A 104,574-nucleotide genomic window follows, 5' to 3' on the forward strand; every position below is an offset into this window, starting at 1 on the left:
TCCCAAGATCTATCTCCTTGCTATAGGAGAACCAGGTTGTTAGAGCCAGAGGTCTAGGCTCTAGGTCAGTCAATGTTTGCTGTTCAGTTAGTCAGGATTTAAAATGTTTCTACTTCTGCTTCTACCTTTATGAATGGTTTTTCTTGTAGTGTTGAGTCCAGTGCTCAGCCGGTGCCTGGCTCGTGGTAGGTGTTTCATTATTGAACAAGTATCTCTCTGCTGTCTTTTCAACTAGCTCCAAGTCTGCAAGTTCTTATTAAATTGTCTCTTAATTTCTTTTAGTCTTTTTTAAGTTCCTGATTGATTAATCGTGACTAATTCAGTTGCAAATTTCTGCATGTCTGTGTACTAACTCATTTCGATTTCTTTTTGGTTCTACTGTTAATTTCTAACTTTGTTTCTCTGCTTCCAAATCATGTTTCGAATATTCCTGTTATGTTACTCTAGACCACCTCCTCACGCATTCTTTTACAAATTACAGCATCCTCCGTATTAAATATCTCACCTTGCTCAGATCTCAGCACTCCACCCTTACTGCTCAAACTAAACTAGCTGCCTTGTGGTGCCACAAGTATCACACTTCTGACAAAATCGTTATAAAGTCACTGCCTAATTTTCCTACTGGGCGATCAGGGATGAGGCTCCCAGATTTGCAGACAGTTTCTCATTTTGCCACATGGAACATTTTCCAATTTGGGTTCTTAAGAACCTGCTCCTGTATGATATGTCCTCATTTCCCCCTCTTCTTTCTACTGCTTTTTAGGTGACATTGTTCCGGGTGGTCAGGCTGGTCATATTCTTCTTATTTGGCCTGCTTCCCTTCCCCCCTCCAGAGTTGCCTCCTTTTTTCAAGTCTATATTTAAGGATTAAAAGATAAATTTCCTCCTCCAAACTGAAGAAAAGTTAGGAAGGAGCAACATTTGTAGAACAGAGTTCTTGAACACATGACAAAGCTGTAGACTGCTTCAGTGGCTTCTGTGCCTTAGGAAACACTAAAGAAAATTTTAAAAGCCAAAGCAACTTTTAAAGCTTCCTATAATCCTTTTAGTGGTTGGATATGTTTTTTGCTGAACAGATTTTATTACATATACTCATAGGTTATACCCCCAACTTGTACTCGCATTCTTGGGTTGGGTCCCTAGAAGTGACACCTGTCTGGGACTCCAGAAGTAATCCTGTGAGCCTCTACTTTAAAAAATTATAAGTTCACAAGCCCCCATGGATGGACTTTGCATGAAGCACCATGAAAGTAGACATAACTCTCAGGAAGAGCATTTACTAAGATGGCACAATGGTGACAGTAATTACAAAACTGTAGTTGCTTTGCCCCCATAAACATGGGAGTCATATAAACACAACGTGCATGGGAAAACTGGAATCAAAGCTTTGTATTTTTGTCCTTAGGACAAGTTTGATGGAGTTACCAAAATGTCAGATGGGTTTGGGACCCAGTATGTAACTATAATACAAACATTGTTAACATGGTATTTGCTCATTAGAAAGTGAGAGTGACCTAAATCCAGGAATTATGCTACCTGCCTGAGGAAGGGATAACCTCAGATTCTGGTCCTGTGAAGAAAGGACTACTAACCCTACAATACACTATCTTGGCTCGATCTTCTAAGGTCTTGGGGTGTTAAAGCATACGTGAAGGTATCGAATATTTATCCATTCTCTACATTAAGAAGGCAAGCTAAGGCTTACATCCTGGAGGCATCAAGCACAGAGCTCTTCACTTTGCTGGGAGCGGAGTGGAGTGCTCCAAGTTTGACAACCATGTGGACACACTAGCAAATAAATATGTACAAACAAGCTATGTATGGTGACAGAGGGGAGGAGAAACTAATTAAAAGAGGGGTGGCACTAGAATTAAGAGAGTTAGGAAAGCCTTCCAGTACAAGATGGGATTTTAGTTGAGACTTGAAGGAATCCAGAATGTGAAGATGAGGAGGGAGAACATTTCACACAAGGGAGACAGGCAGAGAAAATGCTCAGAGCTGAGAGATGGAGGAGAACTGCATTTCCCCTTACACATACAAAAGAAAAAAATGAACATTTCCTTTGCTGGCAACCAGTCATTTATAGACTATTTTTTTTTAGATTGAAGGTTCCTTCTTTTGAAAACTTTAAGCCTTCTAGTAGTCTCTAATATGCCAATTCCAATTGCCTATAAATTATCGATTTTGTTTCATGAAGTGGGTATATATATAATATGCTGTTTGTAGGAAAGAGCTGTTTTATTCTTCAAAATCCTTATTTTTCCATATTTGTATTTCCCATCCTGTAAGTCCTTCCAACCTTTTCCACTAAACATTGCATTCTGAAGCGCATCAAACCAGAGGAGTCTGTTTGAAGCCTCACTAGCTCAGGGCATTGGGCTTTAGGCCTCCCTGGATGGCAGGAATGTGGCTAGACTTCAAATGAATGACAAGGAACCTCCTCTCATTCCAGCCACTCTTACACCTGCTCTGCTTTCCTCATTAATTTTTTGTCTATGGCTTAAAGGCCAAATCTGGCCTACCACCTGCCTTTGTATAGCTTGCAAGCTAAGAATTACTGCAGTTTGCCAATTCCTAGTCTGGATAATCTTATATGCACTTTCAGTCTATATAGAAACAGAGAACAAATCCACATACATTAAATGATAGGGGGTAGGGGGAACTAAATTTGCCATAAATATTCCATTTGGGAAACCCTGGACAAAGAGAAATGAGGTGGACAAAATCCTCCTGCTCACTGCCTGCGGCTGCTAGTCTCAAGCTTGTTCTGTCTAGTGCTAAGAAGGATGAGGAAAAATCCCTGTCCCCAAGTCAGAAAGTTGGGTCCATTTCCCTTGCTTCTGAAGCATGTTCATCCAGTCATTGAGTCCTCTGGAGTCTACTGAGTCCTCTGGAGGTAAAATAGTTGTAAAAAGCACTTATGATAGTGCCTGGCACATAGTAGGTACAACATAAATGATTATTCCCTTCTCTTCCCTGTCCTTAATGGTGTCACAGGGTGACATCTGATGGCTAAGGTTCACCTTAGTTTTAGATCAGGTTGACACTATAGGAAGGACTTTTATTAGCACGGTTTAGGTCTTAAAATGTGCCAAATGTGAGATGGTCACAGACACAGAGGTGGAAATGAACATACACACAAAGACTCCTCAGTGATCTTGATAGACTTAGGTTTTTCTAATAGTCAGTTTCTATAACTTAAAAGAGAAGCCAGCACAATTGGGCGGTTCTACTATGAAAAACAACAAAACAAAACTCCTTAATGGCTTTGAAAGGTCTCCGACCTATTTGGAAGCTATAAAGCTTCTTGAAGAGTGATACAGGATGGTTTCTATTAGGAATTGGAATTCAGATTGCAAAGAACCATTTAACTATAGAAGAAAATCTCTGTATTGTTTTAGCCAAAGTCTGTCAGAAATAGTTGATTTATATACAAGCATTCCTGTTTACAGAGAGCTAAGCAGGCAAGGTTTCCTCTGCTAGTTGGCATTATCTTTCTCTCAACCAGTTTCCATTCATATTTCACAGTAATACTAAACCAAAAGGCAAGATACGATAGCAAGGTAAAAGAATGGAAAATAGTTGAACATTTTTGGATGAGCTTCAGTATAGCAACAGTTAGTTAGGTTAATGTTGGCCATATCCTTAGAGAAATATCTTCCCTAAACCAATGACTCCTTCTTTTACTGCTCCCCTTTCAATCTGGTGAAAGGTGAACAAAGAGCTAGTTCTCAGTTTAAACAGATTCTTCTACTCTTAGCTTGGTCACCATAAATAAGACTGAGTCTTAGTTTCAAGGAATCAAAATCCTGATAAAGTCTTTGATTCAAGTCAGATCAAGGACTTTTGAATGCTCATTTTTTCTAAAAAGTTAAAAATTTTTTCCATAATGGAAACTTGAGTTCTACATGTTTCCATAGCTAACTGCCCTCATCATTGAGCAATTACAAAAGAATAAAATTCAGACAAAAGACAACACAGCAGCATTCTACCATTTTATGTAAAGAAATAAACAAAATATTGAACTTTTTTGAGATCTATTCCCCTCTTCAAAGGGAGGTGGCTATTTTTTCCCTTTCAGCATCCCAATTTTGACCACAGTGGTCTGTAGGTGGAAAATTAGGGTGTATATAAGCTATTTCAATTAAGGAAATAAGTTTTGATTTTAAAAAACCGAGGAAGCTTTTTTCCTACCATCTTTGTACTTTGCTGTTGCTCAGAAGCTGGAAGAGAAAGGTCCACATTGCCCTGGGGGTGGAGATGGATTACAGCAGATCCATTCCTATATCCCCACTGTCCTTTTGTCCACATGCCACTGGGAAACAATCCTAAATCAAAGTGCTGAGTTTCTTGTCAAAGTAGACCAGACTGCTTACCTCTCTTGGCCATAAGTTTCTTAACTGACAAATGGTATCAATATGGACTGACTTCTAGCAACCTACACTGCTCACCTATAAAACATAACCTCCTTTTCAGGTATGCAAATTAAATACCAAACTCCCTTTCCAGGTCAACAGGGTCCCCTCCCCACCTTTTTTGGATAGTTATGGCTTATGTCTGTTATAACAGGGATCCCAAGAATCTCTCACTGTAAATCTCAGTCCAAAGAACATTCTTAAGGATTGTTGCATTATTTCCACTAAGATGGCCTCCCAAAGTGTCCAGAATAACAGCTGCTCTGAAAACACAGCAGAGGAAAGTGAATCTTTGTGCGAAATCTAGTTATTTCCAGCCTCTCTCTTCTAAGCTCCCCTTTGATCACTGAGTCACTGAGAGTCATCTCTCAAAAATACCCATACCTTTAGATACGATATGAAACAAGGCCTGTTCAAATCCAAAAGGTTTCTTATGAATATGAATTTTCTAACATTGAATCACTCCTGCCCTCTGAGAACAGGCCTTCTCATATTTATAATTTTCAAAAGGTTACTTTACAGGATAAGATGTTGAATCCCTGATGTTGAATGAGAACAGAGCCCTTCCCAAATTCACTGATTATATTCATGATTTCTCTCCAGTATGAATTGTCTGATGTTGAATAAGTGCTACCTTCCATCGAAAGGCTACATCACATTCACTACATTCATAAGGTTTCTCACCAGTATGAATCCTCTGATGTTGGTTAAGTTGTGCTCTTAAGCGGAATGACTTCCCACACTCATTACACTCATAAGGTTTCTCACCAGTGTGAATTCTCTGATGTCGAGCAAGATCTATCCATTGACTGAAAGCTTTCCCACATTCATTACATTCATAAGGTTTCTCACCAGTATGAATTCTCTGATGGTGAGTAAGTCCTGCTCGCCAGCTGAAAGCCTTCCCACATTCATTACATTCATAAGGTTTTTCACCAGTATGAATTGTCTCATGATGGACAAGTACTGTCCTTTGGTTGAAAGCTTTCCCACATTCATTACATTTAAAAGGTTTCTCACCAGTATGAATTCTCTGATGTTGTATAAGCTGTGCTCTCAAGCGGAAGGCCTTACCACATTCATTACATTCATGAGGTTTCTCACCAGTATGAATTGTCTGATGTTGAGTAAGTCCTATCTTCTGACTAAAGGCCTTCTCACATTCACTACATTTATAAGGTTTCTCTCCGACATGAATTCTACTATGCTGTTTAAGTAGTGGTCTATGACTGAAGGTCTTCCCACACACTTTACATTTATACAGTTTTTCAACAGTATGAATTCTCTGGTGGTGAGTAAGTCCTATCCTCTGAATGAAAGCCTGCCCACATGCATTACATTCATAAGGTTTGTCTCCAGTGTGAGTTCTTTGATGCTGAGTAAGCTGTGATCTTAAACAGAAGGCTTTCCCACATTCAATACACTGAAAAGGTTTCTCACCACTATGAATTGTCTGATGGTTATTAAGTCCTATCCTCTGGCTAAAGGCTTTTCCACATTCATTACATTCATAAGGTTTCTCTCCAGTATGGATTCTCTGATGTCGAGTAAGTCCTATCCATTGACTGAAAGCTTTGCCACATTCGTTACATCCGTAAGGTTTCTCACCAGTATGAATCCTCTGATGTTGAATAAGTCCTACCCTTTGACTGAAGGCTTTTCCACATTCATTACATTCATAAGGCTTCTCACCCTTATGAATTGTCTGATGTTGAGTAAGCCCTGCTTTCCACCTGAAAGCCTTCCCACATTCATTACATTCATAAGGCTTCTCTCCAGTATGAATTCTATAATGTTTTTTAAGATTTTGATTTTGAGCAAAGGCCTTCCCACATTTATCACATTTAAATGGTTTCTCACCAGCATGAATTCTCTGATGTTGAATAAGTCCTATCCTCTGACTGAAGGCCTTTTCACATTCACTACATGCATAAGGTTTCTCTCCAGTATGAATTCTCTTATGTTGAGTAAGTCCTATCTTCAGGCTAAAGGCCTTACCACATTCATTACACTCATAATATTTCTCACGAGTGTGAATTTTCTGATGTTGAATAAGTTCTGTCCCCTGGCTGAAGGGCTTCCCATATTGAATATATTTGGAAAGTTTCTCTTTGCCATCACTATTCTTAAGAAATATCTTATTTAAACATATTTTATTACTTTTCCTTAAATCTGAATGTACTCGGAAGCATTTTTTCTTTGTACAGCTGTTCCTGAGACTCTTTTCTCTTCTCTGTTGTGGAAAACTGATGACTGGTTCTAGGCTTAAGCTTCTGAAATATTTATTATATTCATGGTACTTCTTCTGAGTCATTTTTACTTGCTGAAAATGTTTTTCCTCATTGCTCCATCGGTTCTTTAACCTGCTGTCATACTCCCAAGCTTCTTGAAATTTCAAAAAAGAAGAATCATCCTTTGGGACTCTTTCTTGAGCCGATTCTTCCAGTGAAATACACAACTCCTGGATGGACTCATTGGCTTGGTGGTAAGTCCCCTGATCTGAAAGAAATGAAAAATGTAAATAGCTTTTGCTTCATGAGCTTTCTACACAGTTCTGTCTTCTATGTTTTTCATCAAGAAAAATCATTCCCTATTTTATGCCAAACTACTACCCAGTATCCAAGCAGATTTTGTCAGAGTTCTTACCCAACTGATGTATTTTCTGAAGTTGACCTAATACCAAATTGATAGATGTTAATAAATGTATTTCCTTCTAGGTCTATTTTTTCTAGCTTATTCTACTAAGCTAGATTTTTAACCAATATGAGATCATTTTTATAATTATTGCCTTTACATATAATTCTGAGAACTTGTAATGCCAGTGTCTCTTCACCCCTACCTTTATTCATTATTTCCTTCAATATTCTTGGCTTTCTGTTTTTCCATGAGAATTCCTATTGTTTCATCAAAACTCTATAAAGTATTCCTTTTGTAACATGATTGAAACAGCTTTAAATCTTTTATCTAATTCAAGTAGTAATGACTAGTGAACCTACAAATAAGACTTACATGAAGTGACAAAAGGAAGGAATAATCTGAAGATAAAGACTGACTCAAACTAGGTAAATAAAATTATAACAATATAAAAACAAAAATACATAGATCAGAAGAGGATAGGAAGAAAATAAGGTGTCTGTTATTTTATTTAACATACAAAATGCTAAGGTTGATTTGTGACCTCATTGGTGCCTCCAGAAGGTGTCTCCAACTAAAGATGTAAAGCTCTATCAATACCTGACTGTCCTGTGTGAATGTTGTACATACATAAACTCCCATTAATTTACAACAAGGTGTTCAGCCAACAGGAGGGGAGGAGGGGTCTTCTTCACGTACTCTTTACATGACAAGGATGCCAGTGGATCACAATTATCCTAATTATCCTTCACATTCACCATTCAAGCTCATTTTCTTTCTCAGTTTTACATTTCTTTGATTACATCCTTCACTCTGGTTTTGACTCATAGCTCCTGTAGGCATGGTAATAAGTAGTTACTGATCTCATTCAGGAGGTCACAAAACGTTCTGGGGTTAAATGTGGCCATGCAACATCATCCACAAATGGAAACGCCTGAAGGGCTTCACTTTCTTCCACTGATACCCTGTGCTGAAGCTCCTCCACAAAAGTAGCTAACTCCTTCAGTAAGCATCCACCTCCTGTTTTTGTATCTGGTTTGATCTTAGGAATCAAAGGGCTTTTAAACAAACTTTTCTTTGTTGTTCTACCCTTGAAGGATTATACAGTTTGCATACATGCCTGAAGATCTTCCAGTGTAGGCTGTGTGAGCATATGTTGGCCATGTGGTAAGGGGGTGTCTTTTCATGAAATCCCTTCTGACTCAAGTGGAGGAGAGTTTAGTAGGTGCCATTTTGTTCTACTGAGGAAAATACTCTTATTGTCAAGAAACAATAATAGCTTGAAGAGACCTCTGGAGTCACCTAGTTCAACCCCTCATTTTAGTTTATTTTAATTTCACTTTCAATATTTTGAACTTAAACACAAAAAGTTGGCAATGTTTGATGCACATGAATGTAGAAAAGCGTTATATATGGACCACGACTTTCCATTCCTGATATGTTTTATTTCATGTAATACTTTAATTTAAAAACATATTTATTATCTTTTTTCTGCCACCAGAATTTCTTCCAGTATCACACTCCCTTTCTCTTTCCAGAACCATTCTATGTAATAAATAGTATTTTTTAAAGAAATAAAAGAAAAAATCAGCAAAACCAACCAATACATCAAAAAGTCTGAAAATATATATAATGTTCCACACCCATGGACCTCTCATTTCTGCAAAGGTGGAGAAAGGTTCACTTCTTAGATTTTCTTTTGGGGCTATGCCTATTATTCTTAATTTTGCAACCTTCACTCTTGAATTTTTCTTTTTTGTGGTTCTTCCATTTATGTTATCGTCATTACTGTATACATGGTTTACTTGGCTCTGCTGCCTTAGCTCTGCATCAGTTCATGTAGTTCTTTCCGAGCTTCTCTGTATCGATCACATACACATCATCATTTACAGTACAATATATTCTGTTACAGTGATGTTGTTTAGTCAATTCTCCAATCACTGAGCATTGATTCTGTTTCTGGTTCTCTGCCACCACAAAAAGCCACTATATGTATTTGGGTGTGTATGCAGGGATTTTCTTCTTTTCTATGACCTCCTTAGGGCATATGTTTCGTGGTCAAACTTGACTTTCAAAATTGTTCTGCTTGTCATTTCTCCCTTCTGTTCTCTTCTGAGAATTTTTAAAAATATTTCAGTGGCACTCATTTTTTTTTTGTTTGGCATCAATCTTGTTAATTTTTCCTCTCTGTCTCCCTCTCAGTCCCCCTCAACCCCAGTTTTAAGATGATAAAGAAAAAAAAGACCTTTGTGTTAAATAAAGTTGGGCAAAAATGGTAATAATAATAACACGTAGCACTTGAATAGTGCCTGCTTTGCCCTTGGCATTTTACAAGTGTTATCCAGTGGATCCTCACGACAGTCCTGGGAGGTAGCTGTTATTATCTCCATTTTACAGTTGAGAGAACTAAAGCAAATGGAGGCTAAGTGATTGGCCCAGGGTCACAAGGCTAGTGTCTGAGGCTAGATTTGAACTAAGAACTTCCTGACTCCAGTTTCAGTGCTCTATTGTGCCATCTAGCTGCCTTTGCATCCACACAGCAGTCATGTCCAAAAAATGTATGTCTCTTTTCACACTTTGACTCCATCATCTGTCAGGAGGTAGATAACATGCTTCATCAGAGCTCCTCTGGAGACAAGGCTGGGCACTGCATTGATCAGAGTTCTGAAGACTTTCCAAGCAGTTTTTCTTTACAGTGTTGTGGTCCTTGTATGAACAGTCCTCCCTGATCTACTCATTTCACTTTGGGTCACTTCATGCTTCCCAGAATTCTCTGAAATTATCTCTTTTTTTATTTCTTAGATCACAATAATATTCTATTACATTCAAAACCCACAATATGTTCAGTTAATCTTTAATTTCCTGAGGAGCAATGTAAGGCATATTTTTAGATTCCAATTCTTTTCCCTTTCTCCTCCCCCATTTCTTCTTCAGGATTAGGACTATTCCCCCCCCCCCCCTTGTAATCTCCTACTGCCCCATCCCTGCTTGTTTCCCTGTTAAGTTTGATGTATTACTGTAACAAACTGTGTTTGTGGATGCTCAGTGCTCCTCTGCCTGTTTCAGGTAAGAAGTTAAATTAATCTGATGTCCATTTCTCCCAGTCCTTCCCCCATGTTTGTATTTTCTTCTAGAATAAGAGTCGGAGGCCAGATTTGAACTCATGACGATCTCCTTTGGGCACTGCTGGAAGCTGCCAAGCCTTGTGTCATTTTGAACAACTCCTTGGTACTTGGGCTGCTTCTTTCTAGTTGCTTAAGGTATGTTTTCTTTGACGTGTGGGAGATTTGGATTTTGGCTGTGAAACTCTTGGGATTATCTTTGTGGAATTTCTTTCAGGAGGTGATTTGAAGAATCACTTTGTTCTCAGTTTGATCAGTTTGCATTTATGATTTCTTATAGTTTTCAGATCTTTTTTGATAGTTTTCAGGAAATCCAAAGATTCTTAAATTATTTCTTGTGTGTGTGTGCGTGCATGCGTGCGTGCGTGCATGTGTGTGTGTGTGTGTGTGCAGTTCTAGCATGGAAGAAGTCATTTACTATGGTTTCTCAGTGAATTTCTTAATCATTATTTGGTTTGGTATAAATTTTAGGTTTTTGCTGGAATATATATGGGGGAGCCAGGCAGCCTGCTTCTGTTTAAGATGCCATCTTGCCTGGAAGACCTTTAACTCTTCATTTCAAATATGAGGAAAGTAAGACCCATGGAAATTTATTAACTTAGACAAGGTTACACAGATAGCAATCATTCGAGGTGGTATTTGAACTCATGTCCTCTGACCCCAAAAGCAGTACTCTGTACCTCACAAGAGTGAGATGTGGTATTCTTTATATCTTTTAGTAAACTGTGTGATGATAAAATTGGTTATCTCTGAAATACTGCTTTTAAAAGTCCATCTTCTGTTTGCAATGACTTATCTGCCTAGGTGGGCTCACTCACCTGAATCGCTGTTTCTTGGACCACCCCCTTCTGGCATCCATGGCACACACCTATGCTCTAAATGGTAGATTACATCAGGTTTGGAAGCTATAAGTCCTGTTCAATAAAAATGGGAAAGAGCTCAGTATAGAGCATTGACAATGCAATCCTAGACCCTTCTCTCTCCTCCTTCTCTGAGGACTGGCAGTCTAGGAAGACTAGGGTGAGTGTAGGAGCAAGTAAACCAGACCCCTTCGACATTCTGTATTGTGTTACTGGAGGAATGGGTTAGAGAATGGATTTAGGCTCAGACAAAGGATTTGTTCATTTATCTTGCTAAGAGGCTAAGAATTATTCGTGTATTCATATATATTTGCACTGGCACTTTTTACCTTAAGGATCTTTCTCCTTTAGGGAGCAGAGGGAAAGGGAGTTTAAACCTCAAGGACAATGGATTCAAGAACAAAGCCAAACCTGTCCCATCTTGTATGTATGCAAAATAATAACTGGTCAACACTTAAAGAGGATGAACTGCAGGAGGAAGTAAAGCCCTTCCAATGGAGGGACTGAAAGATCCAGGGCAAAGCTGTCCTCACCTAGGCACACCAAGTTCCGGTAGTTCTCCAGCATCACCTCCCGGTACAGCTCCTTCTGAGGAGGGGCCAATCGTCCCCACTCATCACAGGAGAAGTCCATGGCCACGTTCTTGAATGTGACTGATTCCTAAACACCAAAGACAAATGACTGTATAGGAACCATCTCTTACCAAGGTCTAGTGGAAAAGTAATGTTGGCAGGAATTGTAGAGATGAGTTCTCAAGATGAGTCAGGCTTTGGTGCCTCTGAAGCAAAATATAAATGAGTGTGGACAAAGCATTTGAGTTTGTGCTGGATCCTGTCATTACCCTAAGTGATAATAATAATATTTGCACGAGACTTTTCCGTAAGTACTAAGCTCACAACAACCTCGTGAGGCATGCAGTGAAAGCAAATATTATTCATCCTCCCCAGGAGACAGCTGACAAAACTGAACTTGGGGAAGGAGGGCAAGAAGAAATCCCTGACAGTGTGCAGGAAGTCAACATTAAAAAATAGTTCCCAACCCCAGGCTTTCTAAGCCCCAGGACCACACTCTTTCTACTCTACTCTTGTGTCTCCTGTAATACTGGCTACGTCATTGCCCGAGCACTGACAGAACCCCACCCTGAGGCCAATTCACTGACTGGTGAGTCCCTTCCTACACAGTGAGAAGGCTCAGTCTCAATGCTTACTCTCCATTGCTGAACTGCCTCACCTCCATATCAGCAGCCTGGCCCCCTGGAAATGAAGACAACCTACTTTTCTCAGTGATTAACATATTGCACTGATACCCCCAACGCCAGCCATTTCCTCCCTCTTCCAGTGATTCTGAATGCTCCCTGTCATTGTACAAATCTGTCCCCCCCCAACATCTGCCTGTTCCCTTGTTCTATCCCCCTTAACCTGATACTAACCCTAATTCTGACCACTACCGCCTCAAGAACATCCCCACTGAAGCTAAACACCCTTTCCACTTCACACTCTGGAATGCCTGCTCCATAGGTAACAAACATACTTGTATCTTAAACCTTTTCTTTCTCACTCCTTTCATCTTCTAGCTCTTACTGAGACTTGGTTCCCTCCTGATGACACAAACTTCCATGGCCACCATTTCTGCCTACTCCCTGGAATGCTCCTTGCTCCCACTGCCACGTCCAAACTCCCTCCTCCACCACCATTGGCCAGCACTCTCTCTTCGTTTAAGGTGACTTGAATCCAGATTAATCATTAAATGAAGAGTTAGGCAGCCATTCTCAACTGACCTCCAGGTCACTCCACTCTCTTCCTGGCTCCCAAACTCCTGTCTTCATCCTAGGGGACTGCTCCTCCCTAGAGCATCTTAACCTCCTAGTTTCTAAGTGGTCACACTCACAAGTGTTCCACATTCCTGTTTATAAACTCCCTCGCAAGCTCCCTTATCTGACCACAATCCGCATTCCAATTCTCCCTCTGCTCTAATGTTCATCCTCACCATAATCTTCAATCCCAGCCATTGCCCTGGCACTGGCTACACTCTCCTCCAATCACCATCTTGAGCCCTCGGTGAACCAGTGCAATGTTGCACTTTCCTCTTCTCCTGCGACATTTGCCTCTTTATTCTAATCATTTCCTGCAAAGCTTCAGCCTTGGGTCACTCCCATCATCCTCTGCTTTTATTCCCTTTCATGTAGAGATGAATAAAGCTGAGAAAAACATGAAGCCACACTGGCTCAGGTCACTACTAGTGGGTTACATTATCCCAGGGCTGCAGAGAGCCCTCTATACTTCCCCAACCAACTAATGGTCCCACTCCCCATGCTGCTTTTCCAAACTTCCTTAAATCTCTTCCCCCACTCTCTCCCCTGAGAACGCTGCCTCCTATTTCACTGAACACTGAGGCCACTCCCCAAGAGTTCCTTTTCTTCCTTATCTCGCGTCACTCAGACGATTCTGCCACTCTCCACTTTAACCCACGTCTCACAAGAGGCCCTTGTCCTCTTCCTTCGATCCAGGCTCCCCCCAGCAGATTGCCCCTCAGTCATCCACACTCCTTCGCTAATCTCCAATCTCTTCTTCTGAGAGCTCCTACACTACTGAAAGTAAACATGCCTATGTCCTCTACATCCTCACAAAACCCCCATTAGATCTACTCTTCTCCACAAGTTATCATCCTATATCTCTCTGTCCTTTCGTAGCTAAACTTCTGGAAAAAATTCACCCCAAACCAGTATCTCCACTTCCTTTCCTCTAACTTTCCTTATATTCTCTGCAGTCTGGCTTCCAGTCTCATCATGTAATTAAAACTACCATCTTCAAAGCTGCCAATGATCTTTTAGATGCCAAATCTAAAGCCTTTTCCCTCCTTTTCCTGACCCTCTGTAGCCTATGACACTATCCTTGACCCTCTTTCTCCTTCAAACTTCCTTCTAGCTTGCCATGACAATATTCTATCCTGGTGGGGTCCTACAGGGGTCTGTCTTGGACCTCTTTATTTCCCCCTCTATATTATTTCACTTGGTGATCTCATCAGCTATCAATGATTCAGCCATCACAACTCTGGTGATGATCCTCAGATCTAATCCAGCCTTAAACTCTAGACTTGAATCTCCAACTGCCTGTTGGACATTATGAACTGAATGCCAAAGACATCTTAAAACTTAACATGTCTACAAATAAAGTCATTATCTGCCCACCTCAATCCCAAACTTCCCTGTTATTATCAAAGACACTGCAGTCCCCACAGTCCATCACACTCACAAGCCAGGTACCACCCTTGACTCCTCGATCTCTCTCACCCCCATATCCAATCAGGGGTCAAGTCCCAGTAGATAGCTCCCCCTTCATAACACCTCCACCATGACTGGTGCTGGCTTTCATCTCATGCTTGGACCACCGCAATAGCTGCTGGTGGGTCTGCCTATCTCCAGTCTCTCTCTCCATTCTCTATTCAATCAAGTCTGGTAGCTGCATATTGCCTTCAGCACCAAATAAAAAATCCTCTGTTTGGCTTTAAAAGCTATTCACAACCTGACTCCTTCCTACCTTATACCTTACTGCCCTCCATGTACTATGAAATTCAGGGATACTGAGCTCCTTGCTGTTCACTGCACAAGACATCCCATCTCCAGTTTCTACCTTTTGTCTTGTCATCCCCCATGCCTGGAATGCTCTCCTTTCACATATCTACTTCCTGGCTTCTTTCAAGTACGAGCTAAAATCACATGCTTGACAGGAAGCCTTCCCTGAAATTAAGTAACATCTTAAGCTTTTTCTCTGTTGATTATTTCCTATTTATCCTGGTTTGTACACAGTTTTTGCATGTTACCTCCCTCATCAGAATGTTTGGTCCTTGAAGGAAGGAACTGTCTATCATCCACCTCTCTTTGTATCTCCAGAACTCAGCAACACTAGGAACATAAGTGCTTAATAAATACTTGTTAAATCTCCTGAATGAAATCCCCAAATTGAAATTTCCGGGAACATTATTTCCAAAATTTGGAGCTGCCAGTCAAAGGAAAGATATTAAAAGCAGTCAGAAAGAAAAAAGTCAGGTACAAAGGACCCACACAATTTAGTAACCACCACTATACAGGAGAAGAGAGTTCAGTATACAATACTGCAGGAAGCAAAAGATATAGGATTACAGTCAAGAATAAGTTATTCTTACTTACAAGTGAAAAAATGGATCTTTAATGAAACAGAGGACTTTCAAGTATTTCTGCTAAAAAAATAGAGCTGTGTAGAAACTCTGAATTTCAAAGACAGGACTTAAGTGAACCATAAAGGAAAACATGAATATTCATAAATGACTAAACAAAGAAAAACTGATGTCAAGAAAAGATAAATGAAAGCAACATAAATAAGGCGCTAAATTTAAGCAACCTTAAACATTTTCTGTCAGAGCTTGAAAAAACAAACGGAAACATAAAGAGAAATTTATAAACAGAATGTCTGAAACATGGATTTGATAGCCCAGTGGAGATTTCTAGATGAACATCTTGGAGAATATATGTTCCATGAACATTACAGAAAAGGCAATCAAATGCTAGAGCATGAGGAACTCAATAAAGAAATGCAGAAATTGAAAACCCATTTTCTAATTCCAAGGTAGTTACGGGATACAGTGCTGGGCCTAGAGTCAGGAAAACCTGAATTCTAATCCGGCCTCAGACAATCACTAGCTGTATAACTCTGGGCAAGTCACTTAACCTCTGCTCATCTCAGTTTCTTCAATTGTAAGATGGGGATAATAACAGCACCTACTTTACAGAGTTGTTGTGAGATAACATTTATAAAGCCTTAGCACAATGCCTGGCACATAGTAGGCCTTATATACTTATTCCCTTTCCTCCCTGAGGCCATAATGTAATTAACATTGCAACCAATAAAGGACATGTGAACAAATGATGGAATAGTAAATGAGATTAAAAAATGACCCCCAAAATAACGAGTGGGTCAAAGACCATTAGAGAAAATTTAAAATTACATTAAAAAGAATAATCACAATGAAATACTGAGAAGTTCTTTCAGGAAAGAGCAAGTCCCCACTTACCTGATGGGCCAGGGCTGGCAGGGAGACAGGTGCCATTCCCTTCCCTTCAAAGGTGCCTTCTCTTGGGGAAAAGCTGCATTGTCAGGAGGCAGAGCTAGGGAGAAAAGGGAGCCATGAGAGACAAACGAAGCCTTCCCTGTGACCACCAAGCCAAGGTACTTGGAATCCCCCCCAAGTCTTTACTCTGGTGAAGTCAGAAGAAGGTTCTGATTATGTACGAGGTACTGTCCTTGGTGCTCCAGATGTGGACGTTAAGAGTTTCTGTCCTTAGAGAACTGACATTAATTACACTGGCCAAGACAACATGCACAGAGAAGTAAAAAGGAAGATGTATGAAGCAGGTGGTATTACAAATGATAAGACTGCACAGCCTTCCTGGAAAAGGCAGTTGCATCTTGAAGGAGGATGAGGATTACAAAAGCTACAGATAAGCAAGGGCTTTCTGTGTGGGGAAGACAGTAGAGGTGGCTGGGGTGAATACAGGGAAGTGAGATATGGCATTTGGAGAGTAATTGGGAATCCTAATGTGGGGAAGACAGTAGAGGTGGCTGGGGTGAATATAGGGAAGTGAGATATGGCATTTGGAGTGTAGTTGGGAATCCTGAACTCTCAAATGCAGGTTTTCTTTATTAATTGGATATGCAATTTTATTGGTACAGGGACCTTCAGTGCTTAACACAGTGCCTGGCACATAGTAGGGACTTAATGTCTATTGACTGATTATTGGTTGATCGATCTCCCAGAAAGGAAACCTCAAGGTTACTAGGACAGAGCTTGATGAATTAAATAATGTGCAACTTACAGTCTTAGAGAGTTGCCTAGGGGCACTGAGAAGTCACATAACTTGCCCAGGATCACCCAAGATGGATCAAAGGTCAGATTTGAACATAGAGAGGAAATATGCTTTTATTAAGCACTTACTATGTGTCAGGTGCCAGGCTAAGCACTTTACAAATATGATCACATTTGATCCTCACAATAACCCTATTATTATCCCCATTTTACAGTTGGGGAAACTGGAGCAGTCAGAGGTGAAGTGACTTGCCCACCAGGGTTATACATCTAGGAAGCATCTGGCTCCAGATCTGAACTCAGGTCTTCTTGAATCCAAGTCCAGCTTTCCTAACTTGTTGCTTTGAACCCAAGACTTCCTTAATCTGAGGCGAGCTTTCTGCCCACTACACCATGCTGCTCCTCTAGAGCATACAGGTCATAAAATTATTTTGCTGAAGCTTTCTGATCATACATAATTTTCATTTCTTAATACTTATTTTTCATACTCTTGTAACAAAGATTTAAAAAAAGAGAATGTTATCAATTGTATGTGACAGCATATGCAATGTGTTACACCCAGTTTTCTGCCTCTGTAAAGAGAAAAGAGAGATGAATTTTTTCAACTCTTTCCTGGGATATCATAGATTATCATAATTACACAGAATTTAATGTTTATTTTTGTAATTTTGAAATTTCCTACTAAACTTTTACAGTCTTTATGTATATTGTGTTCTTGGGCCTGCTTAGTTTATATATATTCTTTTAAATATTTTATTTTTTTCTAGCTACATGTAAAAACAATTTTAACATTCATTTTTTAAAATTGTGAGTTCTAAATTCTCTTCCTCCTTTCCTCCTTCCCCCTTAATTTATGTGTCTTGCCATGATTCCCTATCAATTCTTCATATTCTTATTTTAGAGCAGTCATATTCTATTATGTGAATGTATAACAATTTGCTTCACCATTTCTCAATCAATGTGAATCTATTTTATTTCCAGTTCTTTATTACAACACAAACCACTACTGTGAATACTTGCTGTACATGAACTCTGTCTTTAACCTCCTTGGAGTTCATGTCTACAATTCTGGGCAGCAGAAGTCCAGGCTTGCATGAGAAGATGGTTGGTCTCCACAGGAGTAAAATTTGCACTTAATTATTTTTATTTGTTAGAACTTGAAGGCCAAAAAGGAGTAGGCAATGGTACAATTAGCTGGGAACTTGAAGATGAAGATATGACACTTACTGGTGATTTTATCAGGTCCCATGGATTTAATTAACATTTTTATGCTGATATAACTTTCAGACATGTTGAACTGGATGGTTAGTAGACATGTTAAACTCAGTGTCTAAAACAGAATTCATATTTCCCCTTCATAACTCTCCCAATCTACTGACCTCCTTATTATTGTCTAGGGCAACACCATCCTCCTAGTCCCTCAAGTTCACAACCTAGAGTTCAGGGCTTCATATCCTGGACTCCTCACTCTCTCTCATCTTCCATATCCAATATGGTACCAAAGCCTGTCTATTTCACCTCTCCAACATCTCTAAAATGTGGCCCTTTCTCTTCTCTAACACTGTCCCTGATGTGGATACAAAAGTGCCCTAAGAGTTGAGTTGCCCTTTCCCTGGTTTATCCTCTAAAGGCACCCTAAAGTCTCTTGATACAAAGGTGCCCTAAGGGTAGAATTGCTCTTCTCCTGACGCCTTAAAGTCTCCTCCCCTTATCTTGAAATACCACAAAACTTCCTCTTATCCGGGACCAAAAAATTCTTTGTTTCTCCAGCCCCCCCCCTCCACACCCCCCTCGTCATAAGATTCCTTTGTCTCCCTTATCTTACATCATTCCTCATCCTCATCCTGTGTGTCCTTATCTTGCAAGTTATCCTGTCCCTAAATCTCCAGCCCCCATAAGAAACTCTAAAATCATCCTACAGGCTGTATAGCTTTCTGTCTATATAAATCTGGTTCTCGTCCTATATCAGTGCCTTTGTTTAGCTCCTTGCTAAATCTCAGGTTTGTAGGCTTTTGTACCAATAAAGCTCCCACTGGCTAAAGAGAAGGTCTAAGTGAATTCTTTCAAATTTGAACCAGCTTTCCCAACTCTGACCTCAACATCCCTGCTCACTTCATTCGTGGGCTGTCACAATAGCTTGATCTGCCTTTTATCTCCCGACTCTAGTACATCCTTCATTTAGCCACCAAAGTGATTTTCCGAAAGCACAGGTTCAATCATGTCATCTCCACCACTACTCAGTAATTTCAATGGCTCCTTATTGCGTCTGGGATCAAATACAAAATGCAGCATTCAAAGCCCTTTACAATCTATCCCCCCTGCCTTTCCAGTCTTCTTACCCCTTACTCCCTGACACATACTCTTCCAACTAGTGACAATGACGTCCTGGCTGTTCCACAAACAAGACCCTCCATCTCTCAGTTCCCCAGCTGTTCCCAAGCCTGGAATGCTCTTCCTCCTCTACTCCAACTACTGACCTCCCTGACTTCCTTTAAGTCTTAACTAAAATCCCATCTCCTAAAGGGAAGCCTTCTTAACTGTAGGGCCTTCTGTCCATTAATTCTTTCCTATTTATCCTGTGTACAGCTTGCTTTGTAGATGTTTATGTGTTAGATTGTTAGTTCCTTGAAGATAGGAACAGAAGTCTGCCTCTTCTTATATCCCCAGTGCTTAGCCCAATGCCTGGCATAGTAAGTGCTTAATAAATGTTTATCGAAGAATGAGTAACATGGATATATCAGTCACTTTTCAAAGCTTAATTACAAAGAGCTCTTCAGAAGAGGTGGACCAATGACTCCATGCTCCCCCAACAGTGTATGTGCTTGCCTTTCTGCAGCCTGTTCAACACAATTTCCATCTTCTTCCATCTTTGCCACTTTGCTGGGTTTGCCAAACAAAGCACAAAAATGAATCCAAAATATGACACAAATAATTTCCATTAGAGAGGTGAAACCTCAGAATTGTTCTGATTTCCATTTTTCTTACGGTTAATGATTTAGAACAATTTTTCATATGTTTGCAAATAATTTGCAATTCTTTTGAGAACTGTTTATTCATATTCCTTGGGCACTTATCCACATGGTCTTATATATTTCTGTAAATGTTCAATAAGACTTAGACATCAAACCCTTATTCAAGGCAAATGCTTTTGTTCTACAATTGACTTTTCCTTCTTAAGCTAGTTGACTTTGATTTTTAGCTTTTGAGTTTTATGAAATGAAAGTTATCTAAATTATTCTTTGTAATCAATTTTATCTGTTGTTTGGTTGAGAATTTCCTCCCTGAAGGAGGAAGGTATCCAATCTAGTTATCTTCATACTTGTTTGTTGTTAGACCTGTTATATTCAGGTTGCATAACCATGTCGAAAGTATTGTGGGAAATAGTGTCAAATGCTATGTGAAAAGAAAGTTCTGTCCAAACGGCTTTCCAGTTTTTCCCAAAAGTTTTGTCAAATGGGTGTTTTCTGCTCTTGTGGGTTAAGTAGTTGAAGACACCCCCCTCTCTCTCCTGGTTCTGCTCCTATCTGACTGCTCCTTCTCTGTGTCCTCTGCTGGATCCTCTTCCAGATTATGTCCTCTAACCAACTGGCATAACACAGGGATCTGTCCTATGCCCTCTTCTCCCTGTATGCTACTTTACTTACTTGTTAATCTCATCAGCTTTCTTGGGATGTGTATGGATACTGAGTGAAGACTAGTACCTCTTGGTGTCCTCCTGCCACCCAACTCTCTCACCTATAGCTCCATGAAGCTGTGGCATGAGCAGCAGCCACACCACAGTAAACGGTATTGACAGATGGGCTAAACCAGGGTAAGGTAACCGAAGGGTCTCACACCCTTTGGTGAGTTAGGGTGGTATCTACCCCAAGCATGTGAAGACTTCCCCAGTGGAATAGGCAGATGAGAACAATTTATTCCAACAGGTCACAATTGTTAGGGCCCAGCTCTGGACCATGGCCTCCTGTATGGAAAGTTGAGACACCTGGAGGTGCTAACCTGCTTATGTGGCATGGTAGCTGGTCTAGTAAGCTGCGAGGTACTGGGAATGCCTCAGTAACAGGATAGGCTCCGCCTACGGGGAGGAACATGGGAGGAGCTCGGGTGCCTAAAGATATACTGGGGCATTGGGGGGATCCCAGAGAGAGTGATGTAGCCATTAAAGTGTGTGCAGCTGCCAACTCGGGTGTTCTGTCTAGTTATTCCCCTCCCCCACCGGAGGGACCAGAGACGTCTGAGGACCAATAAAGACATAGATCTTGAGGTAAGATTCCAAGCGAAGCCCAGGGAGGGAAAGTTAGCGTAGGGAGCCCGGGAGATTTAAATTAGTGTAGAAAGCCCTGAGCACACAATGGTGGCAGGAGCAGGTGCTGTGGAGCACTTAGAGCTTGGTTAGATATTGAAGATGCCAAGGTCATCCATTCCATCCTGAGCCACTGCCAGTTGTTTTGACTTTTGCCTTGCCACTGGACTTTGATGACTCTGGAAGAGAGTGAGGTCAACAACTTCACACAACTCTGCCTCACTTAAATCCAATTTATGCACAAGTCAAAAGACATCACCCACACAACTTTACCATTTTTACCTCAAGGTGCTATGGTGATGGGCAAGTGATGAGGCAGCAGGTATGGGATACACTGGGAGCTGTAGCCACAACCCTGCACATAGGCAGCCCAGGCCATAGGGCCATATTTTCACTGGATTGAAACAGCACTGGAATTTGGCCTGGGTATCTGAGCTCCACTCCAAATGTTCATATGGGACTAATTGTGCCCAGCCTGTGGTAAAGCCTTCTGAGTCCATAGTTGGACACACTGGACCTTGACCCCAACATAGTGATATCATTTTGGTCTTCTTTAAGTAAAAAGGCCACATCAGCACCTGTGGATTTAATTATCATCTGCTGATAATTTTCAAATTTAACTTTTCTGCTCTGATCTCTCTTGCCCTCCAATCTCACATCTCCAACTGAATTTTAGATATCTTGAACTGGATATTGAATTGGATGTCCAGTAAAACTCACCATGTCCAGAATAGTACTCATCTTTCCCTTGAAACCCTCCTCCCCTTCCCAGTTTCCCTACTGCTGTTGAGAGTAACACCATCCTCCCACTCTCTCAGGCTTACAGCCTACACATCATCTTGGACTTCTCACTCTTTCTCACTCCCTATATCCAATATGGTGCCAAGGCCTGTGGGTTTCACCTTCACAACATCCCTCCACTACACCACTTCTCTCCTCTGACACTGTCCCCACCCTGGTGCAGACCCTCACCACTTCATTCTTAGACACTGCAGCAGCTACTGGGGGATCTGCCCGCCTTAGTGTCTCCCCACTCCAGTTCCTTCTCTGTTCAGTCACTAAAGTGATTTTTCTAAAGCACAGATCTGACGTACTCATCACCCTCCTCACTAAAGTCCAGTGGCTCCCTATCACCTCCACGATCCTTTGTCATTCAAAGCCCTTTAGGATCTAGCTCCCTGACCTCTCCTGTCTCCTTGGACTTTACTTCTTAACACACACTGTTCAATCCAATGACCCTGGCCATCTGGCGGCTCCACAAACAAGACTCTCAGCTGCTGGCATCTCCTCTGGCAGTCCCCCATGCTTGGGGAGCTCCCCTCTGCCATGTCCACTGTTGAAGGCTGTTAAGGGTTCCTTGAACTTGCCTTTTTGAATTTCCACACTTTCCAGAAACACTGGACCGAGAGAATGTGGGAGGCTCCTACTGTGTCAAGGGCAACTCCCCCGGCGGATAAAATGTGTTGCTTGTACCCCACAGTGTAGTTTTTATGTGTCCTTGGGAGTCGACAGGTGCCAGTCGGCCTGCTCTAGGCTTGGGACTGGGGTGGATAAGCCACCACCATGCTGTCTTCACAGCGGAGCTGTGTGCCCTCACCTGCTCCTCCCCTTGGGGGGAGTTCTGTCCTTCTCCCACCCTTACTGCCCCTTTCCCCCGCCCATGCCACGCCCCTTCGGGTGGACATTTCCGGTGTCTCCTCCTTCCTTTGCCCTACTTCTCTCCGAAGGCCTGGTCTTCTTAGGTAAGGAAGGGAACACAAAGCACGACAAGATAAGCGGGCAGACGCCCGTCCGACGGCGACTCTGGGCTGCACCAGCGCGCTCTGGCTTTCACGGAAGCCTGGTGAAGCTGTGAGTGCCCGCTGACACCTTGACCGCGTCCCCGGTGCCCTTCACCTTCCACGGAGGCTCCCCCAGCCTTCTGCTCTCGGCACGTGGCTCACCGGATGGATGGAGGGACGTATTCGGACGTAATGTTTGCGTGTTTCCCCGCTTGTACGTAACTCCTTCAGCGCCTCCGGCACAGTCGAGGCACCCAACCAACGTGCCCCGGGGGACGGCTGGCCACGCGACTCAGTTTCTCGTTCTGTAAAGTGGAGATGACAAGCAGCCAAGCTTCCTGGGGCTGCCGCGGGGCGGCCCCCTGCGGTGGGCCACCAGGCTTGCAGGCTGCCGGCGGCGCTGGACCCAGGGAAACTCTGTTGCCACGTTCGGCCGGACTCTTTATGACGTCACGGCCGCATCAGCCAATCCCGGCCGTGGGGTTTCCGCCCAGAGACGCTCAGTCCTCCGGCTCTGCCTTTGCCAGGAGCCAAACACAAGGACATGACACTTGGGTGAAAACCAGGCTTTTCACGAGCGAGAGGAACGCGCGTGAAGCCAGAGTTCACGATCAGGACACAAGTGTGCCTGTGGATAACGGAGGATAAAGGGGGAGGGAGCAGAGAGCCCCACCCAAAGGGGCGTGGCGTGGCGTGGGAGGGGAAGGGGCCGTCTAGGGGGGGAAAGGCAGCAGGTGCTCTCCTTCCACCCCTGACAGTCCCACGGCCACCACAACCCGGCCTCTACAGTAGGGCAGAGAACCGCCCGGCCTGCAGGGGGCCCTCGCCAGCGTTCTTATACACAGACCCCGCCCCCAGCGGAGGGAGGAGGCGGAACTTCCTGGGTCACCGGTCCTCCCCGGGGGGCGGGGCGGCCCGTCTCCGCTCCGCAGGGTAGGACTGAGAGCCCAGAATCCCCGGGAGGCGGGGGCGAGTCATCCCCAGAGCATGCGATTGGCTGCTCGGACCCGCCTACCCACGGTGCTGCCCAATGAGCTTCGGACACCAATTGTCGCCTCTCCCCCGTCCACGAGAGGTACCCCGCCCTTTCTAGCAGGCACTCACCCCGGCCCGGGACACGGGGACGCGGGGAATCGGGTCTCGGACCCTGGCGTTGGAGGCTGCTAAGGACGGCGCCTCTAGGCCCGGGCGGCCACGGGCGCCGGAGAAAGGTTGGATCCAACGGAAGCGACGCAAACGCATCCTTCTCCGGACCTCGCCCACTGTGGGATCGGTCCCGATCCGGCGACACGCCTTCGGACCGCCCCCTCTGGGGCCCCGCCCCCGGGCTTCCTTAGTAACCGAGGCCCTGTCCGGCAAAGCCTTCTGGGAAATGTAGTCCTGAGGGGAGGGAGTGTGCTCACGCTCGGCTGGGAGGCGGGTTTTTTGGCGTTTGTTTGTCCCCTTTGTTCCTCTCGCTCCCCCCCCCCCCCAAAGGGAAAGATGTGCTTTGAAAGCGCGAATCGCCGAGCCCGTCCTTGTTCTTCAAAGTGTCCAACGCAGAATTCACCCCCCAAACTGCCCTTCCCATCCCTGCTCTTGGGGTATCGGTGGGGCCGCCCCCCAGCCCCCTCCACGCAGCTAGGTTGGGGGGCGTCCGCCGCCCAGCCCCCCGGGGCCGACTCCGCGGGGCCCAGACGGGACGAGCCCGGCGCTGGCTGGGGCTGCCGGCTCCCTCCCGGGCGCCGAGGCCGGCGGCTTCTTCTGGGCTTCCTTTGGTCTTTCGGGGGACACAAGAGCACCCCCCCCCAGGGCTGCTGCGAGGCTCGTGGCACGCAGGAGGTGCTTGGTTCGGGCTTTGCCCCCGGCTCCTTGGCCGGGTGTCCCGCCCCCTGCGGACCCCTCGCCCCTCGTGCCCAGGCTTCCCGGGGGCTGCCGGCAACAATGAGAACTCAGGTGTCCGGGTGAGTGAGAAGCGGAGCCACCTCGAGGGCTGAACGTGTCCGCGGGCTCTTAGAAGCGAGCCGGCCGGGTGCGAGCGTGCCTCCGTCCCGTCCGGATTTGGGACATCGCTCGTGCTGGTCACCTGTCCGAACACCCGGCGGCGCCCGGACAGAGGCCAGGAGCGCTGCGGAGAAGTGGAAGGACGTTTTAGCTCTTATTTAGGTTAGAGAAGGAGATTTCCACGCTTAAAAATCTGTGGACTTTTTGGGAGACTTTCTTTGGGAAAATGCTTGTTTCCGCACGGAGTCCTTTGTGAGTTTAATGCTCTGAGGGCTCCGAGTGTGGAGTGCCAAACGGGCCCATGGCATGAGTTTGTCCTTGCAACATCAGTGCAGAAAGGCGCTCAACGGAATTAACGTCATCCGACGAGCAAACAGTTTTGTTTGGGCGTCTGTGTTTTAAACCTCTTGTTTTCTGTTAGTAATTCCTTGGATTATGATTTTGGGAAACCGTTGTATAAGAAACAGATAAAGGCTGGTTGGTCACAGTTCACTCGTTACCTTGGGAAGTCTCGTTGTCCATGAGACCTTGCTGAACGGAGCTTTTGATGCAGGTGAGATCAGTGTGGGGAGCAAGAGGGAGCTGCTTGGAGAAAAGCGTGTATTTTATTAATTCCATCTTGAGAACGGAAACAGTTCCCTTACTGAGGCAATAAATCCCTCACTGAGTGCATCCACAGTAGATGATTTGCAGTTTACTTACAATGTATATCGTCTGACTGTGTCTGGTTGTGAAAATTATGAGTCGCCTTTGGATTATTACTTCAATACTGCCTAGGTATTGAAGTGATACAATTGAGCCAACTTAGCCAAACCAACAGTCCCCTGTTGAAAAGATATTTTTTTCTACCTTAGGAGTTTAAATGCAACAGTAGCCAATTGGTTGTTTTTTTTTTTAATGACTATATCTTGCTCTAAATTGTAAGCAGTGAAGTTTGCTGGTGAGAGGGAATCTTTTGGGACTGTAATTTGATTTGTTCTGATTTTTAAATTCAAGTGTAATTATTTGATTGTTGATTACCATTTGGGGGAAATGCCAAGAGCTGCTCGGAGATTGTCTTCTGGAAATCACTATTGGTAGATGAAAATGTTTGGTGAGATTGAGAAGACAGCCTTACGACTGTAATGGCAGGATTCTCTAAACTCAGTTTTCCCATTGTGCAGTTTCCTTTCTGAACAGGAAAGTTTGTCTTCTTGTTGATTCTGAATCTGGCTATGATGTCTTGTGAATAACGTAGAACTTTTTTTCCATGATTGACTATTCCCCAAAGGTATCTATGCCTTATACCTGATCTCTAACAGAGCTAGAGTTGTTTTCCTGGTGTGCTTGTGATAGGGCACTCTCTAATTTTAGTCTTAGACCGAAGGGAAGGGGCTTGACTTCATATTTCTGCCGCCATGTCCTTCATCCTCCTTTCATAGCATATTTCTCAGACCACAGCAGGAAAACGAAGGGTTTCATAAATGAATCTCATTGCTGCAATCAGCAAGGATCTCTGCGCTACTATAACGAGATAACAATATACAAGACAAAAATGTACAATACACTATGGCTTTGATTTTTATTGTTCTGAATTTCTGACCATTGCTTGTTTCCACTTCCTAGGCTAGGTGGCCAGTTCTTAGACTTGCCATCTTCTTGCTTACTGCTTTAATTAGTTACATATTCATGTAGGAGATTATGTCCATAAAGTAGCACATCTTTTCTGAATGATATAAATATATCCTCAAGATATATTTATATATCTTGATAAAATATATATAGATAAAATATACCCTCAAGAGAGGGACATTAAAAAGATATAAAATTTTTAGTTTTAATGGATTAGTAAACTGCAATTTGAGGAAAACTAGTAAGATTTGACTGATTATATATGAGATTGGCTTCCAGATGTTTCCACTGGGTATATAAGATATACTTAAAAGACTCTTGATAACTGCCATTGTTTTTAGTAACCTCATAAATTCTGCTGTTGTGCCAGTGAAAACAAGACCAATGGGCTAAGTAAAAATGATGGTCCTAAGAAATATATTTAAAATTTTGTCCTGGAGGTGATAGAGAAGATAGGGAGAGCAAATAGGAAAAGGTAGAACAAAGTGCTAGATCTCTTTCAGGTCCAATTGAATAGCCACAGATATTTAGCCATACAAATGCCTGACTATGTGGGCTATGCGTATGGTTTAGATTGTTTATGAGGTCTCAAGTTGGACTGAGTCTCTCACGTATAGAATTAGCCATGATTTTCTTTCTCTGACAAATAACATTAAAAGAGGACTTATTTTTTATGAAGTCAGATCTTCAAAAATTTTAAAGCCATTTCTGCTAATTAATAGAGATCATTATCAATATCAGTGTGCAGGGCTGAGGCAAAGACAGAAGGCAGATGGTATGTGAAAACTGAAACTCTCCACATTTCCAGAGATTTTATAAGCCTTTTACTCTTCCTCTAGTGCTGATGTTTATAAGATTGACTCCATGAGAATTCTACTGGCTTTTACCACATAATTATTTACTGGAAGGCCAATGTGATTAGGTTTTGTAAGACTTTACTGAATTGTGTTGTACGGTTGAATCCGACTCTTCATGACCCAATTTAGGGTTTTCTTGTCAAAGATACTGGAGTGATTTGCCATTTCCTTCTCCAGCCCATTTTATAGATGAGAAAAATGGGTTTAAAATAAACCAGCAAACAAAAACACGGTAGCCATTACAGGTTCTGTTGACAACTGACACTTAGTTAAAGAGACTGCGATATTTATTCAGGGATGCATGTCTCTAATTTTGAATGAATCAAGCTGGACAATTTATGGACAGTGGTCTGGGCCAGATGCCTTTGACACAGATTTTCCAAGAGAAAATGTTTTCTAGAAGCAGATGACTTCTTACAGTAGGTAGCTAAACCCAAGACAATGGAACAAGAAAGCTGTTATTGAAATAGACATGGAGATACATTTCTGCTCCCAGTCCTCTTCTGTCTTTCTGATTATAGTTATGTTTATTGTCCGTTGTTTACTACAGTGCCCTGACCATTATGAAAAATTACTTAGATGCTAGATTCGGAAGACTATTGGAAGTTTAAATTCAGAACCTCTGGTAATTTCTTATAGAATCATTGTTCATTATATCTCAGTCTGTGATTGGGAGCACCTTAGGTCTCACTAAGGTCCTACTCTTAAGGTCTGACCACCTCAGAATATGGATGAGTGTGAATAATTTTGCCAGATATTTCCTATTGTTTAAATCAATAGCTTTAGAATATGTGTAAGGTGTGATTGAATTTTAGAAATGATGACAACCCTCCAATCTTAAGAGGTTTTATTTAGACTATTCTCAATGTATTTTTTATTCCTTTCAAATTTATTATGGTCTATATAAATAACTGGCTTGTAGTACTGTGAATCTTTAGATGGCCTAGTAATTAAAAAAATAAATTTTAAAGCCAAAGGGAGAACAGTCCAAAGGGCATTTTGGGGACAACATACCTGACTCCAGCATGAGCTAATTTGCTATTGTTTCTTTTCTGTGTGGCACTGTACCAATGTCTCCTGTATCTCTCTTCCTCCAATCACTTAACGTTTACAAAAGAAAACTCTTAGGACTTTGAATAGTTCAACTCCTTCTCTTAATACTGATAAGGCTGTTCCATGGAGTTTAACAGATGTTAAATAAATAACCAATGGATGAAGAATATAATTTTCTTTCGTCTAGTGTAAACAATTATGCCACTGGTGTTTGCACCAGTTTGAGCATCTTTGCTTTTTTCCTATTTAAAATCTAACTAAACCAAAAAAACACAACCTTTTCCTGCCTGTGTAACCTACCTGATCTTTGCCAAACTCTCCAGGTCATGTAGCTATGAAACACACACACACGCACACACACACAAACACTCATGCACACACACACACACACAAACACACACAACGTTATCTATAGAATTGGGAGATGCCTATGTCCATCAGGTACAGAGGAGGTGCCTGCAGTGCAGTGCGCCTGTCTGTCTGTCTGTCTGTGTCCTGCTAGGCTGGCGTGTTCCTACAAGGACCAGCAAGGACCCAGAACATTCTTGCAACATCTTTCCATTCGAAGGGACTTCCTTGAGGGCACGTTCATGGATGTTTTTCAGTGATATCTTAGAGGACTCAACTGTAAAGAACAATCAGCAGCTACTTTGTTACATGGAAACTTCTCCCAATGGGATTGGAAGGTCATCTGAACTCAGTAATGAGAACAGCGCACAGACTTTGAATCAGAATCAAATTGAACCAATGGATGAAGGCAGTACTTATTGTAAATGGATATTAGTGGGGACCTATGTCTGTTGGCAGAGAATTCCCCAGTGTTTTTCTACTGAACCAGTGGAAGACTTTGTTATTGTTCAATCATGCCCAACTCTTCACGACCCTGTTTGGGGTTTCCTTCGCAGGAATACTGGAGTGGTTCACCATTTCCTTCTCCAGCTCATTTTACAGATGAGGCAATTGAGACAAACAGGGTGAAGTGACTTGTCCGGGATCACACAGTAAGTGTCTGAGGCCAGACTGGAGCTCAGGGAGGTGGAGCCTTCCTGACTTTAGGGCCAGCACTCTATCCACTGTACCACCTAGCAGCCCGGTGGAAGACATATCTCACCTTCATTTCCTAAGGGAGAGAGAAGAGAAACCTCCAGCAAAGTAATGATGTCAAACTGTAAGAGAAAAAGGCATGGGCTGAGAGAGAAGGGGCTGAGTCAGTCCCATGATGCTGCCGCTGTTCTGACCATAAGTGTGAGGCAGGGAATGTTACAGCCTTAAGACAAAGACAAAGCTGAGCTTTGCACAACCCGCATGGAACAGTTGCAGAGCTGCTTTATGCATCCCTGATGTTGAAAACAAAAACAAGTAATGCTGTCCTTTGTCATTGCAGGAACCAGACCCATTCACTCTGCTGGCAGAATTTTGGGGTGGCTTTCCTAACCCTTGTCTCTTTTAAGAGCTTCTTAAACTTGGTTCTGTCATTTGTTTTTAAAGAAACCCACTCATTTAAGTTATCATTCATTGCCATACTGTCTTGGGGGTTTAATGTGTCTGGGAAGGGACAGAATGATGGACTATAGAACAAATATGAGACAGAAGTCGATTTTATACTGTTTATGTGTGTGTGTGTGTGTGTGTGTGTGTGTGTGTGTGTGTATTCACCAGAGAAAGAGAAATAGATTCTCTTTCTAATTGCTGAGACATTATGACTTGGAGGCCAGAAAAAACAAAAGTGATTTGATTGATTCCCATTTTTATAACTGACTAAAAGCTGAGAAGAAGTGAATCCAGAATATTTATTTACGAGGGCTGACTCTGCCCTGTTCTCTCGGGGCCAGACCTCCTACATTTCCCCCTCAGAGTTTTCAGGCACCCAAAAAGGGTTATGAGAGTCTCTGTGCCATTGACTGAAATCCCCACTGGATGTATTCCCTTCATCTGCTGGGAGGCCAGTGACTAGCATTTAGCCATTTAACATCACTTAAGTTTTAGCAAAGGGTTATTTACTTCCAAGATCAAAGACAAACATACAAACATTTTCCCCAGCACCATGGGGACACAACTCCCCGTCCCTATGCCACCTTAGTCTCTAGGTAGGTGGAGGTGTTGGACTCTAAACAGCTCAATTCCTCTGTAGCACTGATCCCTAGAAGTTCATGTCCATGTGTGGCATGATGGCCAGAGGCTATGTCTCAGTTACCACCAAGCTAGGTTTCCAAAGGTCACTCTCAGAAGTTGCTTCTTGTTCTTTAGGTCATCTGTGCTGTACTGGCTATGAAACCCAGCCTCTGGAATGATGGGACTCCGAGGGAGGCTCTGCCCTCTTCATACCTGTCCAGAGAATGGAGCTCTTCCAAGAGAGGAGGAGGTTGATCCTGACAAGACTTGAATGACTCAAGCTAATCAAAAAGCCCCCTCTCCATCATGGGGGTTAGCTGATTATAACCCATCACAGAATATCTCTGATCATGACCCACTGTCCAAGGCCCTTCCCTTCTACATCATCACAATGCTCCTAGAAGAGATACTCTGTTCCCCTCAATATTTTCCATGTGAAGATACTATCTGAGGGGCTCCAGGCCCATGCCAGACCCCCACTGTCCTCAGATATATATGGCTGCCATCTTTATGGAGCTTGTCCAGATGGACAGGTGATACCTCAGGCGTTTTTTCCCATTCCTCCTGCAGGTTCAAAGGATCAGAGTGGAGAGCATCTTGAATTAGAGAAAGTCACAGTCCTGATAAAAGCTAGGACCAAGCAGGGCTGCCTCCTATAAAAGTGGGGGCCAGTCAAGGAGGAGGGACTGGGTCTCCAGTTCACTGACCTAGGCTTTCTACCCTATGCAATTAGAAGAATACCAGTCAGCCAACAAGCATTTATTAAGCACCTTCTAATTATCAGGCACAGGGCTAAGTGCTGGGGATACAAAGAAAGGCAAAAGTCCCTGCTCTCAAGGAGCTCACAGTTTAATGGGGAGAAAACATGCATACAACTATGTACATACAAGCTATAGATGGGATAAGGTGGATATAATCAACAGAAGGAAGGCACTAAGATTAAGGAAGTCTGGTAAAGGCTTCTTGAACAAAGTAAGACTAGCTGGACCTAAAGGAAGTCAGGGAATCCAGGAAGCAGAGATGAGGAGTGTTCATGGACATGGAAGACAGCCAAAGAAAGTATCTGGAGTGAAAGGACTGTCTTGTGCAAGTAAAAACTGTCACTAGATAGCAAAGTATGAGGGAGTGAGGAGCAGGACTGAAGAAGCTTGGGAAGGGTAGAAACAGCTAGGTTATAAAGGGTTTTGAACACCAAACAGGATTTTATATTTGAACCTCTGGGTCACAGGGATCTATTAGTCTACCACATGGGGCTGGGAGTGGGGTGGGGATGTTGCTAGTGTCAGATCTACACCTTAGGAAGATCATTCTGACAGCTAAGTGGAGGATGGATTTGAGTAGGGGCAGACTTGAGGCAGGTAGATCCACCAACTGGCTATTGCAATAGTCCAAGTATGAAGGGCTGAGGGCTTCCAGAGTGGTGGCAGTGTCATGGAAAAAGAAGGAGGAGATAGGTTACAAACAGAATCTACAGGACTTGGCAACAGATTGGATATGGGGAGTGGGAGAGAGAAAAGTTAAGGATTACCCCTAGATTGTGAGCCTGGAAGACTGGGAGGATGGTAGTGCCCTTCATAGTTATAGGGAAATCAGGATGATGGAAGGGCTTGAGAGGAGAGTGAGTTTACAGTTTTGGAAAAGTTTTTAAGACATCCAGCAGATACATGGTTTGAGATATCCCGATTGTAGGTGGAGATGTGAGACTGGAGGTGAGGAGAGAGGTTAGGGCTAGAAAAGTGAATCTGAGAATCATCAGCAGAGATAAAATTCAATCCCTATTAGCTAATGAGATCATCAAGTTAAATATAAGATAGAAGAGGGCCCAGGACAGAGCTTTGGGGAAGACCTGTTTTTAGTAGGCAGAACCTGGCGGAGGATCCAGACTGAGGAGAATTAAAACAGGGAGGAAAACCAGGAGTCCGTAGTGACACAAAAGACTAGAGAAAGAAGTATCAAGGAGGAGGGTGATCAACTGTGTCCAAGGCTGTAGAGGGACCAAGAAAAATGAGTATTGAGAAAAGAGCATTGGACAATTATGAGATCGCTGGCAACTTTGGAGAGGAGCTTCAGCTGGGTGATGAGCTCAAAAGCCAGACTGCAAAGAGCTGAGTGAGACCTTGATCTCCAAGAAGAATCTACTGAACGTAAGGCTTTCAGGAAAGTGGAGGCTGTGTGTTAAAGAGATTGGTTTGCATCCTGACGTTAAAGCATAATGGAAAGAACACTTCTAGCAATCAATCTATGAAATACCAGTCAACACACACTTGGCACAGCAAAATAACAGAGCGTCCAAATAAAGACCTGTACAATGTTTTACATCGGGCTTACAACTCCAAGGAGGAAGAGAATCCAGAGAAGTTCTCAGAACACATTGCAAACAATTGAAACATTTACAGAAGTACTTTTGGAACAAATATAATGTTGAAAAACATTTCTTTTTGATTTATCAAATGTAATCCAAAGTATTTTCTCTCCAGGTGGAGTTATTGAAAACTAAGGCCCAAGAGAGGAACTGTATGGGTGATAACCATGTGAATTCAACCAAGAATGTTTTTAAGTGTAATTTTTCAATTAATAAGCATTTATTTTATCCCCTTTCACCTCTCCACTGTGTAGTTAAAAAATAAAACTCATAAAAATATTCATAATCAAGCAAAGTAAATTTCCACATTGGTCATATCCAGAAATGCACATTTCCTTCTGCATCGAGTCTTCTGGGTTCCAATAGCATGCTTCATCTTTAGGCTCTGGAATCATGGTTGGTTACTTCATTAGTCATCTATTTCAAGTCTTTTGAAGTTGTTTTTCTTTATAATGTTTTTATATAAATTACTCCTCCGGTTCTGCTCACTCTACTCTGCATCATTTCATACAAGTCTTCCCACTTGTCTCTCAAATTATGAACTTTATCATTTCTTAAAGCACAATAGTATCTCATTACATTAATATGCCGTGGGGTGTCAATTATTCCTCAATACATGGTCCCTCCATTTCCATCCAGCTTTTTGCTACTATGAAAAGGGCTTCAATAAATATTTTTTATATATGAGTCCTTTTTCTCATTCTTTGATCCTTTTGGCGTTTAGGCCTATAAGTGTCATTACTGGGTCAAAGGGTATGCATAATTTAATGACTTTTTGGGCACAGTTGCAAATTGTTCTCCAGAATGTCTGGATTAATTCACACCACCACTTGTAGTGTATTAAGTGTAATTTTTCCTGTACCCTCTCCAACATTTGTCATTTTGCTCTTTTGTCATCTTTGCCTATCTGATGGCTGTGGGGTAAACTTCTATTCAGTTATTAGTGATTTCAGGCATTTTTTCATATGGTTGTTGATAGCTTTGATTTCTTCCTTTAAAAATTTCCTGTTCATATTCTTTTACTATTTTTCTGTTGGAGAATGGATTTTGTTTTGGTATATGTGAATTGGTTATTCGTAATATTAGGCATGAGACCTTTATTAGAGAAAATTGAAAAGATTTTCCCCCAGTTGTTTGTTTCACTTCTACTTTTAACTATACTGGTTTTATCCATAATTTTATATAATCAAAACTGTTCATTTTATCTTCTATCACCCTCTCTATCCCTTTTTTGATCAAGAATTCTTCCCCTATTGATCCAACCATTCTGGAAAATAATTTGGAAGTATGCCCAATGGCCTATAAAACTATATATACCCTTTGATTCAGAATTTGCCACCATTTGATCTGTATCCCAACAGATCATAAGGGGAAAGGACCTACATGAACAAAAATATTTATAGCAGCTTTTTGTGGTGGCAAAGAATTGGAAATTGAGGGAATGTCTATTAATTGGGGAATGGCTAAAGAAGTTGGTATATGAATGTAATGGAATCCTCTTGTGTTATAAGAAATGATGAGCAGGCAGATTTCGGACAAACCTGGATTTACATGAACTGATGCTGAGTGAAGTGAGCAAAACCAGAACACTGTACACAATAACAGGAACACTGTGCAGTGAACAACTTCGATAAACTTAGCTCTTCTCAGTGATACAGTGATGTACGACAATTCCAAAGGACTCATGATGGAAAATGCTATCCACATCTAGAGAAAGAGCTGTGGATTCTGAATGTACATTCTGTTTCTTCTTTCTTACGGTGTTTCCCTTTTGTTCTGATTCTTCTTTCACAATATGACTTATATGGAAATATGTTCAATATGATTGTACATGTATCAGATTGCTTGCTGTCTTGGAGCAGGGAAGGGAAAAAATTTGGAACTCAAAATCTTATAAAAATGAATGTTGAAAACTATCTTCACATGTAATTGGAAAAAATAAAATACTATTAAGTGGGAAATAAGAATCCTTCACCTATCCATACATCTGAAAGTTTACTTTCTTCCTTATTCCTCCAACTGTTTATGATATTACCTTTTATGTTTAAGTCATTTATCCATGTGGAGTTTATCCTGGTACGTGGGAGGTTTTGGTCTTTACCTGATTTCTTCCAGACTGCTTTCTAGTTTCCCCAGCAGTTTCTGTCACATTGTGAACCCCTACCCTGGCAGCTGGTGTGTAGGGATTGGATACCATGCTACTGTTTGCTTCTGTTTGTACACCTAATGTGTTAAACTGATTCAATGACGACTATATTGTACTATAGTTTGAAATCTGGTACTCCCAAGTACCCTTCTTTCCCATTTTTTTCATGGTTTCTCTTGAAATTCCTAGCCTTTTATTCCTTCCGCTGAATTTCATTATATTTTTCTAGCATTATGAAATTAATTCTTTGGTTGTGTGGTATATTGCTGAATAGGTAAATTAATTTAGGTAGCATTGTCATCATTATATTGGCAAACCTGCCAAAGAAAAAATAATTTCTCCAGTTGTTTAGGCTCATCTTAATTTTTGTAAACAAGATTTTGTGGTTGCATACATATAGTTTCTGGGTGTGTCTGGGTAGATTCAAAAATATTTCATTTTCTATTTCTTTTTGTTGGGAAATATGAGAATGCTACTGATTTATGTGGACTTATTTTATATCCTGCGACTGTGCTAGTAACAATTATTTCAATTAATTTTTATTACTTAAAATTCACTAGGCCATCATATCATATGCAGAAAGTGATACCTGCTTCTTCTTTGAGTATGCATATCTTTCAATTTCTTTTTTCTTGTCATATTTAGCATTTTTATCACTGTGTCAAACAGAAGTGGTAATAATGGACATGTTTTTTTCTTTTCCCTTCAAATTTATTTTAATTTATGGAATAAAACTAGCACTTCCATAACATGGCATGGAAAGACAATGGGCATTCTTGCATTATTTGTGATCTTATGGGAAGGGCCTTTAACTTTTCTCCAGTAGATATAACATTTGTTCTTGGACATCATACTAAGGACAAGTTCATTTATTTTTCATGCTTCCTAGTTTTTAAAAAAGAAATTGATGTCAGATTTTGACATTTTTAGCCTCTATTCATATAATCATATGACTTATTTTTGTTAGTATGGACTATTATGTTTAGTATTCCTTATATCAAACCAACTCTGTATTCTCAGTACAAATCCAACCTAGCAGCCCCTAACAACATGTAATCTTTTTAATATGTTATGGTATACTATTTGTAAATTTTTTTTTGTTACTTTCATTGGTAATATAGGTCTGTAGTTTTCTTACTCTGTTCTGTCTCCCTGGCTTACATATCAAGACCACATCTGTATTACAGAAAGAATTTGGAAGGGTTCCTTCTTTTCCTATTTCATAAATTGCTTATGTAACATTGGAGTTAAATGTTCTCTAAATGTCTGATAGGATTAATTTGTAAATCCTGGTTCTGTAATTTTTTTCCTTTGAGAGTTCATTTGTGGCCTATTCAATTTCTTTGCATGTCACTGAATTACTTAAAAATATAATTGTCATTTTCTATTTTTGTATGCATTTATCCATTTCAACTAAGTTATCAGATATTGGGTAGAACAGTTTCTGATACTTGTAGTTTCCTTTATTTCTAAAGAACAATGTTGTCAAAGTATCTTCATGTAACTTGCTGAGTCATGCAGACTGATTCTGGGCACTAGAGTGCCATCAAAGGTCAAATCAATAAGCACTTATTGGGTGCCAGGTGCCATGTTAAGTGCCATGGGGATACAAAGAAAGGCAAAACTGAACCTGCCCTCAAGAAGCTCATAAACGAATGGGGAAGGCAATATCCAAAGCACTCTATATAAGCAAGCCATATACAAGATAACCTGGAAGTCTAAGGCACTAGCATTACAGAAGACTGGAAAAAGTTTATTGCAAAAAACTCAACTGATGAAAACCACATGAATTCGGTCAACAATATATTAACAAGGAAGTATTAAATGGGTAAGCTACGAGGCTCTGGGCAAGTCATTTGGCTTCTATCACCTCAGGTGCCTCATCTACAAAAAGGGAATGATTATAACACTTACCTCCCACGACTGTCATGAAGATCACATGAGAAAACAGAACTTTGCAAAACTTAGAATGCCATACAAATGTTATCTCTTATTATTAGTTATTTCATGGCCACAAAGGGTTTATGATACTGATTCAAGATTATGACGCTGCCTCTAGAAATTATAGAAAAGCTATCCTTACAGAGCCTGGATTTACTGATCAATGCAGATCGTGGGATAAAATGGTAGAGATTATGCATCATATCATTACAGGTTAACAGCTAATTAGGTAACACATAACTACTAATAATAGTTAACATCATATAATGCTTACTATGTGCCAGACACCATGCAAAGCACTTACAATTATCTCATTTGATCTTTACAACAATCCTGGGAAGTAGGTGCTATTATTATGCCCATTTTACACATGGGGAAACTGAGGCAGAGGTTAAGTGACTTGCCCAGGGTCACACAGCTACTAAATGTCTGACTGCATTTGACCTCGAGTCTTCCTTTCTCTAAGCTTCATGCTCTATTCAGATACTCTTGGAACAAATACAAACCTTCACATATCCTTGAGAATTTCACAAATGATCTAGAATGGAAACATTGCTTCAGACTTACCTGTTACCCTTAATTACCCAGACGTAACTTAAATCACAAAAAATCTAAAAAAAATGTTTTTAACAGTTGTCTGCATGTAAGGATGCTTTGATGTGACCAGCCCGACTCCTACCTGATCTACTGAGTTAGGGCCCCACAGCATGTCTACAATACTGCTTCAGAGTCAGACCCTGAAAATTGGGGTGTGACTTTTCCAGTGAAACAGCTCATGATCTCCAACAGATAATATTCTCACCATGACTGTTGGCTGATTATCTGTTGGTCAGCCAGACTTAATTAGATGTTAGAAATGGAAACATGTACAACATCCAAGTGTGCAAAACATTCTTTCAAAAGTCTGTGACACACTCTCCCACAATTATATACTGAGTCCAAGGGAAAGTGGACTCAATTTTTGAGTTTGTGGACCAAAGCATTATCTTACACCTCCTGAAATTCTTCTTGCAGGCGTCCTCATGATGCTTCGAATCAGTATGTAAGATCATGTCTAAAGGGCTTTCTATAAAGCTGTGTTTACTCCGTCCTCTGCTCCTGAAGCAGATGCTACAAGGATGGTGACTGGAAGATGGGAGGCCCTTCTAGTCAAGGGTGGAGGGGAGCATAAGCTCCTACCCCCAAATGACTCCTCCTTAGAGTTAACTGAAATGCTCTCTCCTCTGCTTGCTCAAATGTCGCAGGCCTGAATTAGCTCCACATTTTGTAGAGTCCACAAGAGTATGACCAAATTCCCTCCTGTCCATTTTCTTAGTTTATCCTTGGATAAAATTCAAAAATTCTTAAGTCTTGGATTTATTGAATAGAGGTTGCTTCAGCTTTGTCAGACCTCTGATTTGATTCAGTAACAAGGTGTTCTCACCTAGTAGCATTTTATCACTTACATTATCTATGTACATGTTTATCCCTTCCCTTCTCCCCCATTTCACACCAAATTCCTATGACCTATTTATATTTGGGCCTTTCCAGATCAAAAGTGAAGCCAAGAAGCCCTGCATTCTCTTATCGATTATCATCATCCTTTCCATTCCAAGCACCAGTCCCAGCACTTCTCGGATCCAATTTCTCCCAGTAACAACAGTTTGTGTCCTTAACAATCTCAACACTTTCTGTTTTAGCACTTCTGAGAATATTCAAATTGTCCAGTTTTGCCTTCATCCTTTTATCTACCCTTGCTTGTACCTTCTATCTGAACTATCATTAGTTCAGATAGCCATACCCAGCACTGAGCTTGGGGACTGACAATACATATTGAGGAATGGGAGCAAGGAAGGGGTGGAGCTATAGGGATACACCTTTTCCACTAGAAATAGGTGGTAATAGATTACAATTCCCAGAAAAAGAAGTGGGGGGTGGGGGGAGAGGAACCAGTGGGGGTGGGCAGATAAGATAGCTGGAATGAAAGGTGAAGCATGGTTGGGGCTACTTAGAAATAGTAGGTAGGCCCTGTGAGTTTGCGCTCACCACTTTATTAATCAGGACAGTGGAGGCCCCAAGGTGGGAAATCTACAGACTTCTTTTAAAATTTCGAGTGCTTTGATGGACTCCATTCAACATCAAACAACTCCTCCTTGAGTTCCCTTTGCATCTTCTCATATTTACATTCATTTGAATTGTGCCCTTTTCATCTCTCCCTGGCTGACTTCCCTTAGAATTGCAGAACATGGGATGGAACCATGACGTGTGCAGCTCTCTAAGGGGTCTGAAGATCTGTGTCCTTGTAGAGTCCTGAAGTTGCTCTTCCTCCATGTCTAATTTGTCCTTGGCTTCCAATGCTATTACTACTACCAACCTCTGCTGCTCCAACACGCCAAATCTTCCCAACTTTCAAAAATCATAGTTTCTCTCTATTTGGGGAGGAAGAATCTGAGAGTCCTTCTGTCCCAAGAAATGCCTTAGCTCTAACTGATTTTCCACTAGTCCCTAGTCTGGTCAGCTTTTGGAATTCTCAATTCCTCACCAGCTTGATATTTTATTCAAGCCCCACAGTACATGACACATTGTCCTCAATCCACCACAAGACATTTCCTGTGAGACTTCCTATCTGTTTTCATTCAGTTCTGTATGTATCTTACTTTTGTAACTCAAAACTCAGACATACTCTCACCTGATGAATGTATCAGGGAGCAGAACATCTTGTTAGTTGCATCAATTGAGGTTGAGAGGTGTGGGACATCCATCTTATAAGTGTACACCTAATTACACAACCCCTTGACCTCATCTATTTCCTCCTTCATTCCAGTGTCTGAATGGACCCCAATCAGGTCAGCTTAGGGAGACAGATGTCTGTGGATGATGGGGTCTGGCCAGGAGCACGAGGCAGTAAAGCAGGAATTACCCAGTGCCCATAGATGGAAAGAGATGCCAAGGGATCTGTGAACTAATGCTGAGTGCTGAACAAGTGCCAACTGAAAGCTCTGTTGTCCACCACCCAGTTCCTGGCCACAGATCCAAGGCAGAGAAGAGTGGTGATAGAGTGGGCCCACAGATTCAAGGCAGAGAGGAATGGTGATATGAGTGGGCCCGTGCTGTGTACTGAACAAGGAACAAATTACAGAAAAGTAGCCATGTGGCTCTGATCCCAAGAGCATTTCTAGCCCATAGAGCATCTAAGCCTACAACAGAAGAACCAGGGCAGGAGTACCAGAGCAAAAGGGAGAGAGCAGTTCAGTCCTTCTGAACCTGCAGAGTCTCTGAGAGGACTAACAGTGACTGAGTTCAGAAGCAGTCTACTGAAATTCTCACCAAACCCAAACCTGGGTCAGAAACTTGTAGCGCTCAGATCAGGAGGGCAGGAAACAGACCTCTACCTGGATCACAACACTTTCTAAAAGCTTGAAGACCCCCATACAGAGTTGGGAAAGCAGCAGCAGGGTTCAGAGGTTAGAAGTTCAGGGTACCACCTCCACCAGAAGTGAGCAGAGCACCACACTTCTCTAAAGTACAAAATCAAGAAATAGCCTGGAATCTAAGAATCCCCACCATAATGGTGACACAGCAGCTCAAATGGCCAAAAGCTGCCTTTTTTCCTTTCAGTTTACTGGCTAGATTTATGGCTCAAAGGGTAAACCTCAAGCCCAATTCACTCTGGAGCTCATAGATTGGACAACAGGACCCCGGCCTCCTAGCACAGAGTGAATGTAAATCCTAAATAGTAACTGTTTCTTTTACCCAGGAACCCCAAGGGTCTTCCCCTCCCAGTTTGATTTTTTTTTTAATTAAAGGGGCCGTCCCTTGAGTAACTTCTTCAAGAGGCCTATTGAATGAATGGGTATATCTCACTCAACGTGAGAATCTGATAAGACCCTAGCCTAAAATGGCCAGGGTCTCCCATTGCATCCTGGGCCATCTCCAGTCATCCTGATAAATATCTGGCCACTGGTGCCAGATGGCTCTGGAGGAGAAAGTGAGGCTGGTGACCTTGCACAGCCCTCCTTCACTCAAATCAAAGTCAGTTGCAAGTCATGTCATCATATTGATGCCATGTCCTCTTAGAGAACAAAGAACAAACACAGAAATCTGTTCTTACCTTCTCAGTAGGTGGTGGAGGGAAAAAAGAGAGAATTTGGTACTGAAAATAAAATTTAAAAAACCAAGGTGCTTCTTTAAAGAAACTCTTCCTTATTTATGCCTTCCCATCTTGTACTTGTCAACGTCATTTTACAAAAACCCAAGTGTAGAACCTTATATTCATCACCATTAAATTTTGTCTTATTTTACTTGGTGCTTCATAATCTTTTGACTCCTGACTGTCATCTGATATGTTAGCTTTCCTCTCAGACATGTGACATCTTCACATTTGACATAGAAGCCTTTCTTAATACCCATTAATACTGACTTCCTTCTATTGATATTCTCCAACTCAGACTGAGTGTATCTTGTTGCTTGCATGTTTTCTCCCCCATTAGACTCTGAGATCCTTGCTAGCAGGGAAAGCTTTTGGCCTTTCTTTTTATTCCCAATCCTTCCTACATTGACTAGTACATGACAAGCCTTTAACTGTGAACTGACTTTCCTCTTATTCTAAGAGAGGTGTCAAGTAGAGTGTCACCAGAAGCAGATTAAAATGAAATTGGGAAATATTAATAAAATAAAAACATAATAGAACATAGATAATATTACCATGTAGTATTCTAAGTCAATATGAGGACCACAGATATCCTTACGTCAGTGCCCTCCCCCTTTTTGACTTTGACAGCACAAACTCCAAGTAGCCACAAAGTTCTCATCACATCCATTCAGGCAACCAGTGCCTTTCTGTTAGAATTAGATTCTGATCAGTACTTCCCCTCACCAGTTTCCCCACCTATTGCTCTTGAGTCGTTTTTCAGTCTTGTCCAACTCTTCGTGACCCCATTTGGGTTTTTCTCAGCAAAGATACTGGAGTGGTTTGCCATTTCCTTCTCCACCTATTATAAGATGAAATTATTATTAAGGTAAATTGTAAAATTATATAATTTACTCTGCTTTGACAGAGAGTTCCAGTACATGTCTGGATAACTTCAGTTCCCCATCAGTTTCTTCTTTCTGTCCAGATGTTGACTTCAATGATGCACTGGCCTTGGTTTGTCAATGTTCTTCACCCAAATGCTCTCCACTCTGCTTCTTTCTTCTGGTTCCTGAACTTCCTTGTATATACATCTTCTTAACATAGAGTCAGAAAGCCAACCATTTTATCTGTTTCTTTCAAGTAAAGGATCCAGTGCAAAGCCACATTCCAGTCACAGGTTTCATTTCATCAATTTCCAATGACAGCTGAGGTCAAATGTCCATTCTTTTGTTAAGAACTCTAATTCATTTTGTTTGCCTCACTCCACCTAATCCTGTTCTTTATCCTCATCATGACCTTCCATCATTCCACTCTTTCACTGATCATCTAATTTTCCCATCTTCACAGTCTTGACACTGGAATTCAATTCTAGAGTTCTCTGTAAACCTTTTGCCCTCTTGTTTAATCACTATTGGTTATTTGCCAAATGGAAGTGAAATTTACTGTGTGACTTCACTCTTAGTCATGTCCTGCTGAATACTGGAGGAAGTCACACAAGTATATTGACTAGGTCAGTACATTGAGAACCTTGGATATATGTGAAAATGAGGAGGGATGTGTGTGTATGTGGGGGGACGTGTGAGAAGGGTAAATGGGGAGTCCACAAAGGGAAAGGTGAGAAGTCATATTTCAATACTTCAATCAATCTGTGCAATTCAGTAGATATTTACCAAGTATTTCTTTTGAGCCAGAAACTAGGCTAGGTACTGGTAATGTAAAGACAGAATTCAAAGCCCTTAAGGAACGTATATTCTATACAACATTTATATACATAAATAAATGAAGATTCTAGAAGATATATAATTCAGGAAAAGCTTCCTTTGGATCAGTGATTCTTAATGTAGGGGCTACCATATGTAGATTTCAAGGGGTCCATAAATTTTGATGGGGCAAATACATCTTATTTCAATATAATTAGTTTCCTTGGTGATCTTATATGTTTTATTTTATGCATTTAAAAAACATATTCTAAGAAGGATTCCATAAGCTTCAAGACTTTTAAACTGATCAATTTCACCAAAAAGGTTAAGGGGCAACCTATGAAACAGCTAGAAAAAAGGAAAGAAGAGTAAATTCAAGGCATGGGGGTGAGACACAGGCAGAGGAAATAAGGTCAAATTCAGCACACTACAAGTAGATCAACTTGACTCTGAAGTGCATGAAGAGATTAGGTTTTAGATGACAAGTGTGGAGTCCATCCTTTGTCTTTGAGGTAACAGCAAACATTGAAGGTTTTGAAGTAAGAGAGTGACATGACTGGTTCTGTTCTTTACAAAGTTAACTTTAACAGCTGTGGGGAGGGGAAGACAGAAAACGAACTGAGAGGCTGCTGTAACAGACCAGGAAAAGGAATGAGGTCACGTACTAGGCCAGTAGTGTGAACGTGGAGAGGGTGTGGACGTGACAGGTGATGCAGAGGTAAGATCCACAAGACACAGCAACTGAGATTTGGAGTGAGGAAGAGACACTGAATAAGATTCCAAGGCTGTTACCCTGGCTAAGTGGAAAGGTGGTATTTAATGGACTGAGGGAAGTGACAGAGCCAGCTCAAAAAAATCAACTGATTAAAGATAACGGATGACCACTGGAGTAGGAAGGAGGGGACTGGATAAAGGCACAAAAAGAGAAATGATCTTTTTAAAGGAGTTAGACTAACAACTCTGGTGACTGGAAAGATGAGAATTCTCAGAATATTTTACAAGTAGCATTTAGAGTGTGAACAGCTGCCTTATTGCTTCAATTTTCTCAAATTAAGTGTTCACGTAATATTTCATTACAAATGAATGGTGGGAGGGAAATGGGAATAGGAAGGGGAAAATGTTTGGTTTGGCCACTGAGTGAAAGCAGACATAAATTTTCTTCACTTAAAATGTCAAGTCTCTAATTTTCAATAAAGGACCATAATTCTGAAAGAAGTCCTTCTATTTGTTATATACATAACGCTTCTCTCGGATAGCATTATCTGATTTTTCAGGGAGCTCCATGCCCTGAAGAGCTTCCCACATTCACTGTATACTGCTTTTTCTTTTAATAATTGTGGTGTAGTATCTGCCATTTTATACTGACAGAGTCCCAAAAGGGCTACTGGCTACTTTTTAACTGAGGACAATGTTGAGGGTTTGGGAGACCCTAGCACTATTGCTCGTGAGCCCCCACTGATTTACTTCCCTGACTACTGATTAACAGATGATATAAATTAGCTAGCCATATTTAATTAGCTTTTAGAAAGGGTTATTTATGAAAGTAGTATTATAAGAACAGTTGGTATAAAATACTCCCCCAAACTGAGGACACACCTTCCCACAAAAGCAGAGTTCAGGGGAAGGTGGGCTTAAGCTTAAAAAGCACACGTGGCAAAAGCAGTAACTTATAGCTCCTGTTTGCTAAAAATCCTTTTCTACCCTTTAAGGTATCCTGATGAAGTCCCCCTTAGGCTCCTTGGAGAGAACTGAAAATGTTTTTCTTCAGTATGTCTAGTTTAGTCTTGTCTCCTGATGCACATGCTGCTATCAGTCACTACTGTTCCAGGGATCATTAGGGCACTGGTGAAAAATCACAAATCTTCTCACCTTTTGGAAGTTCATGACACCTTTTTCTAGTTAATGGGGAGGAGAAAAGGTAATAGAGGTTGTCCTCTCCTACTCTGAAGTCATTCTAAGGGTCTTAGCCAAAGCAGCTTCCCTCAATAAGATGCTCTAAAACTAAAAATTCAGACTCAGGATTGGTTTGCTCTTTTATCCAAGACCCACAGGTCATGACTGAATTTTCTTAGCCAATCCCAAAAAACTTCCCATTTAATAAATATCATGTCATTTCACCCAATGAATTTCATTCCTTCCAAGATGATTAAGGACTTTTGGCCACTAGTTTAATGCCACATTGGTTCAATAGAGAAGTTTTCAACTAATGAAAGTATCAGGGCTGGAGAATTTTATATTGTTAAATGTTTTAAGCAAGGTAAGGTAGAGTAGGGGGACTGACTGATTCAACTGACACCCCTATGCTATGATACAGCATAAATAGTTGTTGAGTAAGTAAATAAAATTTCCAAATTTACTTTGGAAATACACCTTTCCTCAATCATTATATCCATAAAGTTTCTCACCAGCATGAATTCTCTGATGTTGAGTAAGCTGTGCTCTCAAGCGGAAGGACTTCGCACAATCACTGCATTCATAAGGTTTCTCACCAGTATGAATTGTCTGATGTTTAGACAGGGCTATCCTCTGGCTAAAAGCTTTCCCACATTCATTACATTCATAAGGTTTTTCACCAGTATGAACTGTCTGATGTTGTGTAAGTGCTACCCGCCTACTGAAGGCCTTCCCACATTCACTACATTTATATGGTTTCTCTCCAGTATGGATTCTCTGATGTTGAGTAAGTCCTGCCTTCTGGCGAAATGTCTTTCCACACTCATTACATTCATAAGGTTTCTCACCAGTATGAATTGTCTGATGCTGAGTCAGCTCTGCTCTCAAGCGAAAGGCCTTCCCACATTCATTACATCCATAAGGTTTTTCGCCGGTATGAATTGTCTGATGTTGAGTAAGTCCTATCCTCTGGCGGAAGGCTTTCCCACATCTATTACATTCATAGGGTTTCTCTCCAGTGTGAATTGTCTGATGTTGTGTTAGTCCTGTCTTCTGACGGAAGGCCTTCCCACATTCATTACATTCAAATGGTTTCTCTCCAGTATGAATATTCTTGTGTGCAGTAAGCAGTGCTCTCAATCGAAAGAATTTCCCACATTCGTTACATTCATAAGGTTTCTCACCAGTATGAATATTCTTATGTGTAGTAAGTAATGCTCTCAGTCGGAAAGCTTTCCCACATTCGTTACATTCATAAGGTTTCTCACCAGTATGAATATTCTTATGAGCAGTAAGCAATGCACTCAGGCGGAAGGCTTTACCACATTCACCACATTTATAAGGTTTCTCACCAGTATGAACTGTCTGATGTCGACTCAGTCCTATCTTCTGACTGAATGCCTTCCCACATTCATTACATTCATAAGGCTTCTCACCTGTATGAATTGTCTGATGTCGAGTAAGTCCCATTCTTTGGCGGAAGGCCTTTCCACATTCATTACATTCATATGGTTTCTCTCCAGTATGAATTGTATAATGTCGATTAAGTTCCTTCTTCTGGCCAAAGGCCTTTCCACATTCATTACATTCATAAGGCTTCTCTCCATTATGAATTGGATAATGTGAAATAAATTGTTTTCTCTCACTGAAGGCCTGTCCACATTCATTATATTGATAAGGTTTCTTTTCAGCATGACTTTTTTGATGATAAGTAAGTTCTGTCAAGTACCTGAAAGTCTTGCCACATTCATGACATTTATAACATGCCTCACTACCATGAATTTTCTGATGTTGATAAAGCCCTATTCTGCGACTGAAAGTTTTCTCACATTGATTACATTCATAAGGTTTCTCTCCAGTATGAGTTCTATAATGTTGTTTAAGATTTTGGCTTTGAATGAAAGCCTTCCCACATTCCTCACATTTAAAAGGTTTTTCACCAGTATGAATTGTTTGATGTTGACTGAGTTTCCCTCTCAGGCGGAAAGCCTTCCCACACTGATTACATTCATAAGGTTTCTCACCACTATGTATTCTCTGATGTTGAATAAGTCCTATCCTCTGGGTGAAGGCCTTTCCACATTCATTACATTCAAAAGGTTTCTCTCCAGTGTGAATTCTATAATGTTGTTTAAGATTTTGGCTCTGAATGAAGGCTTTTCCACACTCATCACATTTAAAAGGTCTTTCACCAGTATGAATTTTCTGATGTTGCTTCAGCTGTGCTTTCAGGCGGAAAGCCTTCCCACACACATTGCATTCATAAGGTTTTTCACCAGTATGAATTGTCTGATGTTGAGAAAGCTCTGATCTGTATCTGAAGGCCTTCTCACATTCACTACATGTGTAAGATTTCTCTCCAATATGCACTGCCTGATATTGAGTAAGTTCTGATCTGTTCCTAAAGGTCTTCCAATAGTCATTATATTCACAAAGTTTCTCTTCACCTTCGTTAAACTTACAAAATATCTTATTTGGACATACTGTATTACGTATTCTTAAGTCTGAACTTACTCTGAAGCTCTTTCCTTGTGTGTAACAATTACTGGGACCCTTTCCCACTTTTGGCTGTGGAAAACCTACTGGTCCTAGGTTGAAATTTCTGCAATAGTTATATTCATGCCACCTCAATTTATTAGAATGCTTCTTTGGGGAAATTTTCACTTGCTGAGAATGTTTCACCTCATTGCTCTGCTTCCTCTTCAAACTGCCAACACAATCCCAAGTTTCTTGTAACTTTAAGAAACAAGAACCATCTTTTGTGAGTTTTTCCTGAGATGGTTCTTCCTCTGAAATATCCAGCTCCTGAACTGACTCTGTGGTTTCATGATTTGTCTCCCAATCTGAAAGAAAATTTGAAAATGTAAATATGGCTGCTGCCCCTATTGTATGCAAGTTCTGCTATCTTTGTTCTCTATCAAGAACCATCATTCTCTGCAACTATTTTCTGCCAGTGCTATATAGCTTTCCTAGCACTTTCTGTCAAATTAAAAGAGTCCTTTTCCATATGTTTGTGTTCTTTGACTCCAACACTAAACTGCTGTACTCATTTCCTTTGCAGCCTAGTTTATACAGTTTATGGCTTCTTCTAATTTGTAGATAGTTCAACAATTACTGCTTAATCGTATAATTTTGAGTTCTTTTAATACATAATGGAAACTGGAATAAAGGATCTCCTATTATAATAGCAACCTTGTGCTGGCATCTAGTAGGTCTTTATATATTTGGAGCCAACTTCCACCCTTCTAAGCCATAGTGACTTGGGCCTATGACTTCTGGTCCCCCTTTGGTCTAGCAGTGCCTCTGAGGAACCATAGACCTTGCCCTAAGTGGAATCATGCTAACAGTCCCTCAAATATGGATACAAAGACTTGGCTGGCTCCAAATGATCAGGGGAATGAGGCAGAGGCTTTGAGGGATATACTTAATTTGATTAAGGAAGAAAAACCCTCACTGTTCTAATGCCAGATGTCCTTATACAATTTTATTAACACCTTCATTGTCTGACCATCAATCATCTTCTTTTACAAACCATCCAAAAGCTATTTCCAAAGCTTCTTACAGGGAACAGTATCATTACTTTTTGCTCTTGATAGGATACATGTGGTGCCTTTACTCATCATCCCCAATGCATCTATTTGTGGAGAAAGTTCTCTTTGCCTTCCCAGACCTGTATGATGGTCTTGGGATGGGGGGAGGATGAAGAGGATTCATTAGTTAAAGTACAATGTGAACTTCCACCCAAAAAACAATAACTAAATGACCCCAAAGAACATAGATTATAAGAAGTGGGGGGTCCTGGAGAAGCATAAAGCCATGTAATGGTAATTTAAGATCTTTTCCATTCATTAATAGGCCCATGTGACCTGCTTAAGTCACATGTGATGGGAGAAGCTTGCTGAACAGGTGGAAAAGGAAGGGTGGAGAAGAACTGGGAGGAAGCTGGTGACAGAAGTTAGGAAGGAGGGAGGAGAGGACACAAGCAAGCAGGTACAGCTAGGCTCATGAGTGTTTCTTTGTTTGTGGGAAGGAGCTAGTAGGGAGAGAGGCGGGAGGCTTGGGAATGGCTTTGTCCCCTGCAGTGCTAATGTGTATTGACTTCTTGGTTGCTATGATGGACTTGGCTTTCTGGTGTTGGAGTTTGGCTTTCTAGTGTGTGAATAAATGTTTTTCTTCTGCCTTCTATATGGAGAGTCTGTTATATTTTGCAATTCAGTACTATGCCAGAATATTCATAGTATGAATCACCTTGGTGCTGTGAATATTGCCTTGGCAATACACTTGGCATCATGAACAGGATCACAGGGTATAACATCTCTATTTGGCAGCAGAAAGGATTTACAGGAAGACATTAATATTCCAGGAGGGGAGGATTTATGGTATTCCTCCCTAGCAAGGAAGTGAATTAAAACACTATACACTGTGAAAACTGGGAACCAAGGTTATAGGAGGAGGAACCTAAAGATCTGGAAAGGTGTTTGCAAGGAATACCAATAAAACGAGGGAAAGAGCTGGCAGAGGTGGGGAGAGACTAGATTTTATGAAAAGGTTACTGAAAAATGTGTAAAAGTAAGAAAGCTAGAGAGTTAGGTAGGTTTGCATGGGAATTTTCAGTGTTTGGGTTCTCCTTTAAAAAAACAACCTGGGAAGGGTGGAGCCAAGATGGCACAGTAGAAAGATTCTGTAGAAGCTCCCCCACATAGCCCAAAATACATGTAAAAAATGACTCTAAACAAATTCTAGAGCAGCAGAAGCCACAAAACAACAGAGGGAAAGAGATTTCCAGTCTAAGACAGCCTGGAAGGCCAACAGGAAAGGTCTATTGCACCAGTGTGGAGTGGAGCGCAGCCCAGCGTGGGCCACACAGCATGGCAGGGACAGGACCCAGAACAGGCTTCAGGGAGCCACCGGCAGCAGCAGTTCCCAGACTGTTCAACCCACACATGCCAGAGACAGCTTGAAAGGTCAGTGAGAAAGCTCTTTCACCCAGGAGAAGGGAATGTGGTCTGGACCGCCAGCAGCAGCTTCTGCAGAAGCAGCTTCCATTTTTGGAGCCCTCTGCCTAAAGCCCTAGGGGGAATTGAGCAGCTGATATGAATCTCATCCCTGAGCCCAGCCCTGGGGTGAGGAGGAGCGTTGGTATGGTTATGGAGCTGGAGGAGGTTATGGAGAGGGAATTCTACTCTCAGATTCTGGGCAGAAAAGTTTTTGGCTGCTCCCAGACCAATGGTCAGGCCAGGAGAGGAGTAAACTCCTCTCCCTTGATAATGCCACCTTGGAGAAACTGAGAACTTACAGGTCCCCAGAGTATACCCTCCTCTTGACAAAGGACTCAAAAGTCAAGTAACTGGATGGGAAAATGCCCAAAAAAGGGGAAAAAAATAAGACTATACTTTCTTGGTGAACAGGTATTTTCTTCCATCCTTTTGGATGAGGAAGAACAATGCATACCATCAGAGGAAAGCAAGGCTTCTGCATCCAAAACCTCCAAAATAAATATGCAATGGTCTCAGGTCATGGAAGAGCTCAAAATGGATTTTGAAAATCAAGAAAGAGAGGTGGAGGAAAAATTGGTAAAAGAAATGAGAGCAAAGCAAGAAAATCATGAAAAGTGAGTCAACACCTTGCTAAAGGAGACCAAAAAAAAAATGCTGAAGAAAATAACACTTTTAAAAATAGACCAACTCAACTGGCAAAAGAGGTCCAAAAAGCCAATGAGAAGAAGCATGCTTTCAAAAGCAGAATTAGCCAAATGGAAAAGGAGGTCCAAAAGCTCACTGAAGAAAATAGTTCTTTAAAAATTAGAATGGAGCAAATGGAAGCTAATGACTTTATGAGAAACCAAGAAATTACAGAACAAAACCAAAAGAATGAAAAAATAGAAGATAATGTAAAATATCACTGGAAAAACAACTGACCTGGAAAACAGATCCAGGAGAGACAATTTAACAATTATGGGACCACCTGAAAGCCATGATGAAAAAAAGAGCCTAGATATCATCTTTCATGAAATTATCAAGGAAAGCTGCCCTGATATTCTAGAATCAGAGGGCAAAATAAATATTGAAACAATCCACCGATCACCTCCTGAAAGAGATCTGAAAAGATAAACTCCTAGGAATACTGTAGTCAAATTCCAGAGTTCTCAGGTTAAGGAGAAAATATTGCAAGCAGCTAGAAAGAAACAATTCAAGTATTGTGGAAATCAGGATAACACAAGATCTGGCAGCTTCTACATTAAGGGACTGAAGGGCTTGGAATATGATATTCCAGAGGTCAAAGGAACTAGGATTAAAATCAAGAATCACCTACCCAGCAAAACTGAGTATAATACTTCGGGGGAAAAATTGGTCTTTCAATGAAATAGAGGACTTTCAAGCATTCTTGATGAAACAACCAGAATTGAATAGAAAATCTGACTTTCAAACACAAGAATCAAGAGAAGTATGCAAAGGTAAACAGGAAAGAGAAATTATAAGGGACTTTCTAAAGTTGAACTGTTTACATTCCTAGATGGAAAGATAATATTTGTAACTCGTGAAACTTTTCTCAGTATTTGGGTAGTTGGAGGGATTATATACATATAGACAGAGGGCACAGCGTGAGTTGAATAAGAAGGGATCATAATCTAAAAATATAAAATTAAGAGGTGAGAGGAATATATTGGGAGGAGACAGGGAGAAATGGAATGGGGCAAATTATCTCTCAGAAAAGAGGCAAGAAAAAGCTTATGCAATGGAAGAGAAAAGGGAAGACATGTGAGGGGAAAAGTGAAGCTTACTCTCTTCACATTTGCCTTAAGGAGGGAATAACATGCTCACTCAATTTGGTATGAAAATCTGTCTTACACTATAGGAAAGTGTAAGGGGGAGGGGGCTAAGTGCAGTGGGGGGATGATAGAAGGGAGAGCAAATGGGAGAATGGAGCAATTAGAAGCAAACACTCTTGGGAAGGGACAAGGTGAAAAGAGAGAACAGAAGAAATGGGCAGAAGGACAGGATGGAGGGAAATGTGGTTAGTCTTTCACAACATGACTATTATGGAAGTCTTTTGCATAACTGCACATCTATAGCCCATATTGAATTGCTTGCCTTCTCAGCAGAGATGGGTGGGGAGGGAGGAAGGGAGAGAAGTTGGAACTCAAAGTCTTAGGAACAAATGTTGAGAATTGTTTTTGCATACAACTGGGAAATAAGAAATATAGGTAATGGGGTACAGAAATCTATCTTGCCCTACAAGAAAAGAGAGAAGATGGGGGTAAGGGAAGGGAGGGGTGTTAGAAGGGAGGGCAGATTGAGGGAAGGGGTAATCAGAATGCAAGGCGTTATGGGGAGGGGGGAGGGGAGAGATGGGGAGAAAATTTGGAACTGAAAATTTTGTGGAAATGAATGTTGAAAACTAAAAAATAAATAAATAAACATTAAAATTTAAAAAAAATAAAAAAGCAAGTTGGGGGAACTCAGATGGAAGGAAAGGCTGTTCATTTAGCTCAGCAATCGAAGCAGAAGGCTGGCCAAAGAAGTGAGTGTACCACCTTTGTACAGACACAGCCTAGTTACTACAGTGATGACTGACAGGAAAGTGCATGGAAAATGAAACAATGTTACAGAGGGAGACTTCTCAGGCAGAAGCAGTCCCATAGTATGGCAAAAATGAGAGAAGGTGGGGGAACACAGTGTGACAACTGAGGATTTTGCTCAGCAGGAGGTCACAGATATTTTGAGTCAGTTCACCCAAAGGATGGAAGAATTGTTACTATCTTGGATGGTCAGAATCAGTGATGTAGGGGCTGGAGGATCATCTATAGATGGTGTGGATTGCTTGAAATTTATAAGTATCAGTAAGAATCCTTTCGTATAGCAAGCTTTTACAGATTGCAACATACAAGAACGTAACAGTATGACTAATGTGTTAGCTTTGGCTGCAGATGAATGCACTAAACAGTATCCTACTGACTCTATGTGGCCTAATGGAGATGGACCCTGGTATTCACTTAAGGACTGTATAAGAAAGTTAAAGGAGGAGGTAATGAAGACTGCCATAGTGATCAGAAATGCAGATGCATAGTATGATACCCTCTTAGCAGTTTCCCATAGGAATACAACAGTGAAGACAGCTGCTCCTTACAAGCACCTAGTTTTGACTCTAATAATTGGGGAATAGAGAGCCCTCTTTTGGAGGTGCTGAACAAGATTTCACAGTTAAGTGACTTAGGGGGCTGCGGAAAAGATGAATTTCCTTGAGAGAGAAGAGTAAATAGCAAGTGAATTCAAAGTGAGAATAGATTGACAAGAAAAAAATTATTTATTGCTGTATTGAGAGTAGGGGTAGATTTGGGAAGCATAAATATATGCCAAAGAATGAATGTACCGAGAAGAGGGGCTTGATACTAGACAGAAGAGAGAAGTAAGAACTGCCCCTAGGGATCCGAGTTTGTCATACCTTCAGGGAGAATAGGAAATTGGTCAAGGCCCAGCTCAGATTACAGAAATACACAGATAGGATTACAGACCCCATATCAATTTGACCCTATATTAGAAAAATGGATCAAATACTGCAACTAGGGCATTAATAGATACTGGTGCAGAAGCCTCACTTATATACATAAACCCTGATAAGTTTAAACATTGAACTCCTATCACCATCACAGGACTGGGAGGGGCCAAAATATCAGCCAGACAAGTCAGACTAACAATGAAAATTGGACAATTACCTAAGAAAGAATATACCATGGTAACTGTACCCATTCCTGCATATATCATTGGAGTAGATCTATTAAAAGGTATGACTAAATCTACCTGAGGGGAGATACCAATTTGTGGTAAGGAAGATAGGAATTAATACAATTTTAGAGGGTAAAATAAAAATGGACTCAATCATTTTACCTGAACCTTCTGAAGTAATTAATTTAAAACAGTATCATGTGCCAGGTGGAGAAGATGAAATTACCAGTACTATAATGGAATATACTGAGGCAGTAGTGTTAGTCCCTACAACCACTTGATGGAATAATCCTGTCTGGCCAGTAAGAAAGTCAGATGGGACTTGGAGGATGACAGTGGATTACAGACAAATGAATAAGGTGACTCCTCCCTTCTATGCTGCTGTTCTAGATACCATTACCTTAATAGCAAGGACCCAGAAATATGATGGGACTTGGTACATAGCTACTGATTTAGCCAATGCTTTCTTTACTATTCCAACAGATAACAATGGGACCAATTTGCTTTCTCTTGGCAGGACCAACGATATACTTTTACATGCTATTTGTCACAGGATTGTGCCTGAACATTTGAATAATTTAGAATTACCTAGTGTACAGCATACCCACTACATACATGATACTATGATACAGGGAAAAAATGTAAAAGAAGTGGAGAATAATTTGATGCTTTTTAATTTAGCATATGAAAAGCAAAGGGCAAGAAATTACCCCTGCAAAGATTCAAGGGCCAGCTTAAATCATAAAATTTTGAGGTATACAAGGGAATCAGGGGCTGTGAGAGATTCTCCTGCACTCCTGACAAAAGATTCAGGATTTTCCTACCCCACCAGTAAGAAAGAGGCCCAAAAGTTTATAGGATTGTTTGGATACTGGCAACATCACAGACTGCATCGAGCACAAATTTTTAAACCCTTATAGAAAATTACTAGGAAAAAAATATGAATTTGACTGGGGACTTGAGCAGAGTAAAGCTTTTGAAGAAGCAAAGGTCTCTACATTTGACCCTAGATTTATGTGTCTATGCACATGGTGGAATTACAAATGACTCTACAGGACAAATATGCAAACTGAAGTTTATGGCAAAAACAACAAAGCCGAAATGTACCCTTAAGATTTTGGTCTAGGAAATTCCCTTCATCTGGAATTCAATATGCCCCTTTTGAAAAGCAGTTGCTAGCTGCATATTGGGCTTTGGTAGAGACAGAACTGACTTTGGGTCATGAAGGAATATTAAGGCTTGGAATCCCGATTATGACCTGGGTAATGAGTACCCCAGCTTCTCACAGAATTGAACAAGCTCAAGAGGCTAGCATAATTAAATGGAAAAGGTATATCCAAAATAGATCTAAAGCAGGCAAAAGTGAAGTTTCTGCTTTACATAAATCTATAGCAAATATGGATACTGAGGGAAATAATACACCCCCTAAACCAAAGCAACAGTTGATACAGTCCTTGGTAAAATGGAATGAAGGATGTGATGGATTAACCTAAGAGATATACATGGTTTACTGATGGGACAGCAAAACATTTGGGCCACAAAAGACATTGGAAAATGGTAGTCTATAACCCCTGTACTAGGCAGACTTTGGAAACTACTGGCATAGGTGGAAGTAGTCAATATGCTGAACTTATGGCAATTCATCAGGCTATCAAAACAGAACAAGGAGGACGGTGTGATATATTCACTGATTCTTGGGCAGTAGCTAATGGGTTAGCTACATAGATGCCCATGTGGAAAAATCAAAATTGGGAAATTCATGGCAAACAAGTCTGGGTCAAAGAATTATGCAAAGATATATGGGGCATGTCTTTGGCTACTAATTTATCAGTTTTTCATGTGGTTGCACACATGGCCCTTACCTCACCAGAACATGAGTACAATGCACATGCTGATCAATTAGCAAAGATTGCTACTCAACATATTATCCTTACTCTGACACCAACTGACAATCCGGTACTAGCAAAATGGGTCCATCTAACAGCCAGGCATTTACGGGTCCAGGCCACATACCAGTAGGCACAAGACAGAGGTATTAGTATTTCTCATTCATTGTTACAACAAGTAGCAGAGGAATGTTATATATGTCAATTGAAAAAGGAACGAACTGTTCTTCAGGTAGTAACTAGAGAGATAGCAAGGGGGAAAGTATCAGCCCAAATTTGACAAATAGATTATACTGGACCACTACCCAAGATAAATATACAAATTTATATGTACTTGTGTTGACATCTATTCAGGCATACTAGTGGCTTGTTCCTATAAGAATGTGACTCAGAAAAACACCTGTAAAACTCTAGATATCATAAGTCTATATTATGGAACCCCAATGCAGATCCAAAATGACAATGGGTCACATTTCAAAGGTAAGGAAATGAAGAGATATTGTGTATTAAACAGCATAGAATGGAAACATCATATTCCATATTATCCACAAGCATCTGGGTTAACTGAAAGAATGAATGGATTATTGAAAGAATAGTAAAGGAAGTTAAGTTCTAATAATTCTTATCAACATTGGAAAGATAATTTGTTCACTGCTTTAGCAGACCAATGGGAGGAAGGACATCTCTAGTCAGAATGATGATTCCAAGTCTGCAAAGTAGAAAACAACAAACACATAAGATCCCAAATATTGAGTACTGGACTGTTAGCCCAGATGTCTCAGCACTGTATCCAGAGACACTTGGTTCCACAGGATATGATTTACATTGTTTAGAGGACTCTGGGCTGGATAGAAAAGAAATAAAAAAAAATCTCTACTGGAATATGTATGAGAATCCCTAAAAATCATTTTGGACAGATATTACCTAAATCAGGATTAGCAGCTCAAGGAATACATGTATTGGCTGGAGTAACAGATTCTAATTATCAAGGAGAAATTGTTGTGACATTCCAAAATTTAGGTGAAGAACCCATACAGTTTTGTAAAAATAACAGAATAGTTCAAGTGATTATTATTCCTTGTGAAACAATACCCCTTGTGAAAACTGACCTCCTTCCAAAATAACTAGCAGAGGAACTGAAGAGTTGGGTTCTACTGACAGAATAAAATTGGGAACTGAAATATGGATAAAACGAAAGCCAGGCAATGTTCAAAAGACTGAAAAAATTATAGCACATGGGAAAGATAATACTGAAACTGTTCTTTATTCAGGAGAAGATGATTACCAAATTGTACCCTTAACTCATATATTCTACCGTGAATGAGGCTATGATAGTGAGTTCATGGATTCCAGAAGCACAGCTGACCCTACCTACCCTGCTTCTGCTTATTGTCTTCTTGGGGGTTTTTTGTTTCTTTTTGGTTTTTTGTCTGTTAAACTTGTTTGCTAGATTTGTTTTCTGCAGGCTCCACCTGCAGAGGCCTGATTACTTAAGCCAAATGTCACCCTCTGTCCATTACTGGGATATGTCATCCCTGGATCCAGTACTGACCAAGGTCTAGATGCCAGCTAAAGAACTGACTTCTTGAATGGGACCTCTTGGGGCAGGGACAGCTCTACATCCAATTTCAGCAGGAAGTAGCTATAGAAGAAGAGACCTTTGTCCCTTACCTCAAGATTTTGGGCCCCATTTGTTCAAGGGGGGAATGATAGGGTGCTTGTGCTCAAGTTTTACCCTAAGACACTGTTTTAGGTGCCTATTTTGGGTGATCCCTGTTATATTATTGTAAAGTTCTGTTGACACCAGTTGCCTAAGATATTGTTTTATATGCTTATATTCTGTTATCCCTGTTACAATCCTGTTGATACCAGTTACCCCACTGACCTATGTAATGAATATGAAAGATCTTGGGGCCAAATGTTTTTCTTCTCCCTTCTATATGGATATTTTCAATTCAGAACTATGCCAGCATATTCATAGTCACCCTTGATGCTATGAATATTGCCCTGGCAATACAAGCCTTCACCCAGGCAATCTGCCAGCCTGTTGGCACTGATCTCCTCCTCCCCGCTTCATCTCCCCATAAACAGTATCTGCCATTCCACTCTAAGATCTGGATTTCCAGGTTTTCCAGAATCTAGACACACAGTTCCTGGTAAAGTAAATTCACTCATCTTTAAAGCCAATCTTTGAAGCTAGGGCACAAACCAAATAATTAGTGACTGAATATATGCAAACCAGCCCATTTAGCAAAATATCTACCAAAGTCCCTTGCCCTGTGGAAGGGCTAATTCTTTTCCTTAAAAGCCACCGAAGCCATCCTTCAGATTTAACTGGCTCAGAAGATTACAGACTGGAGTCATGGACATCACTAGCTGCTCCTATCCCTCTCTGATACTTGGCTTGTATGACTATGAACAGATCGGAGACAGGAGAGCTATGTTCAACTGAAATCAATGTACACTGCCCCTGCTGCATAGTCCTACTGAATATCCTTTCCCTGCTATAGCTAAATAAATATCTTTTTAACTGCTGAATGATTTATAAATGTCTTATTTGTCTAACAGCATATTTAAAACTATGAAGGGACCAGCCTGTATCAGGCCCACCCCATGACTTATCTACTGGCTGACCTAAGACATCACAAATGTTTCAGTCTGATATCCCATCCAGTCATCCCCCCAGGCCACTGCACCAGCTGCTGGCTCACACACGTACCATTTTCTCTTGCCCCCTCACTTCCCACTGAAAAAGGGGCAAGGCATGGCAAAAAAGCCAGGCACCATGTGAAGTGCTGGGGATCCAAAAACAAGCCCTCAAGGAGGTTACATTGTCATGCTGGAAGAAAAGACATAAAAGGGAAGGAGGAGAGGTACCCTGCATGGGGTGCTGGTATTAGTATGGAAAGACAGAAACATGGCTAGGAGGGGAATGAAGGTTGGCTGGCCTGGGCCATTCCCTCAAATAGGCCCTGGGAAAGACTCACCAATGAGAGAAGGGGGCTGGCATGTTGGAGGCATGTTCCATTGTGAGAAGGTCAGAGGGGTAGATGGATCTTCCAACGTGAGGATGCCCTTGGCACTGAGGGAGATTTCTGGGAGAGACTGGAGCTGGGGTACGGTGCTGAAGTCCAGAAAATCAGAAGCACAGCCTGGAGGATTAATGAAGGTTGGCTAGCCTTGGATCTCTCTTCCAAGCTTAGGCTCCGAAAGGAACTCACCAATGGAAGGAGATTGGTATGGCAGAGGGATGTTCCACTGTGAGGAACCCACGGGGTGGATTGAGGTTTTAAGGTGAGGAGGTTTTCTATCTTCTTCCATCCTTCCACCCCTCCCCTTGCCCAAAAACAAAGCTCTCTTCCCTGCATACCACTTTCCTATATACGTTAGCTTTCACTATTAGAATGTAAGTATCTTAAAGGCAGAGATTGTCTAGTGAAAGACTAAAAAAGATACAATTTCTAGTTAAAAAATAAAAGGCTATTCCCCTCAACTCCCCCTTCACCACAGCAATCAGTAATTCTCAGTCAGGAACACATTCTCATAAAGCAATGGAAATTCCACTAAAACCTCCAGAGCATCAATTTTTTGACTCAGTATTTCATGCTTCAGAGAGTGAGGAAGCCAAGACCATAAGGATGGAAGGAAAGAAAACAAGCATTTATGAAGCACCTACGAGATGCCAGGCACTGTGCTATGTGCTTTATAAATACTATCATCTGATGCCCACAACCCCCGGGAGGGAGGTGCTATTATTATACCCATTTTACATATGATGAAACTGAGGCAGGCAGAAGTGAAGTGACTTGCCCATGGTCACAGAGCCAGGAAGTATGTGAGGCTGGATCTGAACTCAGGTCTTCCTGATTTTAGAGCCCTAGCTGTGAATAATTCCAGTGTCAGCTCCCTGGGCCCATCATATTATCTAGCCCCTTAAAGCAAAGCCATCCCAGTCCGGATCACACAGGCACCAGATAAAATTCCCCCATCTGCTTATGCATCCACCACGGCAACAGCCAGAGAGGCATCAGAGAAATGCCTAGGCAGAGCCTTTCCTGCCTCAGGAGGCCAGGAAGCCAACCCAGCAGACTCCTGGCCTCCTTAAAATAAAAATCAGGCTGCTCCTGCCTCAGCTGTCTACAAGAATTCTCATCATGTGCATCTTATTCTCATAAAACTAGGGCAAAGATGGGAAAGTAGACACATAAGTCAGAAGCTGATGTTTTGTTTGTTGCCATTACTGAAGTCCAAAGAATCAATCAAACATCCAGTAAGCCTGACTGTAACGTGCTGTAAGCAGCACTTGGGGGTACAAAGAAAAAGTGCCAATAACAGAAGAAAGGGCCCACAAGGTATACAATGCTCCCAGGAACACTCTGAGTCATAAGAAACTGGAGATAAAATTTGGTTGTTGTCCTTTGTCTTCAAAGAGGACCACAATGACCTCACCATGATAAAGTGAAGTTCCAGAGTGTCCGACTGGCTGATCAGACCAATATGAGCTCAGAATGCTCTACCCCAGGTTGGGCACAGATAGTCTGTGTGAATATTTGGGGTGGATATCCCAAATTTGCACATCCTACATTTACTTTGGCTGAACAAACTGTGATTCACAAAGAAACCTCCCAGTGATCTAGCACTTTACAGTTATACTGGGAGAGAGGAGCCATGTTAGCAAAGTGATCCTGGGTCACATGCAGGCAGGATTGGAACTTGGATCTTTCTGATTCCAAGTCCCCTAGGTACATCCAGCAATATTACTGAACCATAAGAACCAAAGAGGAGAAATTCAGCAAAATGTGCAGAGGATTAGATGAAATGAACCAGGGTGAAGAAAATGAATCCAAAAGAGAAATCAATACAGTAAGTACAAGTGCCCAGTGAACAGAGAGCTGGCCTTGGAGCCAGGAAGATCTAAGCTCAAATCCCACCCCAGACTCTCAGTTTCCTCATCTGTGAAATGGGGACAACAGCACCTGTCATGGGCTGTAATGCACGGTATCAATGTGAACTATTACTAAAATGTCTGGTTCCATGGTGGTGCTGGGGAAAGGGGAAAGGGAATCATGACCTAGGTATAAAAAGAAAAGGCATAAAACTTTTTAAAAAAAAAGGACAACGAAAGAATGGCTATGGGAGGCAGAGCCCCAGGGGGCTTGCAGAAGCTTAGGTCAGCTCCCAGACGCCTGTCTGCTCTCTTGAGGCCCCTCCTCTTCTGCTGCTGGGGGAGTGCAGGAGGAAGGAGAGGTCAGCACTTTCTAATGGAGGGAAAGTTGGGACTGAAGGCCCCTGAAAGCCAAACAGTGTGGTGTCTTGTCCCCAGGCCTGGGTAGCTTCAATGACCACGGAGGCCATGGTTTGGCAGCAATGAGGGCGGTGCCAGGCTGGGCTTGCTCACCTGCAAAGTTGTTTCTTGGGCTTTCTCCTTCTGGAATCCAAGGGGCTTCTCCTTGCTCCAACTGGTGGATGACATCAGGTTTGGACACCGTCAATCCTGTTGAATGAATATGGGACAGAGAACCAGCAAAGAGCTGAGAATTCAATCCAAGGCCCTGCACCTATGAGGATTGGGGGGATGTGACAAAGTTTCACAGAAGCTCAACAGATCTCTGAAGGACACTCTGTAGGGGCCTGCTAGCAAGTATTAAAGAAGAGGCTGGGGACCAGATTTGGGCCTAGAAAGAGAGTCTGTTTATTTAACAGACACACTCCCTGCTGAGAGGGTGGGAATCATTCATGCATTTCGGATTCTGTACTGGGACTCTTGGGGAGAATTCCTCAGGGAACATCGTATAGAAGAGCTCAAACCTCTAGGGCAGAATCAATTTGTTTGGTTCTAGATGTTTAAAGCAAAATTTTTTGTCAGCAAACAGGTAACATGTATCCTATGTCTCAACTATAAAAGGAGGAGCAATCTCTGGTTTTTGTGTACAAAGTAATAACTGCTTAATACTTGACTGTTAAATAAAGACCCTCAGCTGAATCCTGGGGGCAGCCCCCTCCTCACCCAGGCACACCAGGTTCCTGAAGTTCTCCAGCATCACTTCTCGATACAGCTCCTTCTGGAAGGGGTCCAAATGCCCCCACTCTTCCAGTGTGAAGTCCACGGCCACATCCCTGAAGGTCACAGACCCCTAAAACAACAAAGGCATCTGAGCTGACCCTGGGACCATCCCTCAAGAAGACCTAGTGGGAGGCACGGTGCGGGGAAGAAGAGTACAGATGAGTTGGTTCCTAGGACTCCTCACAGGCATGCAATGCCTACAATGGGACTGAGGCTGGGCCAGACTCTGAACCATCAAACCAAACAATAAGAAGCGATGAGAGTCATGTTTCAATGAACAACAGTCCATGAAGTAGCGAAGCCACTGTTCATCCATCACGTTACAGAAGAAATCCCCTGCTTTCTGCAATCAGTAAGGCTACAGGAACTGGGTCAGAAACCCAGGTTTCCTGTTTCCACAATACCAACTCTCTCTCACTTCATTAACTCCACGCCCACCGTCTACATCATCATCTCACAAAGATGGAGCCTGCACATCACCGTTCAATGCCCAGTTTGCATATTAGAGAATATCGACAGCCATCACATAATGAAAATGAAGAATCCAAGAGGACACAGAGCACAAAAATAAAAAATGGGAAAATCTCATTGAAGCAGTGGCCTCCCTGAGAAGCATGGCAGCTTGGGCAGATCTTCAAAATTGCAAAAACGGAATAAAAAGCAGAGGAAACTTTTTAAATGGCAGAATCAGATGATGGTTTCAGATCTCTATAAAATAAAGCAACAGAACTGAAAGACAAGGGTCAACCAGGCAATCTGAGAAATACTAAGGTCTAAATCTGAATCACATAATCCAGGTAATAATATAGAAGAAAACTGCCCAGAAATAATGGAAATAGAAGGTGGAGCGCAAACAGAATTCACAGAACTAAGACAAATCCTGAGTTTGACTAACCCACAAATGCAGTCATCAAGTTTCAAAGCTTAAAGGTCAAGGACCAAAGACACCAATTTGAATTTCTCAAGAATATCCAAGGAGGACAAGGAGATTAAAAAAAAAAAAACCAAACAACTACAATCAGATATACTGAAAAGCAAGGGAAAATGGCCTCCATTACCAAATAATCTATCCTGCAGGGTGGGTATATTTCACCAAAGGAAATTTTTCTTTTCAATTAGGTCACAAATTTAATTCCTTGCTAGTAGCTCCAGAACTGGGCAGGTCTGGATATTCCAAGTGACAAATTATATGTCACAGAAGCAATTTAATCTAGTATTGCCTTAAAGTAATGAATTGAGTATGACTATAGGTTAACATTATGCAGGGAAATAACAAGTCTATGGCTGCTTTTAAGACACAGGGTCACTAAAGAAATAGGTTATTCTGTTTTTCCAGTACTACTCAATTTGGCAGAAACAATTTGGCAGAAATGAAAACTTTTATATCAGTTATCTAACATAATATATAGTATGAAAATGAACAAATGGATGAATGATAAATGTTTTAAAAATTATACTATAAAAATATTATAAAATATGAGAGAAATCTACAACTGTGAATAGGGAAAGAATTCATTTATGGACAAAGGTGAGAGAAAATTATATAAGAGATAATTTTCTTCATATGAAATTAAAGGGCATTTGTACAAAAAAAAAATCACAGCAGCTACAACAGGAAAAAAAAACTATGAATTGGAGAAAAATTTCTTTTTCTAAAAGCTCTGATAAAAGTCTAATATCCAAAAGAGAAAGGGCATTACCATGAATATATTAGACTAAGTCATTCTCATCAGACAAGCTGTGGAAGTATATGAAGAAACAGACAAATTATCAACAATTATTCCAAGTCACTACCAGGAAAAATGAAAATTAAAACACCTTTGAGTTATCATTTCAAATCCAAACAAAGAGAATAAGGAAATACTGGAGGGGCCTATAGGCAGATTGTTGGATCTAATCATTACTGGCAAAGTTGTGAACTGGGCCAACCGTCCCTGAAGATCACCGAACTATGCAAGAAATGTAACCAAAGTGTTCCCACTCTTTGATCTAGGACCCTCAATTCCAAGCTTATATCTCAAAGTGGTCAATTACAGAGAAACAAGTACAGTTCAAACTGTTCTCTGAGTTAGGCCTCTACTTCTCTCCCTCAGGGTACCTTGAAGGCTGCAGCCAGTCTCTTCTCTAATGAAATTGGCTCAGCCCCCACCAGCTGTTCCTTCTCCCCACTTCAGTGACTACCACCTCAGTTCCATTTACCCACTTTACAACAATTAGTTTTTACAGAAGAATATTTACTTCAAAGACAAGGCTGGAACAAGCATTCTCCCCAAACATCTCAGGAGCATACTCTCCCCTATTCCACCGTAGTCTCTTGGGAAAGTCTCAGGCTTGGCACAATCTCTACAAAGCATTGCCCCCACCAGACTCATGTCCAGATGAGGCATGATTGCTAGATGAGATCTCTTTTCAGCTACCATTAGGTTGGTCCCGAAGGTCCCTCCTTGCTACTTGGGACAATGATGATGGGCTGGTTGAAAAACCCAGCATATACTCTAACACCCAGATTCTTAGACTCCTGGACCTGATTTTTCAAAATGCACAAGTTTGAACTTTCCAGCTAAATCTCCTTCAAACCAAATAGAAAAGAAAAACAGCAAGGGCAAAGTACCAAGGACTATTTGCACAAGGTCTTATGTTGGCCTTGAAGGGGAAAGAGTTCAAGTTACAATACTGTCTCTCACTGGATGTTGTCAATGAAGGAGTGAAACCAAGAGAAGGCAACCAGAGAGAATAACAAGGTTCTAGTCAGTGCTTTCTGAAAGTACCCTGAGCTCTAGTTCTGCAACTGCAGCCAAGCAAGGAGGCTCAGTCACTTGATGAGAAGATCAGAATCAGACATAGACCAAGCACTCAACAAAAATTCTCCCCAAAACAGGCTCCCAGCCTCTTTCCCATGAGGAGGCACTGTCAGAGTCACTTAGCACATGTGCCAGTCTCCATTACAGTAGAAAGAAAGCTCCCATATATAACCAAATAGTCTTAACAGCACTGTTCCTATTAGCAAGAGGATGGAAACAAATTACATGCCCAGTTATTGGGAAGATTCATATAGAATATCCCTGTGCCATAAGGAATTATGAATATAATGAATTTGGAGAAATAGAGGAAGACTCATATGAACTGGTGCAGACAAAAGCAAGAAGCAAATGAGCAGAGACAACACTCAAAGGCACCGAAATCTTAGGTACAAGTACAACACAGATCCCAGATAACTGAGGCTAAAACACACATCCCTCTTTTCCAGTAACAAACAGTAAATCACAAAAAGGGAAAGTTGAAATCATGGTAATACAGAGTTTTGCTTAGTTGTTTTTATTTTTTTAGCAAAGTAACATGGGGGTCAAAGAACTATCGTATCAAAATAAAATGTCTGAAAATAAACAAAACAATAACAAAGGCTGGGAACTTCAGGAAGGGATAACTTTAAAGGGGAAACAAAAAGAATGAGATCATCTGGAACATGAAGGGAAAGTTAAGGGAGAAGGGTTGGTAAAAAAAAGCATTTCTTGAAATCAGTAAAAGGATTTTGGGGTTGAAGGGCATGAAATATGAGACCTTTCTCACATAATTCCAAATTGTTTGACCCAATGGTAAAAAAAAAAAAAAAAAAAGCCCCCAGTCTTCTTGAGGCCCTTCTAACACTGACAGTTCTGGTTTTTGTCAATTTTTCAATCCCCATGGTTTGTTTTAACTTTTCTTACTGTTAGTGATATGCAGCAATCTTCAAGATACCACAGGCAATATTAAGGGATAAAAATAGGTAAAATATCTTACGATTAAAGGCCTTGTAGATAATAAAATGCTATTAGGTAAATGACTACGGGATGCCAAAAGTGACTCATTTGTTAAAGGAGAAAGTAGCAAAGGAAAAATGGTATAGCTAAGAAGACACTAAAGTTAGACAAACTTAATTTTCTACTCTCAGAGTCTGACATGACCAATGGAAAGATGAAAGGCCATCATAGATTAATTAATGCTGAAAAAACTAGACTGGCTAGCCCCAGGGAGATTTCTAAATGGGAATCTTGAAGAATATACGACATTATTGCTGTTCAATTGTTTCAGGTGTGGCAGACTCTTCATGACTCCATCTGGGGTTTTCCTGGCAAAGACACTGGAGTGCTTTGCCATTTCCTCCCCCAGCTCCTTTGACAGATGAGCCAATGAGGCAAATAGTAGTTATGTGACTTGCCCAAGCGCACAGAGCTAGTAAGTGTCTGAAGCTAGATCTGAACTCAGATCAGAAGGAAATTGCCAAGAAAACCCCAAATGGGGTAACAGAGTAGGATATGAACGAAACAACAACTTTCTCATCCCAAGCCTAGTGCTCTATCCATTGAGTCACCGAGCTGCCTCCTCAATGACCCTCTCAGACGCCAATGAATGTCATGTAACAAGAAACAAATACTAGATCACGAAGAACTTAAAACAATGTAGACTGGCAGGAACCGAGAACAACCAGTAAAGGAAATGTGATGCAATAGAACATGGAGATTAAACTATGACATCTGAAGTAATGAGTGGCTCAGCTACCTAATTATAATCACACGACCACATGTTAAAGTCTCTGAGGAAAGAGCACCCCCTTACCTGGTGGGTCTGAGCTGTCAGGTAGACAGGGGCCATTCCTTTTACTTTAAAGTAGTTACTTCCTGGGGAAGGGCTTCGTGGTCAGAGGGCAGAGCTGGGGAAAAAACGGAGCTATTAGAGAGAAACCCACCTTCCTCTGTACCCCCCCAGACCCAGGCACTTGAAATCCACTCACACGCTTGCAAGGTCAGAAGGTCATAAAGAGCACATTCTCAACTCAGTTCAATTAAAAAAATATTAAGTGCCTACTATATACAAGGAGCTGGGTAGTCAGAGACAAAAGAGAAAGTCCTTCAGGGAGCTGAGAGTCCAGGGCTGGGACTGCTAGCATTGATAGCAACCAGAACAGAAGCAGGCAGTCCATCCTCTCCCACCCACCCAGAAAAATCCCTAAATTAGCATCAGACCAAATAGTGCTCATGAAAGCCAAGGAGAAACTATAACTGCTAACTTCTTCCTTGCTAGATCTGCACAAACTATCAGCCAGAATCCCATGGGCAACAGGAAAGGGGTTACTAGCACAGACTAGCACCTCCTGGAGGTGGTGCCATGGTCAGAGCAGCTGCGCTTTAGGAAGATCACTTTGAGAACTGGGTGAAGGATGGACTGGCAGGGAGAAGATCAAGCAGCAGGCGTAAGATGGGAGAGTCTGTATGGGGGGGTCAGAGAGGAATATGGGGGACATACAAGAGACACTACCAACAGGCAAGAGGTTGGATGAGGGGAGTGAGAATAAGTGACCAGTCACTCAAAAGCCATTGACTAAGCACCTACTACGTACCAGGCACTGTGCTGGAGGCGACAGGGCAATGAAATACCAAAGCTCTGTACTTCAAAGATCCAGGGAGACCTAAAGGCTCTCAGTGCTCTTTGTATGGACTCAGGACAGCAGAACCCAAGATAGCCCCGTCAGCAGCAAGGTGGGCTGACCAATCCACCCAAAAACACAGCAGAATGAGCCTGGTCCTGGCAACAGTAAACACTTAAATGCTTGTTGACTGAACCAAAACTGGAGATAAGAGTAAACATGTTACAGGGGGAACAAAACACTGACAGAAATAAGAAAAGATAAGGTAATATGTGGGAGAGGTCAGTAACAAGGCTAGCACTGGGAAACCTTTCAGGAGGGGTTGGCACCAGAGCTGAGTCATGAGGGAAGATAAAGCATGTAAAAGCTTCAAAGGAGAGAATGAGCTTCAAAGCTGATGGGGATAGCTAACACTCCGAACGGCGGTCAGAATCTACAGGGATTTTGACAGATAGAGCCCTGGGTTGAATCTAGTAAAATGATATTCAATAGGGACAAATGTAAAGTCTTAGACTCCCAAAATAACAATTGCTGGCGTTTAAGTTGTACTGTAAGGTCTGCAAAGTGCTCATTTAATCCTCCCATTTAATCCTGCTGTGAGGCAGGTGCTATTATGACTCCAACTGTACAGATGATGAAACTAAAGCTGCAAATGGCTAGAGCACTTGCTCAGAGTCACACAGCTCACATCTCTGGGGCAGGATTCAAATTTGGGCTTTCGTGCCACCGTCCATGATGCCACCTAGCTGCCTAAGCTGGGGGAGGCATAAGTAGACAGAAGTTACTCTGAAAAAGATCTGGAGGTTTCAGGGGACTGCAAGCTCAATGAATCAGCAGGGTGATGTGGAAGCCAAAGATACCAATCTGTTCTTGGGTAGCAGTAAAAGTGGCAGGGCTCGAATGGGGGTGGAGGTGGCAGCGATAGCTCCTCTGCCCCTGTCAGATCTCATCTGGAGAATCCTGTTTAATTCTGGGCACCACAGTTTAAAAAAGATATCGATAAGCTACAGTGTCCAGGGGTGGACAGGCAGGGAAGCAAAGGGTCCAAGTATCGGAAAGGTGGTCATTTGGTACAGAAGTGAGGATTGGGTTTGGCCCCAGCTACGGTCCACTGATGCCTGAGGCCAGGAAAGCTTCCTGACAGTTACAGGGGACAAAAAGCAAAGGAAGTTGCCTTAAGAGGTGGAAGATTTCTTGTCCTTAGAGTTGACCCTTGCCAGGTGTGTCAGACTGAGCTGGCATCAATGCTCACTGAGCACCTTCCAACTCAAAGTCTGTGAAAGCAGAAAACCCCCTGGCACGTCGAAGGGGCCGGACGTGTTGGGTATTTTCTACACCCACTGCCCCGACGCTGCAAAGAGCTGGAAAGCTGGCACATTTTTCATTTCCTCTCCAGGCGGTCTGGGCATGACCACACAGCACTGCTTCTTTTCTTTTTAAATTGGCATTGTGGGCATTACGCGGATTGTACTTACTCTATACACTGATACTTGGGTGCCCTGTCGCCCCCCAGGGGGCGGAAGCTTCATTTCCGGGCGGAGGCTCAATTGTTTTTTGCCCTGGCATCCCTGGGCACTAATGACTGGCAGATTATCTCTGAGCTCAGCATGCCCGGAGCCTGGTCACATGACGGGGGCGGGGCAGGGGCCGAGCCCAGCTCACCCAAGCCTGGGCACACTGGTGCCCGAGGCCTGGCGCACACCCAGCCTGCCCGGGGTCTGCCCTGCGCGGCCCCTCCGAGGCCTCCCTCTCGGGCTCTGGGCCGCACACCTTCGGCCCCGGGGCTCCGACCGGAGGGGGCAGCCATAACCCCTGCTCGGCCCGGCCCGGCCTCCGAGGCCCGGGGGGACCAGCCCGGACAAGGTCGGGCCCCCGGGGGCGGGACCAAGGGCAGCCCCGCTAAGCCGATGAAAGGCCCAGAAAGAGCGCGAGCTGCGGGCGGAGCGCATGCGTGCGGGAACGGGAGGCTGGGGACGGGAGCGGCGGCGCCGCTGATTGGATAACTGCGCCATTCCCCTCCCCCACCTGGATGACCAATGGGCTCCGAAACCAGGTGATGGGCGCCCCGCCCCTCCCGCCCCCCGCCCGGCCCCCCAGCCCAGCCTCGGGCCCTACTCACCCCAGCCTGGAGCGGACGCGGGGCTGGAGCCCCGGCGGTGGCGGCAGCGGAGGACGGAGCGGAGCCGAGACGGTCGCGAGCGTCCCCAGGAGTTCTGGAGCCCAGAACGGCGGGGCCGGGACTAACGGGGCTGACGGCGGCGCCGCCGAGGATGGGGACCTAGCGGAAGTGACGTCAGCGACTCTGCCTCACTCTCCTTCTGGCCCTGCCCCATCATGGCTTCTGGACCAATCTGGGGCGAGTCTTTCCACCGCCCCCCTCTCGTCCCGGTTTCCTTGGTAACCGCTGACCGAATAATTAACGCCTTCTGGGAAATGTAGTGTGCGGGCCGGAGGCGCCGTGTGCACATGCGCAGCAGAATGCAGCTGAGGAACAGTGGCTGGGAGCCTGGGAGGAGGCTCTGGATGAGGGCGGGGAGAGGGGGGAGGGAGGGAGGGAGGGTCCCGCGTGCCCCTGCCCTCCGCCCGGCAGGCCCTTCTCCCTCCTGGACGTGCCCCTTGGTTCTCCCAGCTCGCTTCCCTGCGTCCTGGGGGTCTGCATCTGTGCGGGCGGAGCTGGGAGACCCCAAGGCTGCCATGGCCCCCAATCTCCTGGGGTGGGGGACCCGTCCTAGGCATGGTCAGGCCCGGGGGAAGCCCGGCCAGGAACAGCGGACTCTCGGGACGGCCCCCCAACCCCCGGCGAAGTCCGGTCCGAGGCGGCCTCCTGACATTTACAGAGCGCCTGCTGTGTGCGGGGCCGGTGAGGCAGACGGAGGTGGGGTGACTGGCCATGCTGCCCCCCCCTTCATCGGGGCGCCTCTTTTGTAACGGGGGCGTCCAGCAGGTCCAAGGGAGGGATGCCGCGGCGGGGGAATCCCGGGGAGCGGACGCAGCCCGACAGGGGCCGAGAAAGTCTGCCTCCGCACGTGCGGCGCTCGCAGTAACTGCCGCCCTGCCGGGCTCACCACTCTGCCCGTAGGGCTGCAGCGGACCGCAGTGGAAGCCCGTCAGGGCGGGCCTGCGCCTCCTCCCTCCTCCCCCTGGGCAGATCGGACACGCGCGCACGCACACGCACGCGCACGCACACGCACACGTACACACAGCACACACGCGCACACACACGCACACACTCACACAGACACACGCACACACGCACGCGCACGCACACGCACGCACACGTACACACAGCACACACGCGCACACACCCACGCACACACGCACACAGACACATGCACGCATACACGCACACACAGACACATATGCACACACACGCACACACACGCACACACACGCGCACGCACACACACGCGCACGCACACACACGCACACACACAGCACACACACGCACACACACACGCACACACACAGACACACACACCCACGCACAGACACACACCACACACACGCACACACGCACGCGCACACAGACACACACGCACACACACATGCACACACGCACACGCACACAGGCACACGCACACAGACACGTGCACACACACGCAGATGCACACACAGACACATGCACGCATACACGCGCACGCGTACATGCACACACGCACAGACACACACACTCACACAGACACACCCACACACACTCACACAGACACACCCACACACATGCACACAGACACACACCACACACACCCATGCACACACGCACACACGCGCGCACATACACACGCACACACAGACACATACGCACACACACACACCACATGCACACACACAGACACACACACCACACACGCATGCACACGCACATGCACACAGACACACACACGCACACGCACACACTGTCACTCTCGCACCGTCTCTCTGCCTCTGTCTCAGCGTGGAACCCACTCTCCTAAGTTCCTCAGGGTTCCCACCAGGGCCAGATCTACAGGACTTTTCTCAGTCCTTGCTCTCTTCAGCCTGGCACTGACCAAACCATCTGCACTGTCCATCTGCCCCAGGTCTTCTTCTCTTTTGTACTCTGCCACCTGACCAGGAGTGGCCCTGATGCAGTCTAAGGGGTTTAGGGACCTGCCCAAGGATGGAAGTACAAGAGGGTCGTTTGGAAGGAATTCACGGACTCCAACATGATTTAAGTCAAGGTGGCCAAGGTTTATTGTAATGCCAATGTGGTGGGCAGAGCTCCTTAGAGAACTTGCAGCTTAACAGGAATGATGCTAAAGCTTATATAGGAGAAGAAGAGGAGTATCTGACAGGGACGCTAATTAGCTGATAACCTACAACCTTAGTCACAGGCATCAGTCACTACTGAAAACCTGGGAAAGGGCTTTCTTAGGGCTGTATATGGGGTCTGTTACATCTGTAGCAAGATTGCTTTGAGAGCTGATGTCTATAGCTTGACCTCTGGATTGAACAGGATAACTGTGGGAATCAATACAAGATAATTCTGTGGTCGTGAGATAGTCTGGTTTTTATAAGAGAATTTCTTCAGAGGTCAGCTTGTTCTTGTGAGGGGGAAAGATAATTTGTTTTACTGGGGCCCACTCATGAGTAATTGTGGGGAAAGGTAGTTTGTCTTACTGGGATCGACTCAGGATTTCATATTTCAGGTGCATGTTATTCTCTAGTTAAATTCCTAACCCAGTCAGAATGGTTTTAAACTGCTTAATCAGTCCCTCCGCTTAAAGTTAGGGGCCAGTCTGGAAAGAGATTCTGTCTCTGAGAGGGGCTGGACCAAGTGACAGAATGAAAGACTTATTTGGCAGGGTAGGGCTAGGGTTTTGCTCCTCAAGCAAAGGCTGGAAGACCACTCTTGGACAAGGTTGTGATGGGGATTCTCCTTAGGTTTAGGTTGTCTGAGATCGCTCCCAACTCTGAAATGCTGCAAAACACTTGTTCCTGAGTCAAGATCAGTTCACCGTGGACAGCATTCCTATGTTAGGGGATGTGAGGGGAACAGCTGCTTAGTTAAGGTGTATGTCCTTGCCATCCCCTGGAATACACCTAGAATGGCTGAGCCTTGAACTGCCACCCCATGCCTCAGTGAGCGCATGAAGTTTCCAGTCTTTTCCTGGTTCTCTTGAGTCCATACCTAAAGTCTAGGGCAATGGGATAGTTCTAAAAAGAACTCAGATTTTCCTGAATTATGTGTCCCTGCCTATGTAGGGAGGACACCGCTTAGTCTTAGACAAGCCAGGCCACAGCAGACAATCAGCATTTATTAACACATGCAGTGTGTCAAAGACAAAAGGGAAGGCCCTGCTCTCATGAATCTCACAGTTTAATGGCAGAGACAATACGCAGACAACTACATAAAAACCAGCCAAATAGAGGATGAACTGGAAATAAACAGTGGGCGTGGTGCTGGAATTAAGAGAGACTGGAAAAGGCATCCTATAGAAGGTAAGATTTTAACTGCAACCTGAAGGAAGCCAAGGAAACCTCTTTTCTAGAACCAAGACCTTTTGGTAATGAGAATGGGGTTGTTTTGTAAAGTTCAGCTTACTGAAGTCATTGCATGGGGGCAGCTAGGTGGTGCCATGGATAGAGTGCCAGGCTTGGATCAGCAATATTCAAGTTCAAATGCAGCCTCAGACACTTGCTAGCCATGACACAACCAACAACGTCATGTGAAGCATGCTTGGGGGCTAACTCCTTGGTCCTGCCTCACTCCACAGGAGCATGCCCACGTTTCTCTGAATTCCTCATGTTTGTCACTTCTTAAGGCCATGAGATTCGATTGTATTGAAACGCTCTACAATTGGTCCAACTTTTCCCCAACCGATGGGCCCCTAGGTTGTTTCTAGAGGGTTATTTTGCTACCAGAAAGAGGGCTGCACATAAATATTTTGTTACCTCAGGACTTTTCTTTCTTCTCCTGACCTCCTTGGGATATATGCGTATATGCATGTGTGTGAGCATGCGTATAAACACACACACACATATATAATGCACATATGTAGATGTATGTATATATGTAGTATATGTGTATATTTACTTTCTACTTATACCTTTGTGCCAAAGTAATTTCTGGAGGGGAGGGGCAGAGGACACCCCAAGCTTACAGATAAAAATATCCCATGTGGAAAAAAATGTCAAGCAAAAATAACCCAAAGTATGATTTCCCCTAAAAATGTAAGCAACCGTAGGGCCTGGGTCCCTCGCAGGAGAGGGTTTCATTCTAGCCATCCATGACTTCCACTTTTTGCCTTTTGGTAAGTAAAACAATGTTAATGATTGTAAGGTGTTACACATCAAGGGTTTGCTTTTGTGTCACATTCATTTCCAAATATATCCTTGTGCCTTCCCCTTTCCTGGTTACAAAGGGAAGAGAAAACTAAGAGAAAGCAATACTTAGACCAGGGGTGGGAGGCCACAAGTTGCCCTCTAAGACCTCGTGTGACCCTTTGACTGAATCTAAACTTCACAGAACAAATCCTTTTATTAAGGGGAGGATTATTTTATTTAGGGTTGTTCTGTGAAGTTTAGATTCAGTCAAAGGGTCACACTTGAGGACCTAAAAGGCCACTTGTGGCCACAAGGCCTCAGGTGCCCCACTGACTTAGACTATCTGACAGCATGTAGCATTCCAATATCCTGAGGTCGCTCTTCCACAACAGGAGGCAGAGCATTTGACCACACCTTGTCCAAGTCATTGGGCATTCTAATGACCAAATAACAGTTCATTTTGATTCTATTTGGCTTCCCAGGGACATGCTTGTAGAATCACAGAAGGAGCTGAAGACTTTTGGCTCACCTCCTCATTAATATGTCCGTCCCACCCCCACTCCACATTGATTGTTCACTAATCAGGGTTGATCTCTGCCTCTCAGGGCACCCCTTTTCCAAAAGTATTTAAGCATTCCATGATCTCCATGGTCTTTGTCTTTGGTTACCAAGAGACACCACTGACCATCAATTTATTGATTATTTGCTAGCCTAATTAATACACTGATTATTAATTGCCCAGAAACTCTGTCTCTTGGGTTTTTCATTTGTCTTAGAAGGTGATGCTGAGTCCTGAAGGAAACCAGGGATTCCTAGAGCTGGAGGTGAGGAGAGCATTTCAGCTGTGGGGGAAACAGTCAGTACAGAGGTAGAGATGGGAGATAGGGTGTTATATGTGAGGAACAAGGAAGGCAATGTGGCTGAACTGGAGAGGACATGAAAAGGGGGAATACCTTTGGTAAGGCTGGAAAAGTAGAGGGGGTGCTATTAATGCCAAAGTGAATTTACATTTTATCCAGAACTTACAAGTGTTCACTAGAACTTCCTGAGGTAGAGTAGGAGACTGGGTAGAAAGGAAGTCAGGGGAATAGGATAGGAGACGTTGCAATAGTCTGGGTCAGAGGGGAAGAAGGTTGTATGAGTGGAGAAGAGGTGAAAAGACAAGATTTGGCAAATATCCGCACTGAGGGTGAGGAGCCAATGATTAAACCTGGGGAATTGTGAGGAAGGTGGTGCCCTGGACAGTCACTGGGTGAAAGGGTTGGATTGTGGGGAAAAAATAATCAGTGAACTGTGTTTTGGACATGCTGAGTTTCTGATCTAGTTTAGAATGCTCCATAAATAGTTGGTGATGCAGGATTCAGGTAAAATAGGGCTGAACTCTAGGAGATGATGCTACCAAGCGAGACACTACAGAGAGAAGGTCCCAGTCCTCTCCTCCTCATGTCTTCCTCTGAGCTTCTTCCAAGTTTTGGTTGAAGTCCACCCTTTTGCCAGAAGCCTTTCCCAGAGCCCCTAAATCTTAGTGCCTTCCCTCTGAGATTACTCCAATTCATCCTGTATATATTTTGCATGTACATAGTTGTTAACATATGGTCTGCCCCGTTAGACTACAAGCTCTTTGAGATTAGGAGCTGTCTTTTGCCTTTCTTTTTATTCCCAGTGCTTCACATAGTGACCAGCACTTAGTAGGTGTTCATTGACTGACCCACAGGTAGTGGGTATGATGTGGATGAAGGCCCCACGTCAGAGACCGAGGAGTGGTTGGGCAGGTATGACGAGAGCCAGGAATGAGCGGTATCACAAAAGAGAGGAGATGGCCTCCAGGAGCAAAACTTGGTCAATAGTATCAAACGCTACAGAGAAGCCAAGAAGATGAGGCTTAGAAAACACCTGTCACACACGGCGCTGAGGAGATGTGCGATCCGAGCCAATGCTCTAAATCTCTGCCTTATTTGTAACAGCTTCTGCTCTAACAGGGTGTCTTTATCCCATTGTCCTTGGGTTTTACTGGACTCTAGGCTACTATGTTGGGTTGCTTATGGGTCTTGGTTGTCCAATTCACTCCACTGATTAACTTCTCTATTTTAAAGCAGTACCAGAGTTTTTGATGATTACTTTTTTCTGTGAGATTTTGAAATCTGGTGCAGCCAGGCCCCCTTCAGAACTACTTTCCCCCCATTATTTCCCTTGAGATGCTTGACTTTTTCTTCAAGATGAATTTTATTATTCGGTCCACTTCTATAAAGAAGTCATTTGGTATATTGATCGGCATGGGACTAAAGCTGTAAATTAATTTGTGTAGTATTGTTATGTTTTTATTATATGAGCAGGACTCAACCGCGAGCAATTAAGATCTCTGCAATTATCCATCTTCTTTTGTTTCTGACGTATTTTGTAGTTTTAGAAATAGGATTTCTGAGTATGTCTTGGCAGGAAGAATTCCAGCTGTCATATACATTCAGTAGTAATTTTGAATGCAACTTCATATTTTCTTATGAAGAGCTCACTTGACAACTTTGAAAGACTTAAGAAACAGGAACAATCTAAAGACCAGTCAAGATTCCAGAGGTCCAATGCTGCCTGACAAAGAGGTGATGAACACAAAGTGCAAAAGGAACTAGACATTTCTGGACATAGCAAATCTGGGAACTTGTTTTGCTTGACTACACACGTTTATTACCTAATTCTGTTTTTGTTTGTTTGTTTGATGGAGGTGAGGTGGGAAGAGGGAGAATATCTGGTCAGTCATTTAGACAGTACTGCCCATCTCGTCCAAAAAAAAGGAAAGAGAAAAAGGTCAATGTTAAATACACAGAAGAGAAGAAGGTCAAAAGGGAACACTAACAAGGGCAGCTTGAAAGTTCTATGTTGGATTTCGTACTTAAAAGGAAAAACAAGCAGCACAGAATCAAGATTGGCTATTTCACATCCTTTTCAATTCTGTTTTGATAAGGAGATGCTCATGTTGTTTGCTGCTAGTTAAATTCAAAATTTAACATTTTTTTGAGCTCACTAACTTGAGAGTAAGCAGTTTCAGATTAGTGATAAAATCAGGGCCCATAGTGCAAAGATTTGGAAAGAAGAAGGATGCAGAAGCAACAAGCGAGGACAGGGGCACCTAGGTGGCACTGCAGTGGGTAGTGGATAGGCCTTGGAGTCAGGAGGACCTGAGGTCAAATCTGGCCAGACATTTGACAGTTACTAGCTGTGTGACCCTGAGCAAGTCACTTATTCCTGATTGCCTTGCCAACCTCCCCCCCCCCCAAAAAAAAATTGAGGACAGTTCTTTTCTGGGAGTCTGACTGAGAAAGGGATGAAGGGGGAAGGAGAAAAATAGGGAATAAACCATTATTTTGTAGAGCTAGAAAAAACAACAAAATTCATCTGGGAGAACAAAAGGTCCAGAATATCCAGGGAACTAATGAAAATAAATGCAAGGGAAGGTGACCTAGCTATACCAGATCTTAAATTGCATTATAAAGCAGCAATCATTGAAACTACTTTGTACTGGCTAAGCAATAGAGTGGTGGATTAATAGAATAGGTTAGGTACACAAGACACAATAGTCAATGAATACAGTAATCTACACTTTGATAAACCCAAAGACTCCATCTTCTGGGATAAGAACTCACTATTTAACAAAAATTTCTGGGAAAACTAGAAAATAGTATGGCAGAAACTAGGCACAGACCAACATCTTACAACTTATACCAAGATAAAGTCAAAATGAGTACATGATTTAGATATAAATACTGATACTATAAGCAAACTAGGAGAGCAAAGAATAGTTTAGCTGTCATATCCATGGAGAAGGGAAGAATTTATGACCATACAAGAGAAAGAGAACGTTATGAAATGCAAAATGTATGATTTTGATTACCTTAAATTGAAAAGTTTTTGGATAAACAAAGCCAATGCAACCAAGATTAAAAGGGAAGTAACTAGGGAACAATTTTTACAGCTAATGTCTCTGATAAAGGCCTCATTTCTAAAATACATAGACAACTGAGTTGAATTGATAAGAATACAAGTCATTCCCCAATTGATAAATCATCAAAGGATATGGACAGGCAATTTTCAGAGGAAGAAATTTAAGCTATCTATAGTCATATGAGAAAATGCTCTAAATCACTATTGATTAGAGAAATGCGAATTCAAGCAACTCTTAGATACCATATCACACCTATCAGATTGGCTAACATGATAAAACAGAAAAATGATAAATATTGGAGATGTGGGGAAAATGGAAAACTAACGTGTTGTTAGTGGAGTTGGAAATTGATCCAACCATTCTTTAGAGCAATTTGGAACTATGCCCAAAGGGATATAAGAATGTGCATACCCTTTGACCCAGCAATACCACCTTGAGGTTTGTATCCCAAAGAGATCATAAAAACAGAAAAAAGATCCACATGTACAAAAATATGTATAGCAGCTCTTTTTGTGGTGACCAAGAATTGGAAATTGAGGGGATGTCCATGAAATGGGGAATGACTGAACAAGTTGTGGTATGTGAATATCATGGAATACTATTGTTCCACAAGAAATCATGAGCAAGTGGATTTCGGAAAACCTAGAAAAACTTATATGAACTGAAGCTGAGTGAAGTGAGCAGAACTAGGAGAGCATTGTACACAGTAACAGCCACAGTATGCAATGATTGATTTTGATAGACTTAGCTCTTCTCAGTAATGCAAGAAACTAAGACAACTCCAAAAGACTCACAATGAAAAATGCTGTCCACACCCAGAGAAAGAAGTTGGAAGATGGAAGCAGATGATTAGCTTGCCATTTCTTTTTCTGTTTCTTCTTTCTCATAGTTCTTCCTATTAGTTCTAATTCTTCTTTACATCAGGACTAATGTGAACATGTCTAATATGAATGTATAAGTAGAGTCTAATCAGATTGCATGCCATCTTGGGGAGAAGGGAGGAGGATAGGGAGGACATTTAAAACTCAAAATCTTATGGAAGTGAATGTTGAAAACTAAAAATTAATTATGAAAAACACATTAAAAAAAGAACAAAGCATTCATAGAGTGTCTGCCAGGCATGGTATTAATCACTTTATAATCTTATTTGATCTTCCAACAGCCATGCAAGGAAGGTACTCTTATTATCCCATTTTACAGTTGAGGAAATGGAAGCAACAGAGGTTTAAGGGACTTGTCCAGGGTCACAAAGCTAGAAAGCATCTGAGGCAGGATTAGAATTCAGGGCTTCTTGACTCCAGGCCCAGTGTTCTATGCAATGCTGCACTTGGCTGCCGGGGGAGGAAGAGAGAGGGAGGGGGAGGGGGAGAAGAGAAAGAGAAAGAGAAGAGAGAGAGAGAGAGAGAGAGAGAGAGAGAGAGAGAGAGAGAGAGAGAGAGAGAGACCATGGAGCTTGAGGGGATGATAGCAGCATGTGAAGGTTATTTAAGAATGGGGTAGAGAATGAAGATTAGGAAGAAGAGGAGACTGAGGGCAACCTGCCAGAGGCTTACTCCCATTTACCTGTTCTGTTTCTTCTGAATAATGCATGCCCATAAAGTGTGTCAAAAGCCAGATAAGTAAAATTTACTTCTGTGATTTAAGGGTTCAAATTCATACTGTTTGATGATTTGTTGTTGTTCAGTTGTGTCTGATTCTTTGTGACCATATTTGGGTTTTTCTTGGCAAAGATCCTGGAGTGGTTTGCCATTTCTTCTTCCAGCTCATTTTTTACAGATGAGGAAACTTAGTCAAATGAGGTTATGTGACTTGCGGTCACACAGCTAGTGTCTGAGGCTGGATTTGAACTCATTGTCTTCTTAATTCCAGGTCCAGTGCTCTATCTACTGTGCTCCTGAGCTGCTTCCTTTGCTGTCTACCAAAATCTAAGAGTGGTGGTGCTTAAATGCTAAATTTTAAAAATGTTAATAATGGCTACCACATTAGCACCAGCAAAGGTATCACTGGTTTTTAGTTGTGAAAACCTAGGGACTTCAGTCAATTCACCACAGCTGAAATGAGTGAAAATCCAGAAGTCTTCAATTTTCAGTTGAAGAGTTGTCCATCAATACATGAAAAGCCAACTGTGTGACTTTGTTCTGTGTTAATGTGGCAATCATGATTTCTCTGAAAAGAAAGAAAAGAGATGGAACAGATGCTCTAGTTGACTTTGGACTATGTTGTAAAACGTTTTGTCATTTGACTTCTGAGCACCCAAAGACTATATCCTAATGTGGTAACATATTTTTCCTGATAATTAGTGACCACTAATAAAACTTGTGAATTGTGAAAAAGAAAATATAATTCTTGACAACCCTCCTTGCAAGTGAGACATACTCTCTCCCCCACCCTACCTTCTTTTATCACCTGTTCTGGAACTATGAACTAAATAATCATAGAAAGGGAGAAGGAAGGGAGTGAGCATTAAATAGCACCAGGTACTGTGTGCTAAGCTTGTCTCTGATGAGGCAATGTCATTCTCATTTTACACTTGAGTAAACCAAGGCAGATGTGAAGTGAGTTATCCAAGGTTGCACACCTAAGAAGTGTCTGAGGCTGAATTTGAACTTGGGTCTCCCTGACTCTAGGCCCACCTATGCCACCTAGCTCAGAGAAGTGTCAAGACACCTCTCCAACCTGTAGTAAGAACAGCAGTAAGTATTGACGTTCAGTTGGGTCCAATTCTTTGTGACTCTGTGGACCATACTGTCTATGGGGTTTTCTTAGCAAAGATACTGCAGTGGTTTGCCATTTCCTTTTCCAATGGATTAAGGCAAACAGAGGTAAAGTGACTTGCCCAGGGTCACACAGATAGTGTCTTATGCAGGATTTGAACCTATGTCTCCCTTACTCCAGGCCCAGTGCTCTATCCATTGAGCCACCTAGATGCCCCCAGTAATAAGTATAGCTAGCACTGATATCACACTTTAAAGTTTTGGAAAGCATTTTAAATCTTAATGCATCTGATCCTCTTTGGCAGCTTTATTGTGCCCATTTTACAAATGAGGAAACTGAGGCTAAGAGAATTTAGGTGGCTTATCCAAGGTCCCATAAGCAGGATTTGAACTCATCTTCCTGCCTCCAAGTTCTAACCACTGTTATAAACTCTGCCATTGTTCCTGGATGGGGTATGTCCATTCTCCTATGGTTCTACTCACCAATCTTGGCTACTGCTCCTCTCTCCCATTAAAATATAAGCTCCTTGAAGTCAGGGACTGCCTATGCTTTTGTATATGTGTTCCCAGAGTTTAGCCAGTGATTATCAAACAGTAAATGATTAATAAATGCTTTTTCATTCATTGATTCATATTAAAGATTACAACAGCTGCTATTTGAGCAGGATGGCATCCCCTCTACCTGGTTTACTGCAAGTCTCCTCACCGGCTCCTCTGTTTCCAGCTCTGCCCTTTCCCATCCAGACTCAACAAAGCTTCCAGAAGCCGAGGTCTGACCTTGCTAATGCCAGCTTAAAAATACTCACCAGCTCAAGGATTTAAAAGATCCTTGGCCTGACATTTAAAGTTCCCCCAAATTTAGCTCCACCCTACCATTCTGGTAGCAGTATGTCTTATGATCCTTTGCAACAATGCATGCCAGTCCACCCAATCCGTTAGCCTAGTTATTTATAAGGGCCCATGTGGTCCTCTAGGTTCTCAAGTGCAGCTCTTTGACTGAATCCAAACTTCACAGAACAAATCCCCTTCATCAAAGGGCTTGTTCTATAAACCATGGACTCAGTCAAAGGCCATACCCCAGGACTTAGAAGACCACATGTGACCTTGAGGCTGCAGGTTCCCCCTGCATGGTAGAAGCTGTTTCCCCATATAAACATTTGATCTGCCACCTCCGTGTTTTTCTGTCCACAGGGCTCCCATGTACTTTTTCTTCATTTTATCCTTCCCATCAGAAAACATTCCTCACTTCATTGCTTGTCGGAGTTCTCCCTGCCCTTTAGTGAGATCTAGAAATCAGGGACTCTGTTTAGTTTTTGTATTACTACTCTATGCCTTTTCATCAGTTGTCCTCAGTACCTGGAACAGTCTCTCTTCTTACCTTAGCCTCCTGGCTTCCCTGGTCTCCCTCAAGATTTAGCTCAATACCCCCTTTTACAAGAAGCCCTTCCCACTCTGCTCCCCATTCCAGTGCATTCCTTTTGGGATCACCTTCCATTTCAATTGTATGTATCTTGTATGGACTTTATTTTTGCAAGTTAATTCCTTCATTTGAGAGCTCCCTGAGGGCAGGAACTTTGTACTCCAATCATTTTAGTAAGTGCTGGTTGAATGACTATCCTCAGCACTTAATAACCTGGCTTGTGGAGCGTGGGCAAGTAATGATTGCTTACTGACTTGAACACCGAATGTAATTGTTAACACTTGGGAAAGAGGTAATTGAGGAAAGAGATTCAAAGTGCATAAGGGGAAATGACTGTTGGATTAATGTCCTAGAGTACCAAGGAACAAGATTAGAGGAAAAGGCATTACTTAGCAAAGAAGGATACCTTTACTCTAAAATGGAAAGGATGAAAAGATAGTTGAGAAATCTTAGAAATTTTGATGAGTGGAATTGGAAGGAGCAAATGCTTTTCATACTGACTCAATTTCCTCAGTAAATGTAAATCTTGGGAAGTTCAAAGGTTGTGGGAAGAAACTTAGGGGACTATGGGAGAATGATGTGTAAACAGGAGCACAAGGAAAGTAGATAGGGATTGGCATCATTTAGGACATTTTATTTTAGTTTCACTTGCCTAATTATCAGTAATTCATCATAATTCTGAAATCTCAGGATTGTTATATTCTTAAGACTTTTCTTTTTTTTCTTTTTAATGTTCTACAATCACTACCATAAAACTTAGATTTTTCCCCCCTACCTACCCCCGCCTTACTCCCCTCCCTCCCCAAGACAGCATACAATTCTATATAGGATCTACACATACATTCCTATTGAATACATTTTCACTATAGTCATGCTGTGTAGAAGAACTAAAATAAATGGGAGAAATCATATAACAAACCAAAACGTAATACACACACACACACACACACACACACACACACACACACACACACACACACTGATCTGCTACATTCTGCAATTGAATTCCATAATTCTTTCTCTGAATGTGGAAGGCACTTTACCTTAGAAGAGCATTGGGAATTTTTTTTTTTTATGTCCTTGCATTGCAGTGAAATTCCAAGTCTACCAGAAAAAAACTCTCACACACTGTGGTTGTTGCTGTGCACAAAGTTCTCCTGGTTCTGTTCCTTTCACTCAGCAACAGATCATATAAGTCTTTCCAGGACTCTCCTGTTCATCATTTCTTATGGCGCAGTAGTATTTCATTACTTTCATATAACATAATTTATTCAGTCATTCCACAATTGACGGATATCCCCTTGATTTCCAGTTTTTGGCCACCACAAAAAGTGCTGCTATAAATATTTTTTGTACATGTGGGACCCTTTCCCATTTTTGTGATCTCTGGGGGATACAGTTCTAGAAGCGATATTGCTGGGTCAAAGGGTATGCACATTTTTGCAGCCCTTTGGGCATAGTTCCAAACCACTCTCCAGAATGGTTGGATCACTCACAGCTCCACCAACAATGAATTAGTGTTCCAACTCTCCCACATCCTCTCCAACATTTATCATTTTCCTGTTCTGTCATGTTTGCCAGTCTAATAGGTGTGATGTGGTTCCTCAGAGTTGTTTTCACTTGCATCTCCCTAATCAAAAGTGATTTAGAGCATTTTTTCATATGATTATAGATAGCTTTAATTTCTTCCTCTGAAAATTGCCTGTTCATAACCTTTGACCATTTATCAACTGGGAATTAAGACTTTTCTCCAACATGAATTGTCTATTTGATTAGATCTGTGTTCTGGCAGAAGGCTCTTTCATACGCATTGTATGCAGTTTGGTGGTTATTGTTGTATTCTTTTAGTATAAACTGATATTAGAAAAGGATTTTACTCTGGAAGAAAGTCTTCATTCATGGTGTTCATAAAGTTTCAGTCCAATATGAATTATTTGATGTTGAGTAATCTCTGTTTTCATGTGGAATAGCCCTCCAGTCATTGCATTCATAAAGTTTCTTACCAGTATGGACTTTTTTATGTGGAGTAAGTTGTGTTCTCAGGCGGCAGGCCTTCCCACATTCATTATATTTGTGAGGTTTCTCACCAGTATGAATTGTATGATGCTGAGTAAGTCTTATCCTTTGGCTAAAGGTCTTTCCATGCTCATTACATCCATACGGTTTCTCTCCAGGATGACTTGTCTGTTGTTGAGTAAGTGCAGCTTTCTGGCTAAAGGCCTTCCCACATTCGTTACACTGATAAGGTTTCTCACCAGAATGGATTTTCTTATGCCAAGTAAGGTTTGTACTATAATAGAATGCCTTCCCATATTCGTTACATTCATAAGGTTTCTCACTTGTATGAATTGTCTGATGTTGACTAAGTCCTATCCTCTGGCTGAAGGCCTTCCCACATTTATTACATCCATAAAGTTTCTCTCCAGTATGAATCCTACGATGTCGTTTAAGTTCTCGGCTATGGCTGAAGGCTTTACCACATTTATCACATTCAAAAGGTTTCTCACCAGTATGAATTTTCTGATGTTGAAAAAGTCCTATCTTCTGACTAAAAGCCTTTCCACATTCGTTACATTCATAATATTTCTCACCAGTATGAATTGTCTGATGTTGACTAAATCCTAATCCTCTGGCTGAGGGCCTTTCTACACTCATTACACTCATTTTCTCTCCAATGTGAATTCTATTATGCTGTTTGAGTAGTGGCCTATGGCTGAAGTTCTTTCCACACACATTACATTTATAAGGTTTCTCACCAGTTATGAACTCTTTTGTGCTAAGGCCTGCACTATACTAGAATGCCAACCCACATTCATTGCCTTCATAAGGCTTCTCACCAGTGTGAATTCTCTTGTGTTGAATAAGGTTTGTACTTGAGTAGAAGGCTTTCCCACAGTTATTACATTCATATGATTTCTCCCCATTATGAGTTCTATTATGTTGTTTAAGTTCGGCTTTGTGAATGAAAGTCTTTCACATTCATTACATTTATAAGGTTTCTCACCAGAGTGGAATCTCTTATGTTTAACAATTTGTGCACTCAAACAAAAGGCCTTTTCATGTTCATTACACTCAAAAAGTTTCTGTCCAGTATGAATTCTCTTATGTTTTGTGACATGTGTGCTCAGGCGTAAGGCCTTCCCACAGTCATTACATTGATAAGGTTTCTCTCCTGTGTGAATCCGATGATGTGATTTGAGTTCTCGGCCGCAACTGAAGGTTTTTCTGCATCGGTCACATTCAGAAGGTTTGTCACTAGTATGAATTCTCTGATGTTGAGTAAGCTGTACTCTAAGACGGAAGGCTTTCCCACAGTCAGTACATTCATATGGTTTCTCACCAGCATGAACTGTCTGATATTGGTTAAGTCCTACCTCCTGGTTAAAGGTCTTCCCACATTTGTTACGTTGATAGGGTTTTGGAGTAGAATGACTTATCTGATGTTCAGTAAGGTCATTTCTTGGGCAGAAAGCTTTCCCACATTCATTATATTTATGCTCTGATGTAGCCGATGTTCCGACATGGGTCTGAAACCCTCGCCACAATAACTGGATTCACATTTTTCTTGATATTCACTGTCCTTTGCAAATATCTTCTTTGAGCATATTTTATCATATTTTCTTACATCTGAATACTGTTTGATGCTCTTTCTGTACATATCACATTTATCAAAATTCTTTCTTATTCTATGTTATGGAAAAAGGATTGGCTCTAGATTGAAGTTTCTACCGTATTTATTATATTCGTGGTCACTCCGTTTACTAAGAAGTTCCTTTGGAATGTTTTCTCCTTGCCAAGAATGTTTGTTCTCATTGTTCTGCTTCTTTGTCAAACTGGCATCAAATTCCCAGGCTCCCTGAAACTCTGAGACAGAAGGAACACTTAGATTAAGTCTTTCCTCAGATGATTGTTCCATTGAAGTGCCCAGATTCTGCGCAGACTCCTTGGATTCATGTGAAGTCTCCCAGTCTGAAAGAAATAACAAACGTAAACTTCCCCATCACACATGCTGTCTGTGGCCTCCATTCTTTGTTGTCTGCTATCAAGAACAATTATTTTCTCAACCTCTTCCCTCTCTCCTTAAACTTCTCTCTAGTTTGACTGGCAGATTTTTCCTCTGCAGCAGAGTTGCTGTAACCCATTTTAGTAGTTTGGGTTTGATCTAATATTAGGCTGTCATATTCATTTGGTTCTAGGTCTAAGTTTTCCAATTCATTTTATTAATCATCTCTTTCTATTTTAAACTAGTTATGTGATAGTTTTGGTAATTATAAATTTGAGATTTTGTGATGCTAGATTTCCTTAATCCCTACCTGCACTCATTATTGTGTGGTCTAATTATATGACAAGTTTCCTTAATAATTTGATTAGCATATCTTTACATCTTACTTTATATATGATTTTTATTATGTTGATATGGCATACTTCATTTTTTCTTCCTACAATTCTCCCCCTTCACCCCTCCCCCCATCTTCTGGACAGCTGCCCTGATGGACAGACTAGAAATCAGACTCTTTAGCTCTGGAACATCTTCTCTGGGGCCCCAGCTATCCAGAACCTCACAGGGCCTACTGTTTTAGTCAGTCAGTTCATCAGTCATCTAGCATTTATTAAACATCTACTATATCCAGGGACTATGCAAAGCTTTGGGGATACAAAGAAAGGGGCAAAAGAGACAAATCCTTGCTTTCTAAAAGCTCACAACATGAAAACACAACTGTGCACAAATAAGATATATACAGCATGACTGGGGGTGGTCTTGGTAGAAAGGTGCTAAGGTTAAAGAGAACTGGGGAAGGTTCTTGAGGAGGTGAGCCTTTAGCTGAGACCTGAAGGAAGACAGAGGCAGAGATGAAGAAGGAGACTATTCCAGACATGGTGGCCAGCTAATGAAAATGCCTGGAGTCATGAGATGATATTCAAACTTGAGGAAGACCCAAGAGGCTGTCACTGTCACTGCATCACAGAGCCCAGGGAGAGAAGTATTGTATAATAAGGCTAGAAAGGTAAAAGTTAAACTTATTTCAGGCTGGCCCTGGTTACGCTTCTCATCACTGTCTACTTCCTGACTGTCTTCATACCAGCAAGCTACACAATACCCTCCCTGGCACATTTCTTTCCATTTCCAGAACCATAATCAAACCAACACTGCCACTGCTTCCAGGAAAGAGGTATCCCAACCTCTGCTCACCATCTAGGTGGCTTCACCAACCAAAATACTCCTCTATTTGTTGTTAAACACCTCTTCAGAATGTAAGCTCCTGGAAGGCAGGGGTTGTCTTTGGTTTTACGTTTGTATCTGAGATGTTTGATACGTAATTTAAGAAATTCTTTTTCATTCTTTTGTTCCTTTTTCATGCTTTTCATGACAGTCCATCCATGGACACCGACTATATCTCCAATTTAAGACTTCTTTTACTTCTATGAAAATTATTTTGTGATTATATTCATACAAACCTGTCAGTGCCTTTGTAGGTTTTTGTGCATTTTCTGCTCCATTTAAAGGGGATTTTTGTTTCTAGCTTTAACTGCTGGTTTTTGGTAGGTGTATAAAGAAATGCTGTCAGTTTTGGAAGGTTTGTTTTTCATCCTGTTTGTCAAAGCTATTCATTTTCTCCACTTTAGATTGATTCTCTAGGGTTTTCTAAATAAACCATCAAACCATTTACAAATTTCTGTCTCTTCTTTGCTGCTTCTTTCCAACTTGTAGTTCTCTTATTTCTATTGCCAGCCCTTCCAGTGTAAGGGCAAGTAAAAGGGAAAGATGTGGCACTCTTGCTTCACCAGAACGTTGGGCAGCTTGTGAAAATGAGGACCATCCAGGAGGTGGGTGTCACAGCTTGGGAGGGGATGGAGTAGGGCAAAAGACTGCACAGGTGGGAGGGGACCAGGGTATCAAGCGCTCTGTACACCAGAGAAATTTATATTTGATCCTGGAGGGTATGGGAAGCCTCTGGGATAATGGTCAGGTCTGTACTTTAGGAAGATGCTGAGGCAGCTCCTTCTGCACCAGCTGAGGGGGAGGTGATGAGGCCGTGCACCAGTGGTAAGACTGGAGTAGGGGAGGGGAGGAGAGGCAGACTGTATTTGGAAATGATCGAGGTATGATACAAAAGGCATCAATACCAAAGGAAAAAGCAAAGCAAAGGATGGTATCTCTAAGTTTAATGGCTAAGCCTTTGTAAAGAGATGAATTAAATCAGATTGCCCCTCACAGTCCTGTTGATTTCTCTCTCAATCTTGCGTTTAGGGACATGTCTCATGTGGGCATGCTTCTCCAAGTCCAGATGTCAAATGGTGCCCGTGATATGGGGTGGTCTTCCTGTTGTTGGGGTTTGCTTAACTTCTCCTGTGTTATAAAGGATGGATCTATGGAGGGAGGGAAGTATTTTGGGAATGACTATGGTATAAGAAATGACAGGAATATTCTTAAAATAAGTGATTGTAATCTTATAAATGGTTTCTGACCAAGAAAAATCCAAGTATCTCCAATGTTAAAAAAAAAAAAAAAAGGAACAGGTTGGGAAAATCTTTGCCAGAAACATCTCCACCAGATTTCTGTCACATAGAATACTATTTCCAAAAGTAACTGCAAAAGCTGTTGCAGAGTATGAGGGAGGGAAGTAACATGAGAAGCCCATTAAACCTTCAAAATAAATTGACACCTCCCATGGAGCTCTGGCCTTGTCATTGCTCCCTCCTCCCCAACACTGCCAGGCTCCAGCCTTTCCAGTCAGGGGATGCATCTGAAGACACAGGAGCTGCCAGACTCAAGGAGTCACCTCAGCTGCCTACTCAAGATTGCACAATTTTATTTAATGCCTCTTATGGGTGCTAGGTCTTACTTTTAGATGGATGCACCAATCAAATTAAGGAAAGACCTGTTCATTCCTGAGCAGTTTGGTGGCCCAATGGATAGCACCGAGCCCCGAATCAGTGTGGTCAGATCTGTCCTCAGACACGCACTAGTTGTGTGACCCTGGGCAAGTCAATGAACTTTTCTCTACCTTAGTTTCTTCAGTTGTAAAATGGGGATAATAACAGCACCTAGCTTGCAGGGTTGTTGTGAGGATCCAATGAGGCTTAGTACTGTGCCTGGCACATACAAGGTATGGTAGCTACTTAATAAATCTTTCCTTTCTTCCACCTTCCCCTTCCTTCTCCTCTTCTTTCTTCCTTCCCTTCCTCCTTCCTTCTGCCCTCCCTCCCTTCTTCCTCCCTCCCTTCTTCCTTTCTTCCTCCCTGCCTTCTTTCCCTAGCAGAGGCTGAGATGAGGACTCATCCAGCAGACATGACTTCCTTTGGATGTGACCTTGGGGGAACCAATGGGAATTGAGCTTACTTCCTCCCCTCAGGGACCAAAATGTTGAGGTAAAATATTTCTCTGTTCCTGCTACATCTGATAGTGAATATCCCTTTGTAAAAGCTACCCAAGCTTAAATGATCAAGTGGAACTGCGGATGCTAAATCCTGGCCTGCTAAAAATGGAGGCAACAGCCAGTGGGGGATTCAGTTGATGGCAAAGGAATGCCCCCAAATTTGAAGGGTGCCTGAGAATCCTGAGCAGGAGATGTATCAGGCTTGACTCTGAGACTCTGAGGTGAGAACACGCACATTCTACCCCTCCTGGCTTAATTCAGTCACCTGCATGGCCAATCCTTGGGGAATCTTTCTCAGGTCTCCAAGGTACTTTCTATTGCTCCAACTAGCAGACCACATCAAGTTTGGAAACCGCTAGTCTGTTTATTGAAAAAGGGAGTCCTCAGGACTGAGAACCAGCTGAGAATTCAGCTGCAGGCCTGTTTTTGTGGGCATCACTGGGGATGCTAAGCAGACCGAGAGGCTTGTGCAAAAGACAGCTGATGGCCACTCTGACAGTACTGGTAGAATGGGCCACAGAATGTATTGGGGCCTAGAAAGAGAATTCCTTCATTTGATCTGGTCCCTGCTAAGAAGACGGGCTCTGTTCTGCATTGGGATTTAGATCCTTAAGGAGCAGAGCAGGAATGTGTAAACACTTAGGCCAACAAAGTCAGGCTACCTGGTTCCCACTGTAAAAAAGGCCAAATCTTTTCTGGGAAGTGACAGTGTCTCTCCTGGCCTAGCTTCACAAAAGGGTTAGCGACCCTTCATCTCTACAAGCCAAAAAAGAACTACTCAAGCCTTGAGACCCTCCCAGTATTCACTAGAACAGGAAGTAAAGACCCTTCTCTGGCAGACTTGGGGGGGGAGGGGAAGGAAGGAAAGGCAGGGAACAGAAAACAGAAGGTTAAACCTTATGGGCCACAAGATCCAGTTACACAAAGCAAAACTTCTTACCCACAAATTAACAGGACATGCATCGTGTCTTTCTTGGCCCCAAATGGATCGGGAAACTCTGGTATGTGCACATCCAATTAAAGCTGCTCACGACTCCAACATCCCCTCCACCCTTCGCCAAGCAAAGCCCCTCCAACTTGCAGAGTTGGGGTCTTACCCAGGCAGACCAGGTTTCTATAGCTCTCGAGCATCACCTCCCAGTACAGCTCCTTCTGGGAAAGGTCCAGGTGGCCCCACTCCTCTGGGGTGAAGTCCACAGTCATGCCTCTGAAGGTCACTGATTTCTGAAAAACTCAATATACCATGTTTTCTCAGGGCCTATCCCATGGACAGACCAGGCAAGAGACTTGAAGTCTCCAGGAATTATACAGATCACTCCTCCAGACCTTAGGCTTTGGCATACCCAGGCCCCTGTGGTGTTACTCAGTTTGAACTAGATTTTAAACCATCACACCAAACACTGATAACAGTAATAGCTTGTACTCATATTTCACTTTCCCATTTACCAAACACTTCCCCAAAATAACTCCCTGAGGCAGGTAACATGCCGCTCACATCTGAGAGATCTCAAAACGGAATCTAGGATAGGCTAAAAGGCAGGTCAGGGCGAGACTCTGAGAGTAAGGTTAGTGCAGCCCTTGGTCTCCTGGTTTACAGCTCAAGATACACATCTGTGAGAATTAATTATTGACTCTATATTTCATAGTGGATTTTACTCTGGAGCCCCACACACTAGACCTCAGTCTCTTCTATGGCTCTAAGAGAAAACCTCATGTATGAGTTCAAGGGTTCAGTCTTTCTCTCTTAGATGTCAAAGGTTTAAACTTGGCCACAATCATTTTTAACCAAAGAAAACTCCAAGCTAAAGTTTAGAGATTCATTTCTCCCAGAAAACATTCTAATTCCCTGAGAATGATTACCTCAGTACCACCTGCACACATCAGCTTATGGCACCTGTGTGATCCCTGAAAATAGACAAGCTGACTCAGTCTCACCTTTCTCTTCTTCCTTGCCCAGTAAGGGTAGTCTTGTCTCACTCCCAGGCTCCTGGGAATCAGCTGGCTCACTATCAACAGCCTCAGGCTGCCGGGAGGTCCTCCAGATTCAGAAAACATTCTGAAAGCAGTGGTCCCAGTTCCATGTGTAAAAGCCCTTCCCTTAATGGAACCACTTACATTGTCCTCAACCCCACGGTGTCACTGTACTGTCTTTGTACTAGGCTCATAGAAATGAGTTGCATCTTCAATTCTTTGTCTTTGGGCTATTTAAGGCAGTCATTAGACCTGCTTTATTGCCTGGCTGTGCCCCCAGTAATAGGCCATTACCTTGCTCCGAGGAACGTGCCTTGGTTTACCTTTTTGTAAAATTTCCCTCATGACAATATCCTTCAATGTACCCTCAAGAGACCACAACTGATCAACTGTGAATAACTTAGTTTTTAGCAATACAGTGATCCAGGGCAATTAAAAAAGCCTAATGATGAAAAATGCTCTCGCTCTCCAGAGAAAGGACTCGCGCAGTCTGAATGCAGGCCGAAGCGCATTTTCCTTTATTTTCTTTATTTTTCTTGTGTGTGGTTTTTTTTTTTTTGAGCCTGGTTTTCTCCAACCCACAATATGACTAGTGTGGAAATATGTTTTGCATAACTATACCTGTATAACCTGTATGAAACTGCTTACCTTTTCAATGAGGCGGGGGTGGAGAAGAGAGGGAAAGAGACAATTTGGAACTCAACATTTAAAAAAAGATTGTTAAAAATTGTTTTTACATGTAACTGCAGGAAAGTAAAATATTACATCATAAAAAAAGAATTTAACATTGGTTTCACTAAGGAATACATCAATAATGAGTAAATGCAGGAAACACTTAGACGTTACTCTAGGAAAAGAAAAACACGCACTCCCCCGTTGGGCCCTGGTTACTTGGAGGATGGGGGCCATTCTCTTCCAAGCTGCCTCTTCTTGGGGAAGGCAGAGCTGGGAAAGAAAATGGAGCCATGAGAGGCCAGAGGCCAGAAGTGCCCACCCATCTTCCGCTACTCTGGTAAGTCAAAGAGAGCTCCTAAACTCTTTCCAGGATTCAGTACCACATACCGGCCACGTGCAAGGTGCTCAGGGGCCTCACATTCTACTGGGAAAATCAATAATCTGAAAGGGAAATCAATCAATAACCCAGGGAAATCCTGGGCACCTTGGTGAGTTAGGGAGCCCTGATGTTCACCCCTGAGGTTCAGCATTTGCAAGCAGAAGAGGAGGAAAGGCTTCCCCATGGGACATACTACTTCTGGTGTGTGGGAAAGCCTGGCAGTGGTATGTAGGGTTTGGGAAAAGAGCTGGTGAGGGGCTTTTCTGGGAAATATGGGTCAGGGACCTTAGTATCTGTGCAACAGCTGGAAGGGGAAGGGGAGGCAGAAACTAGGGAGGAAAAGAACTTAGAATGTCCAAGGCAGGACCCTCATTCCTATGGAGGGCACCCTGGTCTTTGTTTCCAAGGCTCCCAGCCTCCAGATCATCCTCCACCCACATACCCATCACAGGGCTGCCTCCTTGGGCAAGGCCCTGTGTTCAAGGACTGCCAGGGTTTCCTAACAGGTCTCCCTGCCTCAGTCTCTCCTTTAATCCACCCTTCATACAAGTGTGATTGTCCTGAGGCTCACACCTAGCCACATCACTCAATAACCTGTGGCCCTCTGTTGGCTTTTAAGGCTCTTTCCAATTCAGACCCCACCTCTTTGCCTGCCTCATTCTACATCTTCCTCCTTCCCATGATCAACAGTCCAGTCAGAGCCTGGGTCCGGGCCTTCTCGGCCTTCTCACATGCCTTGAATGCATTGTCTCTTTCCTTCTCTTGCTTTAAGGGGCTGCTCAAACATTAACTCCTCTGATCCCTGATCTCCAGTGCTAGCACTGGCACTTTCAAACTGCTTGGCACTGAAGGACTATTCATTTATTCTGTATGTAGTTGTATCAAGGGCCATTATCCACAGAGCATACCCAGAGGTGTTCTGGTTGGAGCCTTGGAGCCTGCCTCTGGTCATATGGTGGCCAGTCCTGATCGGTCTCCTTGGTGTCAGTGGCTCAGGGCGGCATTAGGCAAAAGAAGAGGCAATTGAAGATTGGCCCCTTTGCTGACCCCAGGAGATGGGGTGAGGGGAGGGGTCAGGTAGGTAATGCTGAGAGTGGGCCTCCCTCCCAGAGGTTCCCAACGTGGCATACCACCCCTTGAGGGGGTGCTGGACCAATCCAGGGGGGTGGTAGTAGCCTTGGGTACAAGTGAGGGGGATGTTGAATAAAAATAAGGGGGCAATGGAAGCGAAAAGAAAGAAGAGAATTTTGAAAAACCATTCATACATATTTCGTCTGTTGTGTAACAGAGTTAAAGTCATAGTGATTACATTATTTTCCAAAAAATACACAAAATGCAAGTTATAACAGAGCAGTGGTCAAATCCACCAGCAGGTCTTAACAAGCAAGTGTTGGCAGGTAGGCTAGCGTGTCTCAAAATATTGTGTCATTGAAATTTCAATGCAGAAACCCCAATGCAGATTGAAACAGGAGCACCTGTAAAGGAGGTGGTCAGTACGCAGGGTTCCCCCTTGGGTGCCAAGGGCCCCAGGTCAGGCAGGGACTTGGCACTGGCCCCCATTCTGGACCCCACAGGGTCACTGATCTGTGTGAGTACTGTTTCCTCCAATGAATAGGAGTCCTTGCCGACAGGGATCATTTCATTTATCGTACAGGGTCTCGGAAAAGTCTGGGAGCAGTCTGAAACCTGCATATCTGCAGAAATATAAATGCTACAAACTTCTCCAAAACACCAATGGGAAACATAATTTTAAAATTTCTCTTGTACTTGTTTGGTTTTGTGAATTTGTCCTTATGCCTGAGCATCTTGGGGGAGGTATCCTCTCTCCTGGCTACTTCTGTCTCCTGACCTGCCTCCAAGAGACTTTTTCTAGTTGTGTGGGATGGCTCAGGTCCCTACATAAATCAATTACTCAGAGGCCTCTCAAAGTGATGACAGAAAAGTGATTTATTCGATTCTCGAGAAGCGGGGCTCACCTGTAGGAGTAGGAAAGCCGAAGACAAAGAACAGGACAGTGATTTATATAGACCCTAACGCAAGTCCCTCCTCCCCCCACTGACCATTATCCTCATTAGCTGAGAATATGGTCTTACATTCTAGACACGAAATCTAACCAATCCCTTTTGAAATGAAGACATCGAGGAATTATGTGAGTTTTGTCCAATCATTGAGACCCTAATACACTACACAGTTTTATATCCTTATATGGAACTATTCTATTCTAAAAATATTGTAACCTTGAGCCTTTAGGCCTTAACTCACCACTGGGCAAAAAATTACAATCTGAGGAGTCTTCACTAAGTCTATCCAACTCAATCCCTCCTCTTATTTTATCAGCCTGAAGACTTCTCACGGATGTTTCAACCAAAGTTCTGTAACATAATCTCACACTGTCTATTAATCTCCTCATCCCAATCAGGATCATTCATGTTTCTTGTCTCAACAGGTGCCTAACCTTCCTTCTTTAGTATCATCAATCGAATGGCTCCTTCAGTCCTTTCTTCTACTCTAGCAAGTTTTAGTAAAGAATTTCTAACTATTTTAGTAATTAGTGAAATCAAACAAGGTAAACAAATAGGAAGTAATGCTATACCACTAATTGCTATAAGGCCAAACCACAGTAACCTCTTCCACCAGCTCCCCTCAAACCAGGACCACCAAGATGTATTGAAAGTGGAGCCCCAAGTTTGTATGGGAACATGAGCAACTTTCCTGATATTCTTGGTGATCTCTTTCACTATCCTTCCATTATCATCAATTTTTAAGCAACATGTAGATAAATTGAGTTTCCCAGAAACTCCCCCTTCTTCTGCAAGTAAATAATCTAAGATTAATCTATGTTGCAGTACTGCTTCCCTAGTCTGTGTGGCTTGATCGGCCAATAAGTCCAAAGCCTTTGCTGTTTGATTGGTTATAATTTCAACTACTGCTTGGAGTCTGATTAATCTATTTAATGGATATATCCGGGCCTAATGGTCCCCCTTTCCTGATCTCTGACTTACCCTTCCATAGCTGTTGTTTCCTCTTCCACATACAATGTTGATAATTCTCCCCAGTTCTATTGATTACACTCCAGAAAACATCATCCTATGTGTTCCATTCTCCCACTTCCATACCCATTCTTTATATTCTGTGTTATTCTTAGTACTATTCATATATATATATCTCCACAAATAGTCATGGTCGTGACCCCCTTCACATGGTTTTCTGGGATCAGAGGGGTTGTAAAACTTATACCCACAACTTTCGTGATATTCTCCTTTTGTTCTCTCTTCGTATGAAGAGGATGGGAAAAATGAATGGGTACAGGGAATCACCCTACCATCTGAACAGGTAATACTGTTCTGATCCCATCTGTTTGCATACTGGGCACAATCAATACGAGCCAGGGTTTCTGGCCTTCGTGTGAATGTCCATTTACAATTACTTCCTCCCAGCCATGTCTCCTGCAATTCAGGTCCTGTTTGGTTTAAACAATGTTCACCTGGAACTGATTCGGACAAAGACCATTGATGTTTCTCTTGGCTTGTCCAGAATCTTGTTCCATCATGTACTACAGATCTATTACTTAAAATCCAGTCTGGACTCAGCGGTACTGCTACCCATGGCCATTGGCTTAACCGCTGAGGTCCCCCCACAAATCCAACAGTCGGATACCTCAAAGGTGTCCGCAATGGTCTCAATTAGGGCCAGGAAACTATTTTCAATAGTGGGGTTGATAACTTGGGCCTGGTGTCCCAGCAGTGGGAACAGAACCAGGCCTAAAAGGGACATTCCCAGGGTATTACATTTTGGTTGCATTGTTCCCACGGTTTGTCAAGTCCACACAGTCTTAATAGAAGAGTCCTGTTTAAATATTGTGATTAATGGCTTAGGACAATTGCTGAACAGAGAATCCTGTTAAGAACAAACAATAATAATCCTAGTATAGTTCCCCAAATAACAAAACTTATAATGAATTTATATATATATATATATCTCATTGGCTATCCCTTTCCAAATTCTGTGTGTGTTTTCACACACGCTTCAAACAGAGCTTTTAATACTGACAAAGTGTGTCTCCAAGCATGAAGCTTGAGAGTTTAATAACTAATAGCAATAATTATAAATGACAGTAAACAACTTTAAAATTTTTAAATGCAATAACTTTCCATAACTTTGTCTACTGGCTTCCCAATCATGCTAAACATTTTCTGAATTGGGATGGGGAAATAGATAGTTCAAGGTTCAATCTTACCCATATTCCTCCCCTCCTCTTATTTATTCCTGTTTCCACACCTAAATCCAATCAATAAATACCTCTTCACATTCTTTCCCTTATGAATCCTTCCCTTCATCTATCTTCCTTTTATATGAATATGGGAAGAAAGCAAAGTTGACTGACACATTAGCAAATTACAGGGGGCAGTCCCCTTGTCATAAGTACAGATGCAGAGATTTAAATTAATGAACTGTCCATTTAGAGGTTCCATCTCATACAGCAGTCTGGGGAAAAATATCATCTTATGCAATTTTCTGATCTGGATGCTCCTTCAAACAGTCTTCAGCACAGCATCTCAGCATCTTCTTCTCTTCATCTTCTTGTAGAAATCCAGATGTCCACTCTCCTACAGAACTGAACTTAATACCATCTTAGATTACCACTCCTATCATTCTTACAAAAATCAAAATTGAAACTTTGACAAATTGTCATCTTTTTTTTTTTTAAAAAAAAAGAAAATTCACATTAAAATGCAGCTTCTACATTTCAGAGTAAGTCATTATTCATTCCCTCATTAGGAAGATGAGATTTCACTAAGGAGTCAATACCAGGCTCCAGTACTTATATACATACAATAAATAATCATTTTTAACACAGTGCATATCACATCATAAAACAATTCCAACTTCTGATCATGTGATGCTTCTTTTAAAACATTTACAATATAGTCCACAAACCATTTTTCATTTAACATTAACCAACTAAGACAAAATAATAACTATGCATGCTAGTCTCACAAGTCCTTGACCTAATTGTCTCCACACTATTACTAAGAATTAGAGGACCCTAACTTATTGTTGTTGGTCTAAAGTCCTAAACCTGTTAGTTCAATTTTAGACTTAACCTCAGATGTTCCCCTACCAACAATCTATTATTCAACAGGTCTGGTATTTTTACTTACAAAACTTCTGATTTTAGGAATTTGCCACTAAGAGTAGGGACATTGAAGGGAAACAACATCTCCCTCACTTCATGTCAATTCCAGACAGGAGTAGATTGTCAACTAGCGTTCAGCCAGGCTTCAAGTCTGCCAGGTGTCAGTGGGGAAATTGAGTCAGGAGAATCCTACCTCAGCTCAGGCTGAACAGTCGCTCTCCCAACCTTCCCATGAGATCACCTTTTTGCAGTTCATACCAGCATCTCACAGGCTTACTGGCATCATGGATCAGTGGCTCAGACCACCTCTCTTGCTATCCACACCTGGAGTTAGACTCAGAAGAACAGTCAGTTAATAGTCCCACAAAAATCTTAAAATAGCAAGCTCCAATAATCAGTTTCAAACATGACTAATTTCACATTGGCCAAGGAACATCTTTGAAGCAGGTCTAAGTAGCCTACATGCCTTTCTATACATGTTCTAATTCCTGACTGAATAACAATCATAAGTCATTGCTCTAGTAGATTTATATCCGTTTCCCAAACTACTTTATCCCTTTCTAACCCTGCTCAATCTAAAAGAATGAGCTACACATGTGATAAGTTCAGACATTAACTTGAATTTTTATGTTCATGTAATGAATTCAAATCAAAACAATCATTTAACTTTCAATGCCAAATATTACCAGAGGCTACCTACCTCTAAGAAAATTAGACTGAAATTCTTTCCCCAAACTGAGGATGTCTCTGATTTAGTCTCAGTAATTAATTCAGTTAATTGTTTTAATACTAATTGCTTTTACATCATTTTGTAACATGTAAAGATCTCATTCCAAGTTGGGACCTTTGTCCATTACCCCAAAAGAGTTTTAGTCCCATTTGTCTAAAGGCCTTGGAACTTCACCTTGAAAACTCCTTGTTTTGTTTTTGTTTTTTCCATGTGAACCGGCTCTCCTAAGGTCCACTCTATCACTATGCCCAAGTCTATTCTACTTCCCACTCAATTCTATCAGTCCAAATCTCCAGTTTACTGGCCACTCCCATCAAGACCATTCCTGGAGCTCCCAGACCACCTGGGCCCAACCCCCCCTTTTTTTTGTAAGGGATTCCTTTCCCTGAATCCCCCTGCAAATAAAATACAATTACAATTAACTTTAAATTCCAGTCTTGTTCTATGTAACAATGATACAATATTTACTTATTCCTATTAGATTTAGAAAGAATGTCCCCAGGGATTTTATTTACTTCTTAGATCTTAAATTTGCCCTAAAGAGCCAATCACTGAAGATCATTTCTTGTACATTCTCAAATTCTCACCAAAGCAAGTTCTATACACAATCTCCTCAGCTGCTGGGGCTGCACTTGTTACTAGCCTGAGGACTGCTTCTTTCCCCCACATATTCACACAGTGTACCAGCTTTAGGTTTTAGCATTAGAATTACAAATGGCAAACATAATTTTCATAAGTGATAACAAATTGTTTTAGCTATGAACCCAAACAATAAATTTCAGATGACACCAATTGCATTTTCATATCCTATTAGACAAACTAAATTCTTCCCACTTTTGTAACTTACAAATACAAACTGGATAGGTAGGCCTTCCAAAAACCCATACGAAAGATTTTACAAAGTATTTCTTAATACAGCAAATATTTCCTCTCTTACGAACAGTTTACAATTTATCACAATCCCTTTGAAACTAATTGACAGAAATCACAAGAAAAGACCTAAACCCAAAGCCTTTTCACATTTGCCCATAAACTTTCTTTTACAAAAATAACTTTAGAGTAAATGCTTGATTCATGGCAAAAACAATTTTAGCTAAAATTTCCTTTTCAACAACAGAAATAAACTTTTAACATAATACATGCCCAGATGAAACAGGCTTGAAAATCACACACACATATATATATATATATATACATGTACATTTTTAAAGTGTTCTCATTTTCTTAGTAAGAATGCTACAACAAGGAAATTCTTATAAAAAAAATTCATAACAGCTCTTTTTAACCGATTCATTAATTAACTTAACAATGCAATTTCTAATACAATATTTAGATGGATTACCTAAAAGTTTAGACTTATTTAAGTTTACTTAAAACTTAAAAGAAGCCATTAACCTATTCAGCTCTTTTTTTATAACCAAATGTAAGTTTCAAATTATGAAATTTCTATCACATCTTTTTAAAACCCCAATCTATATGTAATAAATTACAAAATTTAAGATCGTGTAACAGTTACATTAGATTAATGTTGCATCTAACAAATACCTATCCTTTTGTTAATGGATCTAACATTTTTGGCAGAAATGCTGCTGGGTGTCTCTGCCCTCCTCTTATTTGTGCCAGGATTCCCAAGGCCACCCCTTTCTGGCCCTCCCACTCTGCAAAGAAAAAGAAAAACCTAAACTTATTATCTTTTTACTTTAAATACATTGTCTGGCATCAAATATATTGATCTAATTAAACCTAAATCCAAAACTCTCAGCTCTAAGTTCCTTACTTGAGATTCTTTTACTTTCTAATCTTCTGCTTACTTCCACCAAACTTTAATAAATTCTAACCTGTCTGAAACATTAAATTAAGAATGACACATTTCACCTATTCACAATTCCAAATACGACCAGAGTGAATTCACTTAACTTTCTGTTATTTCCCATTACAGTAAAATTTCTTCTTTTGGGTGAGGCAGGAAATGGTTAAATGGTTGCCAGCATGCGTCTTAGGTCTGAGGGAAAAAGATTTTTTTTTTTTCCTTTCTCTCCCTCCTTGTCTCTCCGCCCCTCTGAAACTAGTCTGGAGGGGTTGAAGAAAGGGAGTAACAGGAATTTCAAGGACAGTTCAGCTCAGCCTTTCTGCTCCTGCTGGCTGGCTGGCTGGCTAAATTTACAACCTTATCAGATAAAAACAGAGACACGCAGACTTTCATTCACACAGAAATACCAACACAACATATACAGACAAAACATTTAACAGAATAGAATAGTACGTATAGGTTTAAATTTTTGTCAAACCCGGTCCTCGGAGGAACCATATTTGGGCCAGATTGTGCCTCCTCCTCCGATGTCTTTTCACCCCATATGAAACAACAATACTTAATCATCTTCTTCTACATTCTTTTCTCTATAATTTGGTAATTCATGCCAATTTTGTAATCGGTTTCCCAAGGGACTATTTACCGGTATTTCTTCCTGACTCCACTCCGAAGCTCTATTCCTGGACTGCTTTTGTCCCATTTTGGTCGAGGGTTGTTGCCAGCACCTCCGAGTCTGAAACTCAACAAATTGTGCTAGCTCCCTTGCTAGCTCTCCCGCTGGCTCTCCTGCTAGCTTCTTAGGAATTATGCTAGCTCCCTTGCTAGCTCTCCTGCTAGCTTCTTTGGTCGAGGGTTGTCGCCAACACCTCCGAGTCTGAGACTCAACGAATTGTGCTAGCTCTCCTGCTAGCTTCTCCTGCTAGCTCCCTTGCTAGCTTCTCTTGCCAGCTCTCAGGTGAGGGTCGCCCATCACCAGCAGTCACCCAGCAAACGTTTTTGGGGGGGCCCTTCACCCTGGGGTCCCGCAGTCCACTAATTTGGTTGGGAGTCGTCTCCTTCTCCCCGAGTCTATCTAAGACTCAACGAATTGACCCCCAGGCCCTCCCGCGCTTACCGCTGGGTTGTACGCGTACAAGTTGCCTGACTGCAAACTTCAACACCAACCGGTTGGCATTTTTACACACTTCACAGCTTCGGAGTCTTTGGAGTCCCTATCTCTGTTCTTTTCTGTCTTCACTGAGTTCGTCTGCTTCGGGTCGTTACCTTGCAGAGAGGGAGGCCCAGCAGCCCTTTTCAAGGACGATGGGGAAATCTCCCCACGGGCGCCCAGTCTTTGAACTGAGCTGTCAGCCGTCTCTTAGAAAGGTCACAGATCCTGGGAGAAAGCCCCCAAACTGTGTGGGATGGCTCAGGTCCCTACATAAATCAATTACTCAGAGGCCTCTCAAAGTGATGACAGAAAAGAGATTTATTCGATTCTCGAGAAGCGGGGCTCACCTGTAGGAGTAGGAAAGCCAAAGACAAAGAACAGGACAGTGATTTATATAGACCCTAACGCAAGTCCCTCCCCCCCCACTGACCATTATCCTCATTAGCAGAGAATATGGTCTTACATTCTAGACACGAAATCTAACCAATCCCTTTTGAAGTGAAGACATCGAGGAATTATGTGAGTTTTGTCCAATCATTGAGACCCTAATACACTACACAGTTTTATATCCTTATATGGAACTATTCTATTCTAAAAATATTGTAACCTTGAGCCTTTAGGCCTTACCTCACCCCTGGGAGAAAAATTACAATCTGAGGAGTCTTCACGAAGTCTATCCCACTCATAGTGGATCTACCTCAAAACTGTCACACCTACATCAGAACCTCAAGTCCTGGGATGATCTTAAGGCTGGAATCACAAATGCCACCCTCCAGGTCTTTGAGTAGCAGCTGCTGCCTCCGAGCCCTGTCCCTCCGACCCCACTGGGGGCTTTCTTGGCAAAGACAGTGGAGTGGTTTTACCATTTCCTCCTCTAGCTCCTTTTACAGAGGAAGAAACTGAGGCAAAGAGGGCTAAGTGACTTATCCAGGGTCACACAAAGCCTGGCACCGTGCATCATGGCACCACTTGGCTGCCCCACAACTAGACCCACAGCAGGCGCCTATTAAATACCCTCTGTCACCTTGCCCCCTGTGCCCCTGCGCCCTGCCCCCGGAGCGTGCTTTGGGTGGGGGCGCTGCCTCCGGTAACGGCCTGCCTCCCCCAGGGGCTTCGTCCCCAGAGGTCGCCCCGGCTGGGCGCACTCCCACGTGCCCGGCATGTTTGTCCCCTGCCGAACCCCAGGCCGTGCCTGCCATTTCCTATCTTCTGGTTGTTGCCGGGACAGAGCCCGCACTGTGGTGAGTCAGCGTTTGGGGGTTATAGTAAACGTACAAAAGGCACATTAAGGAATGGGATCTCCCCGGGGGGGAGGGGGTGGGGAGGGGGAGTGAGGGCGGGCGCGGCCCTGATTGGCCACGTCTGCCCCCACCTCCCTGGGCCGACCAATGAGCGCTTCGGCTTTCGGTGGGTTGTGTTCACACTGTGAACATGACTACACGAGGCGGCCCCGCCCAGCTCATCACTCCCTGCCCTGTGGTCCTCAGCTGCCCCTGGTCCGCACCCTCCCTGACTCCCTGGAGGTAGGATGCTGACCACGCCACCCTCTCCTGCTGCAGCAGTCCACCCTCAGGACGCCCCTGTTCATCTTCTCCCTTGGTAAGGGCACCAGCCATCCTCTACAGCCCAGCCCTTATCCTGGTTCTGGGGGAATTACGCGCTCATCTTGTTTACCCTTCTAGCATTTGCGACAGCCTTCAAGTCTGCCAAGCTCCCGCAGCACCAATGTCATGTTCACAGCACGCATGCTGGCCAGGAGTATCCTAGCACTAGTCTGAACCATGAAATACAACAGATCTTCCACATGGAAGACAGAACCACACCAGAAAGCCAAATCCCTCATAGCAACAAAAATCCATACACAGTAACAAGGTGGAGAACAACCCCATCCCCAAGCCTTCCCCCTGCTGGGTGTCCCACAAATCATCTCCATTAAACAAATCACAAGCAGGCCCCTTAACAAAATCACAAACAAGCTTTTTCATTCATGCTAGCCAGCAGCCTGCTTGCCTGCATCCTCCCTGTGACCAATTTCCTCTTGGCTCTGCTCTAGCTCCACCTCTTCCTGTTCTACCCATTCAGCAAACTCCTCTCACCACAGGTTCCATGTGACTGTAATATTAATGAGAGTTAATCTTCCCCACCTGTTAATGGGCCTGCCCAAGAAGGGCAGCTTGATTAGGGGAGATTTGTTTTATAGGAAAGCCCACACCTTTAGTTAATTTCTAATGAGGCACTGGTTCTCAAGGGTTGTAATGCCCTCTGGCTCTGAAAAGTGTATATATATACTCTGAGGTGAGGTTTTGTTTTGGGGCTTACTCATTGGAAGTGTTTGTTTGGCCAGATGAGACTCAGGGTAGTCACTAAAGAGCCCCTTGGCTTAGGAAACTCAAATGTTGGTGCTTCTCTGTCAGGTAACTGTATGTATGGTCAAACAGTTGGATTTGTCTACTGTGATGTATGTATTGTTTATGGTCAGTCAGCTGGAAGCCCTGTCTGTTGGTCTTTATTTCTGTTTGTATTTTCTCTGAAGTTCAGGGTGCTGACTTTTTCCTCTGAACTAAGTGAGTCATGTATGTGTTTGATTAAAGTAGATTATTGACTTTTCAAAAGTTGCTTTCCTTTTAGAAAAGCAGATCTAAGAACCTGTGCAGCAGGCCCTCTTGTGTATGTCAGGGTCTTTGCTGTTACAGTGCCTCAGACTTCCATGTGACCCATGCAGGTCACATGGGCTTATTAATGAATTTAAATTATCACTACAGCTCCTCAAATCTCATGACCTCAAATTTCAAGCTATCTTATTTACTGGAATGAGTCATGTTTCCAAAATCACCATTCCCCCAAGTTGTTCTATCTACAAAGTCCAGAACTTTGTGTTCCCAACCTTCTGTCCTTTTACTTCCCTCCTTCACCTACACCATGGCCTCTGGTCCCTTAACACTGTTAAGTTCATTAACTGTGTTTTGTGGCAATTCACCCTGCCCTCTTGTGCCGATTCTAAGTCCCTCTGTGTCTAGTGTTGGTTAAGTACTGCCTTTCTGCTGAAAGCTTTCCCACATTCATGTCATTCATAAGGTTTGTCACCTATATGAATTTTCTTATGCAAATAAAGTCTGTACTGTAATAGAAGGTCTTCCCACATTCACGACATTCATAAGTTTTTTTTTTCCTGTATGAATATTCTTATGTTCAATAAGGGGTGCTCTCAGATGGAAGGTTTTGCCACATGCATTATATTCATATGGTTTCTCTCCAGTATGAATATTCGTATGTTGAGTAAGGTGAACCCCTACAGGGAAGGCTTTTCCACATGCACTACATTCATAGGATTTTTCTCCAGTATGTATTGTCTGATGCTGGGTACGCTGGGCTGTGAGACAAAATGCCTTCCTACGTTCATTACATTCCTAAGGTTTCTCACCACTATGGATTATCTGATGTTGAATAAGTCCTACAATCTGGCTAAAAGTCTTTCCATATTCATAAGGTTTCTTTGCAGTGTGAATATTCCGATCCTGAGTAAGATGTGCTCTTTGGTGGGAGTGGAAGGCTTTCCCACATTCATTACATTCATATGTTTTTTCTCCAGCATGAATATTATGATGTTGCTTCAATTCTTGGGTATGGCCAAAGGTCTTTCTACTTTTACTACATTCATAAGGTTTCTCCCTAGTAGGATTTCTATGATGCTGGACAAGCTCAGACCTTCTTACATTTAATATATTCATCATTTTGGCTAGCACAAACTGTTTGATGTTCAGATACATCTGTCCTGAGGCTGAAGGCTTTCCCACCTTCATTAAAGTCCTACTGTTTCTGTACAGTATGAGTTTTCTCAGGTTCTGATTTGTGGCTGAAGGCTGTCTCATGTTCATTATAGTCATGATGTTTCTCTCCAAATTTATCATATACAGGAAATGTGTTCTTGAACATATCCTCTTCCATTGTCTGTACATTCACTGAAGCTCTCTGTGCTTGTATCACCTTGACTGAAGCTTCCGCCATCTTGATTATAGTCTTGGCTTCTCTCAATTGATTAGGAAGCGTCTTTGGGGTGATTTTTATTGAGACTTCCATCTCTTTATCCTGGTGTCACATCATCAGGCTTCTGGCAGCTTTGAAACCCAAGAAGTTTCCTTTAGGAACCTTTGCTGGGATGATTCTTCCATTGAAATATCCAGCTTCTGTGCTGACTCTTTG

General features: G+C 42.3%; 3 protein-coding genes across 4 annotated transcripts; all 3 read right to left on the reverse strand.

Moving 5' to 3' along the window:
* Positions 1 to 3,981: 3,981 nt before the first annotated feature.
* On the reverse strand, positions 3,982 to 24,258 carry LOC140502792 (uncharacterized). 2 transcript variants are annotated; one of them, XM_072606799.1, is made up of 5 exons: positions 24,055 to 24,258; positions 16,078 to 16,171; positions 11,565 to 11,691; positions 10,990 to 11,085; positions 3,982 to 6,914 (listed from the first exon to the last, which is right to left on the reverse strand). In XM_072606799.1, the coding sequence occupies exons 2-5, from the start codon at positions 16,111 to 16,113 to the stop codon at positions 5,002 to 5,004; spliced, it is 2,172 nt and encodes a 723-aa protein (XP_072462900.1). In that variant the 5' UTR covers positions 16,114 to 16,171; positions 24,055 to 24,258; the 3' UTR covers positions 3,982 to 5,001. The 2 variants fall into 2 exon arrangements, with proteins under 2 accessions (XP_072462900.1, XP_072462901.1); XM_072606800.1 differs by having other exon boundaries at positions 23,113 to 24,243.
* A 6,176-nt stretch (positions 24,259 to 30,434) lies between these two features.
* LOC140502786 (uncharacterized) lies at positions 30,435 to 69,051 on the reverse strand. The gene is made up of 6 exons (XM_072606780.1): positions 68,913 to 69,051; positions 65,986 to 66,079; positions 61,336 to 61,462; positions 60,727 to 60,822; positions 58,316 to 58,480; positions 30,435 to 47,562 (listed from the first exon to the last, which is right to left on the reverse strand). Exons 2-6 carry the CDS (start codon positions 66,019 to 66,021, stop codon positions 45,203 to 45,205), a joined length of 2,784 nt encoding a protein of 927 aa, XP_072462881.1. The 5' UTR covers positions 66,022 to 66,079; positions 68,913 to 69,051; the 3' UTR covers positions 30,435 to 45,202.
* Positions 69,052 to 83,048: 13,997 nt separating this feature from the next.
* Positions 83,049 to 89,725, reverse strand: LOC140498801 (uncharacterized). Its single transcript, XM_072599584.1, has 3 exons — positions 89,620 to 89,725; positions 84,250 to 84,642; positions 83,049 to 83,752 (listed from the first exon to the last, which is right to left on the reverse strand). Exons 1-3 carry the CDS (start codon positions 89,723 to 89,725, stop codon positions 83,049 to 83,051), a joined length of 1,203 nt encoding a protein of 400 aa, XP_072455685.1.
* Positions 89,726 to 104,574: the final 14,849 nt, after the last annotated feature.

The sequence above is a fragment of the Notamacropus eugenii genome, chromosome 4, assembly GCF_028372415.1.
Source record: "Notamacropus eugenii isolate mMacEug1 chromosome 4, mMacEug1.pri_v2, whole genome shotgun sequence".
In the NCBI taxonomy this organism is placed as follows: domain Eukaryota; kingdom Metazoa; phylum Chordata; class Mammalia; order Diprotodontia; family Macropodidae; genus Notamacropus; species Notamacropus eugenii.

Bases quoted from the DNA above. Each gene is read 5' to 3' on its own strand.
- LOC140502792 (XM_072606799.1), bottom strand. From the start codon at position 16,113: ATGGCACCTGTCTCCCTGCCAGCCCTGGCCCATCAG. The intron at 11,086-11,564 runs GTGAGGACAGCT...TTTATTGAACAG, and splicing joins CCGGAACTTGGTGTGCCTAG to GACTTATAGCTTCCAAACCT. The intron at 6,915-10,989 runs GTGAGTGAGCCC...CATTTCTTTCAG, and splicing joins TCCAAGAAACAGCGATTCAG to ATCAGGGGACTTACCACCAA.
- LOC140502786 (XM_072606780.1), bottom strand. From the start codon at position 66,021: ATGGCCCCTGTCTACCTGACAGCTCAGACCCACCAG. The intron at 60,823-61,335 runs GTGAGGAGGGGG...TTCATTCAACAG, and splicing joins CAGGAACCTGGTGTGCCTGG to GATTGACGGTGTCCAAACCT. The intron at 47,563-58,315 runs GTGAGTCTTTCC...ATTTTCTTTCAG, and splicing joins CCAGCCCCCTTCTCTCATTG to ATTGGGAGACAAATCATGAA.
- LOC140498801 (XM_072599584.1), bottom strand. From the start codon at position 89,725: ATGACTGTGGACTTCACCCCAGAGGAGTGGGGCCACCTGGACCTTTCC. The intron at 84,643-89,619 runs GTAAGACCCCAA...CGGCTACATCAG, and splicing joins TAGAAACCTGGTCTGCCTGG to AGCATAAATATAATGAATGT. The intron at 83,753-84,249 runs ATAAGAGAATTC...GATTTAGTCAAC, and splicing joins GAGCACACATGTCACAAAAC to ATCAGACAATTCATACTGGT.